The 116,316-nt window shown below is 43.6% G+C and overlaps 1 protein-coding gene across 1 annotated transcript; it reads right to left on the bottom strand.

Annotated features, from left to right (window-relative positions):
• Window positions 1-39,590: 39,590 nt before the first annotated feature.
• On the bottom strand, window positions 39,591-99,620 carry LOC118771531 (zinc finger protein 521-like). The gene is made up of 5 exons (XM_036519538.1): window positions 98,902-99,620; window positions 88,190-88,249; window positions 76,210-76,404; window positions 40,136-43,482; window positions 39,591-39,713 (listed from the first exon to the last, which is right to left on the bottom strand). Exons 1-5 carry the CDS (start codon window positions 98,939-98,941, stop codon window positions 39,591-39,593), a joined length of 3,765 nt encoding a protein of 1,254 aa, XP_036375431.1. The 5' UTR covers window positions 98,942-99,620.
• Window positions 99,621-116,316: the final 16,696 nt, after the last annotated feature.

Here is a 116,316-nt window from a genome sequence, read left to right as displayed (position 1 = left end):
ACTTAATTCTAGCAAGGCGAAACTCATTAACCAGGCGACAGCAGAACCCGTCACGGGCTCTTTCAGATTATTAACCCCTGTTAATGGGCTTGGACGAAGACGTCGACCGATTAAGTAAATAATAATCAGACCATAACCCTGCACGGTGCTTGACCGCGCAGCGTCTCGCTGACTCAGGGACCGCATTTTTCACGGACCGCCGGACGGAAAACGCCGATTAAAAAAAAAACACGATAGATCCCGGACGAGGGATGAGGGGAATGGGGGGGGGGGTTCTGCCAGGGGAGCGGGGCCGGGCGTCACCTGGCGCGGCGACTCATCCGTGACATCGCTCAGTCTGTTTCCCGCCGACCGCTGCCTCTCTGCGGTCCGGGATGCCAGCCGGGCCCCCTCCACACGGCCCCTCCATTCGGGCCCTGGAACCAGCTGTGGCCCATCAAAGCCGAGAGGCTCCAGGTGGGTTGTTAATGCAATGGGCTATTGTATAAATGAGCAATGAACTACAGAATCCCCCCCCACCCACATCTCTACCCAATAAGGAGACACTAAACATCCACCCACCAGATTTTCAATTCCCACTCGCTGACTATTTGTAATGTATTTACGACTCTGAACAACCTACATACCACAGCACACGCTAAATTGTAAATAAGTGACTGCCAACGTTTAATGAAATGACATCCATTCACTTGAAAAGGCAAGTTGCATAGGTTGACACAGCAGCACGCTCTGATCAAAACACCCTTCGTCTGAACATTTGATATGAAAATCATTTAATAGTACTGTCAATAAAGTGGCAGATGGAGACATTTAAATGGCCGTGGTTATGAGTGAGCTTTAGTGCTATCAGTTCTGGATATAACGTGCCCTGCTGTTACTAAGCTAAAGCAAATAAACACATGGACCTCGCATCAAAATAGCTGTTCCCATAAAAACGAAAATGCAAAAAAATATATTTTTTCGGCGCCAAAAGAAACAGGCAGCCACGGGGAAGAATCTCTTCGAATGTCCGTGCATCAGATGGGTTGGATATGTCCATTCCCCCTGCTGGGAAAACATGTGGCAATATAAATCAGGTTCTTGAAATTTGAAAGCATTCTTTTATGTAGTGCAACTGCTTTTAAAAGCCAGCCTGTCAGCTCATACTCAGTCGCTAGTGTTACGCTTCCGGCAATCAGACAATGAACTCCGTCAATTAGAAACAGAGGTGAGGGGGATCTTTTTCTCCCCTCCATTAAAGACGAAACCCTATTTTAGTGCTTTTTTTCCCCTTCATGTGACCTTTAGTCCCAGCCAGAGCAGTAAACACAATTCCTTCTGCTGTAATTATAAAGCCCTCGGAGGCCTGGCACTTATGTCACATATGCTTAAGATTTACATATCCAGAGCCACATCAGCATGCCCTCCACTGATCCTAGATTAGAATAGGTTTCCCTATTAGCAGCAGCGGCTCGCTAATTATAGCCATTTCTCTCTACCTGCCTACTTCAGTAGAAGTGCATTGTCTTTTTTTTTGCTTCCTATAAGCAGGCATAGGAATGTGTGTGTGTATGTGTATGCACGTATGTGTGGCTGTATGTGTGTGTGTGTGTGTGTGTGTGTTGTTTTGGTTGTGTATGTGTGTGCTTGTGTTCATGCATGTGTGTGAGTGTGTATGTGTGAGTGTGTGTGTTTTGTGTGCATGTGTCTGGGTAACTGCGCCACTCCCGGTCGCCCCCCTGATGAAACTGGCGTAAGGGGGGGAGAGGCTGATTTACGGTAATGGCGGCTGGATCACACTGGCAGTCTGTCCTTAGTGGGAGTTAGAAAAGAAGTCAAATGTCTCATCTGGTCCTCGCCTACGGCTCCCAGGGCGAGCGATCTCACTTCCTGACGCCTCCCCCGGCTCCCTTCAGACTGTCCAATCAGCACGTCCACCAGGGAGCCCGGCCTCGCTCGCAACAGTCTCTGTATCTAGTTACAGACCCACTGGGGACGGCCTGCACTCTCTCCACTCCTCAGCCCCCCGCCCCCCCCCCCCCCCAACCCTCATACACAACCCCACCCCCCAAAAGTCCTTAAGATAAAAACTTCTTTTTTCTCTTCCAGCACAGACACGGCGATAGCTGCAAAATATATCTACACGTAGGGCCTGAGACCTCTCTCTGTCCCACAGATATGTACGTTTAAGAAATGTAAGACACATAACTCCTAAATTCTCCCTCGAAGTGAGAGTGTGAGCAAGGAATGTTTCGCAACATTTGCCCAAGATGGCTTTGTGGAGGGCTGTGTTTCTGTGCATGCCCCTCTGGAGACGTGGGGGTTGAGTCAGGACGAAGGCTTTCCGTGACACAATGCGATACCTGTGTCTCTGCCAATGGGATCGCGTTTCAGGGACTGCGAAAGGCAGCTAGTAAACAAATGACTGACATGATTTGATAGTGTCTGTGTGTGTGTGTGTGTGGGTGTGTGTGTGTGCATGCGTGCATATTCATGTCAGCATAAGATGTGTATGCATGGGTGTTTGTATGTACACAAATGCGTACATGTATGTACACGTATACATGTATGTTGGGTATGTGGCCTCTTTTCATGTGTGTGTAATTTCATGTGCTTATGCATGGCTGACAGGCGGCAGAGAGGTTTTTGAAATCCGATATTTGACAAAAATAGAGTTTAAAAGCTGCGCATGGTTTAATTAAAATGTCTGGCCTGTCTGCTCCCGCACCCTCCCCCCACCCCCACCCCCACCCCCTCCCCACTGCAGTCGACAATACTGCTGAGGACCAGGAACAGTAACAAGGAATTCATTATCAGTTTCTCCGCTTGGCACAGGAACAGAAAAGCCAGATACACAGATTTATACATTTCTCAAGGGCAGAGTGAATCTTTAACCAGGTTTCTTCTTAAAGGGATCCACACAGCATCCGCTCAAGACTCTCTCCCTCTCTCCCTCCCTCTCTCCCTCTCTCCCTCTCTCCCTCTCTCTCTCTCTCTCTCTCTCTCTCTCGCGTCAAGCCCCGGTGATTCACAGTGATGAAAACAGCACTCAAACCAGTGCCACGCAAACCAGAGACCAGGCCTTTGCGACTGAAACTCCACACAACCCGTCTTGAACGCAGGAACGAAGGTATTTCCCTACTGAGAAAGAAGAAGAAGAAAAAAAAACAGTGGGTGCAATGATTATGTCAGTCATTAAAATTCAACAAAGCAGCACAACGCGTGCATGGAAATTCGAACGGCGAGTGTTTTTTTTTTTTGAGCCTCTCGGTGAAAACATCTGGATTTGCTCGAGTGGGAAGGTAAATGATTACAAGGGCCAGATGCTACACCGATAAACATGTATTCACCTGATTCTGGGAGTCTCAGCCTTGTCTCCACAACATAAAAGATGCATATGTTTTGAAGCGAGAAACATCAAACACGTTTGGAATTTTTGTTGTTATTACTGTAATGAGTTGCCTGGATTAATGCTATATATGGTGAAGCCCACTACCTTTGACATGTGCCGACTGCTTTCTGAATAAACAAAACAGGACTGCAAACCTAGCATGGTTGTTACCATTGGCTTTATTTTTCTGGAATGCACTGTGCTATGTTTGCACCATGACAAAACACAGCCTGTAAATAACATGCTTCAGAAATACATACGGAAGAGGGGCTTCAGTCTGAAGCAGCCAGTTGGGCTGAGACCGACCTGACAGTGTTGGAGCTATTTCGACATTGGATCGGTAACTGGAATGCCTTGGACTGGTCAGAAAGTCAGTTTCACAGATCAGAAAAGCAAGGTTACGGGACAAATCCCTATGTCCTTTCATTAACTTCATAGGCTTGCTCACATAGTGACCCCACCAGCTATACCTTGTAGCGCCAAAGTGTCTATCAGGGTTTGAATGTTTTCAACATAAAGGACCATTTATGTTGACTTCATCTGATGAGAGCACAGCTTTGGCTTTACAATGTAACACACATGCACTGACATTGGACCTTATAAACAGCAAAGTACTGATGTGTTCGATCCCTAAATCATACTGTACACAATCATACTGTATGTCAATCAGAACAGTACTGCTCACCAGTAGCCTTTTACAATATGTTGGTTTGCATTAAATTTGAACATCTTCTGGGTAGAGCTGAACAGTGGACACATTTGTCCGTCTAAAAAAAAAAAAAAAACATTTAAGAAAAGGTGAGGCCCATGTCTTATGTCTTGGCCAATTTTACTATCTCTGCATATGTTCGTTGACCACAGACCCTAAAATTAGACAGAATTGTAAAACCACGTGCACAAAGTTCCAACCTTTACAAACCCTTTGGCCGCTACAATGCCACTGTAATCTGTTTAATAACTCGCAGAGGAAGTGTTGCTATTTTACGAGCCCGTTGTAACATTCTGTTTATTTTGATGGGAAAGCGGTAATAAATACAGTGCCATTGATCAAAGAAATGTTATTTACTGTTGATTTTATGCTTATAACCTTTCAATCTTGGTGTCTGTTATACTATTGACATGAAGAATTGAAGTACAGTAAAAATATTAATAAAGAAAAAGTAGAAATAAGAACATATGAACCTACCTTTGTAAAACAACTTGCAAATGGTTTCAAAATATTCATTAGGCAGTTTATTTTCCATCTTATTTACAGATTCTTGTTTAAAAATAATTCATATCCATCAGATACAACATATTTTATTTATGACCTGATTCATAACAGAATGAGGAAGCCCTTAAAACAAAGTGCTTCCAGCAGATACAGGCAGATTGGTTTTCCAGGACAGACTCACAGAGCCATGTTTGTAATCAGTAGATGGGTTCATTTCACTCTCCTCTCTGTAGGAATCGTCGATTAACAGATAATGGGGGGGAAATCAGAGCAATTAAATCCGGGACTTACCCACAATGCAAAGCAGAGCTATCTCTGTGTATTCCCCGGAGAAACGACTACTACAGCCACTCTTGCAGAACACAGCCTTTTTGGACAGTATGTGCTCCATGCGCAACTGTACGCTGATGACGGGGCATAACTGAAGTAACATCCCAAAGGACCAAGCTGATTGGACAGAGGGCAGAATACATCACCTGTGTCCAAGCAGAGTTGCTGAGGGATAACACACATATTGATTATTGTGGTTGAACTGAAAGGCCACTGTCTCTGGCAGTTTTCTCAGCTGGCCTTTGGGAAGTCACTGGTCTGATGCACTGATGGTGGCAACACCTTCTTTTCCCTTTCTTTTTTTCCCTTTTTTTCTTTTTAAGGACCGTAGTCTATTTTTGGTTCTCCTGAGAATTAACTTCACTGCATGGGTTTCTTACTCTGTCGGTCTGAACAAAGAGACACTACTGATTTCTAATTTGACTTCAATCCATGTTTGAGTGATTTTGGCCACGAACAAAATGAACCTTCTCCCAGGAAATGCAAGGCTGAAGGTGCAACATTCATGGTTTTGGTAAAAAAAAAAGAGAAAAGTGTATTATTAGCAAATATAAACCATCACAGAGCAGTCATGGAGAATTCTCGGGGGAAAAATGGTAAAGCTTCAAGATTTAAATGGCCACAGCCACAAACAGCCTTCCATCGGACACTGTTTTTTATTTTATTTATCAGGATCCAATACCCAGCCATTATACGGGACCATCTCTCATTGGGCAGCAGCATTTATTTTATTTATTATTACGCAATACCTGGCTGTTACAAGAGATTGTCTCTTACTGGAGACTCAGCGTCTACAGGAAGTAGTAGAGTAATGATAACGGTTTTACAGCCAAAGAATTTCAGCAGACTGCTTCACAGTCTGGAGTTTTTTTAACACAAAGAAGAGTAAGCTCAGCATGTAAAGATGAATACGGGAACTGGCTGTCATGCCAGTAACAATGGAAAAAGAATAACAATGAACTGGAAAAAAAGTGGAACTGGACTTGTTATCAAAAGACCGAAGGTTGAATTTTTGGGTGGAGCACTGCTTTTGTAATACGGAGGAAGGTTTTTCTGTCTTAATAGCATCTAAGCATAGATGACTGGCATCTGAAATGTAAGCCACGTTAAAGTATCTGTTAAGGAAATAATTAGTATAATGCAAAATGGAATCCTTCAGAAGATATGTCATTGCTTATACAAACTAATCATTTAAAACCCATTAGGATAACCGTATTTTCAAAATCACTTAAATTACATTAACAACTGCATTCAAATAAAGTGTTAACTGGAGTTAATGGCAAGAAATGAGCATTTAATCCTAAAAATGAAGGTACCCCTTTACAGGGTCACAGTAAGGACAAAGCCCAGTGTGGGCAAATATATTGACTTCTCATCCAGGTATCAAAGGCTTGGCGTAATGTCAATAAAGTCAGCATGTCTTCTACGCTATATAACGCCACAGCTCCAGTTCAGACTAGCAGTGTTAAAAAAGGACAAATAATAAAAAGGACACTTGGACTGTACACAGAAGATGGGCAGAGGCAGTATGACAACGATATGATCAAACACATTGCTGAGGTGAGATGGAGTTGTCCTTTGTATCCTTCGGTGTACATTGTGATAACCTCAGACATGTCACTCCATCTTAACAGAGGCTGACATGACAGAGTGAGACCTTCTTTCATTCTGAACATTGGACATGGCGTGGCTGAATGGCATCTGAGAACCCGATTGCAGATCCTCAGTAAAGCTAAACAAAAGTGTTTTTGGGTGATGTGGCAAGCTTTAACGTGCATGCACAAAGCTCACATCGCATCTTCATGTCAAAAATCATGGCAAATATGACACCAGTGGTGTCACTTGTCACTTGTGGTGACTATGGTGTGAGCTTTTATTTTTTTCGTTTCAGACGGAGCATTGTGAACAGTTGTGGAAATCCACCAGACATTTTTCTGGGAAAAGGAGAGTCAGCAACTGCACCCCTTAACAAAAACAAACCTCAACACACACCATGGGCATCAAAAACCCATTCCCAGAGGGCTGGGGTATATGCTACTTTTTGCACCCAACCACTCCTCTTAAATATTATATTAGTCCAAACGTTCACTCGTTTTGACATAAGCTACATTTTTTTTTTTGCACTAACACTAAATCACAGCAGAAGCTTGTACATGTGCCCTGAAACTGAAAAATGCTTTACCGCAGTGCATTGTGGGAGTTGCTTGGGTGTAAATGTACTAGGCTCAGTGGCCCGGATAAGCCGGGGGAAATCTGCTCGAGGAAACAACGTTACACACGCATCCCCTCCAGGAATTCAGTTTCATACCCCTGGCGTGGGTTGAAAGTGTCAGCTCTGATCTGTTGGGCCCATCTCTCTGTCTGCTGTGGGTTCTCTCCATATGAAAGCAGATGTCATTCTCCTTACATTAAGACAGGCGGGTATATAAGCCCTTGACACCTTTTTAAATCATATTTTGCCTCAGAAGAACAGAATAATTAGCATTCCTACATGTTATATGAAGAGTATACATAAAATGGAAACACCACGAGGATTTGAATAGCAGACAGTGAGGGGTTTGATCCACAGGAAGACCTTACAAGACAGCACACAATGGATGATATCAAAAAAGCAGTTGATATCAAATTGATCCAAGGACAGTTGCATCTGTAGGGAGAAGAACTGAGACAGAACTAAGTGAGGAAATTTTATACATTTTTCAACCCTGAAATTAATGCGTGGCCACTTCGGTGTTTACCAAGTGAAAATCCAAACTAACACTATTAACATTGGACACAAGTGTGAATCTGGGACAGGAAACCTTCAGTAACATTTTGACCTGCCGAAATGCATGTTTTCAGTTAATCTTTCAAAGTGTCAGTGAATCTAGATCAAAGCGAACAAGAAAGGGCTTAGAGAAAAGAAAGCCACGGTCTCGGATATGAAGGAGAACACTGTGGATCTCTCTCTCGGGATCAGTCAGGGTGAGATGTAAATAATTCAAACAGAGATGCCACCTGCTTCTCAGGGCCAGAAGATTCATATCAGACAGTCTCACAGAGGGAGTCCTCCAGTTGTATTAGTAACAATAAAAAGTATTTTTTAGGCCAAAAAAATCCCACAACATAGATGTGGGATATGTGGTTTATTAGGGATATGGTTGACTCCTTATGGTTTTTTGCTTGTGTTGTACTCTACCTCACATGTAAGTCGCTTTGGATAAAAGTGCCTGCCAAATGAATAAATGCAAATGTATTTTGTCATCAACCTGTATGCGAATCTCAAGGTTCATTTGCAAACCTTGCATTCCCAAATCTTCAAAAATATTCTGTAAAGTTTCATCTTTTTGGCTTGTACTGTGGAGCAGAAGTGAAGTGACAATTCGTGGACTTAATTTTAATGCACCTTGCATCTAACCATTGCCTTCACGGACTTAGCATTCTGAGAAGATGAGGAGAAATGTGCACACAGAGTGATACTTGGGTCCAGAGTCCAGGAGGTAGTTTACAGAGGGCTTTAGGACAGTGAATTGCTGACTGTCTTCCACATCTATGTCAATAACTGACTCAAACACTCAAACGACACAATGAGCTTCTCTGGCCAATACACTGGGATACAAACTGGCAAAAGACAAACTACCCGGGAGGCAAACTGGTGGGGGAAAAAAAAAAAAAAAAAAACTACCTTTCTCATAGAAGAAAATGAAACAGATTATACAAGGGCAAAACAAGCCTGAAACAAAAGGCGTGAATGAAAAAAAAAAAAAAAAAAAGTCCTCTGGGAGCACATGGCGGATAAGGGTGCCCATTGGGAACAAACAGAGCAGCTCGGTCAGATGGATCATGCCAGCGCACTGGCACCAAGCTGCTTCACTTGCAGCAATCTATTACAGACACCCCACATGGTAAGATTTACTGTTCCAGGTCAATGACCTTCTGCCCTTGATTGTTCATTCGGGAAAATGACGCTTTTAGGTCTGTGCCATGCAGTCCCTACTAAGGACACTGGTGGCAGCGTGGTGCAGTGAGTTAGGCACTGGGCCTCTAACCACAGGGCTACAGGCTTAATTCCACTCCCTTACACAAGACAGTTTTACTGAACAGCAATAGCTTTAAAAATTAAATTGTACATATCTGGGTGCATTAAATATTTTGTAAAACTGTAGTTATGTAAGCTGGATATTGGACCATAAATGTAAACTATATCATTAAAAAGAGCAGTTTCATTTCTGCATTCTGAGAGGTCAAGGAATTATTCTAGTCAAGTTAGTGACAAAACACTCAGCTGATAGCTCACAATTGTAACCTGATCATCTGTTCATCTACAATGATCACAAAATATATAAATGCCCAGTTTCGCAAAGAAAGAGGACCTTGCTGATAAAATGATGAGTTTTACTGGGTGAGTGTATGATCAGATTCATATGCATACAGTAGCCAAAAGAACAGGATCATGTTAATACTAGCTACACTGCAGTTATCTCTACCCTGCTATTCTTATAAGTAAGCAAACAAAAATAAAAACATAAATGTCAAATATACCAGCAAGTCACAGCTAGCTAGACATTTTATATAAAAATGCAACTCTTCCAATTCAGTATCCCAATCAATGTTAGGTATCTCGAGATACGTACATTACCACACATCGCAAATTTTAAAGGGACTACATTTGGCGGCAGAGAGATATCAACCATACATTTTGTCCAAATACAAACATATTTTTATACTAAACATATTACTTCGTAAATCTGTGCAAATAGTCCTGATATTACAGGAATAAGGGACAGTATAAGGGTAGCATAACTGCATTTCTAGGTATAGCTGTATTTCTAGAAAATAAATAAATAAAACAAAAACAATGACGAGATGTCAGATGTCAGTGAAGGGAAAAGTGGAGAGGTTTAATGGTGTTGAATCCCTCTTTTTTCCCCCCTTTGAAATCCTGTCAAGACAGGCATGTGCACGTGTAAACCTTCCCAGGTTTTCCCGTGAACTGATGCTACTCTATATGTACTCTATGTGTCTGTAACAAAGTGGTGGCGCTGGGGAGAGGGGTGACGGGGGGGTTCGTCTCCTCAGCGGGTGCTGCCGAACCGCGGTACAATCCGCTGTGCCCCGGAATTTCGGCTCGTAATTATTAAAGCTCCCCGCGACCGGCTCTCGCCCGACGCAGACAGGCCCCTTCTGGGCGCCGCGGCCCTCTCCTCATGCTGCTCTCCGAAGTCATTTAGAAAACGCTCATATTTTAGACAAAAGGAGAACATTTGGTGATAGAAAATTCATCATCAGGTATCTAGAGGTTTCTTAATAGAAAAGGCGAGTCCCACTGTGAGGCCCGGTGCTCAGCCCAGACGCACATGCGCAGAACCAGCAAGGGGCCCGCGCGGTGGGCCAAAAGTCATTAGCATAATTTTATATAACACGGCCCGTGCTGGAAATTTAATAGATCTCAGCAAATAAAAGGCAGACATTCCAGATAATGTCTTTTTTTCCCCCTCCTTTTTTTCCCCTCTTTTTTCCCTTTTTCTCGCTGCTCCCCTTTCGCACCCCATGCCGTAGCTCACGGTAGGGGAAAGAAGTTCATTACCTCAGCGGAAGGGCGATTGGCCCCCCCATTCTGACGGAGGGAACTTCATTAGACAGGGGGTCCCTGGCTGATCCTGCGGGAGGCAGCGACGAGCCTGCATGGGGGCAACGATTCGCCGCTGACAGAACAGTTGCTCATCTAAAAAGAGCCCCCTTGCTTCCTCCCCTATTCAGGCAACCGGCTTTACACTGTCATTAGCCTGACGGTGTCCATGTGGCAGTTAAACCCAAAAAAAAAAAAACAAAACCAAAATTTACAAGTGCATACTCATAATTAACTTGTGATGCAAATTTGATTTTCATGAAAAATTCAGTTGCATTACATTACATTTATTAGATGCTCTTATCCAGAGGGACTTACCAAAGTTACATATTTTTTTTTTTTACATGTTATCCATTTATACAGCTGGATATTTACTGAGGCAATTCTGGGTTATGTACCTTTGCCAAGGGTAAAACAGCAGAGCCCCAGCGGGGAATCAAACTGGCAACCTGTCAGTTATGAGGCCTGCTCCTTACCGCTATGCTACACTTCCACCTCTCAGTTACCACAGTAAAGGATATTTTGCTTGGTGACATTCGACTACAGCACATTACTGAACCAGGGGAGGCTTCGGATAGGGAAACACCTGCATGTGATTAGGCCTAGGAGTCAGCAATGAGATTGGGAAAGTCCCTACCCTGCTGGCCAGGGGGCAGGCGGAACACAGCTGCCTGGACTGGTGGGAGCTCAGGCGCAGGCCAGGAGAAGCTCCTGCATGCGGAAAGCACTGTGGGCTTAAGGTTCTCATACTACTATTGGGCTCATACAGGGCCTTCTTGTTTTGTTTTCTTGCTTGAAAGCACATTCCCAGCATAATAAATCATCTTCTAATAGAGGATGTAAGTATCTAAGTAATAAAGTATGTAAGCAATGAAGACACTTACAGTTTATCTCACTCGACAGAACGTACACTGCTGAGAACAACTGGTAGCCAGACTGGTGGTCATCACCTCTTGTGCTATTACCTCATTTTTATTGTTGTGCTGTTGTTATTAATGATATAATAATGATAATAATGCTAATAACGTTAATACTAGTACTAATGCTACTAAAAATCATCATCCTTATCCTTCTCCTCCTCTTCTTCCTCCTCCTTTTTCTGCTTGTGCCTTTGGCAGCCATCCTCGTCCACATTGCAACAGAAGCAGTTGCGTGACACGGATGTGCTATTTGTCACATTATTTTACTAAAAGTCTGCTGACTCGAGCAAGCCTTTGTGTTGTGGCTTCCTCCTCTCTCAGAGCCCCCCCCCACCCTCCCCGTGACTACCCCCTTCTCTTTATTGTCACACGGGGGGGTCTTTTGATTTGTAATCTTGTCCCTCGAATGTGAAATCTCTGGCGGCGCGTCACTGTGGGCGACCCCTCTCCTGCGGGGGATGTGGCTCAGGGCTGCCTGCTGGGGCCACAGAAACATCCTTTAAAGACGGGGAAGTGAGCACACTCCGGGGCGCCTCCGTTTTTTATTTAGCCCATGCACGCACTTTCTTCCAAAACCTGCAATTACTGCCGAGCAGCTCGCGGGAAAAAAAAAAACAAAAAAAAAAAAAACGTGTCGCTGCTGAAAAACGAACCTTTGCTTCTGCCTAGCGCAGTATCGCACTAAATATCCACTAAACAGCCTAAAAGTCTCTGCTCCCTTATTTAAAAGCAATACTCGTCGGTTGTGTGTTGGAAATTACATACAAAGCACATCTTCACATGTGTAGAAATAATTATGTAATACATCACAGCCGCACTGGTTGCTGTCACTTTACCACATGCAATGTTATGCATACATTGTCTGTGTATTTTCTTATGTGTTTATATTAAGGTTATTATGATATAGTAAATGTGTGTCTTATTTCTACTTTATACACAACTCCTAATTTATCATATGTACTGTGGAGGTTTTATAAATTTACAGCTGGTTGTATTTCCAATATATCCACAAACAGATACATGTGTACAATACTTCGAGATATTTACACTAAATGAAACCTACCAGGAGTCCCCAGATAGACACCATAAGTAATTAATTATAACATAATCTTGTTTAAACTGTACTCTTAATGTTCAGGTCAACAAGTTAGACGTCATGTTAATGTCGATCCAACAATTAATAACTCAAATTGTATTTATTATGCTGAGCGCACTTTCTCGAGGGGATAATGATAATAACAATAAAACTGGGGAAAACTGGACATTTTTCACCTGGCCCAAAGAATAGATAATAACAGCGTAAAACAAAACGAACAGTGGGATAGGCACATGAAGTCCAGTAGATGGAAAAAAATGGTCAGCTCATTGCTGTAGTCAAGAGACAGTTAGGAGTCCAAAGGGATGGCTTCTCATGACACTACGTCTGTTAGCACTGTCTGAAATATGTCCATAAAAAAAACCCCATAACAATAGGAGGGACAAGGAATTCAAAAGGGTTGCCAAAATCCAGTCGCCAAAATCCCAGAGCCCATAACCCACAAACCCAAGAGACCAGTGTGAGTCGCCTTGACTCCATTACAAAACAATAAGATCAAGACGCCATGTTGAGTATGACCATTATCTTTCATGTCTACAATCCACACTGTAAACAGTTCAGTCATTCCATGATAAGGGAAACGAATCGAAACAATCCCTTTATTCCAAGCCTCCAAAACTGAATCAGTGAACCTTTAACCTTGGCTCAGGATGCATGGTGCATGTGAAAAGAACTGGTCAGGATGTTCACCCAACATTTTCTTCTTGAACACTACAATTGCCCAGCAGACACTCGTATTCAGAGCAACTTATACCCCTTAAACTTTGACACGCTATCCACTTATACAGCCGGATAACATTCTCCCGCTGCCTCTTGCTGTTTTGTTAAAGCGGTCTTTATTTTCAGATATCAGAGAGCCTGGCATTGTGCTAGCTTGGCCTGGATGTGGAGCGGTGCGGATTCCTCTGCCTCTTCCAAGAGGAATACCGAAGGCACACGCGGCTCATTTAATCACCACTAAATTATTAGCCATCCTGAAATATTCAATGGACCCCGAGGAGCGAAAGATCACGGCGGAAAACAAAAGGATCACAGAGGCCTTGTGTCAGAGCCCCCGCCGCAGAAAGGACTAAAGACACTAAAAGAACCCACATTTCTGTCGCAGAGATAAAGATCAGTGCTAGCAACGTGGAAAAAGGCACAGCTGAAAACTTCATGGTGACAATGGTTTTGCATAATGGTGCGAGATGATGCCAGGCATTTTCAAAATCATTTCAAATGATGTAAAAGGGCTGTAACTGTGCATTTTTTGCAATCTGTTCCCAAATTTTAACTTCCACAGTTTTAACCTTTAACTAAAGGTGATAGTATTGTACAGATGCATAGCATATTAGAGTGCAATGCAGTTAATTACAGTATAGTACAGCACTGCTGTGCAATGTATTATACTGTTATGAAAGAATACACTATTGTAAGCATAGCGTTGCATAGTATTATAGTATTACTACCAGCCAGTATAGTATAGCACAGTGTAGCATAATTATAACCCCCTTTTCTCCGTGAGGAAAGGGAAAGGATTTTCCTTTGCAAAATAAACACGCCCAGCTGTTATTTTGTCAAGAGGCTGCCAATGTTAGCAGTGCTCACATGTGGAGATCACTCGAAACGCAGCTCTGTAATAGCACACTTCAGGTACACGGGCTGTTTGAACTTTCCAATGCTGCGGTTTTCTTATTCGTCTTCGACGCAGTTCTGGACTGGAGGGGAAAGTGGCACTTATTCCGGAGACGTTGGGATCTGTGGGAGCGGCCGCTTGTCCATTAAGGCTGTCAGAAGACACTCCCGCAAACAAGAGGCCAGCTCTCTGGGGGAGGGGGGGGGCTGTGGTAAATACATTCAGACAGAGGAGGGAGAGTGGATGTCCACCAAGCCCAAAGAATCCTCCCCAGAGGGACGGTTAGACACAGACACACCAGGAACTGCTGCAACATGCTGCTCTGCAGAAAAAAAAGTGCATCGCCGAGTTTAAACACGCTAGACACCTCACTGCGCTGGGCTGTTTTTTGGTTGCTGTTGGCCGCATGCTTAAGCAGGCATATGCATGCTCCATTTCAGTTTGCCCCATTTCTCAAGTCAAGTAAAGGCCTTAAGTAACGCATGATCCGTCTTTTGACATTGCTTCAATGGGTTAAATGTTTCTTTTTTCCAGTAATAGCAACAGCAGCTTTCAGTATCTGTTGACACCATCCCACCAACTGAAACTTAGCCGTTTGGGTTCCTCCGCAGATCAGAACCCTTCAAACAGCCCCTATCTTCTGAAACATCCAGGTACCAACCCCAAGCGATTCCCTCATCAATCAACACAGATAAGTCAGGAGGAAAAAAAACTTTCTGATGGCTCTGTGATGCAACACGCAGAGAAGAGGCTCACTGTCTATGGGGCCCCGGGTTCCTACGGCTGCCGGCGGATGGGACAGACATGATTAAATCCTCACGTCTGCCTAGCTGACGGCTTCTCAGACAGCATCCAGATGTTGACAGCTCCATTGGAGCAGAGTGACAAAGCCGCAGGATGGCCCATAATACTCCCCCCCCCCAAAAAAGTTTAACTTTAAAACAAAACAAATAAACCGCACTTCGGTATTAGAAAAAGAAAGCACAAAACAAACAAAAACAAAAAAAAAATAGGCTAACGACAAAACAAAGAAATGACAAAACCCAAAAAACAACCCCACAAAAGCAAAACAACACTGACTCTCCAGCGTGGTTAGGCAAAGTTAAAGCTTGTGACAACACTTTTTTTTAATGTTTTTGTTGCTTTTCAAAAGCATCTGATGTTGACGGCACGCGGGCACTGTGGCAGATGCGTCTCCTAGCGCGATCTTCGCGGCAGATGCTGGCTGCACAAAGAAAAGCAAACACCTCTCGGAAAGCGTCGGGCTGTTTTTCTGTCGAGAGCCGTAGAGGGGGCGAACGAGCGAGGAGGGTGATTGACGGGTGAAAGAGAGCACGCAAAGGTAATTCTGTATTCTCTGGGTTTTGGGGGGATTTTCCTGTTGCTGTCACGTCTTGTAACGAATGCAGCCGTGTGCTAAATGATTCACTGAAACGGAATCTTTTATATGCAGGTAAGCGATTCAGCCGGGGCGCGCTCGCGGGGAAATTGGGTTTTTTGAAGTCTGTGCCGAGCCCCACAGGCACTCGTCTTCACCTTTTGAATCGCGAGACGGAGAGACGCAGCTCCCTCCGTGCTCTCAATTATAGCGAAACGCGGCGAGCAGAAGCCTTCAGTAATTCAATCCCAGCGGAAGCTTTTCCCCCCTCGTTCTGTTTGCGCCGTCGGAACTGCTGACAGCGCCAATCCCACGGTCCCTCCCGGCAGGCTGTCAAAGTTCCCCGTGCAGCGTGACTGTTGCTGCTCTGTCCCACCGCCCTGTCCCGGGGGAGGCTCCCAACCGCCCGCCCCCCCGTCCCCCCCCACTCCTTGCTTCCCGCCCCCGCCTCCTCGGCTCCGCTGCGGCTCTCCGGGCTCTGTCCAGGAGGGGCAGCAGCAGATCACGTGCCCCCCCCCCCCCCCCCCCATTCTGCGACTCACATGCAGGGCCTCTGAGCCGCTCCTAACCTGAAGGACTTGGCTGGCTCGGCCTGGAGAAGGAGAACAGCGTAATTTAATCAGCACTACAGCTGCACAAACCCGGTACCCGTGAACGCGGGGGTACGTCTTAATGAACAGAAGAGAAACCAGCTGAAGATCCTCACAGCAACTGGCGCTGATAGCCCGAGTGGAGCGCTGTGTCGATTTGAGGAGAGGGGAGATGGCAGGACAAAAGGAAATTTACTGAAGACCTTTGTCTTCTATCTGTGCCTCTCATGTGATGTTCTAGTCTGTGAGAATCAAGGTCTGCTTGCAGGTGGTGTTTCCCTATTTGGTTCACACTGGCCTAGACAAAGCATAAATGTTTTGCTCCACTCCTTCACTGTTATTCTAAAAGCTGCATTAGTTGGCATCTCCACAGAAGCTAATGAAAACACCTTATCTATGTGTCAGCGTGTTGTCTTTGTTGGACCCTGTGTAGAGAGGTCAGAAAGTCTGAGTTGATGGTGTTATGTGAGGGCATCAGTGAAAGTCAGAATAACACATAAACTCAGATGAGACCATCCTTGGGAGCTGCAGGTGGATTCTAGCTTCCGTTCACTTGTTTGCATCATTTCAAAAAAAAAAAAAAACTCCCCAACAAAATCTCACACAAAGAACCGGTCAGGAGAGCTGTCAAAAAGGTGCCCCAGGAAGCTCTGACCAATCTGGAGGTCAGAGTCCGTCCTCCTCGCTGACTTCTGATTGGAGGGAAGGGCAGGGGGAATCTGCTTGCTGAGCGCCAGCAGTCTTTCAAAGTGAAACCTCCCGCGGAGAGTTTTAAGCTCCCAGGCCAGCCAGCCGAGGCTGTGCTGGAGCCATTTGGAGGGATTAAAAGGAGGAAAAAAAACCCTTTCCCCGATTCTATGGTGTCTGCGCGATTCGCTTTGGGTCCTTCTGAGTGCATTAACTTTCTGCCCCTTGGCGCCCTGGTTGTTAACCTAAAGGATTCGACTTTTTTTCCCGTGGCGGGGAGGGGGGGCAGGCCACACCCTGCTGCTTTGGCTCGACCCTCCGAAGCCGGCTCTGTCATATCGCCCTCCTCCAGCCATAAATCTTTGCAGTCCGTGCCACAGCGACCCGGAATACACGCAGAAGGCATTAGGCCATGGTGAGGAGGGCACATGTCTCCCCACCACACCAATGAGACATTATTAGCTTGCACCATTACCCAATGGCAGCTGTCCGAGTTTTAGCCTACTTATCCATAATCAATACAGTCTGGATTCTACAATACACATATTAGCGGTAATAACTGACATATGACATGTTATAATACATTCAGTATTTAAATTGACATGAGTTCCAAATACATTTTCTATAAACTGGATTACAAAAAAGAATAGTATACATCAAAATATACATAAGGTATAGTAGATATGCAAAAAGGGAGAGCATATATCACAAATATGCACTACACATAAATATACACACACTCCCTTAATGGAGGTAGAAAATTATTTTAAAAAGACGTCTCAGATGCTTAACTTTGCCACAGGCAGAAAAAAAAGACTCTCCTCCAAATAAAAGGGAACTAAGATGAAGGTCTAGGTGCTACCAAGCTTCACTAATACTGAATTAACAGGCATACAACAAAAGAGGAGGAAAGATGGCGGGCGATGAAGAGGGGAGTGGGTACCGGAGTGACAGTGCCGGTGGTGGGGATGGAGTGAAAGAGAGAAATGCCGTCTGCACTTGCATGCACTGAATTGCTTTTAAAAGCTATTCAGGAATGATGCATGCTGATGGAAGTGCCTCAGTTGCTATAAAAGTGGGCGAGCGCAAGGTGAGACATAATGAAACATAATGTGTCATCCCCCCCCCCCCCTTAACTGAAGCAAGTAAAAGCTCCAAGGTTAAGGCAGTCCGAGCCAGTCCTCCTTGAGATCCATTTTCCCTCTGCCGGCTTCCCGTGCTAACCCAGTGATTTAGTGCCTTGCATTAAGAGCAATTCACCTGCCTCCGGCGTCCCAGAGGCCCGCGTCCCCAGGGAAACACGGGGAATAAAAAAAAGTTCCACATATGGTAAAGTCAAGCTGCTCCTAGCCTGCTGAGTGTCTGCTGTGGGGTTGGTAGCTCCTAAAAGCCCCAGCTGGTATTTGGAAGGGCTTCTACATTACCGCACCTCAGTGCCTATTTGGTTCCCTTCGGAAACTGTTGGCCGCGCACACGACCAGCCATTTTAGATTTCCTCTACCCTTCTCCTCCGGTCCTGTGTCCAACTGAACAGTTGGTTCTCTACTGCTGGTTAATCAAATTCCTCCATCTGGCTCTGTCCCCGCGGAACACAAAAGGTGCAGCCTGCACCCGGGGTCCAGGCACATGTAGGGAGGGAGGCACTGCCTACCTCACTTACACGGCCCTCTCAACTAGATCAGACGTGGGGCGGTCGGCCACCGTTTAACGCTTCAGAGGCGGACGGCGATGCCGCGAGGGCTAAGCCACGCTTCCGCACAGTTCCAAAACGGGATGGCCTTGAGTAAGATTTCGGGGTGGGGGGGAGTTTACTTTGTGAAATTTGGAAACGAGGCCTCGGAAAAATACCGCTTCCTTTGCGCGTATCCACGTCGGAAGCTGGCGTCTCTCTCGCCCACTGCGCAGCCGACTCTGCGAGTGATGTCACGCGTCCCCGAGATTACGGAGAGGATTTCCACACCCCGCCTTCTCCCGAGCTCTTATCAATCGCCACCGCCGAAAAAAGCAAGGCGAGACTCAGCCCTCCTCTCAGATCACAAATCTACCTTAAGACATCGCCCGGATCTTCAAATGATCTCAGGAACCACAGGGGGGCTCCGATAGGCCTCAATAACATCTTCACAACACGCTTCTCAGGCTGCGCTGTGCTCCAATGACAGCTCAGGCAATACGTCTCAATCAGTCTTTTAAAAGGCAGAGCGAAATTAATTAACATATATTTGTTCACATAATTTAATCTAACCCAATTGTTACTGTTTTTCGCTAGTTGTAAAAATGCCAACTGTGAAAGTAACATCTGTATTATATTACTTTAACATATTTGACTTGCGTAATAAAATGACTAATTTCAGCAACCAATTTCAATGGAAATTCATAGCGATGATCAAGTTGATAGCTCACATACATGGATAAAAAATGCAATATGACATATGTTATTGATTATGGCTTCAAAAGGGCATCTGAAATTATATTTAAGTACAGAAATATGTGTGCTACAATGCCCTGTTACAGGTATTTTAAACATAAGGACTGAAAAGATCTCAAAGCATTTTGTTTGTGGGATGAGTAGGGTTTGTTTTTTTCTAGTCAGTTTTCACAAACAGAAGAAAATATTATATAAAAATATAATATTATATAAACACTATCTAATCACAGTATCACCTTCGTTTTTAACTGTACTGTTTGGTATTTAGAGATAGAGACAGTTTCATAAAAAAGAGTCATGTTTCCTGTGTTGTCGACCTTGTTCTTATAATAGCAAGTTTACCCCCTTGAATTAAGTGAGATGTTGACAACCAATCATCCAATTAACGCCACAAATGCACAGTGCATTCTGAAATAAAGACATGGAATGAATGTGTGGGATTCAAAAGCATGCGTTCCTCTGCTCTCTGGCTTTCGCTCTTTTTTTAATGTTCGGGATGAGTCAGGCAGCAGGAATGGTGGAGAGAACATAAAGAGGAGAAATAAAGATCTCTGCTGCACTACATAGCAGTAACCCACCACCCCATCCCCCGCCCCCACCCCCGCCTCCCCCCCAAAATCCGGATCAAACATCTTGCTTTTATTAGGACTTTCGGATGGTACGACATTTAAGTTTCCACATAAAAACCACCTTCCCCCATTATGAGGGGCTAAACGTCTCGCACACACCGCTTCTGGTGAAAAACACGTCAGGGCCTCTTATTCCCTGGTTTAAAAACTGGTGGCACTCATCCAAAGGGAACTCTTAACCCCCAAAAGCGACTCGCTCTCTCTCTCCCTCTTTCACTCTCTCTTTTCTCCAAAGAATCCTAAGTGCAGCATCTTGTTTCAGAAATTTAGCCGGAGAGAGAGAGAGAAAAAAATCAATGTTTCTTTCACTTCTCCTCTATGAATTGAGGGGACATTACTTGAGGGAATTAAGGACTCTCCAAGAAATCTGCCGGTCAGGACGAAGTTAATGGGAGGACTGTCATTGTGTAAGGTCACAGTGAGATGGGCTTCATTTCACAGGAGTCAAGCGCAAAACAAAACCGACTTAAAATGCACTTGTGAACCAATTTGATGAGCAAAACCTACTGTTACATACTGTTTTTTCTGTAGCATGATCATTCTACTTATAAGAAAAAACATATTAGTGATACTGTTGCTTTAACAAGTGTCTTAAAAGTATTACTAATACTATATGTACAAAAGTAAATGTATTCAAATTGTTCTTTCAAACAGCAAATATTACTCTTAGTAAAATGTTATACCTTAAAATATGAAAATCAGGAGAGCTGTTTTTGTTTTGCTATCAAAGAATGACCCCAACTTTTAGCCAGAAATATAGACAACTATTCCTCTAATACACAGGCTACTTCAGCAGTTTACGTAAAGACTGTATGACAAAAATACCCGATACAATTAGCACAAAAAAATCAGGTATGGCCAGTAGTGGCCGGAGAGAGATTGTTGACCAGAGGGGCTAGAACTGAGAAGGTGTTGACACATAAGCCTGCCTCACAGGATCACTGAAACCACAGACCCAGAGCATTTATCCTGCTGACAAGGGGACCGTGTCTGCATCGGCGGAGAATCAATGATGAGCAAGACAATGGAACCCACCGCGAACACAAAGACTTCTGCAACTTTAAGATTAGCTAGGGTCACGCTGTCCACATTGACAGCTCTATTCTCGCTTTTTTTCCCCCTTTCACCCCCCCGCCCCCCCCCGAAACCCATCTGTACTCCGCAGGGGTGCACCAGGGTACCCCCTGCTGCTCTGACCCCCATACGGACCCTAACCTCCCCCCCTCGTGAGTTCCCCCCCCTGTGTGGAGAAATGCAGTTAATTCCTAATGACCGTTGTTAATTCCGGAATCAGCCTAATTTGGAATTTCTAACGATCTCCTACATACCTGACTAAAACTCGTCAAAACAACGTCACATGATAGACTGCCCCCCCCCCCCCCCCCCCACCCCACCCCATCCCTTAAGTGAGGAATGGCCAATCCATCCCAGCAAATGAACCTGATAGGTCGAGAGCAGACACAAACAGGTTTGTAATGAAGGCCCCTCGGAGATTCGCCCTGGTAATGTGCGGTGCACAGATAAGCCAGGGGTCATCTGACAGGTCTTTAACAAACCGCCATTACGAACAGCACAGAGGACAGAGGGGTGTCAGATACGACAACAGCGCTCTCTGTTCTTTAACAAAAACACAGCGGCTTGTATCTCACTTACTGTCACATCTTACTGCGGTTTTGTGCAATCATACTGTCTTACAATATCTAATCATTCATTTTCATTTGGTTGGTGTAGGGGCAACTTGTGCAGGACTGAAATTCATTTAAATCTACTAACAAAACCAAGGGGAAAAAAAAACACATCACATAACTTTTTTTTTTCAGGAAAGTAACTCAGCTGAAATGTTCTGAGACACATGGTGTTCTTTTATCCTTGCAAATAGTCCAATACAATTTATTGCAGACGGACAATAAAACAAACAAACAAAGACTACAGATGGGAAGATTAGCAGAGTGTCCATTCATTCTAAAAGTGTAGATCACAAAGAAAAAGAGGGCCGCTAAAGAGGCCTCTAAATGAGCATTCTAAAGGCATATTGGAAAGTCTTTTGCCTGCAAAAATACACTGCAGGCAACCTATATCATTTCTTTGTTAATTTTAATGAAGTTGGTCACTTAATATTCTCTCTAAACCCTTAAAGAGTTACTGTTGGCTGCTGTAATTCATAAATATACACTGCAATAGAGAGGTGCACCACTGAGTTATGCCTCACTTGGCTGAAAAAACCAAACACAATGTCACCCTGTTAGGAATAAACTAAAGTAACAAAGAATTCGACATTTATTTAGTCACTTTGTAAATACAGCTATTTCAGTACAACATGCAATGTCTGTCCATAGTTCAAGCTATGCGAAATAAACAGCTCCTGCAAAGATATGAATGTCCCTCTTTTACTGGTGAGACATATTGGAGACAATATTCGTAAAAAAGCGTGTGTGTGTGTGTGTATGTGTGTATGTGTGTGTGAGTGTGCACTTGGGGTGTGCTGACATACACTGTGTGTTCATTAATACTGCTATACACACACAATGAGTAGCTCTCAAAAACTGTTTTAATAGAGAGACAGTTTAAAGACAAGCCTTTGTGAAAATGAGTGCATGGATTTATTTGTCAGCTGAATCCTCCAGTGTAGCTATGTTACCTCTTCCTCCACACACACTTAGTGGAAGTATTTGAGGTGCTCCCCAATGAGGTTTTCAGCACTGTACTCTAAACAGCAAAGGTGCCGTTAATGCTCTTATTCATACCAAGTAAGTATAGCTGGTGTAGAAAATATTTCAAATATTACAACAATAATAATAATAATAATAATAATAATAATAACAATGTGCAGATTGCTATAATATTTTGTGTATTGTGCTCGAAAAATATGATGGTTACGTGTCTCTGTGTTGAGAATTGTGAATCACAATGATATTTGCACCTCACATACTGTAATCTTTTCTCACATTTTCACCTTTGCACTGTGTTCAGTTACTATTCTGGATAAAGGCATGAGCCTTTAATAAAAATAAGACAGGAACAGAAGAGAATGGTGTTGAAAATATAACTTGTTCAAAGACTTGTTTCTGTTTGTCAAAATTTCTTCCAAAAGTGATTGGTGGGGATTGAGGAGAGAGTCCATATCATTTCTCCCCGTGTAGAACTGAGGCAGAGGAGAAATGTTTTCGCGTTTTGGGAAAGGGTATCATAAAATGATTTGGAAAGACTGTTGGCTCCAATCATCAGCTCAGTGGCGGCTTTTTTGTCATTCAGGTTAAATGCGCCTTTTCCTGATGGGTTTTCTAATAAACAGCTCAGTGATTCCTCCTGGACCTGATACCATCTCGGTATCTGTGCCACAGCGATGCGGTTGGCGGTGTGCAACGGTTCTTCTGACCTTCCAAAAAGTGCTACAGGGCTGATTTATCTTTTTTTTGGGGTCTGATAACAAATAAAAGAAACTGGTTGTAACCAGTGAAATTTCCTGTAGAGTACTGGAAAAAACAAGCCCTCCCAGCTTATCCAACCAAAACACAGAAAGCTGGATTACTGTTTCCATCTACTAACCACAAAGTCATCAACAACAGAAAAGTCCTGGAGTTCTGTCAACTGTTAAACTACGAGAAATATACAGTATTGATTTCCCAGAGACGTGTTTTTTTCTCTCTTTTAGAATTGTCCACAAAGGAAGCACAAAGCAATACGTATATGAGGGTTTGTTGTGCACAAATGAGAAATGTCTCATCATGCTATATTGATCTTCCAGGACAATGAGACTTAAGAATCCTGTAAACAGATAAACTCTCCCGCTGTGCCAATGGCAAAGGGAGGCACTGCACAAGGCTAAAAATGATGAACACCAGCACGGATTACACTCTAATTTAGGGTGGCTTCGGTTTGCTCCAGATACATTTTACCTGTGTCACCTATACTAATGTGGCTACATTCTTACAGCTGCAGTAAGCTTTGCTAATACGGCAAAGCCGACCAGGGTGCCAGTGCACCAGGCTAACGTCTGCCCTCCAAAACGGTCTATTTTCCGGCAGATTCCACAAGCCGGTCTGCCGGGGAGCGCCCTAATTAAGATGTATCTGGTGAACAAGTGTCTGCATCGCCGTCCTGCTCTCTCTTTCAACGTAGCTTCACTCGTGCCGAACAACCGTCAGCAGGTCTCATAATGAGAGAACTGCCATAGCAATACGAGGGAGAGAAAAGAGACAGAAATCTGTAAAATCTTTCTTTTTCTCCCCCTCTTTTCTTCCTCCCACCCTCCAGAGAATCTCTTCTTGATTTCAGACATTCATCATCTGGCCTCTAACATCAGTGATTCTGTGCCTCCTCTGCTTACAGCAGAATTAATTTTTGCTTTAATTACTCTCATCGCTGGAATGCTGATGAAGGAGAGGGACTCGGCATTTGGGGACCCGGGCCTCATTCCGCTGCTTTAATTTGAGTGAATCCCACCAGGAGTCGCTGGCAAACAACTGGCAGCGAAGCCCACAGAGGCATGCTGGGACAGCCGTCGTGAGCAGAGGCAAGCTCCACCTGTCTGCCGGGGGGGGGGTTCAGACAGAGGAGTAAGACACATGTGTGTGAGTGTTCGTGTGTACGGTGTGTATGTGTGTGTAAGCGAGAGAGGCAGAGAGAGAGAAAGAGAGGGGGACTATACTATATATACAAAGTATATTGTGCAGTGTAAATTTGTTGCATGACATACAGACAGATCAATGTGCGTATACTGATAACTGCCATTCGCTACGGTGCTGTCATCAGAGGTGTGAAATGTTTACCACGAGCTGCGCTTCCCAAGGAAACAGAGAGGAGAAATGAAGGGAGCGCGGAACTCCCAGAGTGCACCGCGACCCGGGGCGATTAGCAAGCTCCTCCTCCCTCTGCCCACATCTGTTCCACATCTGAGGGCCCTCTGAACCCCCCCCTCCACTCAGTGCCTGTCTGCAGGAACCTCACACAGAACCGTGGAGGCCCATTAAAGCGGGAGCACTTCCTCTCCAATGCGAGAGCCGGCCAACAAGCATCGGAGCCGAGTCGCAAGCCAGCGTCCGGAGTGCAGCAGATTGAGTAAGACGGGCGGGAATGTGATGGAGCGAGGCAGAGAGTCAGAGGGACGGAGGGAGTTTCCAACGGCTGCATCACGCACTTTTTAAAGATCACGATGCCTGAACGGTGTTACGAGAAGGAATTCTGAAGCGCTGCACACATCAGAGCCTTTCTTGTCCAAAGCAGGCCTGCCTTGTTTGAACTTGCGTTGTACATTCACGGAGGTGGGGGAGAGTTAAGTCTAACCACCGTGACACATAAACAAGTGAGGGCTTTTCCTTCAATCCTTTGTATTCTCTGTTTGTTTCGGTGAAAGCTGAAATTGTGCTGATGCGTAGGTACTAAAAAAAAAGTAATGCTTGCTTAAATTAGCAGCTCCAAGTTAAAAAACAACAGGCTATGGCATTTTGATTAAGTGCCTCCCTAAGCAGGATGAATAAGATTAAACACTATCACACACAGCACATAACGTACCATTATGTGCCTGCATGCATGAATACTGTGCCGTTATTGAACACACTGAATTCAACGCAGAGAACTGACAATCCATGCGTGTAGCCACCGTGTAATGTAACATATTGAAATCTAGACTGTAGGAGTCAGCCACACTGAATCACTTGACTAAATTTAACCGCAGGAACTTCTTTCCAAGTCCTAACGAAACGGTAACCGCTCCATGCGCGGGGAGCTGAGCCAGAATAGCTCCATTTCTCCAAACCAACGTCTTTCACAGGAAATTACTGCTTTGTTTCAGAGGAGGTCCCCTCAGCCCATCTTTGCTTTGCGACTCCTTTTGCAGTCACCACAAAGAACAAACAAAACAATAACAGTAGCAACAGCCGCCACCGGAAAAGCATCTCAGCCAAGGGGAGGCTTACAGTTGAAAATACTCATCATTTTCACAGCTGAAAATCTACTGAAACAATTCAAGTTATATTGAATGGAGGATACAAGGGTGCCATCCCATGCGATAGCTGAACCCATGATTTTCTGGGTACAAGCTCTGTCCCCTAACCACTGTGTCACAATGCTGGCCCTGATGGAGTAGTTTGATAGTTCAGCTGAGCTATAATGTGTTCACATGCTCCAGAATGGTTTTTGAAAAAAAAAGGCCTCAGTATTTTAAAATCTATTTTTGTGATCCATGCCTACCCTTACATAACAATTGGAAACAAAATTATTTGGAGTACTTCAAATACATTGTAAATGTTCAGTAAATGTAGATTTGCAACAAACTAAGTAAATACAAGCAAATACATAATATGTTTTGAATTTTTCCGTTGATTTTAACATTTTCCTTGTTGCGACACAGATTGCATGCAAACAGCACATACTTGATGCAACATGGAGCTTCTGCGTGTGGTTAAATACTGTTTTGAAGGAGTGATGGTAAAAAAAAAAAACAGCATTTAAGGAGAGATGGTTTATGTTTGTGTGGCAGGAAGAGGGGAAACAGCACAAGAAGCTCGCAGACACACATCCAGCAGGTGTCAGTGTGGCCTCTGTCCTCAGATCCTCACTGGTAATGTCACCTGCGCTGTATACGCACACACAGTGTGTATGTGTGTGTAATAAAGTGGCACGCATGCACACACGCACGCCCGCATCGACGCAGCGCTACCTTAGCGCTGCAGCCCCGAACGTTAGCGCTGTGACCGGCGCTGGCGGGTGCTTGGTCGGCGGGCGGGTGGTTCGTCCGCTGGCTCCGGCACGCGGCAGGCACAGCTGCGGCGGGCGCAGTGCCGTGCCAGCCTCGGACAGACGGCGGCCATTTAAAACGCCGCTCACACGGAGGCAGAGGAGGTGTGGGAGTGACCCGTGGCAGCTCTCTCCCCCTCCCCCCCCACCCCCCCACCCCCAGGGGGCCCCAGGATGGGCAGGGGGCCGCCCCTGCGAAGAGCCTGCTCTGGCACTGCCCTCTCCCCACACAAGATGCACAGCCCAGGCCCTAATGAGCTCGTGGGCTGTGAGGGCCGAACACATTAATATTTCTTGATGATTATCATTAAGGTATAAGCACCTTTCCCTAAGTGGGGAGGCTTGGGGGACAATAGGGGCAGCTTTCTGTCGTTAAAGCCAAATAAAGCTAAAATTACAGTCTCCGCTAACGATCCCAGCAACAATGATGATAAATAAATGTGATAATAATAACGATGATAAAAAAAAACCTCCCGACCGTTCTGAAGAATTGATGAATCAAAAGTGTAAGTGTAACGCTTAAATAAATAATGCTGGATTTTTTTTTTGGCGAGCCATTTTATCAATATTTTAGGGTGTTGTTGAACTATTTCGGTGTCTTCCGAGCGGCCCGCGATTCAGTTAAGTGCTCTCTAACATTACATTAGTATAGACTGTCGGCTCATTTAATACAACTGTCAGAGCTCAGATAGCATACCCCATTATCTTTCCGTTCTTTGTTCATTAATGAGGCTAATGATCAGTTGTCCCCTCTGCTTTCAACCGAAAGTGGACCACATTAAAAGTCTCTTACTAAGTTAGAGTTATTTTAATAAGTAATTATAGACATTAAAGATTCATCAGTAAAAGAGGGGATTAACGTTTAAATATCAAAGTGCAAGTGTGTCGCAGGGACAGACAGAGCAGCCATTCCCCTAATGCACACAGTCATCTGCACTGCCTTGTGCCTGTTAGAGAAAAAGGACGAACAATAGGAGCAGCGACTTCTTCAACACGCGTGCGAGCGCGTGTGTTAATCCAGCTGCTTTAGGATAATTTGGAACTGAAATGATACTTTACCCCACACGATTTATTTTAATTGGGGTGCCCATTAAAAATATATGTGCAAAGTCCTGTTACACGAAAACACCCCCTTGTTTATAATTAACAGTGTGTGACATAAATGCATAAATGTGGTGTAGGGATGGACGAACTGGGAGGGCAACCAGAAAGGTTTGATTCCACTCACTGTAGGCTTGAGAAACATGCAAAATCTAAATTCCTGCTGTAAATATTATACCTTTATAAATACAAGTAAAGGTGCTGCAGGGAGTGGATGAGCTGAGATAGTAACCAGAAGGCTGTAGGTTTGATTCCAATCACTGTAGGCTTGAGCAACATTCCAACTCTAAAGTCCTGTTGTAAATATAGAGCTTTATAAATGGATTATATCTGAAATAACTCTCAAGTGCAAGTCATCTGGAAAAAAGAAATCTGGGTGGCAAAAAAATCATATAATTATTATATTTCTTCAATTTTGTAACATGATTTTGGAGAAACGAGTTCCAGTACCACAAAAAAAAAATCAAACCAAAAAAACACACTTCCGTCCAATCAAGTTACACCTTCTTCTGGCAAACAAAAGGAGCGAATGATCTGGGTTGAAGTTGGGTTATAGGAAACGTTTCCGCTGTAGCTACAGATCTCCCAGTTTCCCCTCCCGTCCCTACGCTTTAAAAGAGAATGAATGCTCTTGGCCTGGAAGTGGGGGTGTCGGTGGGGGGAAGCGAGACTGCGCTACATGAGGAAGGGGGGGATGGACGGTTGCCCGCGGCACCTGTAACCTATTAGAACTCTAGAACATTCCACAAGGTTCCGCCACTCGGGCCACGGGGCATCATAAGGGTCTAACAGGCAGGCCTGTAGACAATTCACAGATGGGATGGGGGGCTGGAAGGGTGGAGGGGGGTGAGACAGGGTGAAAAAATAAATACGGCTCTCCGACATGGCTGCGGTTCTTCAAAAATCCAAACGTGCTGATGCAAAAATAGGAGGTGTGACCGGAAAAAAGAAATACCAGAAGCACAGTCGAGGGACTGTCCGTATGTACACAGATTTACCAGATAGAATGAAGATGTCAGTAGGTCCTGTCTCGTACAGAGTGACCACAAATGAATTACACAGTAAAATGCAAAATATTCTTAATTAATGATATCAATTGTTGTTGATAATAATAGCAATAACAATAACAACAATAATAATAATAATAATAATAATAATGGAGCAATGGTTCCTTAACTTAAGACAATAAATGGATGAATACTTCAGTCACCTGTTCCAGGTGTGAAGCAGCTGTTGCCTGTAAGGCATCTCGAAAGCCCTTTAAGGAAATCCATTATGACCTCAGAACAAGATTCATTTTATCCTTTTCCATCTAAATGATCATAATTGCCCTCATTTTAAAATATATCACTACACATTCTAGGGACGTGGTCAAAAGCAACATGCTTCCCCTTGCTGGAGAAATGTCCTTGACAATGTCATCGCAGAGATGGTGGTCGGCACCAGCAACCGGAGGATGGCCAGCGAGTGAGTCCCTCTCCAAGTTTTATTTCATCAGAAACTCCAGGGTACCAGACACCTTCTTTGGACACTACCAGCCCACATAAACCCAATAGTGTCATGTTAACTATCTAGAGACATGGAAGTACGCTACGATAAAAAAAAAAAAAAAAGCCAGCGATATTCACTGAGCTGAGAGAGCCCTTTTATAAGTGCTATTAACAAATAAATGTATAAATAATAAAAAAAAAAAACTTCAGCCGTATGAACTCTGGAGGAGAAAGGGGAAAAGGAAAGAGTGACGCAGATCAGACCACTGAAAACTATGGCTAGAATTCAGTGTTATATTACCCATCTGCTTAGCAGGCACCCTTATACAGACTGACACAAATGGCTTACAGTGTAACCATTATTCATTTATACAGCTGGATACTCACTACAGTGATACAGGTTAAGCAGCTCGATCGAGCACAAAGGCAGGGCCCCCAATCCACAGATGTGTGTATGTGTGTATGTGTGTATGTGTGTGTGCGTGTGCGTGTGTGTGTGTGTGTGTGTGTGTGTGTGCGCTGCCCCCCTTCGCTGTTCATGTTTAACTCTGAATAACAAATTTAAGGAAGTGTCAGTTTGACTTATTAGTGCATTTGCACTTCCATTGAGCTAAAGGAAAACAGAAAAGCTACACTAATTTAAACGTGTTCTTCAAAGTTAAGGCTTAGTTAAAGCTTCGGTTTTCTCAAAAGGTAATAGAACTTTGCACAACGATCAAATCAACAAATCTTTCTGCAAATACTATGAATGACACTGTAATTGAATTCTTTAGGGGACCCAGAGATCTTGCCTGATATCAGTGATGTTCATCCTCTAGATGCAAGAACATCCAGTTTATAAACAGACAAAATTCTATATGCCGATACAAGGTTTTGTCAACATTCCAAGGAGACCGTGTAAATGTATATAAAGCTTTTTAAACAGCTTTAAACACAATCATCCATAATTTAATTAAAATATTCAAGAATCAACAGAATTAAAACTGGACTCCTTCTAAGCTAAAGCAACCTGGACTGTGAGTCAAAAGTGAATCAACCAAGCAAAAGAAAATCAGTAATCTGCGACCAACAAATAAAACAGGAGCTTCTGATGGATTTCAGGTGTGGTCATACATGTTGCGCTTGACCACAGTGATTCTGCCGAACCAAGAAAGGCCTGATCTGCTCTTTGCAGACCTGGGCCTGCACGTTCACGCACGCTCTGTCCAGCTCTCGGTCCATGGCAGGCCAGAGCTGACAGATGGCCCTGCCTCTCTCCACCGAAGTGCTGCGCAAAGTAACTTGTTTAATTTTTTTTTCTTTTTTTTTTTTTTTTTTTGCGGCTGACCTTGCCACGGCCAGCGAGCCCGGCTGGCCCGATGCCGGCCACACAGGGGGATAATGAAGTCCGGCGTGGTTCAAATGATGATTACCTCTTTGATGTTGGGGGGGCAGGGGGGTGGGGGGGGAGCTTTTTGAAGGCATGTTTTTGCCCACGTCCATCATGCCCGCACCAGGGTGTGATGGATGCGCCGAGACGGGGCGTGTTGGGCTGGCAAGCGGGACGCTCGGAGCGCTGGAAATGCCAAATTGCACGCTACACAACCGATAATGACCGGCCAGCGCCGCATTTAAAACTGTTCTGCACTATTTTGTGCATTACCCTTCAAATTGCGCTCTAAGGAGGGAGAGGAGAAAACAAATACCTCCATGCATCTGTGATTGTACAACAGTTCACATTTTCTTTGGATCTAATGTTTTCCAGAGAAGATATACACCTCAGTGTACCTAGAATATATTGTGTCATGTATTCAAAACATATATATATATATATATATATATATATATATATATATATATATATGTACATTTTTGAGCATTGCAATTTTACATTAGACATAAGATATTATGTTTTATTGTGCTGGAAGTGTCTGCTAAATGCACGTAATGTAATGTCATGCAATGGAATCACTCGCAATATGCAACTATTTTTGTTGAGGGTCACAAATCTCACGGCTGCACATACTCTCATGCTATAACACTGTGCCTGACCCTTCTTATGGGTTATCCTGTCTCATGTGCGGGTCACGCAGAGGTTAAGGTTTTCTATGGCAGGTGCTGTTTGTTGCTTTGACCTTTTTAAGGCTGAGTGGAGTGTTTACACTGCCTCCCCTGTGCCTGACTGCTTAGCAACCCCAACAGCAGCGACAGTAAAGCTGGGCATGCTCCGTTAGCCCGGTCTAAGAGGCTCGATGGCATGTCAATGTGGGCAGAAGTGCATACTGTGGAGGCCTATTAAGACCACCTTATATCACGGGAATTCAATTAACAGACATAAAATGTGTCTCGCGGCTCTCAATTCATATTTACAAGGACTCAATAGGCTCAATTCACAAGGGCTCAGTGACAAAGAATATTTGACAAAGTTGGAAATCTGTGAAAAGGTCTTGAGACTATCTGCAGAATTAAATGCCCTTTTCAGTTTTGCAAAAAAAATTGAAATCTTTAGCTGTTGAGCATTTACTGACTAATTGCAACATTTTCATCACAACTGTATACTTCAACAAACAATTTTGGTAAGATTACAAAAAACAGTGACCACGTACTCAGAATAATCAAATAATAACATTAAAATAAAACAATATTGACAAGGTCAGGGCATTGTTCTTCCTTAGGCATCCAGTGTATATCTGTTCAACGCCTCCATCTGCCACAAATTCTCTTCACAGTCATCTTTGCTATGCTAAATAATTCCTAATTCTGCACCGACACTTTCAGAGAATTCTTCGCACAGCTAATTGCTGAGGAAAGATTTGGGATTTACAGTCACAAAATGTACAAAACGGTTTAAAAATGGTAAAAAGATGTGTGATTCTGGGGGCATGCATGACCTCACATGCATCATGTAACTCCATAAAGGTCAAAGCTAGACAATAACAAGTCGGAAACAAGAACAGGCAAAATCATAGCACTGCTGAACACTCCTTTATGATATGCAGTATGAAGTGGAATATGAAGACCTCCTACGTGAACCCAAGGTGAAAACTCCCTTTCAAAACCAACTGACCTCACCATAGTGACCTCACTTAACCAATGGCATTTCAAATTCTCCACCAACAAATCAACAGACACATTAACAAGCTACTGCCACCATATACCTACGCTGCTCAGGGACATATCATTATATGTCCAATTTGGACATCAATGGAGTTGAGTGAGTAGAGTGTTATCTGCAACAGACTATTCCTGCAATGAGGTACACATTCAGTGAAAAGGAAATATTTATACAGGGCATAGAAAAAGCAAAAGAATGCTAGTGTTAGGTCACAATGTTAACTTATTAGATTGGGGTATTGATGATTTTTATTAAAAATGATTTTATTAAAAATACTTAAAGAGTAAAGTAAAATTATGAAAATATGAAAAAATACTTGTAGTTTCATAATAAATGGACTGTCATATGAAAACAGAACTACTCATTTTACAACAGATATACACTGATCAAATAATAAACACAAACAATTTCACATTTTTCTTTTTTAATACAAATGTGAATTTAATTCTCAAAAGGGATAATGAGACCTTGGACCTGAGAATCTTTGACTATTGTTATGCTATTCATTTCATGTAACACTATGTTAGCAAGTTAGCAACAATAACCGTGGTAGGCTGTTTCCCATGCCCATGCTACTTGCATTTCACTATGAGAGGAAAACAAAGATATATCTAGTAGTTTTTATTCAAATATCTGAGCTTAAACAACATTATGAAGGTCTGTAAGAGTAGAATAGACTAAGAAGGAAGCAAAGTGTTTTTGTCAGTCCTCACGGACCTCATATTAGTGAAAGATATTCTGAGTGTGAAGGCATGCTGTGATTGCATATTAACAATGGAACACAAGATTCCACTGGAGGTAACCATGTTAACAAATGCCAGAGAAAAACAATCACTAATTAATAAACACAGTGGACCACTTATTGAATATAAGCATGCATACATAATTATATAATAACAAAACTCAGGTTATGCATTTATTTCATTTAGTTTCTCTACTGTACCGACTATAAGACTGTGATAACATTGTAGAGCCAACTCTCTGGAGAGAAAACACGCAGTTACCGTTCACTTGACTGTAGCGGTTAATGTACTGTAGCATGTAGAACGAACATCGCATGGAGCAGCAGGTGTCTTTTTCTAAAGACCCTAATTAAATGCCATCAATCAAAGGAGATCTGTCAGAGAATGACCTCGCTCAATCTTCACACGTAAAGTCTGCTAAGAGATGCGGGCGAGCGTTTACTTCGGTTACGGTGCCATTTGCATTGCTTTGCTCATCCCTTCATGGGGGAACTGCCTTCCCAGGGTTCACTGCATGGCAAAAGGGGCAGAACTGCTGCCCCTGTCATGAGAGAGATACACTGAAGAATTTGCATGCAAGTTTTAGACAATCCCTCTTAATTAACTGACATTTGGGGACTTCCGTGCTAGTGGAAGCTGACAGGGTGAAGGCAGATCAAAAACAGTGCCATTCGCAGTACCCACAAACCCCGCCAGCCCACCTCCCCCTGCCCCCCATCCCCCCCCCCCCGCGCCCGTTGGATGACCAACAAAATGAGCCATTTCTTCCATTTATTCAAGCCGTTTATGGCCCCCACTTTTCACTCCTGCCACTGGTAATGATCGGGAGATTAAAGGATGCCTTACCGACGTTGTTCTGTCAAAAAAAAAAAAAAAAAAAACCCAGCGAGGCGGGCCAGCGCTGGAGGAATTAAAGGAGGAGAGAGGGAGAGCGAGCCGGAGGAGGGTAGAGGAAGCTTCGCGCCTGTCTCCTTTCCAGCTCGGTGACAGCCCACACCGATGCCCCACACAGAGATGCCAGCTGTACGGCAAATGTGTGCCCCACCAACTGAGGCCTAGCGGGCCATGAGGCTCCGTTCTGCGAGATGGAAGGCACCTCGCGGTCTTGGCAGGTAGCTGCTGCTGTCACCTGCCCAACTTAGAGGTGACTCTAGATGGCTCCAATGTTATGCTCGATTTTTTTTTTTTTTTTTTTGAAGGTTGCTACCTTGGTGATTTCTGGGTTGGAGGGGGGGAAAACAGACTATATACATGTTACATTTTAACTGAAGACAATTTCCCTCGCCACTGATTAGAATACAAACAGGCAGAATACAGAAAATATCCAGATTTTCATATCTCTTGTGAGGGTTTTTTTTCCCGTAGATTGGAACAGTGGTATAAACAAGCTATTGAAGCCAGAATGGCCCCCATGGAGTTCCAAGGGTCAGAGTTGTATTGGGGTTCATGGAAGAGCTTTTTTTTTTTCAAAATACCCTGCTGGTAAAGCCCTTTTTTGTCAATGAAAGACCTTCAAATTTGGCAGAAACTGAATTCTGCACTGACAAAAACCTGTCAGTGTTGAAACAAGGGCTACATGTCATAAATCATTTTTTGAAGGAATATTGAGTGTTTTTTTTTTCTCTGTCAAGTTGTGCTCCGTTTCTGCAGCCTCCATCTTGCTATCTGTGTGGAGTTAGGTAAATACAAAAAAGTTGAAAGATTTATCAAGAAATGAATCACTGATTAATCTGTAAGCATTAAGTCTTCTTTTTAAGAACTAATATTCCAAAGAATGCTTTGGTGCATCCTTTTCAGCTTCTCTTGAGGTTAGGGGAGTTAGCATTTCTACTTTGGCAACACACACCAGGACAGCAAAACATTTACTTTTTACATTTACAAATCCCTTAAATCCACAGAGATAGTGTTGAACTTGTTACTGATAACTGACGTTTCTGTGTTTCCTAAATACTTAAGACAGAAAAAACAGACACTTGATCTCCCAGCATGACCATAAAAGAAGTGAACTCTCACTAAACCAGTTCAGCATTTCAATTAGTCAAAAACTTTAACAACAAAAAAAAAAAGTGAAAAGACACTGACCTTGAATCTAAATTAGTAATAAAAACAGCAATCCATACACATCCTAAACAAACAGTGAAACAAATGACAAATTCTGTGATGGCCTGACCAGCTAAAGGACACTGGTTTCTAAGTAAACTCTCAGACCCACAGCTGCAGTGTATTAAATACCCCACGCTAGAAAACTCAAAATAAAGACTGACCAGCTGTCTTTGGACCTGCTATTATATTGCTCCTCGGTTAGTCGCTGTACCACTTATTTCCTTTGGAGTGCCATAATAAGTCTCAATCCAGAACTACCAGCTGTGCTGCCAATGTGTGTTCTCATGGCAGTGTTCTGGGCTTAGCAGGAAACACATCCAGACTGAGAGGAGAGAAGGCCATCGCAGGCTTGGCAAGGACCGAGCTGCGATCTCTCCTGAGCGCGCCCGAGTCTCCCGAACACGTCGGCTCCCTCCCTTAAACGATCCGATTAACGCCTTCGGCGTTTGAGCGGCGCGGAGCCGCCCCGGACGCGGCTTTCGGGCCCGAAAATCCAGTCCGGTATCGTCCAAAGACCATGCTGATGTATTTAAAATGCGCTGGCAGACGTACAGCACAAACCACCAGGAGGGAGGTGGGGAGGCACTGTCGTTGGCGTGCCAGGAGTATTATATTACAAAGAGTCAAGATCAAACTGATATTCAACGCCCTGGTGTTTGTCCTTCTGCGCGCTTTTGTTATATCACAGTATCATGTTATAATAACGCCGTAAATAGAATTATCAGAGCGAATCAATACTGGGAGCGGGTTAGTGATGTATAGCAACCCCCCTGTAAGAACGGAGCCCTTGCTCCATTACCTATGCTAATATCCTGACAGCTGAGGATAGCTGACCCGGCCCCTGCTCTCCCCTCTCCTGTACAGATGGACATTAAAGGAGAAAGTGCCCCTTTTTGGTTTGGTGGGCGGCAAAAAAAAATTATTTAGAGCTTTTCCAAATGAGGGGTTTTATCCAAATTGATTTTGCCGTAATTACTGTTCCGCCCAAACTTTAACCCGTTGTCTTTCATGGACTGACGCATAGCCACAGTTTAATAGAGTTCTCTTTAAGTTTAACAGAGAATACTTAATTATAACTTAATCATATTTTATACTTTTTTATATTGGTTTAACAGTATGCTTTAGAACTGTGCTTGTTTCCCTGTACTGTTTTCAATAAACATTTAATGCTATTTATTCTGTACACTTTATTAGCTTTTTGCGGCTGGTTTCAATTGGTGTTTCGGTACAAAAAAATGACAAGCATAAAATGGCAACATAAAATCTAGTTATGCACTATTTATGTTCAATTACCTTTGGAGGAGTACAACAGATATTTCTGTCGGTCTTACCAGGTGATTTTTAACATTTTAGTAATTAGAAATTATTAAGATCTGATTACACGCCTTGCCTCGTTTTCAAAACAGGGCATGAACCACATGTGATCATTCTAAAATGGTCGTGAACTTGACACATCTTTAATTAGATTTTTTTTAAAGCACAAAAGCAGAATAATATGTCACCACTCTGTCACTAAATCATTCAGCTGAGAAGATCTCACTGTGAGAGCTTCTGGGTGCACTTAAACGGAGCAATTCATACTTGGTTGGCACAATTTACGGGTAAGGCATACTTCAAAAATAAAACTGAAACCCTCTAAGCCTATCTATAATCCCATATTAATCAGACCATCTGACATTTTAATAAATGAAATCTACCAAAACCCTTTGTATATTATTGAACACTATCGATGAAAAAAAGTAGGTTATTGTTGCAGCTGTTGATAAGGATGTCTGGAGCGGAATATTCCTTGTTAATTTCAGGTGTTTACGGAAACGCACCTCCATGTCTTCTGCTTAACAATGATGTTGATGTTAATTAGTCTAGATTTTTTTTTTTAATCGGCCTTAAATATTTAACGAGCCCAAGCATAATGAGCTGATTAGACATCAGCAATGCCTTACTGGGGTGTTTATAAACACGCTATTTACTTTTACTTTTAATAATCTGCAAAACATTTCTTCTGTGCTGTGGTCGCTGCATTTCAACTGTTAGTACGCATCGAAAACGCATTCCTTTTTAATTAAATTACAAACAGAATGGCTATATAGAAAAGTGTCATTTTTAACCTTCAAGATTTTGAGATGAATATATGATAAATACTTAAATTGTTATTCATGTTTTTTTTTCCAGTCTGAAAGATTTAGAAACATTTGGTTTTTATTTTAAAGAAGACTCTACTGTGTTATGAATAAGAGGCAATGAAGCCGGGGGGAAACAAAGTGTCCTTGAAGGGAGTTTCAAGATTCCACGCCGTTTCAAAATATAAAAAAAGTCAAAGCATGCACCTTATCAGACATTACGGAATGTGATTTTTCTCTTGTTCTCTCATGGAATTTGAACATTCCGAAAATGTTCCGCTGCCACTGTTAGTGAATGTCAAACTTCTGTTTTCCCCACCATTGTGGTTCTTGACCAGTAATCAAACTGTCTCCTCTGTTGTGCACAGTTATGTAGCAGAACCTGCAACCCAGTCCCACGTAGAAGCAAACATGTTTGAAATGCCTCACAAGAACACAAAGGCACTTTGGAGTCTAAGTAGAGAGTCACAGGTACCAACGGTACCAGTTAGATCTGATTAAGATGTTGCAACACTATTATAATAATGATTATATGCTAGAAATGGGTGGACAATAACCTACATGCCCATTTCATAGCTGCAAAGATCTAACGAACAGCTCCTGCAAGTCATTGTAAATCCCATACAGTCAAAGAGAAGACATCCAGGACTAAAGTTGAAGGATATCAGATAAAGAGATATGGCAGATAATGGATATCTGCTGTGCCATCTCTCCTGATGCAATGTAATCATACTTCCTGTCTGTGTCCTGTCCATAGCTAACTGGCTGAAAGAGCCATCTTAATGGAGTTAAGTTACACGACACACAAGTGGCATGGTCCAGAATAACAGACATTCTAACATTCTCCCAGTAGATTGCTCTCCTCAATGTACCTCATTTTTGTTATTTTATAGTGGAGCTTTTTATCTGTAGTCCCAACCGACACAGTGTGTACATAGTCTTTGGGTTACATTGTCTGATATCTATATAGTAAAATGTAAAATGGAATATTAAAAAAATCAATAATATCTTCACCCTAAAAACAATCAAACAAAACCCTACTGTTTTAAGTGAATAACAGTCATGGTAGTGCGTGTACTTGGGGTCCCAGCCCCCAGCCGGACTCTCAATCCCAGGCGGCCCGTTCTAAAGTGGCCCACAGAATGGGTTTGTTCTCCCTTGCCAGGTGCTTGCAAGGAGGAGATTCGGTTTGTTTTCCTGCGCCTCGTGTCTGCCAGAGAGGCGGTGGGCGCTGGAAATGGCTGAGTCCCAGGAAAGCCCAGCAGGGCAAAGGCAGGCAGTGGGGAAATCACAAATCGCACATAAACAAACACACACACGCGCGCGCGCGCAAACACACACACCCACCCTCACACACGCACGCACGCACGCACACACACACACCCAGCCACGCACGCGCAAAACACGCACACAACCACCCACCCACACACATGCAACCACAGACAACCCACCCACACATGCACACAAAACCACACACAACCCACACACACACACACACACGCGCGTGCGCAAACACACACACACCCAGGCACGCACGCGCAAACACGCACAAAACCACCCACCCACACATACGCAACCACAGACAACCCACCCACACATGCACACAAAACCACACACAACCCACGCACACACACACACACACACACACACACACACACACACCAGAGAGATTCATCTGCGCTCATTAATGCAAAGGCCGTGTGGTCCTGACAGAGTCACCCCGCATGTTTAAAATTCACATACTCCGTTTAGGGATCACCCCAACCGTACTGTAACTGTTTGGTTCCAGACCAATGAATACCTACCTAATAAAGAAATGATAGAATTCTGCATAATTAATAGTTCTCATGGCAAAAAGAGAAAGACTGAATAAATGAAGAGTGATAATACTTGTAATGCAGACAAATCCATACAATTCTGAGATTTGGAATTTTCACACCAATGAAATGAAGTCAAAAAAAAAAAAAAAAAAAAAAAATCTGAACAGAAATGCATGAAAAATAGACAGTCCATAAATGACCATATTGCCTTTTGTCACACTGACTGTTTAGAAACACAACCGCAGCTGGGAAAAAAACTGTTTACCAACGATGCGTATATGCATGTCATGCACATTATAATTATGTCAGTTCTACAAACCATAATTTATTGTGTCTACTCCTGGAAAACAATTGTAGTCTAAATGTCAGTTGTAAAGATGTAAGTTGTAAAGAGGAGAGAAGTTTGTCCCACAGTTCTTTAAACCAGTTCAGGCTCACATATGCACACAACTGATTGCATAAACTTACTGGATGGTAAGAACTCCAGTTGTGGAGGTTAGCAGTAACACATTTGTTTGCTACATTAGCCAAAATCAAGGAAGACATGCATTGAATTCTTACCCAGCATGTGATTCGCAACGTGAACCTGTATATCCCACTCGCTGTAGAAAACCATCTGACACTTTATGCACTGGTAGGTCTTCTTCTGGATAGGAAAAGAAGCATACCATGTCACAGTGTGACACCCCTCTGTTACGATATACTAGATAGGACACTAAATACTAAGATACTAGGGTAATAGAAAAAGAGGAAACATTGCTATGCATACATAACATAAAGAGCTTTGTCAGTTCGTTTATGCAAAGATAATAGCAGCGAGGATATGCAGCTATTATAACACAGCTGCCATTCAAACATCATTTAACTTGAGTTGCAAGATACTGGGTATTTGGGGGAAAAAAAAAGTTATTTGTTGTTAAGTTGTAAGTTATTAAGTTATTATTGATTAATAGTATAACATCTTTTTTCAAAATCTCAGCTTATTACCATGATAATGACTGGAATGGACACAGATAAAACATTCGGTAATGTTGTGTAAAATCCGTGAGTGTGTCGGGGGTGTGTTACCTCTTCGGTCTGCGAGGGGCTCACCCTGGGCATGGGGGACACCTGCGGCGTTCTGTGCTGAGCGCTGTTGCTCTCTCCCGACGGATCCCCGTGCATGGTCAGGACGTGGTTCTGAAGCTCCGCCTCCGACTCGAACTTCACGTTGCAGCTGGGGCAGCGCGTCTTGGCGGAGGCGACCCTGCCCTTCCCTGAGGCCGGGCTGAGCTTCCCGCCCTGGGCCCCGCCCGACGGCGCCCCCTGCTGTTTGCCGCCATTCACGGTGGGGCTGGAGCTCTTGCTGCTGGCACCGGCGCAGGAGCTGCACAGGCCGTAGGGGAGGCCGTTGATGTCGAGCTTGACCAGGTCCTGCTTGGAGCGGAACTCCTTCAGGCACGAGGCGCACTTGTAGAGCTTCTGGGAGTGGTGGGCGCGGCCGACCGGCTGCCCGGCGGGCATGTTGCCCGTCTTCTGCATGTGGAAGGTGCCGTGGATCTTCAGCTCCAGGGTGGACGTGACCGTCTGCATGCAGACCACGCAGCGGAAGCCGGTCAGGGAGTTGCGCAGGTCCGGGTGCATCTGGCAGTGCTCCAGGAAGTCCTCCTCGCTCTGCAGCGGCAGCTTGCAGATGCGGCAGTTGCCCGTGTCCAGGCTCTTGCTGTGGGTGACCTTGTGCTCGGTGAGGGTGAGCAGGGAAGGGAAGCGCTCCCCGCAGATGGGGCACATGTAGTGCTTGACGGGGCCCAGGTGGGTCTGCATGTGCTCCCTCAGGCCGGCCTCCGAGAAGAACGTCCGGGAGCAGACGGTGCACTTGTGGTTGCCCTTGATCAGGTCGGCCTTCCTCTTCACCATGGCGCTCTCGCCGGGCCGGATGTTGTGGTCGCGGAGCTGGTGGTTGGTCAGCAGGGAGTCCATGGTGTAGGCGGCGCCACAGATGTCGCAGCCGTACATGGGCTCAGAGGTGTCGGCGTCCTCCTCACTGCCGTCGTGGCTGTTGTGTGACTCGTGGCTGTTGGCCAGTATGCTCTGGAGCTCAGCGTCATCCTTGGGGACAGGGTCCGCCCCGCCGGAGGTGGAGCCGTTGGCGCCGCAGTTCTGCGGCTTGGCCTCGAAGACGCAGTGCTTCTCCCGCAGGTGCTTCTCCAGCAGCACGATGGCATGGAAGGCCTTGCTGCAGAAGCGGCAGTTGTACTTCTTGCTGTGGGTGGTAATGTGGCACTGCAGCTCCACCTCGGTGCCGAAGGACTCCCGGCAGAAGATGCACTTGTGGACCTTGCCCTGGTTCTCCAGGTGGTTGTGTTTGACGTGCAGCTGCAGGTCGGTCTCGTGCCGGAAGTCCCAGTTGCAGGAGGTGCAGCGGTAGACCTTCTTCTCGTTGCTGTGCTTCACCGCCAGGTGCAGCTGGATGGACACCTTGGAGTCGAAGACCTCCTGGCAGAGGGTGCAGCGGAAGAAGACGAAGGTGTGCATGTCGAGCAGGTGCTTCTGCAGGTCGTCCACCGAGGTGAATTGCTTGTCGCAGCTCTCGCAGATATAGTACGTTGAAGTGATCATGAAATGGATGGTGACGTGCTTCAGCAGGGACTCCTGGTTGGGGAACTCTTTGTTGCACTGCGGACAGGTCAGCTGTGGCAGGACGCTATCCAGATGCGTTTTCAGGTGAGTCTGGAACAGGTCGAGACTGGAGTACTTGGCACCGCACTGGTTGCAGATGTATTCGCTGGCGGAGCGGGACGAGGAGCCTGTCTGCTTGAGCGAGGCTTGCTCCACCGACATCGGCGAAGAAGGACTGAGGGTGCGGTGGGACTTCTTCCCGTTGTTGATGTACTTGAGCGCAAGGGGGATGTTCTTGTGGTTCTCTTTGATGTGCTTGTTCAGCTTCAGGATGCTGTTGAAGATGGGCGAGTTAGTGCAGTACGAGCAAGAGTAGACCTCCACGATGGGGTCCTTCGGGGTCCCGGCTAGAGGGGAGTCGAACCGCATGCTGCCGCCATCACAGTGGGTCTGCCGGACGTGCTCCTCCAGGGTGGCCTCGGTGAGGAATCCCATGAAGCACTGGGGGCAGAAGAAGGCGTTGCTCTCTTTGGCGACGGGGCTGGGAAAGCCGTGGGAGCAGCGGATGTGCTCCTGCAAGGCGTTGAGGTCTCCCAGCACCTCGGGGCAGAAGTTGCACTGGAGGACTGCCGCGGATAGGCTGCCCAGCAAGGCGCTGTGGTCCTGGGCGTCGTGGACCTGCTTCAGGTGCTCGTTCAGGTTACACAAGGAGGGCAGCACCTCTAAGCAATACTGACAAGTATGAGCCTGCTCTGGTTTGTCCAGATGCATAGTCTTCAGGTGTATCTGCAGGACGGCCAGGCTGGAAAACACTTGCTTGTTGCAATATATGCAGCTGTACGTGATTTTTGCCTGCTTGGACGACAAGCCGGCGATGTTGGCCGCGTGCTGCGCCGCCCGCTTCCTCCTGCGGGTTTTCGGCACGGGCGGGGCCACCTCCACCATGGTGGAGCTGTCGACAGAGAGGTTCGAGTCCGGCGTGGTGCTGGAGACGGAGGTGTAGCCCACCGTCAGCAAGGAGGGACTGTTGCTATGGTTACTGGATTCTGGCTGCTGGTGGACGTCCATGTGGCTGTAGAGGTCCTCCACGGCGTGGAAGTGCTCGGAGCAGATGGTGCACGCGTAGCCCTTCTTGTCTCCGCTGTGCTCGCGTTCGATGTGGCTCAGGAGAGCGCTCTCCTCGGCGAAGGGCTCTTGGCAGTAGATGCACTGCAGGGCACCCCTCTCGGGCAGGGGCGAGCACTCCGGGTGGCACTCGGCGATGTGCCTCTGGAGGTCCTCGGGGACGTCGAAGCCCTCCTCGCACTGGCTGCACTTCTGCGTCTCGCCGCGGCCCAGGTCCTGGCCGCCGTCCTTGCCGCGCTCGTGGACCTGCATGTGCCCGTGCAGGGAGCTGGGCGACAGGAAGCCGCGCCGGCAGACGGCGCATTTGTACGGCTTGTTGGAGGTGTGTGTCTTCATGTGGATCTTGAGGTGGTCGCTGCGCGAGAAGGCGGCGTCGCACTCGGCGCAGTGGTACTTCTTGTCGCCCGTGTGCAGCTTGACGTGGCGGTCGCGGCTGCGCTTGTGCTTGAACAGGCGGCTGCAGAAGGTGCACTTGAAGGGCAACTTGTCGCCGTGGCTCTGCTCGTGGTGCTTCAGGTAGCTGAGGCGGCTGAAGGACTTGTCGCAGAACTGGCAGGGGTACGGCAGGCCGGGGACGCCTTCCTCCTCTCCGTAGTCGCAATCGTCTCCGTGGTTGGGCGATGTCTGGTCTTTGCTGGAAGGCGAGGATGCTGGCCAAGAGCAAGAAGGATCATCTTCAAGATCAGCGCCGTCTGGAGAGGACGAAGACAGATCGAGATTTGTGTTGTCAAAAGAGGAAAAACACAGAGAACAAACTGTTCTTAGTTCATGTTCACTTTCTGCACTCGCCATAGGGTGCAGTAGCAAAGGTTGGGCAAAAATAACAATAGCAATGTAGCAAAGCCATAATTCACATTAATTTAAATTCCCTTTATTCTTACTCCAGGTCCTGCGATGGATGAAAACAATGAATCTCCCTAGGAGTCCTTTTTAAAAAGTTATATTTGAATATTTTAATTTGCATCATTTTAAAAAAATGAAAATGAAAATGCTTTTGGTACAATTAGCCTTGTATGTGGCCACATAATGGCCTAGCCCACTGAGATTCAAAATGCAATCTTTTTGACATTTCTGCCTACATGGTATGGGGTGCTTTGTGATTGATGCCCTGCATGTGGTAAATTAGTTCGTTTCTACTTTTTTCCCCATTTACATTATAACTATTGTTTCCACTCATTTATGGAAAAGAGGACCCAGAACAACCTGTTTCCAGTTAAATGATTTTCAGAAAATTTAAATGGACAAAGACTAATTCATGACTTACGCCACCCATAAAGAAGAACCTTAAATTGTAAATATATGTAAAATACCGCTCACATGATTATGGTCTATTATGTATGATACATACAACATCCCTGAACTATCCACTTGAAAAGGGCATTAAAATGTCATTCTATACTGTCTTGTTTGACAGTTTTAATCCATTTTGCCATCTTCTGAATTTAAACAGGTTTATAATAACATTCCAGAGAGCCATGTTTTAACTCCAGTACAACAGCAACAGTATGGTATATGTAGAGAAGTGCGTACACACAATAATGTAATGGGACGCATATTGAAATAACAATGAGAGGAATTAGATCATCACCATCATCATCATCACTGACTGAACACAATCCTTGACATAAAAGTAGTGAGTCTGATTTGTTAGGTAAGAATGTTATAGCACTGAAAAACATTTGGATAAGGCTTAGGTTTTGGCTCAGCATTAGTTTGGGAGACGCATACAGGGTACCAGCATGGGGGACCTGGCTCTCTATGTGCCTATGAGGTGAAGGTGGGAACAGGGGGGTTGCAGAGCTAAAAAGACTAAGGGGAGTATTAACTGTGCTGGGAGACAACCAAGGACAAACAAGAACAGTAAATAACAAAGACTTTAACAAATCTTCTCTTTCCAATTCTCGCTTCACCTTTCTCCTCTGTCTCCCACGGCAAAACGAACCAACAGAAGGTCGAGTATGAAAAGATCCAGACGGCGCACCCTAGATTCACGGTACTGTGGGTAAATTCATGGCACTGCGTGTGTTTTTGCCTTTTAAGTGTGAAGGGGAGAAGCACTTAAGGCTTCCTGTTACACGCGAGTCATACAATAGAATTTGGAGCACCCAGATCATTCTGGATTTCTATCCAGCAGTTTAGTAAGACTCCTTCCGTAGGAATTCTAGCTCAGACGTTCTATCCAGGAAGCAACACCTCAAGATTCCACCAGGAGAGCCCTATCCTCCCTCCCTGCGCTTCAGATCACAGGCCACAGGGATGGGTTGTATGCTGCTGAGACCGACAAGGTTCTTCCCGAAGGGGGTTTACTATTAAGGGCCAAATGGAACTCCTTTTCCGGAGCCACTTAATTTGTCTGTCCCTTACTTCTGTCTTGGTTTCACTCAATACTGCAAGACCTGCCTCCAGCTGAAACCTAGAAACCCTGGTCAGGAATTCTATGGGAATCGATGGCTAATATCGACAGCTTCCCTTCATGGTCCTGATGATGTTGGATCAGTCATCCGAAGAGTATGGAGGATTTGAACCAAGGTCACCATTTGTTAGCCTATAGGGGGATGGGCATCAACTATGTCTGGTCAACTGGTGTTTTTTTGTCCTAAGACAAGCTTTTACATTGCAAATCTCAGTTCTGGTATGCTCATTGTGAACACTGGAGATTTCACCCTCCAATTCATATCTGTATTTTGCAACTTCAAGCTGCATCTGTCTGAGAAAACTATCTACTTATACTAATATTCTTTGCACAGTATGCCCCAAATCTGGATCTAATTACACTAATTTAATCAGGCTGAACTCAACGATTAATGTCTTGTCATGATTCCATTTATGTTTTGGAATTTTGTGTGCATTTAATTTAGTTAAGATTTGATACAATTTGTAAAGTTTGTTCAATGTTGTTCTTTTATTGCTGTAGGTTACCTTCTTGGCTTACATTTGTGGGATTGGAAACTGGAAATTCAAAGCCTTTTCTCTCTCTTAATGCTAGGTTTTAAACACTGCTTTCCAATGTTAGGGATTGGACATTTCAGGTACCCAACTTTTAGAAACCATGTCATGAAAGACAGCAGATTCCACCTCGGATGATCCAGGGACCTTGAGAATAATAAACAATATAGACTGTATGTAATGAAATTTGCTGACTGTAAATGTTGTTGTCTAATAAATACAACTACTGCACCTTCAAAGCATGAAAATGTACATAGAAGTCTTTTTCTGTGTGTTTTATTTCAAAGTGAATACAGGTTAGTTCACTTCAAGAAAACAAACAAGGCTTTTGAATTTGCATGAACGGTATGTGATTTAAGCTTAAACCCCTTCAGCTACAGATCCCCAATGCACAGCACTCGATATTCAAAGCAGACAAAATATTTGTACTTTCCCTCCTCCTAAAACATATTTTAAAAAATCATTTAATTAGTTTTATACGACTTGAAAATAAATTACAACATGGCCAGGAATGGTGTAATATTTCTGCTTTGGGCCAATCCCATCTAAAGCAAGGGAGCAAAAACTTTATTTTTTTTTTTTTTAATTAACAGCTCCGAATTTTATGTGGCACATAAGGTTTTATAGAGACTCTATAATGAAACCTCAGTGCGAGAAATCAAAGGTTCAAAAGGTTGCACACCACTTCTTCCGCCTACCGAAACCTAAGTACTGTGAACTTCCTGACTTGAATAAGACACGTCCTTCCAGGCACTTAAGGAAAAGCAACAAAGCCGGAGTGTGGCAGGGAAAAAACAAACAGAAAAAACGAAGCTTGCAAGGATTTACTAGACATTTAAATGGAAGCATAAAAAGTGGTCTCGTGCAGTAAAAACGAGAAGAAATAGGGCGGTAAAAAGCTAAAACCACAGCCTGTTCATAGGACCTGAACTTTCATTTATGCCGCCATTACGATGGGATGTCTGAACGTGTCGGCAATGTGTCTGTCATCCAGAGCATAGGAAATAACCAAAATCTCTCTATCAGTCAAATTTACAGATACAGAAAATGTCAAAAAAGACAGTAAAGGTCCATCAAATACAAAGTGACATACTGTTTGGGTGAATTACTTCTTACGGGTCTTGCCTGGCCAAGTCTTATCCTCAGGAAACAGACAATGCAGTTGTCCTTCCCTGTACCTCAAAACTGGTGAAAGTGCCTCTCGGCGCGGTGTTCGGAAACTGGCCACTGGCCTTCTGCCCACTTTGCACAAGTGGCAAAACCAGTTTTTTGTTCTTTTTGTTTTTTGTTTTTTTTTAATTAAGAATTTGGTTGGCCAAACCCACATGCCACTGTTTCTGGTTTATGAGAGGAGTGCAAGTCCTCTTCTTACACTGAAATAATTTGGAATTCAATTTTAATGCATCAGCGAGGTTTTCCTTAATTCAAAATGACAAATTTGAGCAAGTGTTACTTTCTTTGTTACCTCACTGCCATGTTCTTTTAACATCTGATACTTTATCCAGATCTGCTTGTTATTTTTTGTACAATGTATTATAATGTTTTATAATTATTTTATACATTCTCAAGTGATGACTTAACAACAGCAATATAAAACTTTTGAGTTTGTGGGACACACACCCTACAATGGGGTGAAGTCACAGCTGAAATAATGGAGTGGACTGAACGCATTTGATTAACACCTACATTTTGTTTGCTAGCTCCCCTTCTGTTGTTTTCTCTGTGAGTTGGATACCATAGGTTTAACTGTGAGATTCAACAGCAGTGTTGTTACTGAACTTACAGCAAAGATGGCCTCAGATTTGGAAAGTATCAGACTGTGAATCTGTTACTGCCAACAGCGTTGATAGAACATAAGGAAACATGGGTTTGGGGTTGTCTTTGTTGGATCCACAGTGGTCTTAATTACAGCATTTGCACTTCATCGAAACTACAACGCGTTCCTGCAAATCCAGTGAATGTATCTGAACTGAGTATTGTATACCCAGTCACTAATGCTGTTATTATTACCATTCAGCCGTATGTATAGCAAGTGAACCACCATGGATCCCTATCAGATTACATTGTTAAACTATAAAAGGTCAATCCCACGTATAATTTGTTTTTGCTATTTAATTTACTACAGATAAACTTATGAATGAAAGCAATATTGCAGTGCTACACAGTGCAGTAAAAGGTTTTGCTTCCTCATGTCTGCGTAGAGTGGACACGCGTCGCAATTCAAATGCGAGCGCGGCCCTGACACAATGCTGCAGACGCGGGGCGAACGCAAGCTGTGAAAATGCACCGCTGAGCTTCAGATTAGAGCTCCAGCGTTCCTGTGACCACGGGTCCCTCTCTCTCCCTCTCCCTCTTCCTCTCTCTCTCTCTCCCTCTCCCTCCCTCCCTCCCTCTCCCTCTCCCTCTCTCTGTGATGGACTGCTCCGCCATTTCCAGGAGACACGGAGAAACAAGTGTGTGAACAGCAGCAGATGAAAGTGCGTGAGCGTTGGTTTGTGTGTGTGTGTGTGTGTGTGTGTGGAGGGGGGGGCTCTAGAGACTGTAAGGGAAAGCAGAGCCGCCTCGTCTTCCTTCATGCAGACAGGAATGCCCGTGAACCAGCAGCCTGAGTCAATAAAAGGGGTCCTTATTTCCTCATCTCCACGGCCGGCCCGCGCTGGAGCTGCCTCTGTGCCGCTGCCAAAGGGGATGCAGAGCTGACGCTACACCCCGCGGCTCAAGGGCTGTCTTTGTTAGCCTGCCAGGCCTTCCTGAGTATCTTTTGGCCGGCAGCCCTTTAACAGCCTGGGAGGAAGACCTCCATCTTAGGGCCTGACACTTCTCTCTCCCTCTCTCTTTCATGTCTGCTAACAGAATGAAACAACATACTCGTTTCTGTTCGTGCAGCAATTGACATCTGTTGACTTGCATGTTCAAGGCAATAGTACAGGCTAACTAAATCAATTCACTCAGATTCAGCTAGCTTTTTTTTTTTTTTTATTTGAAGACTCGAGGTATAATCTTACTGGCTGTCATACTGAGCGGGATGTTTGCTGTGGAAATTTTAGCATGTCTATGGAAAATGTGGCCAGAGTTAGCCCCCGGGATTATCCATTTTTGGATGTTTACGAAACTGCACAACCAAAAATACAGCTAGTATTATAAATAAAGATAAATCATATCTTCTAAATAGTGACAACACAAATGCTCCCTACCCTGTCCACCCCCTCACACACTTCCCCACACCCTCACCCTTTGTTCCTGCCAAGCACCCTCACCCACCAGCAGTCCACCCCCTGCCAGGTACTGAAAAAAATAACACCACCCCCCCCTACAAAGTCTACAGTCCTTTATACAGACACTCTGAGCTCAAACCACACCTCCGTTCCCTCTACTCTGTCTCTGCGCCACACTTTTGCTCCTACCACATTCACTTTTAGCTGGTAGTATGTCCACATCACTGTTTAATTAGGACCTTAAATGGGGAATCGGGGGCCTGTACATTTTCGGCAGAACAGGAGTGGAGCTCTTACGCTAACTTTCGGTGGAGGAGGAGGAGGAGCATTTCATGAAGGGGTGCTTAATAATTACATTAATTTGTACAAAATGGACTCTCACTGCTCCACACACCCTTGCTGGCTATCTTCCCTCACTGGGAGGGCACTGCATGTCATATAGAGTTATATGTAGATATCGTAGGCAGCAAACCGGCGTAACACAATGTACCTGAATTCGTCAACCAGTCACAATGTATTGCATAACGACGTGCTCTGGAAAGACACAGTCTCACTGGTTGCTTGTGACAGAGATCAAATGCTTACAGGTATTACAGCCACCTAGTTATAACAGCTGGTTAATATCTAGTTAGCTACATGGCTATACATATGAATAAAGTAGTAATGAGTGAGTAACATGAACGTGCTGAGCTGTGCACCTTATACAATATTTTTGTTATGGAATATAACTGCTAGAAACCCTCCCTCGCTGTTCTTCTACCCTAGTGACCCACTCGGTGATGTCAGCAAAATGTGATATTGAAGGGGCTCCCACGATGCATATAGAAGGAGGGGGAAGCTTGGAACCGGCCCACTAATTTAACTAAAGCAACTACTGCCATGACACAATAAGAGTCACTGCCAAAATGAACAGTCCCTGTTAAATTATATTTATTTTAATTTCAGTGAAATTAAGTAATAATAACAACAACGTTGACAACGACGTGTAAAGTTTAACCACCCAATTCACAGTGGATTGGATCAGTTTATTTTATTCAGGAGCAGCGGGATGCCTTAACGGGGACACGGTATCTCATAAAGACCTGCAGTGGGTCTCATGACATCTGCAGCAGTCTTTATATACCAGCTGTGGAGGGAGGGCTTAGAACTACAGGACCAATAGATCAATATGAGGACAGACACACTCACACAGAAACCCACACTTGGAATGCACACGCACACACATATCATCCATGGGCAAAGGAATGTACGAGGATGAACAGCACAAATAAAAATGGAGAACAGACCACAATTCACCATAAACTTCAGAATAGTCTTCAGCTGTTTCCAGCTGTTTGTTATGCAGCTTAGCAGGTTTCATTTGACTTGAAACAGATATCATTCATGTATTTCATTTTACTAGACCACTGACTACAGAGGACTGCTGTTGACATAAGTGTTTACATACACACCTTTGCAGAATTAATGCACAGACATAAATAAAAGTAAGGAATCACCACAAAGAGTCCACATGATTGCTGCAGTTTCATAATTTCTTGGTGGCTACACCATGTTTTGGAATCCAGAAAAAAATACAGCTATTTAAGGAATCTGTGCAGCTACCTTGCTACTTGGCATCAATACTACTCTTTTTTTAAATTGTATTTTATTACTGGATTCACCTGAGTTGTTACACAATCTCACCAAAGTCTGCCAAACGCTGGCCTGTTTTCAGAACTGTGGTACAAAGACTAATTGCCTGGAAGATGACAGGATGCTAATATTAGCGTCTATTATGGGGACAGAGTTTATGAAAGGCACTCCCAGTTTTTACAGAACACATATTGTAGAATACATGGAACCTTTTATTGAGTTTGCAGTAACCTGCAACAAGAATTACAGCAGTCAATACCTCATTTTCCTCTGTGGTACACAACTCTTACAAAAGTATCTTGCGAAATCTCAGCGGTAAACAGCAAAGGGAACAAGAATTAGAAACTAACTGGTGCCGTTAAAGAACGAGGAACAAAGCACTAATTTGTTGCTTACTCCCCACTTCTGAGAGAAGTATAAAGGCAGGAAATTCACAAATTTTAGTAATGGGGAGAAAATACTGAAAAAAGTGGTTTGGGATGGCTTGTTAGCACTAAATACAAAATGTCGAATTGTGTTAATTGACACAATGAAGCGGGCCTCCGTTCCAGCCCTTAATTGGAACTGCTGAAATGTAACAGAACAGGTGGCAAAATCGGAGGTTCAGGTTTTAATTTAGCGCCCTCGAACACGGGGTGTAAGGAACGAGAAAACAGGTACAAATGTGTCCGGTCGAGTTCTCACTTCCTCTCTCCCACACGTAGGTCTTTCATAACTTTAAGAAAAGAAAAAAAAAAGAACACCTCAAAACCTCTCTTTTTTGTTCACAAGAGATTAGGAGGGTGCCAAATCCAGGATTCAGTTTTGGATTCAGCCGAACAGATAAATCCTCAGGATTTAGGCAATCTGAACCGGAATCTTACATGCCTGACGTTAACTTGACTTTATGTCACGAATCAAAATCAAATGTGATCAAATGGAGGACGCATATTGGTTGGCCTCCACCAGTGTGCTGCGTCATTGTGCAAGAAGGAAAAGCAATGATACGCACTGCGTGCAAAGATGAAACAACCCACAACTTGTAAAGTGTATAAAACAGTGTGTAAAACAGCTGCATCTGAAACACATTGTCCGGTACATTTGCCGGGGCAGTAACAGGTGACCTGCAATAAGCACTAACAGTTGTCATAACGCTGTTGCCTGCCATGAAAACACCGCAGACCAGAACAGAGCGGGAATTCCACTGAAATGGCCATGGTGTGGCCCAATAACAGCACTGCAATTCAGACGACCCTCACGCTAAAACAATCCCTGCAGCCACTCGGTAACATGATGGTCATGGATATGCAGCCTTACTCTGATGAGGAAGACTGCTACAAATTCTAAGACACACGATCCCTTTGTGCTTTATTCTCAGACGGAATAGCCTCTACGTTCGAATCTGTTCTGAAGCCCGTTTGACGTATCGACTGCACCCACATCTACATGCGACGAACAGGCATGCGATTATGCTGCATAATCAGCATGCGTCGGCCACACCGGATCGATGAGAGCTACAACCTCAGCAGCGCAGTTTTGTAGCACAAAGCTTTCGAGGGCAAGCACATGGCAGCACATCGTTACTGGGAATAATGAGATTGCGGGGAAGGGCATGCCAAGTTGTTGTAGAAGACAATGCAGGCAACAAGCATAAAGCCATGTATAGCTTTGTGTAGCTGAACACTTAACACCACACTCACTTAACACAAGTTGTGTCATTTGGAAAGAAGGAAAAGCAACGATATGCACTACATGCCTGTAGCTATCAGGAGGCAAAAATCATTGTCACACATATAGCAAAAGTCTCTCTACCAATTTGTCTCCATTACAACTTATTCGACTAACAAAGCACGAGGGGTTATACAGTTTATCATATCTGCTCCAGTCAATGTAATTTTGCAAGACTTCACCTGCGATTAGAAGTTCTCTCAGGCTGTTCTTAAATGAGACCTAGCCGGATTCACCACTCGCACAGATAAGACCCCTGGTTAAAGCCGCGCGTACACAGGGAGCGTGGAAGAGGAACAGCAGCGGCTCTCTCTGCCCCGCGCAGGTTATTCCGAGCCGCCCCCGGCTGCGGAGGTGTTCCAGGTGTCCCAGCTCACAGCGGCAGCGCCGCCGGGCCCAGCCGCTCCGAGCGCCCGCGGCTTCAGACAGCTCCGGCAGCTGCTGACGACCGAGCCCAAGCGCCAAACGTGCCAAATTAAGACGTGCCGCTGTCAAGACCGCTGTCATTCCCGCCCCCCCCCCCCCCCTCTTCGGGGGCTCAAGCCCTCGAATTGGAATTGAGTTTGGCTTCATTTACATCCTGTCTAAGGTGCCGTGTGTGTTATCCCTGGCAAGCAACAACGTGCACAATGTTTACAAGCCTTTTCGTGTGTGTTGTGAAACACTACCACTAAAGCAATTTCTTATGTCTTAAACAATTTTTTTTAACCTTTTTAAAAAATTCAAAACTGGTAGTTTAATGCATTCATATCTCTAACAGCTAGCCTGTACCTTGTCTGGCCAACTATGGAAACTTGGTCATGCAGCACTTCATCTGGCCAAGTACTGAAACCTGGTCATGTAGCACTTCCAATATCGTCGACTCCTTTTTGCTTCTGTTGTACTCTGCCTCACTTGTAAGTCGCTTTGGATAAAAGCATCTGCCAAATGAATGCATGTAAATGTAATGTAAATGTAAATGTAAATGTTGTGTGCTGTAAGTTCCGTCACAGGTAAGTAGAAAGGAGGTTAAGTGATGCGTTAATGCATCTGCCTTCCTGCCTTTCTGTGTCGGACTGTTTTTGTCTGTGAACAGTGTAACAAAAGGTTAAAGGCATATTTTCACCGCATACCTGTGATTACTGTCTTGGGGACAAGGAAGAAATCATTAGCTACGTGGTCAGTCAAGAATAAACTGATCAAACTGACAGCAAACTAATGAGTGTCCAAAATAAGTATGTTTTTTTTTTTCTATAAATAAGTAAAATAAACAAATGAAAGCTGGCAAATGTGTTTCCCATAAGACAGTAACACGAAATGTGGTGTCCGCCAAACCCAGAAAAATATGCAATTCCTTTCAGCCCTGAAGTATTATTGCAAAAAATTATATTTGAAAGCATATACATCACTAATATCTTTGAAATTATGTTAATATCACAAGTGTGACAGGATCACTTAGAATCACATGAGATGAAGCTTTGCATATTCAACTTCAACAACAAGGGCTGAAAAGCCTTTGAAATTAACAATAATTTAATATTGGTATCAATGTGTTTTAAACTAAACTACAAAACAATGAGACAATATTAAAAATGTATGTTATATTAACCACGAATAACCAACATTAATTAGATCTTTTTTTGACCCAGCTCAGGTGATAGATACAGGTGCCCAGAGACTCTAGCACTGATGGCTCTCTTGCCATCACAAGGTTCTGTCTCTCTCTCTCCCTCTTTCTTTCGCTCTCTCTGACAACCCCCCCCCCAAATACAGCAAACATAAAAGCATGGCTCTCTGCACACCAGTGAAAAACGTCAGGCCTGGCTCACCCCTGCCGCAAATCAATCAATCCTCCGTGCTCCAGATAACCGGGGGCAATGCTCGTCCCTCCCCGGTGACGGGGTGGGGGGGTGCTGAATCCCGCTATGGCGTGCGCTATGACACACGGTGTCAAAACACACCGAGCCGGGAGCTGGGGCCGATATTGAACACTGACGCTGTCACCGGGACGTCGGTGTCCAGCGCCGCTCTCCAGTACCCCCCCCCCCCCAACCTACCCGTTCCACGGGGAGCGGAGAACTGCCAACTACTTTGTCCACATTACCCCGTTTCCCCAAGTACAGACGCGGCCACTGGAAGGTGTCCCAGATATCACGGCGGCCAGTGGCATCCAGGGAAAGTTAGAAAAATGAACTGCGGGGAGTGGAAAAGTGGGCCATTCAGTCACAGGATGTGTTTTGTGAAAAAAACGAGACGGCACTGAGGAAGGGATTACCACCGCTTCTTAAAAATGCTTATACGCCTTAATTCGGTGCCCGGCCGCGCTCCTGTGTACCTCTCCCTTCGACCATAAACGACTCCCTTTTGAATTCAGTCAGAACGACGATAGCCCTTGAAACAAAGCGTCGGAGAAGAATAGTGTTCGGTGGGACACAGAGCTACAGCGGCCTGCAGGAGGGGAGCAGGGCAGGCCCGGTCCAAAATGCAGCCGGGTCCTCAAACAGCGACGAGGCGTCTGTAAATAGATGTGTCACGAACCCGCGGGCCGGGAAAGATTAATATCCCCAACGTTTTTGACCCTGGAGCTGGGAGTCAAAACAACAGGGACAGCTGACTAGGTTGGGTGCGCGCAAACACACATACACATACACACACACACACACACACACATACACACACACAGGAAGGCCGCGCTGCCCGGCGACTTGGCCTGCTCGGGGCCCCCCGCGTCCAGCTGGGAGAGGACAATCTGTCCCCCCGGAAAGGGTTGCTGGGGACCGATTCTCCGTGTAGCCTCACTGGTCATCGCCACCAAAAAGTAGCAGTCCAAGTGCCGAAATATGAAATGCACAATCTTAGGAATGATTACTGTGATGTCTGTCTGAATGGACTGAATATTCCTGACGTGCACACACACGCTCACACACACACACGCACACACACGTGCACACACGCCCACACACACGCACACACGAGCACACACAGACACACACAGACACACACACACACACACACACAAAACAGTGACCACAAGGACTCATTGGCATTAAACAACCTTCCTAAAAATGGCAGTTCCCTTCTTCCCCTCTTGGAGTGTTATGGAGAGTAGGAAAAAGAAACAAACCGAAAAAAAAATCACATTTATTGTATTTGAATCAAATAAAATCCACCATAAAATGTATAGTTGCAAAGAGATTTCATCCCACAACTGAATTGTGATAATATTGCAACATCTATACATGAACAGAAACTGCATGCAAAGTATTCTAAAATAAAAGAATACAAATGTAAAGCAAACCTATTTTGTAATATAAGGCATTTACTTCAACATGCATATAATTTTTTTCCATCTAGTTATGAATTTTATATCTGGGTACATACTGATATCACTTGCCCATAACGAAACGGGTGTTCTTGACTGAAGGGTTGGCCTTACAGGAGTGCTGAACTGCCGCAGAACTTGTTTCAGTTTTGCCCGTGTAAATGCAATCTCGTTCCGAAGCGCTCTGGTAATGAATACATCAAAAAAACGTACAAAGCGCCCGCATGGCAGACTCATTAAATTCAGCTTTCTCTGCAAAAGCATCTGAAGGGGCCATCAATTAATTACGAACCATGGATATTCAGGAGATGGTGGCATGTCGCTGATATTTCAGTGATGGCGGGAGTTTGGAGGCCATCGTTAGTGAATCGTTTTGAGGGGGGGGGGGGGGGGGGGGGGGGTAATGTGATTACGACTGAGGCCCGCCCGCTGCAGCGCTCAGCCCCACGAGCAGGGCCCTGGCGTGTGGCTGCAGGAAGGACCCAACGCATCCTAACCAGCGGAGCTGCTGCTGATTAGCGCAGTGACTGGGACTTTCTGATTTCTCAGCGTCGGTGACCCACCTGTCATTTAAACCGGACCAGCTTCTCTTTAAAGGAAAATGAGTAGTGGCGAGGTTGAAGGCAGCGGTTTGGAAGAGGCTGGGTGTTTTTGTATACCTCTGTATGACACAGAAGGCCGATCATCATTTAAACCTGACCAGCTTCTCTTTAAAGGAGAATGAGTAATAGAGTGGTTGAAAGCAGTGGTTTGTGAGAGGTATTTTCGTGTACCCCTGTATGAGACACAAAGCCAATCGTCTTTTCAAGCAGACCGACCTCCCTTTGAAGGAACACGAGCAGAGAGGTCAAAAGCAGCAGTTTGGGAGAGACTGGGTATTTTTGTGTTCCCCTGTATGAGGTGTAAAGCCGATTGCCACCTACTTCCCTTCTCTGACACTTCGGTAACTCAGACGACTTCATCAGTCGGGAGTGGGGGGAGCAGCGCAGAAGGCCGCATCTCCTGCTCTGTCGGATTTCCACATGTGCGTGCAGGCAGCGGGCCCCGTCAGTGTACGAGCCGCACATGTCCTCCACCCCCGCCGCTGATCGCGGCTCTAATGCGCTCCAGATGAATAAACACCGCCATCTCCGCGCGGTCCCGCACACTCCGCAAAGCCGGGCCCCGCTGCCAAACTTCCCAAACCCCTGTAAGCAGGCGGATATCCATCTCCGCTGCCGCGTGGCCCTAACACACACACACACACACACACACACACACACACACACACACACACACACCTCCTCGGCCATCGGCACACTGCCACGGCAAACTTTTGTTTTCGCCTGCCTTTCCGTGCCTGAAAGACAATGTTCAAACGAATTAACGTCTCAAAACATTTTTTTTTTTTCCCCTCCCTTCGATTGACTGGTTCAAAAAGAAAGTGATGCTCGGCAAGAACCCCAGGCAGAGCGAAAACAGACCCCGTTTCCTGAAGAAAAAGAATATTTCTGCTGGATGCGAGTCATCCGAGGAGAACTCCGACATTAAGCAGGTCAGGCAGGATCTTTGCTGCTCCGGAGGAGGCCTTTTGTGAATCAAATGCTAGCTGCAACACACCTGGCCGCTGTTAGCTGACCTTCTTATTAAGGATAAACTGAGCAAACAAACCCACTGACAATACAAATGTATGAGTAAATGAAACAATGAATGATCACAGCCTCGACAATAACTGATAGGTCAGTACTGTTTACCACTCCTGGCACACAGAAACAATCACACAGACACAATCCTGTGATATAACATGGCTTATGATTCATATTGTTTTTTTTTTAGGCATGCAGGCATAGGGTTGGATTCTCAGCGCAAGTAAAACTCTTACTGAGACTGTGACGTCCTTGACTGGTGACAAAAATAACCAGGACGTGTCGATGACACAAAGGGAGGGGGGCTATCTTGGGATTCGCAGAGCCCTAGAAACCATCACCCAGGCCCTGATGGAGATTTCCTTCTCACAAGATGAGAAACTATGATAATAGACCCACACAGTACGCGCACACTGTCAGGTTTGTTTTCCTCCCCCCCCCCCTCCCCCCCCCCCCCTCCCTCCCAGAGGTCTCTAGACAGACCACTGTGAGGATTTTTTTTTAGGGCGCCGAGGACAAATGGACCCCGATTCAAATCCGTTTTCAGGAGCAAAGGACGCGTGCTGTTCTCACCCGGTAAATTAGGCGTGGGTTGTGTTGGACGTACTGCTGTTGCCAACAGTGACGTAGCCGGTTACCTTGGGAGAGGATGTCTGGGAGCACAGCTCAGAGGGGCAGACGGAAACCCTGTTTCCAATCACACAGCTTGTTTAAAGGCAAAGCATTCAGCACACTTCAACCAACCTTTAACAATAATTACAGAACATGCAGGAATAGCCTCCTGTCAGTGGCAGCCAGAACCAAGATGACTGACACACTGGGCCAAACACCACTGCCATCTTGGCTCACGCACAGAACTAAAGAAATTTACCTCCAAAGGGTGTCACCAAATGCTGAGAACAGTTCCAAGGGAACTAACTGCTCAAGAGCAAAACGCTCTGAATTGCGCTGCGTGTAAGATACCCGGATTTCACTTATGCTCTTTTGTACTGCCTCTATGAATTACACCAGCCTCCGAAAAAACTCGACAGACAAACGAATACATGAAAAGGTCTCGAGGCACAGAGACTTTGAGCAGCGCACGCCCCAGAGACGTGTAACCCCAGGACCTTACGGCATGGGACTTCACAAAGAGGCGAGAACGCACTTCATCCTAACGTGGTTAATTATTCTACTAGATGCGGAGCGACTTACCCAGACGGCAGCGCGGGAGCAGAGTAGCTACGCTGACAGCGCTACGGCACCTCAGACCTGCTTTGAACCCCTCTGAAGAGACAGCGCCTCCTGCTTTGGCATAATGCACTCTCAAATCATGTATTCCCAACCTTCAAAAGGTTATCACCAGGGATGGGGTTCTTCCACACAATGCACACTCTCTCTCTCTCTCTCTCCCTCTCTCTCTCTCCTTCTCTCTCTGTCTCTTTCCTTCCTCCTGGCAACCATTTTTTTCTGTTTTTTTTTTTAGGGTGTGAACACAGTTCCAAAAAAGCAAGTTTGCCGAGAAAGGGAAAGGAATTGTGTGTGTAGTTTGTTGGCTGGTTTTGCTTGGTCGGGTAAATGAGGGATAGCTACGGGTTCTCCTTTATCTGCCCAAGGAGGTGGAGAGGTGAGCTGGTCCCATGTCATGCTCTGGGCAGGCAGCTGGGAGTGGAGGTGGGCATGGGGGTATAGCCCTGTCCCAGAGGTCATTAGTTAAACATGGGACTGGCATCGCGGGGTTCCTCGGCACCCTGGGCCCTTTGGCGCCGGCTCCAAGGACGTCAGTGCAATCCCGGGCCCCTATGGTGTAGCAGGGCTCTCAGCGCGTCCACATTTCCATGGCAACCCCCCGAACCCCTTCCCACTGGGACACACAGCACCCCTTGAGCTTTGGTCAGCGAGGAACACACCATTTCAAGAATAAAAGCACAACAGAAGAGGCACACCAACACACTCCCAGATGTGCACTCCCACACACCTGCTAGTGCATGCATGCACACACACACACATATATGCACGCAAGCACGCACATACATACACACCCGTCCAGTGTGCATGTACACAGATACATTCCAAAACCCCACTCATTTCCAAAGTTCTGACAAACTCACAATTAAGAGAGGCGTTAATAAGACTGTTTCATTAAGATGCTCTAGGTGCAGCACCAGGGCTACACTGTAGTGGTTTAGTAGGCCTTGTATAACCTTTATCCTTTAGGGTTTAATTAATGTTGGTCAGTCTACTGTTTTCGTTCAGAAGAACGACTTATTTCCGCCCCTAGTGAAAGCAAATCCCTCCGTTTCCCTGGGTGGAAGTCTTGTTTATTCTTACAACAGGTACTGCATTCCTATTAAGAGCACAGCCTGCTACTGAAAAGGGCTGAATTATTTACCAACAGTAGAAAATCTGTGTATGAAATATTTCTTTTTCTGAAGAAATGGAAAAAAGAGAGTGAGACATACCAGAAACATCAACAAACATATGGTAAATGGCAGGGATTCAGTGCAAAACATAAGGAAAGCTCTGAGTTGGAAAAATACATGTCCATCTTTACATTCTAAATGATACACACATGGAGACAGTGTTTGTTTTTTGAAATATTATCAGTAGTATAACTTACAATTATAATACTACGTACATTACTCATTTCAACTTGACAATAATAAAGGGTCTTCTGTGAAAAAAAAAGTCAAAAACAACTGAAAATAAACCCTGTGCACCAGGTACCAAGGTCGCAGTAACCCAATACCCATTTCAAGCTGGTGCATAAGTACTGGACACGTCCATTCACAATTCCCCCAGAGTTTCATTTTCTTAGATGCCTTTTAAAAGCCCAAAGTGGATACCTCTGCAGATATCACAGTGAGTCTAAAAAGCATCCAATCAAAATGCTTCCAGTGACAGAGTTGCATTTCCATGGAAAAACCTATGTTATTTTTGACAATCAAAATAATATAAATAACGCTTACTAAGAGGGAAAGAGAATGCTAATCAAACAACCACACAAGAAGAGAGCATGCAAGACACTTCCACACTTCCGTTGTTTCTGCTGTGTCGGGTTGAGAGACGACGTAGCCAGCTAACGGAGTAGCATGGAGTCACTCGGACATCAGATGATAACCGAGCAAATTAGCCAGTCTCAGGCGAAAGTTGATAAACTGGATTTTACCAGAATTCAGGGAGCAAATGCGGAAGAGTGGGGGGGGGGGGGGGGGGCAGAGAGAGAAAAGAAAAGAAAAAAAAAACAAAAGACTCACAAAAGGGAAAACCCACAGAGCGCAAAGCCAAACAAAAACAACCAGGGGAGAGGAGAAGAGTCGGAGAGGGAGAGACGAGAGAGAGAAAAATCAAATTTGCAAGAAAACAACAAAAAAAAAAAATGATGCATCTCAGACAAAAGAGCACACATGGGTATTTGCCTTGCTGTCTGCTCTTTCAGGCGCCTCCGAAACTTTATTAAAGCGGAGCCCCCTCGACGGGAGCCCAGCTTTCTCTCCCCCTCGCATTTTAAGGAGCGGGAAAAGCTGAAGGAGTAGCTACGGGGGCGAGAAAAAAAAAAAAGAGAGAAAGAAATACTAGCACTTCGTCCCGTTTCTCCACGATTCTTTTATTTCAGCGATGCATTAAGCAATCTCCCCGCGGAGTTATTCTCCTCTTCCTGGTGTGGATAAAGCTCTCCTTGGGGAACTCTGTAATTTCCAGCTTCTCCGAATTCAGGTATTAGTAAAGACCGCTCGGGGACCCGCCACAATATAACTCTACATTTTCAGACATTCGGAGAGGAGCCCCCTAAGGGTCCTGAGTTCAAATTTGTGAGATGTAGGCATTGTGAAGCGGACCCCGGGGGAGCACCAGCAATAGAAAATCCACTGAATTCAAAGCATTTCCTAAGCCCTGGCAGGACCCACCCCCCCCCCCTCCCCACCCCACCCCACTCCCAACGGAGGCTTTTTACAAAACATGTGTTGCTGACATGTTGACAGATTGCTCAGTGAAGTGGTAGGCGAATACACAAGACTGGCCATTTAGAGGGGGACATGGCTTTACCCTTCATCGTCTACCTGGAGCACCATGTTTTATACATCACCAGAGGATGTGGAGGCGGGGGGTTTGGGGGGTGGGGGGGGGGGGGGCGCAACTCCTCTGCGAAGAGAGGAGGAGAAAAATAGAGGGAAAAGAAAAGAGTGAGGAGGGCGGCCCCAGCCGTCAGAGCCCCCATTAGAAGCTCCGATGGAAAGGTGGTAGGGGGTAACGTTTGATGGAGGGGGGAAAGGGGGAGTGTGTTGGGGGGGGGTGGAGGTGGAAGGTGTAACATGCGAAGGTGGTGTTTTTTTCCTTTCGCTCTAATGACGGCCCAATGGTCGGGCAGTAATCTGATCAAAGGCCGGCGTTAAAATCCGACCTCGGCTTGTATCAGGGTATTAGCGATGTACGTCTTAATAACCCGGCGGCTCGGAAAGTGCTGCCGTGGCAACCGGATGGAAATGGGGGTAATAATGTATTCGCGGTGCTGGCGACCTGGGGCTGCGTAGCCTCTTCTCTGGGGAGGCCACTTTACCCAGAGCCAGACGTGTCTGAGCAAAATCACTCTACACAAGACAGAGGCTGAATACTGAGGAGCAGAGGTAGCAACCAAACAAGAGAGAGAAAGAGAGAGAGAGAGAGAGAGAGAAAGAGAGAGATAGAGAGAGAGAGAGAGAGAGAGAGAGCAAGAGAGAGAGAGGGAGAGAGGGAGGGAGAGGGAGGGAGGGAGAGAGAGATGGAGATGGAGAGAGGAAGAGAGGGAGGGAGGGAGGGTGAGGAGAGAGAGAGAGAGGGAGATGGGGAGAGAGAGGGTGAGGGTGAGAAAGGGAGGGAGAGAGACAGAGAGAGGGAGGGAGGGAGGGACAGAGGGAGAGATAGAAAGAAGGCAGAGAAGGACAAGGAAAAGGAAGAAGAAGAGAGAGATTGAGCAGTGGAAGGAGAAACAAAGACAGGAAGAAGTGATAAGACAGAGAAAGTAAGGGGTGATGAAGGGGTCAAAGAAAGACAAAGACAGAGAGAGTGAAATGGAGAGAGATGGAGAGAGAGAGAGAGACAAAGGAGGGCAGGGGGACTCTTGAGAATGACCTGGAACATAAATGAGAATATAACAATGGAAACAGGAAGTGAACCTAGGCTTACCTAGCAATTAAAAATGGACGAAAAAACGCATACACCCATAATGACGATGAGCACTGGCACACAAAAGTCTCTTTTGGGGGCACCTGCCTTCAGCTCTCTGCAGTCTAACACCTGAGGGTGCCCACAGAACACCTCTCTCCAACCTCTACCCACAGAGGAACTCTGCCACAAAACCGTCAGCGCAATTCTCACCGCCTGCATCGGCAGAGGCATACAGTGCATATCCCCTGAGAAAAACATATCCTGTGTTTGGTGCCTAAAACTATAAACCGCTCAAAATCCATTATTTCAATGTACCAATATCGTCATATTCCTCGCCGCACCACACAAGAGTCACGATAATATGACACGTTGCGATACTTTATTTTTGGACTGGATGATACTCAAGGTGAGTCAAACAGACCACCTCCCATGCAAATCTACTGGCAGTCCGGTTTCCACAAGCAGTCTATACATGCTCTGCTGTGACTATGTTTGCATGTGTCAAACGACTGTTGAGTCTGGTTGATCTCTGATGGCTAAAAAGTCAAATACGAATTATGATGAACTGACCAATAAATATGCCTATGTCAATACATTTTACTAAGAAAGATCAATGAAGGAATATTGATTGTATGAAAGGCTAAGACCATAAAAAATACCTCAGTTGTATTAATAACCAGGGGCTTATTTGACAGACTGGGATGGTAAAGAGCTGTACAGTATGACTGTGAGAGGTCAGGGATTCTGTTTAGGATTTCCTTACAAGGTGGGCCAAAGTCTTAACCTGGCCATCTCATCACCCCACAGTTTAACTGACTCAATAAATCCCTCCCCTCTCCACCTCAGCTTGTGTGCAGAGTGTTCTGGTGCAAAATGGCCGCCACGCATCCCCCGGGAGGGCGCTACACCTCGCTGGCGGTCGAGGTGAGGGGAAGCGCCCCGGGGTGACCGGAAGGAGTTCCCGTGAACGCCACCCCCGGCGAACGGGGCACGACTCCGGCGGCGCGGGCTCAGCCGGCCTGGCGTTGTTATGTTCCCGTCTGTTCACCGCACGCAAACACACACCGCGCACACCGGATGCACAGACACTGGATTAACTGGCTCCGCAGACGATTCTCTGCGGTCCCCGGGGGAGGGGGGGGCAGGTGTTTATGCAGTATCTACATCCACACACAGGCCATTGTGTGAGGGCTGCGCTGTGGAACACCACAGACCCACCCTGCTGTTGGGTGGGTGTGTGTTTGTGTGTGTGTGGGGGGGGGGGGGGGGGGGGGCTTGAAAGAATGTTGAGGGCATCCAGTCTGCGCTCATCAAGAAGAGGGATCTCTCGCCGAATTGAGACCCGTGTCAAGCAACCTGACCTACACTGACACTGATCACATGCGACAATGTGAATGCAAAAGATGCTTTTTTTTTTTTTTTTGCATTGTGAGTCTATGTCAGAAATGTACAAACAGTTCAGAGAGGCTTGGCCAATGAGAGTAGTCAGATTTCAGCTGTGGCTGGAGGGTAGAGATCACAATGTGAGGTGACAGAAAAACTAATCAGGGGAGCAGGGAGAATACTGTGCAACTCACCTTACGCAACTATATATAAATACACACGCTAACACACACACACATATGCTAATTAGGTTAAGAATCTATGCTCAAGTGTACAAGAGCCCACACGAGAATCAATCCAGTTGGTAGCAGGGTTGCACCCTGTTCTTTTATTGCTACGACACTGATTGCTGCACGCACTCAGGCATCAGAGGATCAATGCATTCGCTTTCATTGATGGAGGTCTTTCGCCATATCCTTATACCTTCTTTCAGTCTCTCCTTATACCTTTTTGGCTTGACAGCAAGAGTGTCAAATTAGCTAAAGAAAGAAGTGACAATATAATTAATATGTGTGAGTGAAATTTGGACACACCCGCACATACACCCCCCATCACAATCTTGTGATATTTCCACGTCTCTCATCGCCCTTCTGAAAGGCGAAAGAGAGCGGGGGGGGAAAAATGCCCCGTTTCCTGCTGCTTCAAAAGTCAGCTTCCTGTCGTACCTCGGTGATAGCCCATCTATTCATGCTCACAATTTACCCGCCCCAGAGCTGGGTAGCCTGAGGTGAAAAGCAAATTACATTCCTCCCTCTCCGTAGCTCCTGTGTGGGAGTCTCTCTTTTTTTTTTCTCCCCCCTGTTAACATGCTGATAAGTCATGCAAAGTTAGCACCCCAGCTGCCCCGTCGCATCGGAATTACTTTGTAATTTGGATAACATCATCATGCCATAATCTTGCCGGGGCAATCAGTTTACTTTTGAATTACACTTCGGGCCGACAGACCCGGGGACGGCGGCTCAGACGAACTTAGCAATGCAAATGGAGGAGCGCTCTCCAAGATGGGACACAATGTTTTTCCACATGACGATGTGCCTGGCTAAATCTTATAGAGAGGGGCAACCAATGGGAGATCGAGGAGAGTAATCCAATTGGATTAAAATCCAATCAGAAAGGGGCTTTGCGTGTTCACTGTACGCGTGGAATAAACTCGCCAAACATCCTATGCTACAACTGGTGCTTACTTTGCATTGGGTAAATAATTTTATTGTAACCAAGTTTGCTTCAGCATAAATTAAAACTCTGATAAAGTCTGGTATTTCAAAAAACAAATTGGAAGGAGACATTCTTATATTAATGAAATAGCACTCAAATAAAAATCACTTGGATTGATAAATACAAATACCTGTATATCAATTAATCCTCAACCAAAAGGCTTTTATAAGATTACGTGAATTCAAGTCAAATGCATTTCTCCTCCACTTTATGGATACAGCTGATATAAACCCTGATCTGTATCAGATCTTAAACTCTTAAGTCATGTATTATCAGAATTGACAAGTAATAACAAGTGACATACTGTATTAATAGTTATGGAATTCAGTTACTGTTCAGGATATTTGTGTTTCTGTGTGCACGTGTGTGTGTGTGTGTGTGTGTGTGTGTGTGTATGTATGTGTATACAGTGACTTGCTAATTTGAAAGGTTCATGCAGTGTTATTGAACCCAGTGTAAAATTACACATTGTCTGCCTCCAGCCAAACCCATAAACCTATAAAGACAGCCACAGTACACAAGTACAGAATAAACCCTAAGCATTCCAAGACACAATTCACATTAAGGATAACAACGGATGAAGGGAAAGAGGAAAAAAAAAAAAAAAAAAAAAACATTGCCAGAAACGTGTTGAGCAAACAAAGAACCCAACATATTCTCAAAAGCAACCATCGTCATGGTTACATGAAGTCAAAAATGGAATTATTATCATATGATAATATTCTGAACAGCGTAAACACTCTCTTTCTCCCATTCATCATCCCAGCAGGTGGCTGTTGCCTTAGAAATAAAAGGATAGTTTTCTGATCACATTTCGCACCGTCTTAGTTCTTGAGACCTGAATCCCCAGCAGGGGTATGCATTTGGGATATGTCTGTACTTCACATTTTCTCCCTTTAGTTAACCAGTCGACTCTGGATAGCTGCACACGCTCAGGACTGTTGTGACATTGACACTAAACCAGAGTATGCGCATACTGCAAGAAAGTAAAGTCAGTATTCATGAAACAAGTCCAGCTGCACACCTTGCAATAAAGTGGGCTACGCAGTTATCGAACAGACAATCACGTGAAGCTCTCTGTACGAGATTTCCTAGTTTTTTTTAATCATTTTTAAGGCCTTTGGACTGGTGGCATGCAAATCACACTACAACATCAGCATAAGAAGCATGGAATTGGAAACCTTTATGATTTGCAATATGTGCATTACATTTTGAAATGTGCTGAAATGCATTGATATTAGATTTCATATTTAACTAGTATTCATTTTCAAGACTTTTATGCAGGTACAACGGGAAGTAACAGGTCTACCACAAATCTAGTGTGTGCTTGATTTATCATGTTATATATGTTCCTCTACCAAAATTTGACCTAGACAGACACTTCTAAGCAGCTCATAGCACTTTGTTGGACTTTTCAAACCTCTGGTGGCAAAAGTTTTACTGTTGGAGCCAGTTAGTCAGTCAGTCAATGACTGGGGACCTCCATGGCTTCTATGGCCTCTTCTCCCTGTGGCAGCCAAAAGTCTGTGTCTAAACAAACACCCATGAAGGGAAACACAGACTACATCAGGGGTGTAATGCCTGATGTAAGCAAGCAATCACACACGTAAAAACTGCGACACCACCTTTTTTTTTACATATAATTCCTCAAAGCTGGGAGTATGGAACAGCCCTCAAAAAGCTGCCCTGTCTGTGCCCAATATCAGAGACAGCTTCCTTCCTCTCTCACGGACTCATGACCCAGGCAAAGATGGCTGCTTTGGAGTCACCTGTGCCTGCCAGAGCCAAGTCTCTTATGAAAGCACTACTGCTGCATATATTACACCACCACACCACACCCATTGCCACTTGAAAATTCCTGCACTGTAAAATGAAGTGCCATTGATCACGATCTCAGACAACTAATCAATGAGAATGGAATGACATCTCTCTCTTTGGGTCTAGCCAGCTGCTTCCCGTACGCCACGGGACAGTCTTTCTGCGATCTGTCCTTTAAGAGGTCAAGCAAGCAACTGATTGCTTCCTTAGAAATCGCGTGCTTAGTTGTGGTTTAACGACAAGATCAGAAAGTTCTATTATTTCCACAGAGCAAGACAGCACAGGACGGTCCAAAAACCAAGCGTCTTTCGATCGAGGTAACCGCCCCTGTGACATACAGCTTCGGCTTGTGTTGGGGGGGGGGGGATCGATGTGATTGGCTGAGAGGGATCCGAGCCAGATGTTGGGGGGTAATGGATGGTCGTCATGGATACCAGAGGCCACACTGGCTACCTCAGACGCTGCTGCCAGCCTGAGAAAGTGCTTCAATTGATTTGTCAATACAGCACGGGGAATAAATAATTCATCATTTTAATTAAACCCAATCAATATTCCCCACACTCCTGCAAGCAAATAAGGACATATTGAAATGCAAGTTCAAGCACCAATTACAGCCATGCTGAATAGAACCATAGAGAGAACGTGGTTTGAGATTCTAGATATAGACTGTAAAACACATTTATCCACATACAAAGGTACTTCACAATATACCTGTAATATGTCTTAATGGCTGTCAGTGACAATAATATACTTTTGCAGTATATGATTTGTATGTTGTGTTTTGAGTGTTTTAACCACATTCCTTATGTATTAGGCTTTCTTTTGCCAATTTGAAATGAAATATAGTATATTTAAATACAGCATATAACTTTTTTATATGAGAAAATTGTTACTTTGGAGAAGTTACAAAGTACTATGTATAATTGTGGATTACAGACCTCTCAGTTTTCACATGAAGCACAAGTTTCAAACATGTCATATACTGTAATGTTTACATAACATGGCCTTCAGATCATTTTGTCATTAACAACTGAACTCAGATACATTTGCATTTGCTTATATATTTACATCTATTGAAAAACCATATCAGGAGTCAACAAAAGCACACAGTCTGCATGTATGTGTAGCTATTGTGATGTGTACGATAGATGGAAATGGCTTATAGCGACGAATCAAGGAAAAATGTATCCATACACCAAGAAATAATATATCAAAAAACAATATTAAACACTGCATTCATGCATTCGATTAATGCAAATTGTCAAAGGGTATCAATTAATCACTGATGGCTCTTTAGGTAGAACTGGGTAGTGGATGTGTGTTTTTATCTATGTGATAAAATCTTAAAGACGTCAATGACTTGAAGCATTGTCACTTTATGTAATTTAAAAAAAACTGACACTGTACAGGCATAAACCAGGCTTGCTGAAAGGATGTGAAAGACCTGACGAACACACAGGCAACATCGGAGCAGTGAGACAAACGCCGACCGCGTTTCACTTTTTTGTCAGCCTCCGCTGTTGGTCTCATTAATGACCCGTGGGCCGTCCGCCGGTTTCCGCATCACTCCGCCCTCACTCCGAGCAGAAAGCGGGGGAAATCGTGCATTACGACCGCCATGCTGAGTAAATGCTACTTACTCCAGAACAGGCCGTCACATGCAGTCATCAACTCGGTACAAATTGTCAGTCCATTTCCTCTACCCGCCTGTATGTATCGGGCTTTCTTCTGCCATTTTGAACTGAGATGTAATGTACTATATTTGAATAAACTACTTTTTATACGGGAGAGTTGCTACTTTGGAGATGTGTGCTAAAATTGCCAAGCACTATGCATAATTGTGGACGACAACCACATGAAATTCACATGAAATACAAGTTTCAAACATGTCATGCACTGTAATGTTGACATAATGACAAAATTATCTGAAAGCCATGTTAACAATTGAACTCAGATATATTTACATTTGCCTGATGTCTCATGTGTTGTGATCATCTTCGCACAAATTGTCGGTCGATTTTCTCGACTCGTCTCGTGTATTTTCTGCTATGTGCTTGCATCTTCTCGTGCTTGCTCACCCTGACATTGCCGTACCCACGTTTTGACCTGGTGCTTGGGTACAGTAGTGCAGAGAGAGTCAGGTAGCTCATACATAGCCTGCATTTGTGAAGCAGTCAGAAGCTGCGATTACTAATTCGTTTGTTGACTGGCATGCAGTCCATGGCGTACAGCTTCGGGTGGGTGGGGTTGTGGGGGGGGGGGGGCATCTGTGGACAAGGATGACCCAGCATACAGAGCAAGGCAGCTGAAGGAAGGCAGGGTTACGCCCACAGTCTGCCTCTCATTCATTTTTACTGTGCGCAGTTGCTGCGATGCTACGAACGCACTTAGTGATGCCAGACGGGTTATGTGCCCGCATTCCGGAACATTCTGTATTCCTGTTTTACCTCCAGACAGTTATTGCGCGCAGAAATCCAAGTAACGTGTTCTGAAGCGAGCAATTATGGAAATGTTTACTTCGCCGCCTGCATGTAGATGCGCTCTGAGAATATGCCGGAGTCTTACCTCAGGGGCGTTTTGTTCTCTTTAGGGCCCCGTAAATCAAAAAACCTTCTTTTTATCTGAGAAAGCTGCTACAATAAAGGGGAATAGTGGTGACGATGTTGCAGAGAAACGGGTTTATGAAAACAAAAATTATGATGGAGGCATGTTTAAAAAAAAAAAAAGTCTTCTGTTCATCTCCCCCTCTATATTTCCATATTTATTTTTGTGACTCTTTCCAATAGTAGTGGTATAGTAGTAGTAATGGTGGTAAGGTAATATTAGTCTCAGCAGTAGTAGTATTTGATAAACACCAATGTTAAAGGTACAATTTACAATTAGCTCATAGCACTGTAGCTCAAATGATTCATGTTGTGTTGGATTCCAGCACAGGCATGACAGACAACACACGCACAGCACTGGCTTTCTAAAGCACTTCACACTGAAAGATGCTTGCTGCCCCAATCTTCTGAATTTAAGGACGCCTAAGGCTGTTCTCCAAAAAAAAAAAAAATACTGATCAGTGGTTCATCTTAGAAATGTCCCTGAAGGTAAATACTGAATTAGAACTTTCTGGAATCGGAACTTGGCAAAGAAGAGCGGGGGGGGGGAGCTGGATCAAGCAGGCAGCATTGCTGATTTACAAGGCTTATTTCTACATTTCGGTATGCCCCACCAAACACATTCTTTGGGTTTTGCTCGTAGAGCCACCCTGAGGTGCCTTTTTTATGACCTGCCCAGTGCGCGGGGCACATATTCAGGCCAGAGAGGGGACGGCTGCCACCGTTTCGGCGAGACGCAGACATGGCCGCTGCGAACGTTTCCCCCCGCAGTGCCGGCCCCTTCCCCGGCTTCCTCCGCCTGAAAGCAGGGAGTCATCTGTGTTACAGAACAGAGAGCAATTTCTATTATTTAATTGTCTTCCTCTTCCACAAGCGTGTGTCTGGGGAGAGCCGCGGCTTAACACGTTCCCCAACTCAAACGAGCAGACGCAGACTGATTAAGATTTAATGTCGTACTCTTCTGCTTCCCTCGGAAAAGGCACCGAAACCTGCCAGAGCGCCAACAAAGAGCTGGCACAGACTAGGCTGGGGAGAAAAGCGCTGCCTTTTCGCCCGCTCGCCTGCTCACACACACTGCCATCGTGTGCACTACCCAACACGCATGTGCTCAAACGGCCATTATCGCTGAACAACGGTATTTACGTGTAGCATGTAGAAGATACAGTATCATACCAGACCCATGAACTGTAAGCTGCTGTAATGGGTAAGGCTTTCTATTAAATGAAATTATTATTATAAATTATAATGGTAACACCAGGGTTTTGAAGACGATACTACTACTACTACTAATGGTAATAATAATAATTGGTATTTTTTTCTTCATTACAACATATATAAAACATAAACAATAATATACAACAGTATTATTGTTACTGTTGTAACACATGGTTTACACACAGTTGTTCTGTACCACAGTAAGTGGAGTGGTTGCTATCACACAGACAGGGCCATACTATCTGAATGCGCAGCTGACGATCGCAATCACAGTCCCCTTTCAACTGGTCTGCAGTGGTCGGGATCGCCCACCGGGGAGTGTTGGGCAGGTTCAGTGGGTGGGGAAAAACCCATTTAGCTCGCAGCGAGACGTGGGAGCCGGGGGATGGTCTGCACCGGCCGCTGAAAGAGGATACAGATACAGCTATCAGGATAAATACCGAAGACCCAGCACGCAGCCCCCAGCCCCCGAGCTATGAATTATGCCAACACTTCGTCGAAAAAGGTAAAGTTTTTGTGTCTGCCTCGTGGCAGGGGGGTGGGGGTGGGGGGGGTTGAGGGGTCCGGGGCGGAAGCAGAGGGGTGTGCTCAATTTCCATGCCACGATCCGGGAGCACACACGCAAAAAAAAAAAAACCACAAGGCCTCCCAATTCCCCCCCCCCCCCCCCCCCCCAAAAAAAAAAAAAAAAAACTGCGGTGCTCTGCCGAGGAGGGCCGATAAATACTTTATACGGAGTGCGACGCGAGATACTGTGCTTTGGGGAGAGGGAGGTGGGGGTCCAGAGAGGTCTGTGTGCTTTGAATTCATAACGACACTTACGTTATCATTACCAGCGTTGCTGCAGAGGCGTGCAACCGCTAAGGAGGCTGCAGGAAGAACGCTAAGGAGGCCGGACCACGCAGGTTCTCCCTCGCTGTGGACCGGAGGAAAGAAGCTCAGAGGCTCCTCTTCAAAGCCCCAGATCCAGCCCGCAGCGGCAGGCCCCCTCTGACCGCTGCACCCCTCCCAAGGCCATGGTCTTTGAGCCTGCATCACGCGTCTCCAGGTGTCGCAAAGCGATCTCGAAACGCCGAATTTTGATTAACGGCAAAACGGCAACGGGCAGGGAAAACAACAGGGGAGAATATCGTTTTCATCTCGCACAAAGGCTGGGACATTGGCTGTGTTCTGTTCCTACAAGTGGTACAGGGCTGATCCACACATAACGTATGTACATGTATAATTATGTATATGTATAATGATACATGTATAATTTTTGCTAGCCTCCTGTATCTGCTGTAATGGAACATAAACCATGAAAATCTTTACTGCTTGAATGGAAATGCATTGAAAAAGATTATCAAAATTAGCCGTTTGCCAGAATTCATCCACTGTATGGGCATTAAGGCAAATTTCCAGGCTACTGATGCAAAGGTGACTACTTCTACACAAAATTTAAGAAATATTTTGGTATTCATTCCCAAGGGATTGAACTGGTACACTATGCAAGCTAGCTGCATAAATGTTTCAGAATGCCAGAAAAGCACATTTCATTGTTGTCATCAACAGACTGTAGAATATTGCTCAAGTAGCATGAATGCGCTTAATAAAACATGCTAAAGATCTGGATAATTTATCATAGCAATTTCTGCTGGATGCTGCACGATCAGGAGCCTGTACTTGGATGGGCCTGAAAACTTGGAAAAATCTCTCCCTGTGCCAGGTCTTTTGTACAAAACTGGCAAACCTATTAGGCAGAGGAGAGTTGCTACACGCTTCGCTAACGCACGTCACCGAGTGCGTGCAGTGATCAAAGCGCGGCACTCATCCACCAAGAAGGAACAATACACAGCAAAGAAGCTGTTATTCTGTTATTAGAGGCCTGCGTTTTGCCCCTGCTCCTGTGGATCATATAATACTGACAGCTACAGTAAATAAGGTATGCAATCTAAACAAAGCCAGAGCCGTTTGTCACAACCACATCTTATCTGATTGATTTATTCATTTTCGGAGAGGTTGGCATCTGAGAGCCAATCCTCTGGCGGAAAAACAAAACAAAACAAAATAACATTTATTAGCGATAACGGTCGGCGAAGGCTTCAAAGCGAGAACAGCGGCGAGGAACTCAAAAAACCGAAAGCACGCAAACACGTCCACGCACGTGCTCAGGTGCCCACTGCGCTATCCCACCTCAGCCTACCTCAGGCGGCATCTGGCAGTTGACGCCGATAATAACAATAATGACGAGGAAGAATGCTTTATTTATGCTCACAAGGCACTTAGAGAGGGGGAGGGAGAGACATCCAGCCACTGAAAGGTCAACCCACAAGGGTTTCAAATACCAGGCCCCAGAATTCCCCAGAGTGGCTGGAGGATTTTATTTGTTCCTTTTTTTTTTTTCCGGAAGAACAAAAGAACAGGTGTCGCTCAAGGGAAGCCCTTGACAATATAAGAATGACCACTAACTGACAGGCATTGCACAGAATTACACCGATTCAAAATCAAATGCATGAAAACGGCCCACTAGACGTTGTGGCACCATCAAAATGGCACAGAATGCGACTCCAAAACAACACGGGAGTGTTTGAATAACGTCAACTGCATATTGTAATCTGTCAATCGATACCCCCCTCGTCTTGACGAAGGGCTTGCGAGAAATCCCCCGAGCGCGGAGAGCAGAGGAACATTTGCAGAAGGCCAGCTTCAAGGAACAAAACAAGAGGTGTTTCCGGGAGAGAGCTTGGAAAGAGCTCTCAGAAGCCAAGCACAAAAGCCGACGGGTGAGAGTACGGGAAAACCTGCCAACGCTTCCCCCCCAGAAGCGAGATCTCTCCCCACAGACGCCGAAACTGGACTCTCAGCAAGCGAGAGCAAAGGCAGGGCGACCCCCTACCTCTCTTACAAAACACACACAAAATATTACTACGCTCCACACTCTACCTTTTAAGCCAGCAAACACTTTAACAGAATGGAAAATACCAATCCTATCATCTCATCTGATGGATATTTCAGCCAACATTACAAGAAAAAAAAAAGAAAAAAAACAAAGCACAAAGCTTAAACAAAAAAGGCAAAAAGACAAGTGAAACACTTCTTTTTTATTTTGCTGGCAGCTGGATGCCGATCCCTGCGATGGAATTTGATCCGAAGGCTTCCAACAGGCTGGGAGATTTCCCATAAGCCCCCGCGGCCTTTTCTCCGCCTCTCCGCCGGGAGAGCTCTGCAGCTTCTCCGGGGCGCTTGCCCTCCCACGGTCGAACCGGGAGCGGGATCGATCGACGCCGGCTACACGGGGGAAACGAGGTAATCCATACCTTCCTTTGTCTTGGTGCAGTGCGGTGGTGAAAACTAAAGCGCCTGATAGGTGTTACCCTTGACACACCGGGAGAGACAGCTCCAGTCCACTGATTGGCAGGGCTTCATCGCCGCTTTGCTTTTGCCCTGTTTTTTTTTTTCCTCTCTTCTCCTCAACACACAGACCGAAGCTTTCGGTTACATGCTCCATTTGTGTAGGTGGGGAAAGGGAACTGTTCCTGCCTCCATGCCTGGACTTCCTCAGCAGAGTGTTCTGTGTGTGTGTGTTTTTTTTTTTAACACGCGAGTATTCGCTGTAGGAAACACAAACACTGTCTCTCGGTTTCATTCAAAGGCCGAATTGCGCCACAGATGATTTTTTTCTCCGGCCGTCTGAGTCTTCAGGCATCGCCCGCTTGTCAGGAGCTCCACATTTGCGAGTATTAAATGCATTTGCATAAAAATGAACATTTAACACCTTGACGTTTCGGCTAAGCGCATTCAGCCCGACTGCACTACCCAAACAGGTGGTGAGTCTGATTGCAAATTTCACCTTAATTGGAGATCCATCTGCAGGCGCAGAGTTGATTTATGGTATGGCAAATAGCTTGGAAATCGACTGGACTTCAACACTGAAACGCGAGTCACGTCGACATCGCTCAAGGATACCAAAAATAATAAATCACGCTGGACACGGCTGTGATGTTAGCCTAGATTTCCCAGGCAAACAGTACAGCGACTATGAGAATGCTGTCACACAATACCAGACAGACTGTATATTCTGTTATTTAGCTTCATCAAGTAATCATGCTTAGATTGGATTTGCCAACAATAAGCAATTCAAATAACAAATCCAAAGCGTAGTCAATCAGAACCCCAGTAAGGCAAAAAACATTTCGAAAATGGATTAGTCATTAACATTGTTAAAGAGAACCTGATATCTTTCAGTTCTGTTACTAGTACCTCAAAGGCAGAGATGTAGCACTGTAATCCTGCATCCTGATTTACTTTTCAGTACACAAATGCAAATAGCTTATATTACAACAAATGACTTTATCAATTTGTCAGCTTTTTAATCTTGTCCTGTGCATCCAGACCAAACAGGGAATTATTTATTTAAAGTACTCAATGCCATCAAGGAGGAAAAATCATCCATATTTACCTCAGGCAGGAAAAAAGACAGCTTACAAAAAATAACAATAAAGATGCCTTTTTTCTGGAGTGCAATTTATTCGTATTACAGTTTTCATTTTGAAAAGCTTCCTTAAGAATTTAGGGTGAGACTTTTGGTGTAAATAATGACCCTTTCTCATATCCATTTATATCAATCCATGCCACTGTTCTAAATGCATCACCATCATTGCCAAATGATTTTTCCAAACTTGTTTGTTTGACTGTAAGGTTTGCAGTAACAACACATTTTACACCTTTCTGCTGATGCTCACAGTCTATGAATAAAAGTTTCCTTAGACACACATGTAGTCCATTCCTTCAGTAAAACTTAATTACACACTTTTCATTTAAAAGTAAGTCTTGGTATTGCACACAAGGGACACGTTTCTTAATTGAACAATGTTCAAAATAACTGCAGTTATTTGTGGTTACCATTAGATGAGGTGTGCAAAGTAGTTGAATTACAGGATGAAATTACAGGGTGCATGTAAACCGAACCGAATATATCACCTTGAAAGTGTTTAAAGTTGAACTACTAAGCAATTATAACCTCTCAGACAGTTTGTACTAACTACAGCGGACAGGAAATTTGAACAACCGGTCTTTAAACTGAACTAAATGTGAGAGAACACAACAGAAAAACTGATTTCCCTTTCGAACACTAAAAATCAGGTTTCTGCACAACTGCCTGGGATATGAACTATTCACCGTTAAAACCTCAACCGAGATAGACTGAGCGCACCTGAAGCCCACATAAGCACCCATTTTAAAACTGCATCAGTGTCGGTGGAAAGATCAGTCATTCTTGCAGTAACTTTACTTGTTGATGGTTCACTAAACACACCAAGCCAAACCCCCCACAGGTCTCCTGTTTTGGAACGGAGGGCAATCCCTGCAACCTTTCATTTCTTTGTCAGATGAGACACCCACCGGAAGCGCAACACCCACGACGTGTGCGCTACCACATTCAGAACCGAGGAGGCTACCAGAAAATCTCTTCGTTTGAACAGGGAACCGAGTTATCAGCCATGAGGCTAGCGTTCCTCCTGAGCCACGAGAAGAACGCACAGAACGTGACAGTGCTTATTAATTAAGGAAAAGCGCTCAGCCGGGGCGGGGGGATGCGGGGTGATATCGGGGCGTGGTTTGCGGCGGCTGGACCCGCGGAGGGTTAAGCATTGTTTACCTGTCAGCTGGCACTGATTAATCTTGTGTTCGGTGAGATCGCTCAGTGACTCGAACACCTGCCGGCAGCTGCCGCAGCTGTGCAGCGCCTCCTCGTCCTCCTCGTCCTCCTCCTCTTCCCCCGGGGAGACCGGCTTCCTCTTCAGATCAGGCTCCTCGCCATCCTCCACTGGCTTCCCTAGTTCACCGTCTGGATCTGCCATTGAGGGGTGGGAGAAGAAATCAAGGGGAAGAAAGAGGTGTCAACCAGTGTAAAAAGGTTACAAATTCAGTCCAAAGGCAAACAATGTGCAAAAAACAGCCAGGGAGGCATGCTGGAGTTTGTGGGCATCGGTTAATTGACATTTTATATCAGTGACCCCTTCAGCAGGCACAATACAAAATGTCACCACCACCGCATCTAGATCACCTCTTTTGGTGTGGTGCACTGAACATGAAGAGTCCAAAATGACATTTAAAGCTAAGTATTAGCCTAACACTTCAATTCACTTACGAGACATGTTTATCTGAAAAAGCAAGTACTCTCTGGATTTCTTTTCTACTCGGGTAGGGAAAAGGAGGTATCAAGAACAGTAATTCTGGAAGCCGGGAGGGCCAAATGACTTCAATCATAATGTAAAACTCAATGCCTTACAACGTAATGTTACCTGCAGTTCTGATACAACCTTTCTTCTCTAAACTAAGTACAAGTATGGAGTCTTTGGAAAATATTCTGGAGAGATTCGGTCAATACTTGAAAATTCATCCCCATGCTTATTGTTTGATATGATTTATCATGCATGTATCCCATATAGAAATGCTTGAGAGAAAATCATTTCATTTCCACAAAACTCTTGGATACTCTACAAACTCAATATTGGGGAAGGAAACTGTTATTGAATGAAGACGTTCAGAAACCGACTGCAGGAAAAATAGCACAATTCCAGAAGGAATATAACATCTCTGCTTCCCCCCCTACAGAAACGTTTCAGTTGAAGAATTAGACTGTTTCTTGCATAATTCATCTGTCCAGATGGGCAAACACACATCAATATCTTTCTCTTCATCTTTAATTTTGCTTCTCACAGTGGGTATCGTGTTTGGTCTTTCCGTATAAGGTTCTTAAGATCGCCGGTAAACACAGGGGCTTTTTTTCCACCTAATGTTCGGCAAACACTACTTCACAGCAGCAATGGGGGAAAATGATCAAATGAAACCATATTTAGAGTAAGCGGCTCACGTGTCAACAGAGGTCTGACAGCAGACAGATTTGTCAAAAAGGCACTACCATCTGCAGAGATCTCTTCCAAGGACCTGACGTCCCTGAACCGTACGCTAACTGAATTTTCAGAGGCTTGTCCAAAGGGACTGACATCTATGGACAGGATCGCTTTAACGAGGTCACCTTTTTTGGACAGATCAGTCTCTGGCTTTTGTTGCCAGCAATCATTGTGCAGATCAGCCATGTCTTCTCCACGTTCAAGAGGGGGGGGAAAAAAAAAGCACAGAATAGGTCATCCCAGCATTCCACAGCTCATCACGGCCACCAAGGATTTTGAGTCATGCACAATATTGTTACAACATCACACCCACTATTGTCCTTAACTCAAGGCAATGGAAACTTCGTAGGACGCGCTGTAAAAATGTCGGAGACTCGGTCCCACTGAGACAGAAAACGGCAGTACAGAGGGCGTTTCAGGAACCCTAAATCCATTCTCAACTCCTGCAGCTGCGTGCTCTCAGTTTAAGGACATGTGACTGAGGTGCACCAATGAATATGCATGATTCAGCTGATAAAATGGAAATAAATCCCAATATCTTCCTCCATTACTGAATCGTCAAATATTTTCAAAAGCTGACATCTCTGGCCTCCCTCTCTGGTTTATTACCTCGTTTCCATACTAAATCTCTGTTCACGTGCAAGGTTTGAGGTTGCAGCCCAGCTCACGTGAAGTGGAACACAGGGCCAAGTCCTTCTTCATATACTTTCACATCTGTAGTACAGAACTTTACCGTCTGCATTTCAATGGATGCCATTGGTGATCTGCAAAAAAAACACTTTCCATGCAGATTTTTCCTAATTTAAATGCAAAAAATTAATTTAAACTTTTTCTTTTCTTTCTTTCTTTTTTTTTTTTTTTTTGAAACGTGAGGCCAGGGAGCTGGCAAATTTGCAGTTGCGCACTGCATGTATTACAAATACATGTACGTGTGGATATTTATGTTGCATTCACTTCACATTTATGTATTTGCATTTCATTGAGACAACAGTAAAACAGACACTTGCAGCAAACTTGCAGCAAGTGTGCATTCACACTACCGGGCTCTTTCGCACAGTAGGGGGTTCATTTTGAAAATAGCATTGCCCGTAACATGTCAAACAGGAAACAGACACTCATAACCCACACCTGACATTTTTGCAATGTGAACAAAGCTCCACGACCTCTGTAAAATGAACCACAGGCCCATCTACACACATAGTCCGCACATATGTACATTTGCATGTGTGAACAAACGGACAAATTAACGCACCGATTGCACTTGCGAGCAAAGTGAAACCTGCCCATTTACACAGAAAATTATGTGAGAATTCCCTAACACATCACTGAGCTTTCAATGTATTGTAGAAGATATTGACCTGTTTTCGTACACCGTGGCATGATGTGGCCACAACAGTCAAAACGTGTCATGGCTGCATTATTTTTTCAACACATGATCAAGCACTGCTGATGAATTTTCGCTGCTTGAATTCAGTGCAGGAGATTTAACGGAGCGGTTTCGTCAGTCTGTAGGATTTGAAATGAGCACCACTGCCAAGTTCTTGTATGTCTGGGTTTTGTACAGTAATCCCTCAGATGTACCGTCTGCCCATTTGAATTGACTCTGTATGGGTGGCTAAAACGTGATCGGAATGTCGCTTGTATGCATTCATGCATCGAATTGTCAATTCAGAATTTCTCCAGAGGTCTTGGTTTCCTAACAGAGAGATAACTCGCATGAAGAATATGCGATTAATATATAGAATAATTGGCATGTACGCTCGCGTGCACACAGACACACACACACACACACACACACACGCAAACTGAGTTTACCTCACATATTGTATATACACACGCAACAGTGAATTGAATTTGCTTTTAAAGGCCACTCCTGGAAGCCTGAAGTGCTTTAGGGAACAACTTCATTTCCACATTTACCTTAGAAACACTCTCAAACCTTCCTTATCCAAACACATAAGCATGGATTGCAACATCTCAAACCTGGATGCTCACTGAAACCTGATTTGCGTAAAAAAAAAAGATGCATTATTCTTCCTCTGCCAGCACAAAATGACCTTGCTGCCCGCTTACTGCTACAGTGGTGCACTACTCCTCTGACCTGGTCCGACATTATGAACCAGGTCAAAATGCCAGTTTCAATGGGGCAGTAGGATATGCGCATACTAGCAAGTCTGTTGCCTTCACTTTCAGGAATGAATACAGAATGATCTTTTTAGGTCTCCTTCTAAAAAGATAACATACAGAGATAATTATTTGCTTGTGTAATTTAGCAAAAATAACCTGGACAACTCAGAAGTTCAGATGGATTTATTTTAAGCTTTAAAGGAATGTTATTATTAATCAGTTTCATCTGACCTGATAAGGGCACTATTGTTCTTGGCTAAGGACAACTAACTACAAAACAATTAGAGCAAAGCTATAATCGGAAATTAACCTTTTTAGCCAAAAAAATAGAAGATACAAGAGCAATGTTAAGAATATTACGATTATCAACTTGCAGCATTTAGTAACAAATCAATCACTATTATTAGTGCTGTTAGTAACAAAATACTACAACTACTATGACTATTATTACTACTACTACTAGTAATAATAATTTTAATAATAATAAAAATAATAATGCCATTGAGGAAAAATAATCTCAATAGTAACACATTTAAATCAGAATCAAAAGAGATTAGTGTAAGTGTATGATGAAACATTTTCTTTTCAAGCAAACCTTTTGTTTGCAGTAGGCAACAGCATGCACGTCAATCTACACATGAGCAACAGTTGCGGTTTGGCCATTTTGGAAAGACGAGACGCTCGCTAATTTGCATGGGACGGTGAGTACTGACAACCATTTAGATGGCTTCAGCGCCGGCCCCCAAGTCTGGCTGAACGAGACAATCCATCAGCTTCTGCCACTCTCAGGTGACATTTATCATCAAGCAACTTTCATCTTGCAGAGCGCCCATCCTCCCCACAAACCCCCCCCCCCCCCCCCCACACACACACACACACCTCCCCCAGTCTTATTGAATATTTCTGCTCTTTAATATTTATAGTTTTTTAATTGATGTTCCTCTTCTGTTCCTTTTCCCCCCAAAGGTCCCCAGCTCCCCAACAGTGAGCTCCTTGTGTCACCCCATGGGGTCTCCAGCTGTGAGAGGAGTTACGGAGCTAGCCACGGGCCCCCCTGCAGCTATGGCCTGCCAATTCACCCCCCTCCAGAGAGACAGAATGAGAAAGAGCGAGAGAGAAAGAGAGAGTGAGCAGCTACCACAGAGAGAGGGAGAGACGAGCAGAGAATGCGAGAAAATGAGGTAGGGAGAGACAGACAGAGAGAAAAAATACAGAATCAGAGAGAGAGCTATAGAAAGACAGAGTGAGAAATGACCACAGAGAGGGGGGGGGGGGTCAGAGTATGGAAAAAAATGAATGAGAGAAAGACAGAGTAAAAATACAGAATCAGAGAGAGAAAGAGTGAGCAAGAGAAAGAGAGAGAGAGGAGAAAATGGAGAATGAGAGAGGGTGAGTGAGGGAAAGAGAGTAAAAACACTCAGAATCAGAGACAGAAGGAGAGAGTGAGCAGCTAGCAGGGAGGGAAACAGAATCAGAGAGGGGAAGAGAGAGAATGAAGGAGAGGGAGGCAGAAAGAGAAAGAATGCTTGCCGTGGCAATACTGTACATTGTAAGGGCAAACAAATAAAGCGATATCTGCATCTTGAATCTTGAGTGAGAGCGAGACCAAAAGAGTTAACAGCTGTGACAGAGAAGAAGAAAGAGATGGAAGGAGAATGAATGAGAATGAAACAAAAATGGAAAAACTTCAGCAGCTCAGATAATGTACATCTCTCTTCCATTCTAGCGGCACATCAAGGCACTGCGCGTTCACAAAAAGGAACGCCTTGCACTAGCCTTTGCGGGCACACTAAACCACACCATGCCAACACCGAGGTGTTGTACTTTCCGTTCATGTTCCCAGAGGACAGGCTTTGTACTCATTCCCAGCCAAAACTCTGTGAGCCTAAAAGGGCCACATAAATATGCAGGCAAAATCAGCCAAGGACAAGCCACCATGACTGCATGCTTGGTTTGTGTCATACTTTAACATTTTTTTTCTGGGACTGGGTTTTTATTTGAAATGTGGGCCATGGAAGTCTGACATGGCAGTGGAATAGCTCAAGAACGACTTCAGGTATCCCCCAAAGACAGCAGAACCCAGGTAATACCTAACAACCATCTAGCAACTAGGAACAAGTTTTTGGTGACCACCCCTCAAACCCACCCACCTCCGAGTTCAAACCAAGACATTGTTTTTAATCATCCTGCAACTTCTATCTAAACGCAGGTTATATGAAAGGACACATGTCAACACTTAAAGGTGACGAAGAAGTGTTCATCTGATGGGAAACAATAGCTTCAAATGAAAATGAATACCCTAACTGTAAACAGCCCTCTGTTCCTAAAAATCTACGCTTCGGAGCAGGACTGATGTAGGCCATTATTTTACACAATGCATATCTGCCACATGGTGGATTCTGGGTTTGATTCAGGGATTTTCCTGGCATGGTGTATCAGATTAACTCAGCATTCAGGCCACTTAATAAGAGATTCTAGCATGCCAAGAATTCTAGCTCTGTTGCCTCATGGTTCCAGCTAAAGAGGGTGGGGCTTGGTTAGTACTTGGAAGAGAGACCTCCTGGGAAAACCAGGTTGCTTCTGGAAGTGGTGTTGAGGGGCCATTTTGAGGTAATTTTCCCTGTGGACCTAACAGGAAAGCAATGCACCAATGCAGGGACAGGGACACTGTAGTGTCAAAGACACTGTCTTTGAGATGAGGCACGGTCATTAAAGATTGCTTATCGCCAAGACTTGGGGGTTGCCCTAAGTCCTGGGTAAAATCCCAGTCAGGGACTTTCTATGTGGCCATCTTATAAAAGAGTGAGGGGAGAAGATATGGATCATGCCATCATACATATGCATTTTCACTGAAGGGTGTCAGTGAGTCTGCCACAACCAAAAATACATATAAATAAATAAAACAAACAGTAAAGGATCAATAAAGACGTACGTCAAGCACCATGTTATGGCAAAAAAGGAGAAAAAAAAAATAAGGTGAGAGAACCAAAATCAAAGCTATTCAACAGACACCCCCCTTACAGAATGAGAGCTGGAAGACCAAAGACATACATTTTCAAAGCCCAGAGATGTGGCTTCCTTTCGGCTGCTTCACATTCATGACCTACTCAAGCGAGCCCCATTGTTGGTTGATCCCTCCACTTTACGCACATTATATCCGAATCCTGACATCCTTTGGTTCACAAGAACGCTCAGTCCACTCCACATAGTGGCTTTGACAGTCCTCTTTAGAAAAGAGCTACAACTTGACACAGACGAGGTTTTTTTTTTTTATTTTTTTTTTTTTAAGGATAACAGAGGAAGAATCATGCGGTTATAATTATACACTGACAGCCCGCTGGTAAAGCCAGGCAGTGGATCTTAAGTCAACGCGGGTTCTCACAGAAAAACACTGTCTCATTAAATGTCAGAAAACAATGATATCACACTGTTCGCCAACCTTCTGCACTGAATATACAGCTGTCTGTTCCATAACGTCACTTCAGTTACCTGCTCTTATTTATTCTGCCTCACATCAAACACGGAACTTGTGCAAGCAGATACAGATGTACAAACATCAACAAAGAACATGTCTGGGGGCCAATTTAAGAACATATTCCGCGCAACATGTCACTGGATATTGTAAGTAAGATGGAAAAAAAAGGCTGTTCGGAGACAGGCAGTCGCTTGGTGATTGTGCTCAATGAGCAAGGAATAGACAGCTCATTACTAATTCAGAGCTGTTCTGATTGGCACACTGGCAAGAGGAAAATTTGTAAGTTACGGCATTTGCACTCAAACAAGGATGGGTACAGCAGCATGTTTGACACCAGAGGCCTGTTGGTTTGAATCCTGCGTTGGGCACTGTTATTGTACCCTTGAGCAAAGTATTAAGCCTGAATCAGTTGAAGGAATATATCTAGCTGTATGAACAGGTAGTATATGGAAAAATAAACAATGCTCTGAAAAAGGCCACAGGCTAAATCAATGCTAATGGAAACAAGGCAAGGTACTGTGAGAATGAGATTATAGCACAGCATAGTGAAATGTCCAACACTTGTTCTTGAAAACAAAAAACACAATGTTTCTGAACAACCTTGATCAGATCATGTCACGATCTTAATGCAGCAAATAGAAGTCAATCGTAAATATAGCAACTAACTGCCACTGGGTGAGGCGATTTGCGAAAAAGAAGAAAACTGTGTTATTAACCAACAACCTACCGTGAAGCAATTCACAAGAGAGACAACAGACTTTTTTTTCTCAATTTTGTTTTCAAGGTTATTTTCAGGCAGTCTGACAGTGTGAATTGAAATGGTGACATATGACAGCTTCATTAATTTGTTCACTTCCCATACCTGTTTCTTCCACAGTGTAAAGTATTCTTAACTCGCTGTTAAACCCCAACCAGGAAACGTTTAACTACACAGTGATGAGTCCTTCAGCTGTATAATTTGATGAGCGTGATCCAGTTTTACTACGATTTTCACGATTCATGACACAAACAAGGAACGATTTTAGAAAAATAAAACAATCTGTAGCTATTAACAGGTATTTCACAGCCCTGATCTAACTAAATCAAACTGATATAAGGCAATCTGACTAAAGTAGATTTTTAGATGGTGACAGGTAAAAGATATTTAGCCCTGGATTAGGCTCTACCTGATCCCCTTTTTATGGCATCATATTCATAACGTGACACACTTTACACTTGTGTAATGCTGGAATGTTAATGCAATGTGCAAAAACACAACAGTAACCAATGGTCTACGGAGACCACAAGCGATATAACAGCAAGCAGCACCTACTGCACTATATTTAAAGGCCATTATTGCATAACAGATGAATGTGATTGTACTGAATCAAAGGATGACTTCCAGACTCAAAAGCATCATCAGTACACCAGGAAATGACATGGAAAAAACAGGCTTCCATTATGCAAATGAATTTCAAATGAAGTAGTGAAACGTATATGTCACAAACTGACACCAGCAAACCTGCAGTTAAAATTTTTAAATCAAAGTTATTATTCATGACGTGCATATCCATGCGTATAGAGCGTAGATATGCATGCCACCCGGTGGATTCTGTGCATATGTTATCTCCAGACAAAAAAAAAAAAAAAAAACGATCTGAGCCTACAAATATTACTCCAGTTACTCAAGGCCAGTGAAGCTGTTGTAAGTTTTGTTCATTACATAGTGCCTGCTCTGTCCCATGTCACCACTGAATGGACGCGCAATTGCTTAATTAGGCATATCTAATTAATCTATCTGTCAGCTGTCAACAGGACCAGAGCCACCTGCATGACAAAGACTCGCTGAAGCAACACTGCATGCCTTTAATGTGTCTGTACTGACTTTGGCCTCTGTTCCACCTGACGCAAACGTGCCCTGAATAGACAATTCAAGGAATTCTCACACATTTTCGTTTCTTTCCGAACGGCATGAGTTTACCATTCAAAAAATATGTAAGTAGAAAAAAAATGAAAAATTGATATTATATAATTTAATTTAAATGTGACATGGTCAAACTTAGAGACTCTGTGATTAGGTTGAGGTTTAAATATGGGTCACTTGAGAAGAATTTCAGCAAATACCATCCTATATCCAAATTTGTAAGGCATATTCAAATTCGTGGAGTCTGATATATGCATTCATAAGATTTGGGGGTGCAGTCGACTGACATAAGGTTTAGGACAATCCTCATCTGTCCTGGGCTGTCATCGCTTTGCAATTACCTATTACAGTACAGTAGTGTTTATATGGTTTCCATGGACACAAGTGAGAATTAAAAAAGAGATCCTCTCATGTACTTGATATCAACTTGCACAGAAATAAAGCAAAGGCAATTTTATAGCCAAACTATTTTTTTTTTCAGATATAGTGTAGGTATGCACATAGCTACATTCATAAGCTGAAGGCTGAAGGTTAAACCATTATAAGTACACAATATATAGCATATAGCATGTGAAATGTGCAGTAACAAACCATCTTGCATTTTTGAATTTTGCATTCAGCTTTTCAGAATAACTAGTACTGGGAGTAATTTAATCATATTTGTGCCCCCACTGTATTTTGTACAGATAATATAATCAACTATGTCATAATTCCAATCTTCTACAGAAGAATGGTCAGTTTAAAAACAGAAGAAAGAAATCTTGTTTTACACCTGGACCAGTAAAGGGGTTTTTATATACTTGGCTGTAGTATTTACAAGACTACTTCACTGTGAAATTGTGTTGTTTGTTTTGGTTAGGTAGGGGAAGAGGAAAAGAGAGGATGTCAGTTAACTAACAAGAAATCCGCTCGGTGCGGATCATCTGTATGCTTTGAATAAACACTCCACTCCTGAACGAGAGCTTCATTCACTTCTCATGCTTTTGTAAACACACACAAAACTCCCTTGCAAAGAGTGACTAAAATAGGCCTAAAATGGGCCTAGAAAATCGCAGAGGGAACCATTGAAGGTATAATTCAGGGAGGTTTCAGCCTGAATGTTACAGTGAGAGGCAGTTCAGGGTTGATCTCTGGGTGCGTCTGTGTGACACTGAAATGCTGAGAAGTCTTGGGTCTGTAAAGAGATCCGCCCTCCTTCAGGGACCGGGATACACACATGCGCATACTCTCACAGAGCAGGCTGACGTCTTTCTCCTACATTAATCTGTCTCGGAGAACGACGCTAAGGGGAAATCACAGTACGGCGAGATGTTAGCGAAGACGGCTCCAAAATCGGTCTGCGCCAGCCCCGAAGGGGGCGCCGCCGTGCGCTCTCAGCCTCACAGCCAATCAGAACCTTGCCCTGGGACAGGGGGGGAGGGCGGGGCCTGACGCGGGAACACGTAACCGGCCCCTCCTCTCGGGCGAAGACGACAAGCGGCCTCCCGGGGTACGGCTCATCAGCGACCGCTTAACCTCTCCTGTGGGGAAGAGGAGGGACTGCGACGGAATCCGGAAAAATCCGCCAGGTGCGGGGGCCCGTCCGAGATTGGGCGCAGCCCTCGTGCGATGCTGTCTCTCTCGGCGACTCGATGGAGCATATTAATACTTTATTATGGCAGCTCTGGAGCGCCGGCGCTCCTGTGCTGCTGGACAAAGCAATCCATATTGGGTTTAAAATAACCGCACACGAGATCTAACCTTTACCAGGCAAAAAAAACGGAGGGGGGCGGGGGGAGCTGCAAAGGAGCAGGCCTCATTCATAACGGCCGTCTGAAACGCATGACCTGGATTCTCGCTCTCTTCCTGCCAGGCTGTGGCAGCGGCAGCACAGGGGGACAGGGGACATTCGTCTGGGAAAACGGCCTGTGACCAGAGGCTCAGAGCATCCAACACCAGAGGAACCCCAATGCCCACTTACCCCCCAACCCCCCACCCCAATGCTCTAGCGGCTGGATGGGCTACAGAGTACAACACCAAATGTGTTGCTTATGCATAAGGGAAGGACACACAGACGACCATCCCCTTCAACCCCACAAAGCCAAGCGCACGCCTGTCACAAGGGTAACGGACACCTTTTTATTTTCACATGCTGAGAATAACACACATCATTTGTGAACTATATGACTTTTCTCTGGGCAATGCTATTAACATTAAAGTATTACATTAAAAACATAATGTATTCGCTATGTAGTTTTTGAGCTTGTATCATTTTCATTCTCATTTAAAAAGAGGTTGAGAGTACATGAGAGTTCTAATTTAGTCATTTATGCTTATATTCTATATTAATTTTCAAATCAGTTTCACAATTTGCACAGTCCCTCAGATATTAGCTACAAGCCAGCTAGCTGACTATATTGGTTTGCAAATACAGTAAACAACACCATCAGCCCAGATCCAGGCCTGTGTATTTTCTTTGGATTTATGTGAGTTTATAAGGATTGGAAAAAACGCACAATTCTCTCTGGTAAAATAGCTACCTATCTCTGCCTGCATTTGCTGTAAAACATAAGGACATTTTTATGTGTAACTTTATATATAGTTACAGTATATGTTTGCAGGCTATCCAGGCTCTAAAGGTCAGAATAAATGCCCCAATGCAAACACCACCCATCTCCCCACCCCAGAAAATTTTTCTACAAACATCACCAAGTGACATAGAGTAAGGGGGCATTCAATATAACCACAATTTTGCTTCATCCTTCAAGTTGAGTTAAATCAATTTTAAGCAGTACCACATCTATCTTTCACACCAGCATGACCAGCTACCACTGAAAATAATGTGAAAATAATGAAAAATTAAAAAAAAAAAAAACATAGCTCAAAAATATAAAACAAATGTCCTGCTTGCTTTCAAAGTTAAGGACAAAGGACAAAGCAGTACAGGGACTTTGACTGAATGCCTCCATATGATCTGAAGATAGGCTTGGCAGGATTCACTTCCTACCCGCAACTAACAGCAAACTCTATGTACTGCCTTCACTGGGGCAGGGATGTCTGCTTGATTTCAGAAAGATGCCGTGATAAAGAACTAAAGGGATGGTGAGAAACTCAGAAATGTTTCTACATTGACATTAAGCAATGAACAAAGATTACAAATGGAATCCTGCTAAGCCAAATCACGATTGACGAGAGACGGTGCTCATTCCGGAACCCTGAGGAGTACGTGAGGCATTACCGCTTGGAGTAGCAGTCTGTCCAGCCGTGGGGTGCTGCTCCTCTGTCGCATTGTCTTCTACTGCCATGAAGAGAGGGAAAGAGAGGGAAAAAAATTAGAGAGAGAAAAAAAACAAAAAAAAAAAACAAGGAGAATTAGCTTTGTCCAACACATTGGCAGAATTTTATTTATTTTGAATTTCAGCAATCAGCTTCTAAGATCTTTTCTGAGCGCTACACGACTTGTCCGGTTCTGAAAAAAAAAGAAAGCAGTTTTATTTGTATTTCACTTTATTACTATTTTTGTTTATTATTTTATTTTAGAATTAAGCGTCGAAGGAGTTGTCTAGGGCAGGGACATGTCTTGAACAGAATTTAAAGAGAGGGGAAAACGATGAACCTGAGAGCCTGATATACCAATAAGCCTTGGCCTGTGTCACGACATTGGATGCCCAGTCTGTACAGTGTGTGGTTGCCAACCCTCTCCATCCAGGCATTCTGAGTCATTCTCAAAATCATGTTCATGTCCCTCCCCCCACTCTGCCTTCTGTGCTTTCCACATGTGATGAAAGTGCCCTGGGATACCCAGCCTTTTGTCAATTGGTGTCATAATCTAAGCACGACCAAAAACTCACACATAATGGAGCACCCTGAATTTTCTCATACACAGGACTACAGACATAATCTATAGTCCCAGCACTGGAAAATCTCAGCTGGGTTCTTGAAAAACAATTATCTTATTGTCATGTGTTCTGTAATTATACAACCAAAAATACAAAGAAATACAGTCCTTGTGAAGCAAAGAGCTTTGCTGGAGTTATTTTCAGCATTCATGACTGATGTTACAAAGTAATTGATCACCAAAGTCTTCAATCAGATTGCATTATCAAAAGCATTTTGCACACCATGTCAAAATTGTTGGTTTACACAGTTAAATTAAATAAACTTCAAAGGGAAATTGTCTGAATTCAAACTGCTTCTTGATTCAAGCTGGTAGATTTGTTGGTGTAGAAGACACAGAAAAGGTTTGTGTGGTTTCACTTCAAAAACCAATGTCACAGCGAAATACTGAAGTCACTGTAAATGTGTCAGGAAAAATGAGACATACTGTAATTATTGCAGGTGAGAGTTCGCTAATACACTGGTAGGGTTACATTTTGTTGTTCATTATGTCACACAGGTACAGCTGTAAGGCGATCCCTCACCAATGAACCAGCACAATATAACAAGAGCAGGTGACAAAGGTGTGCCAACTTCATACTGAAAGGACGCCAGTTTCAAACCACAGCTCGACTTCAATGACAACACACCTACAGGTCATTTTCGTGGCTTTACAGAATTCACATCAGGGGCTTTGACGCCTATTTTTGGATCGTGTCAGATTGCAATTTGGAAGACTACATTATAAAGCCATGCACAGTACAGAAGCACCATTGTTTTCAACACCATTGTGGATAACAGAGCAACTGGACCCACAGTAGAAATGAACCCTACAAACACAACAGCACATACACTCCAAATGCTAACAGCATATGTTCTATGCCTGAGAGTGAGATAACACTCCAGGCTTAGGCCAAAATCAACTGCCGTTTTTTTACTAATAAAGTGTGTTTGGCATATAAAAAGACCCTTAGGGTGAGGTACCCCAGAGCGTGAACCAGAATTGTTACACTTCAGTGTTCCATGTTACTTTTTGTTACAGTGAGAGATTGTTAAACTTATGCTACAGAAATTTATCGAATATGTAAATCAGATATTTAGATGAAAGGCACCAGAGAGAGCTCAAAATTTTCAGATTAATCTTCTGAGCACCAGGTCTGGAAAATGCTAAATGCATTTTGAATTTGAAATAAACTGTTATACTGCTGGTGCAAAAGTGTTCAATGTTAACTGCAACACAGATTGACATAACCAGATTTCAGCCCATTTTAAAAATGGAACCAGGATAAGACAGCAATATTACACATTGTCGTTATAACATACATAAATTCAGTACTTGTTTTATTTAATTTTCATAAAAACCCGCTGAATAAAACTGAACACATTTTAACACAGCTAAAACGCTGGTGCAGTTTTCATTGTGCACATTGTAAACACTGTGTCCATATTTACAGCTTGGTTTTGCTATATAGCAAGCGTGTACTTAACTCTTTAATAATACATTTCTTTATTTTCTTCCTTTTTCCAGAGGGTTCACTGCCATGAGTCATGTGCAGGGAACTAAATGGATTTTAGCTGTGGGAACAGAACAATAGCCTCTCCCACCTGGTACATGTAAAATTAGGATCTCACCAAGGAATTGATGCCTTGTGCTTCCACCCCTGCAGCTGAAATGTATTCTCACTTTTGCCTTTTGTATCAACCCTCTCATTTTCCTAAGCAAAGAAAACGTGTGGTAGACACGACCTCCCAGCAGGGATGCTTCTGGGAGACAGCGAATGCAAACTAGCAGGTTTAAAAGGCACAAAATTGCATATTTAAAGTAATTAAGGCTGCTTTTAAATCCTATGGGTAGTGGGTAGTATTCTCAGCGAGCCCCAGGCATTAGATGGTAGTGTCAAACCTCCCTCTCATCAAATGAAAGTTTTACATCTTCTTGTAAAATTTACAGAAAGTTTCTTTCATGAATTTAGCAGCTGTGTAAACTTTTGCATCTCGGTTTTCTTAAGTAGTGACACACAGGCTGCTGGTGGCAGCATGGTCAAGAGAATTTTTTTTTTCCCCTGCAGTCAATGCAAAATGTATACCACACACATAATATACCCCTTAAACAAAATACATGGTATTTTAACATCCCTTTAACCAGGGATCAGAAATATTTCTCACAGCACTACATGTCACGCCATAATTACGCTTGCTCTGACTCAGGGAGGGTGTGCGGAATCGAGCCTGTAAAAAACCCACAACCCACAATGCGACTCTGAGCAAGGGACACAATTAGCTCACTGCACGAAAGACCCAGGTCTCTCACCATCTGTGGCGAAATCACATGCACAGTGAACCAATACAGATAGCCTACATAAGCGACAGACCACGCAGCATACCTACTGTAACTATACCGCGTGAAGCACGCCCTAGGTTTGTTTAAGTCAATACATCATTACACGCTGACCTTACTGAGAATGAGTGGGGCATGTCCAAACATGCCCTGACGGTGGCGAATTAGAAGTGGCCAGAGGACAGGACAGGGTCTTTTAAGAACGACTTTGTTAAATCGGCAGGCCTTTGCCAGCACCAGGAGGGCGGATGATAAGATGCAAATTACATCCATGTGGCGTACCGATACCCAGACCCTGTCACCTTGGCGAATACTGACTTATTGGGAAAAGGTAATGCTAGCCTTGCAGGGCAGCTTGCGGCGTTCCTTATTAAGAACGCTTCATGAGAGAAGCCCTAAGAGCTTCGACAACATCTTAATGAGTTTCTCCTTTGCTATGGAGAGTACACACATAGCACCATTTAGAAGAGGGGGGTTTTAATGAATCCCCCATGGTTTCATCATAAATTGGTGCGGGGAGTTTTGAGTTTTTGTTTTGATTACTGTCCCTGTTGGTGAAATAAGGGAGGTGAGGCAGAAAATTCACTTAACAATTGATGATGATGGGAGCGCCAAACTTTTGCATTACAGACACAAGAAGTCATTATTTGTCAGCGCAGGGCTCTTATTAAAAGTTCTGCGTCTTTTCAATCTTTTTTTCCCTGGGTCCACCTTCACTCACCGCTGCAGGAGTAAATAAGACTTCTGCTTGACTGGGCGTCCATTTTTTAGAGTATCTCAGGAAAGAAAAAAAAAACAAAACAAAACAAAAAAAAAAAAAGCAACCCATCATCCTTCGTAAATGTCACGTGCACAGGTAAACGGAATCACATCTGTGCGTTCACATGCCAGATTTTTGGAGTATAGCTCACATTTTATCTGTTCCTGCTTCCATATTCACCAAACCGTGCGTTTTTAATGAAAACTAAACATTGACTTGCATTAGGAATGTAAGCCACACTTGAGCAATGGACCTCGGGCATACATTTGTTATTTTCAGCAGTGAGGCAGTGTTGCTATGACTGGGACACAGAGTGCATGCTGGGTCATGGCAGCTCGTTAACGTGCATGCAAGACTCAACTGACACATCTCAGCATAAAAACACACACCAGACAATACACTCTGAGCATGAATGTAAACATGCAGGAAGCGTTTACGCTTACATTTATTCATTTGGCAGACTCTTTTAACCAAAGCAACTTACAAGTGAGAGTGAGTACAACGCAAGCAAAAAGTCCTATAAGGAGTCAATAATGTTAGAAGCCCTGCATGACCAAGTTTCGATAGTTAGCCAGACAAGGTACAAGATAGCTAGTAGAGATATGAGGGCATGAAACCATAGATTTGAATTATTCTGAAGGAAAACAAAGACATAAGACATAAGAAATTGCTTTAAGTGGTAGTGGTGAAACATCTGAGCCTCACAAAATCACAAAATCAAAAAATAAACAATATGCATATATTTTTTGCATGTAAATGTCTATGAATTCATAAAAAAAAGATTACATCAGTCACCTTCAGCTGAACTGTGTTACAGAAGGAGCGTATCTCCATTTTCCCCAGCTGTCTGACGCTGTTAATAGAGTAATGGGACATATCCTGGCCTCGAGTGTTTATCTGAGAGCTTCCCGTCGGCAGGCCGGAGCAGGCATCTTATCACATTCTAATTGCGCACGTGCCACCACCGGCTCTCAATTAAGAAGCCGCTACAGCGATTCAAGTAATTATCTTTCACTGGACACAAAGCAAAACTGTCCTGGCTGCGGCGTAATTGATGTCACTCCTGCGCAGAGGCCGCTGTTACAATAGAGACAATAAAGACTGTGTCATCCGTCCTGACCTAAAAGAAGACGTTCACCTGGAGGATTACAGCTCAATTTGGTTTCCGTTCCGAGGTCAAGTGCTCGCTGTTAGCACCTTGAGGGGCGAACGCAGCGCCGTGTGTGCATAAATGTTTTCCTCCGAGTGATATTTTATTTGTCAAAAAAATTCCTGAAATTATTTGTAACCAAGGACCACTGAATTAAAAGCACTGAGTAAAATATTTATTTCTGTCAGACATACAGAAAAGTGGATTTTCTTTTCCCCTCATGACAGGCGTTGACCAATCGCATCGCTGTGCATTAGTTATGTTTTTTGGTTCGGATTTCAAAAGGTATATGCCCTCCTGCATTTAAACTAACGGAGAGTGTACTGCATGTTTGAACATGGAGACATTTTTAAAAATATGTCAAATACCATATTTTTCCCATTTCAGTATCTGAGGCTTATAGCCTGCCTTCATCTAAAAAGCTATTAATTTATTTACCACGAGAGCATGCTAAGATTTTATCTGTGACTTATGTTTGACAGCGACATAGACCCATGTGCATATGGTATTACTGGTATTTCTTCCAAGCCAGAATTTCTGGATAAATATTTTTGTGAGAATGTGCAGCCTTTCCCCCAGTCAGGTGAACTGGCAAAATGAGCACAGATGTCCATAAAAAGGGCAAAATCTGTTCATGGTCTAATATTTTTCAGCTCAAAGCTGCCTTCATTTTACAGATACACTATTACATTGATGAGGATAGAATTCATATTCACCTACATCTCAGAAAGCCACAACAGACAGATTAAGTTCTAACAGCATGCAACTCATTATCAAAATGTAATGAGAAATTTAGATTTTTTGATTGATTGTTTTGTACTTGCTCTACATAAAGAAACCCTAAAAAACTACTATTAAAATCATTATGAATTACTGTTACTGTTGTTATTACTGTTACTGAAGTGTACCAGCAGTCTGCAGACATGGAAATTAAATATTTAATATTGAAAAGGTGAGTCCCTTGTACCTGCAGTCTAAAATGAGTTTGTTCCAAATGTACTGTTCCTAACAATCAATGTGAATCAGGTCCTATTCTCTGTACGTTTTATTGCGTATTATTGTGTAATGTACTTAATATCCCTCTCCCCTTGTGATTTCCATCAGGTAACTGTCCCCTTGCATGATTTGCAGAGAACTTTATTGGACATTAGAATTCGCTTCACAGAACTGGTGCACTCGACTACTGACATTAGAGCACAGTTTTAACACCACAGTAGAAGTAATTAAAAGAGGTCATTAAAAATGAGAAACGGATACATTTTGTGAAAAATAATGGTTAAGCATCTCCCAGGGAAATGTGAGACAATTCAACAAGTCAAGTGTCAAAAATAGTGTCAGGGCTGATAATGGAACTCTTTGCATTGTTATATTATAATTGTTATAATGACTACAGTAAATTTTTTGTATCACATTTATAGGTGTTAATAAGTATTCTTCAGCAGATGATTGAGTCAATAAAAAAATCAACACTTTTAATCACAATCAACAATTTTAATCGAAATTGCACAAAAAGTACAACAAAGGCCCAAAGTATAAGAATTGGGGTTATGACTTTAAGGAAGAATTTGTGTCCATGTTACCAGTGCTAGTCTGTCCTGTACTAGCCATCGTTTCTGCTTGGTCCATGTCTATGCACCATGTGTACATCTAACAGGAAAGTGAAATTTAGACATATTCTACAATTCTTACATCTAAGAAGTATCTATTGTATTTTCAGTGCAGTTATTCCTGTGACAAAAAAGAATTTGAGTTCAAGGCAGAGTTGGAGTTTGGTTTTCCATTACTAACCAAATGTAACAGTGGAAGAAGTGATGGTCAGTCTGAGTTCTTGGTATCCTTACTCCAAGTACATAAAGTGGGTCCTTTTTAGGAAAGTTTGGGGTAAAAGACATCAACAATTTCTTCAAAGTAGAAACTGGTTCTGCCTTATTAACTTCACAGCTCATTTTATGATAGAAAGTGACATTTTCCCCCTTCATAGCTAACCTGGCACAATTTTATTTAAACCTGAAAGAAATATTTTGTGTCATGTAAGTAAGGACAAACATAGCATTTCCTTAAATGTGTTATTAAACATCAAGCCAAACCACTTCAATCTGTAAATCCCCCGTCTCTCCTCTTGTTTACCAGCGCTATGACTTATTCTTAAACAAACAATAAATGTCAATGCTTTAAATTCAGAATTCATTCATAAAAATATGTTCAGCTCATACATTCAGAGGGTATATGCTGAGGTCAAGTGCCAAGAAAAGAAAAAAAAAATCAAGGATCCTTTATGTGGTGAAAGGAAATTTTTCATAGTGTATATAAGGCAGGGTAGACACAACACCATCTTTAAAAACAGCGGCAATAAATTCATTTAATTGCACAGGCAATATGTTTGCACATGCAGAACCATGGAAAAAAATCCTCTTCCAATAAAACAGAGTCACTGAGAGAGGTTGAAATGTGTCCTGGGTGTTTACAGCAGTAAAAAATAACTAAATCAAAATACTTGCGGAGAAAGGGGGTTGTGTGCTCAGCCTCATACGCAGAGGGTTTAATAAAACTACATCAGAGAGGACTGCTCCTTCCGTAGCGTCAAAACAAAATTACAATCCGTTCCATGAAACACAATATGGAAAGCGCGATTGGGTAAATGTCATCTGAGGAGCGTGACATGTTTGCATACCCAGTTGATGTATGGTCTTCCGCTGAAGCGTCAATTCCCCCAGCAATAACACAGGCAGGTCTGTCTCTCAGATTTAATTGAAATGGGACTGAAAAAGTTGCCCTTCCCCACAATGGGACTTAACACAACCTCTGACTCTCTGCAGGAACCAACGGAGGGAAAAAAAGCACAAATTCCACAGGGGGATACCAGTAGTCAAGGTTTTGGTCCCCCCCCCCCCCCCACCCCACTCAACCCCAGACCCAACCCCCCACCCCACAATCACCCCCCACCCCCCCGGGGAGTGCTCCAGGGTTGTGACCTATCCCCCCAGGTGCGTTTGCTCTTTTCTTTTTTCCATGGCTTTCATAACCCTTTATGTCATTTGCTGTAAACGCGTCCTGACATACACGAGATTCTACCTCCAAATACACAACATCACAGAGGTGCGACCGCCCGCCGTGGTGTTCCCCCAGATTCACAACATCCTATCGCTGTCTGTGCAACTAGCAAAGCTCTGCCTGTTGAATACTGAAAAAGAAATCATAGAACTTTCATTAATCTAGAGAATTCCCTCCCATATGCCTTTCAAACTAATTATGAATAAATCTATAAAAGACCTCACTGAAGCCTATACAAGCGATGGAACTCTACCAGCTGATTATTGGCCGAATAGCTTATGAATATATTCCAATTAAAATATAATATTCTACAAATAAACTGGAATCAGCCACAACAGTCTATATTTCTTTTTTTTTAATTTCTACTAGCCTATCTATTGGCCAAGAAACCATCCAGTGGTATTAAATAAAGTTTAATCAAAACCAGAGCACAACAGGCTACCATTTTCCACAGTCTGTGAGGGAATTTTCCTTAAGGATGCCAGTTGGAAACAAGTGGCATGTTCCTGTATGTTGTAATGTGTGTTAAATTACACGAGACTGCAGGTCTGTCCAGGGCTTCCACAGAAATGAAATCCGCTTGACCTGATAGCTTCAGATCAGCACGATTGTTATTACACGGCACGCCAGAAAGGACAGGTTGCACACTCTCTTCCTCGCTCTGATTTCAAGAGCATGACTAACCCCGTCGGATGGTGTCAGTGACTCTTGGACAAAGAATAAAAACACACCATCAATCAAGTCCAACCTGAGGCGGCTGTTTGTTAAGCGTTTTTTTTTTTTTTTTTTTGCGCAATGGGCACTGTCTCGCCACTTTAATATTCCACTGCCACACAGCTGTAGACATTGACAGAGATTGCACACAACCTGGGAAATTGGATTTTTGCATGCTGAATGTAGTTCTAATTAGAACACTGAGTATCAGTGGTAAATCCAAGACATAAACAGGGAGTCTGTGAGACAACGGACTGTTTCCACTGCCTGGTGGAACTTATTTTATCAATGTGGCACAGATTCTGTCGAGAGACATGAAATTTTAATAGCAGAATGATGGTAAAACATGTGCACCAGAAGGTTGCAGGTTTGATGTGGCTCTGCTGCTGTTCCCTTAAGCTCAGTGCATAATTACATTTTTTTTCAGTAAACATTCAGAAGATAATGTGTAAAATATAAAGCTATGCAAGTAGCCCTGGATAAGGGCACCCACAAAAGAAATCCAACAACAGCACTAATAATAATAATAATAATAATAATAATAATAATAATGTTAGATAACTGTAGATTCCACATGAAGCTGTTCTTTTCCACTAGGCACTGATTTAAAAAGGTAGCCATAATAGCCACATAACACACATTGTAATCTTCCTTTGAGGCGAAGACTTCCAAGAAGGAGGGGAGAAAAAAGCCCACAGACCTCTTGCTGGGCATGTGAAATTGTGAACAATTATTTGCTGTGCAAAATACAATGCCAGCCAGATGAACTGGAGCTCAACCCTGTGGATCTGTAGCCACCCTACTGCCAGCTGCACACAGGAAAACTACCAACTGTGTGTGTGTGTGTGTGTGTGTGTGTGTGCGTGTGTGTGCGTGTGCGCCCGCGTGCATGCATATTTTGTGACATTCGTGCTCTTTATCCACAAAATATCAAAATAACTGAAAGGAGTCAAGAGCAGGCCAGCTCAATACACACGTAACTCAAACACGACTGTAGTGTATTAACTATAATTACTGTACTTCCATCTATTTCATAAACAGAGCAGAGTACTTTAAGTATTATGTACGTATTTACGAATTAGTCACTGTACATATCTGTGTGGATTCCCAAGCGCGTGCAAATGCATATGACGTGTACGAGAAGGTCTTAATAAGGATACAATATGAACAAAGCTGTAACAGCCAATACATAACACTCATAGTTCACTCAGTGGTGCTTGTTGGCTGACATTAATGCTGTCAATGACATGTCACTTCCAAACCTTGCGTTACTGTATACCACTTGGAGGCATTTCTAAAAAAAAAATAAAATAAAATAAAAAATCCTATTTTCCTGTATCTAAAAAACACCAATTCGCATTGCACGCCAGGTAAAAGGCATTCACTGTCTCTTTCCCCCGTCAAATCTGTCTCTCTGTTCTCACTTTGTTTTCCCTCAACCCTCCATTTCGGTTTCCTGACTATTCCCTTAAATTTTCTGCCCTCCGAAGACTGCCTCTCCACCGCACGGTCTCCTCGACCAGCGTCACATGACGGGACACCACAAACTCTTAGCCAGCTTTGCTACATTCCGACACAATTTCCAGCTCCGAACTTGAACAGCATTGTTCCGACAGAGAGCTGAAGTCCAGGCTCATTTCACATGAACCTTTCACAGGGAGCGCGCTGTAGAGGTATTCGGGTTTCTTGACATTTTCCACGGTACCATCTAACCCACCAGACTGGTATCCGCGATGCCGTAACTTCCACAATAATGCATCTTACTTTCACGGCACGTAGCTGTAGAAAGCAAATTTCCGCACTCGATCGTCGTAACGCTACCTGCGACAATGATCTGCTAGTTTGTAGCATTAAGAGGTAAACTATTTGTAAAACTTCTATAAACCAAAAAACAAGCCCACCATTTATTTCCGGTCCCGTTAACTACGGTATATTGTAGCAGGGATCGCAGGTATTGCTATAAAGCAGACCGACTACCTTCATTGTATATTACAAAAACTTGGTTGCGGTCCACCTTAAGAAACACTCGAGTTGCGTAGTGGCAGCTAGCGTTTCACTTACCTTTCAGGGATCTTGGTTTGGCTTGCTTGCGGCGAGACATCCTACAGAAAACAGCTGAAGTTGCTCAGAAATCAATTGTATACTCTAAAAGCTAATGTCATAGGAAATCCGCGGATATTTTCTTATATATTAGTAGCAAGTGCTTTTTCGACATTACACAAAATGTAGGCTATGTAAAAATATTATCTGGATACCGATAGCAATTCTGAGATGGGCAGATTGAGGTAATAACGTTTTAAAATCCGAACTATCGACACCTATTTAATTCGACTGCGGTAGCTGGAAAAGTGTCAAAATTCCGTCGCATACTTCCATTTTCCTTTCAATAAACATACGCGTGCAAACAAACGTGCGCTTTAAAAAACAAAAACAGAATTGTAGCATTTAGCGTTTGATCTTAACTGCAACCGCGGAAGAAAAGGCATCGGCAATCGCCCGCTGCGAAAGGAAAAAAATGCAACAAAACAAAAAAAGAAAGGAAGAAAATCTACTTTCCCCTACATAGCTAGCGACTAAACTAATTTAAGCTCTCCCTTTCGTAATTCCCGTTAGCTGCTCCTGGATTTGGTTCTGAATCTGATCTAAGTCTACGTCTAAATTGGTAAAAGAAGCGGAGAGAGGATGCGTGCTCCCTCCTCATCACAAACCTGCGAGGTCTTGGACTGCGCTGTCGCTCCGGTAGTCCACATAATAATGGAAAATGGAAGCAAGGCCCCCAAAGCCATCAGGATGACTCCAGAGGGGGCCCCTAACCCGCAGGGACTCGCTCTGTACGTAATCACTGAGGAAATCATTGTCAGCCTGCCTGCACTCACACACAGACAGCGAGGCATGATTAAAATCCGCGGGACTCCGGCAAGACGCGGACTCCTGGATCCCGTCTTACGCGCGGATCTGGAGTCAGACTCGAAACCGAGTCACACTCGCTCTTCGTCTCCGGCAGAGTGATAGTCCCCCTTCTGGTCGGAGCGATAAGGGAGAGGATTTTCGGCGGTGTCGCAGTTGCTGCTAGTGGCATATAGCACCTGCAGAATACAGAACTGGGCTACTGGTAAAACGGCTACATTTGCTGGTCCTGGAGGGAATACCGGCAAATGCCACTGCTGTCAACCGTCACCGCCTAGTCTTTGTCAACATAATTTTCAGGTTATTAGTTTCAAACACATTGGTAAGTCTTATAAATACCAGCCAGTTAATTTTGTTGTAATTATGTTGGATTAGTGATCTTGGAAAAAAAGGCAGCGTTTGACGATCAGATGGTAAGCCTCTGAATAAAATACAGATGATATTGTTTTCCTGTCAAGGCATAAGAATGACTTAAATTTGCCTTCGCATAAGAGCATTAAATTATTGAGGCTTATTTCTTAACACTATACAGGTATACAGGTGTAGTTGTGGATTTCCTTAAAAGGGCACATAAGAAGAGGTAGGATCATGGTGAAACAACCTTGAAACACATTATGCGTGAGGTGTAATTGGGTGGAGATTAGCAGATTGTTTTCCTTTACATACGTATTTACTTATTTAGTCCCTAAGAACATAAACATCTACATCCACATTATGGTTTCCTTGTCTCATATATCAAATCAATCAGCCAGTTCTTTGATTATGTGTCACATCTCTTTCTATCAGATTGTTCCAGTATGCTTCTCCTTCTGCATTTTCCCAAGCTAAAATGAGAAAAAATAACTTAAAAATATAAGTATAAAAGAATCCCTGACAACTTTTTAAACAAATAATAAATAGTGGGAAAAAAATTAAATAAATGGTAAATAGTGGGAACAAAAGTGGAAAATGGTGAGATAGCAAAATTACAAATCAATGGAAAGGTTATACACTAAAGACATCAACACATTAAATAGATTCATAAGTAAATGTTCTAGAGATGAACAAAATAATGAACATCCCACACAAAAATGCTGCAGCATGCATCATTAAAGTATATTACGTATATTATTTTGCATGTATGTGTGTGTGTGACTTCTGCATGAGGCCCAGCTTCTTCCGTGACGTGATTTAGGGGGGGACACGTCTTACCTCGCCCCGCATTATGGCCCGATCCCCTCGCTCTCCTCAGATTTCTCGCCTCCCTCGGAATGGCAGCTCTACCTTGTTATAATGCCGAGAAAGTGGTGTTCCTTTCTCCCCCTCTCCTCACCTCCACCGCCTGCTATGTGCAAATGAGATCCAGCAAAAAGCGGGTCCTGCGCAATCCGCCGCGTACTGTGCGAGTAGACTCCTGCTCCAGGAGGCAAGTGGATGTTCAGGACCTCAAGTCAAGAATCTCATCTGCACTTTGCAGGCTCCGGCTCTGCTAGTTTTTTTTTCCCCATGTTAACTTTTTTCTTGGTACTTTGGAACAGCGGAGTTCAGGTCATGGTAATGCGATCCCGTGTTGGGCGTCGGGCGGAGTACGGCCGGGCTTTGATGGCCCCCGCTGGTGACAATGACGACCAGAGTCAACGAGGAGGCCTGCTGAACAATGTCACTTTGATGATCGACCAAAGGACGCATTCACTGAAAACAATTAAGAAGTAACATGACGCGAACTGGACTCTTGATTGTGACTTGACGTGACTGAGGTGTTTGTACAGGCCCATGTTCTCTTTTGCTTGCAGGAAATATGTGGATTCCAATATATATTTTCATTATTACATCACAATATTCTGGCTTTGTAAGTTGACTGGAAAAAGGGTGTCTACAGTCAATAACAATAAAAAGTCAATACTAATATTGATATTTATTATACTCCTCATAGTTATTCCCCCATAATAGTTATTATGAGAAAATCATGATGATATAACGTGTCCCTATGTTGTCAACCAGTGTGTTAAATACATTTAAGGAATAATACCCCATTGACCTGTTACCTGTTTGCAAAAGGAGTGCTTTTAATCATGTTGTCACACAACCCTCATGATCTAAAAGACCTTTTTTTTCATTCTCTTTTAACTCTTACATGTAAAAGAGAGTACTGCAGAAAGCTCAGAGACATTGTTCAAATTTACGTCAGTATTCCAATGAAGAAAGCCAGACTTCATCTTGCAGCAGTTTGACATTAAAGGTAATGCGCATGAAGTGATGTGTGCAGAGCAGTATGAAAAACGTAGGTGCTAACTTAACAGAAGCTGTTCCATCTCTGCAGAGGTACTGTGAAAACACCTCTGTTTGCTCCGTTAAAAGAGCTGTCATCGAAAGAGCTAACGTGTGGAACCTGGCTGTCCGTCTCCATCCACCCCTCCTGTTCTGATTAGAACCCCCGGCAGAACCTGACGAGATGGAGAAATTGAAGCCGCTAAGCTCGGCTGAAATGGGTATCATTGCCAGCGTATATTTTCTCCATGTGGGAGGGTTGAGGTTTGTTGTTTTCTCCATGAGGTTTGTTGAGCTGAAGTGAATTACAGCGAATAAGGAATCAATGCTTTTGAGGCACTTCACTCAGAGAAAGCAAAGTCTCATGATTCAGCCAACTTTTTTTTCCTGATTTAGAGTAATTATTCTTATTTTCTCAGTCTTTGGAGACATTGTGAATGTGCTGAAAAAGCACTATAGCATTTGCATGGTTAAAAGTCACAGGAAGGGGCTGTCCTTTTGCACTTTTCCAGGCCTGCCTGGGGGGGTCAAGGCATGAGGAAGGGGTCAAGGGAGGCGAGCATGGCCTGGAGTGGGAGTTTGTGAGTGAGGTCACCTCCGTGGCCCAGCAAGGATCACCCCAGATCTCATTAAAAGCACGCCGTATGTGTGCTCCTCTACAGCGGTGTCAGAGCAGGTTAACACTGTTGCTGTTCAATAGTACTATATAGAGCAGGGCACATGAATATGAATGATTTTTGCCGAACAAATGAAGTTTAACAATCCACTTGAAGCATATTACTGCTATGATCACTATTAAAGGGGTGTTGTGCTTACATTTGTAAACATTTTTCCTTGCTAGTATTTCCTGTCATACTTGTGCAATACACTATTTATTACGTTTACCTGGCATTGTATGTTTTGCAGCTAATTCATACATATCTACAGTAAGTATGGAGACAAGCCTTTAGTTTATAGGAATCAGATATGCTGAAGTGTTTCTGAAATTTGTACACAAGAGACTTGTAGCTCATTGGGAATGTGATGTTTAACAATGAGGGAAATAAAGACTGCAGTCTGTGATGTTCCCGAAATGAAGTGACTGCATTGGTATTGATTATTTTCAGGGCAGAATTTGGCATGAGCCTTAGACAGATAGTCAAGCGATGGTCTCACAAGCCTGAGAAATCATTAACAAAGAAAGATGAAAATAGCAGGCTAGGCTATAAATCTGAGAGCTGATAGCAATGACAGTTCATACAGATTTGTTCAGGTGGCTGCAGATTGCCTTGTTACAGTTAAAAGCATTTATAAAACCAAGCTATTTTTACACTCACTGCAGAAGGAACACACATTCTCACTGATCAAACCAAAACTCATTTACATGGTCAGAAAAGATCACTTTATTGAATAGGGTTGAACTAGAGAATGGTATTGAATTAGAGGATGATAATGAATAAATGAAAGAAAGGATGCATGAATGAATAAATTAATGCTATAGAACTTATAAACACTTTAAACAACAATACCATAGTAACAATTTTAAAGGATTCAGAAAGGCAAGAATCATCTATGCCTGTATTTAAGATATCAGTCTAAGCAGCCTACTTTTCACAAAACATAACCAGGTACAAACAAATGAAATATATCATGAAATGCAGTTGTGACACTATTCATCTCCAACCAATAATGACAGCTGCCTGTACACTGAGTCCGAGGGCAAGGGATGATGTTGGGCATGTTGTCAGTTTTGAATATGCTATTTTATTTGTAGTACATGCACTATCCGCATTATGAAGGAGAAGAAGATCCTTTCATAGTTTGTATATTATTTAGAAATATATCCCAGACTAGACTAGACAAGGCAAGACTACATCTGTCTAGATTACACCTTTAGTGAAAAAGGAATCAATATCATAGTGCAGGGCTTTTTAAAATTCATGTGTTGAATATATGTTTTACAGGGCGAGCGGACAGATGAATATTTCATATTTCTTTGTACAGATTGTTCTGTATGTCAGCTGTGCATGAAGGGGCGATGCATCAGCGCCGGCCGGACCCCCTCGGCACCGGTCACAGCAGAACAGGGAGGAGGTGCCATTGCATGGCCATTACGATGGACTGCAGCCTGGTCACTCTGCATGTCATTTCACAGGCTGGGAAGGCAGCTGCAGGTGCCCCCTCCCCCTTCCACAACCCCCCCACCACCAGGGCTGTCTGATTGAAGGGTAGCGACAGCGATCGAGAGGATATTTGCTGCAGAAGCTCCGGGACTGAGATCTGAGAGAGAAAAATGCCCCCGTGAGACGAGCGAGAACTCCAACTCCGGCCTGAGTTCTGCGCCAAGAGCTTCTCCATGGTGAAGGTGAAGGCCGAGCTTCAAGCCCACGCGGTCGCCGCTGAAAGTCACGCCAAGAGCCAGCCGGGGAAGAGGCGATCCGCCCTCTGGACACCCCGGCTTTTCCCCTCTTTTAATCTATCTCATGTCTTATTCATTTTATCGCCATGGCTGCCCCGCAGCCCTAGGGTAAGGATGTGATGTCATGCTGCTTGAAAAAGAAGGACTTCTACACTCCTTTGTTCTTTTTTTATCCACTACCTGCGCGTCGTATCATCTCGAATATAGCGTTTTGTTTTTATTTAAGGGTTGATTTTGAAGAATGTCGCTGGGGCCGCCTGAACTATATGTAACATCAATACTTTACTCTTTTTTTTCATTTTACTTTTCACAAGCCTGTTTGACAGTAGCTTCCTCACTGGAGACGTCTTCCCCAAACACGGTTGCCGGTGTACTGAGTGCACAGGATTATTGGGATGTCACGGTTAAAAGACGAGCCTGACAAGGATTGACGCTGTATGCTTTATTGTCGTATTCAAATTACCTGCAAACTACAGAATGCCTGAACGCATACAACAGAGCCTCTGTTTGTAGGTACTTTCTTTCTGTCAGTAAGTCTTTGTTGTTCTTTGGTTCAGTCTCATCTCCTTTGTCCCGTCCTCTTTTCCCAACAAGCTTTCAAGCACTTTCTCAAAGTGTTAGCGTGCAGCTTTTGCCATGCAAATCTTCCACAAATAATAATAATAATAAAAAAAACAACAAGCGTCCCCTTTTCCTCATGCATTCTTCCTCTTTCACGGCAAAGACCAGGCCCTTTACTCAGCGATGGATATAAACCACAGCTAGAAACACCAATACGTGAGAGGCACCAATGTGAGACCATGTGAGAGGCAACGTGTGATATCCCCCTAAACATGAGAAAAAAACCCTTTCTTTTGTGAGATTGACTGCAGTTTGGTTCCGCACACCTTTGTTCATGACTGAAGTTCACACGTATGTTCCCAAATAAGAGCAGTGATGATTAGGTAACGGAAGGCTTGATTCAGTTGCAACACAACGCAAGGTTGTGTTAATTTCATCTGACTGCAGAATTGACTATGCAACAAGATCCATTTGATTTTATTTTGTCAGTATTTTTTGTTTGTTGGCAAAACAAAGGCCAGAGCACGCATAAAGGCTTACCATGACATTGGGGTTGACATCTCAACAAACAATCCTGTTGGCACAGCCTATCATCCAGTATATTTTACAGTTTAAGAAATGTCAAAAAAGACAGGCAGTGGTCTTGAAAGTGTCATCCATGCTTATTGATCTGGAGATTGCCTGTCATTTTAATTGGTTCCATTGTGATTATAATGACCACTTGTAACCCATTCAGAGTGATATTGAGCAGGCTTGTTCATTTTTAGGCTTGTTCATATTTTAACTGTAGCCAGTGCGTGTATGCACATGACTGATGGTAGTCACTGGGATTTATTTTTAACTTCAACAAACATGTATTGTATATTGCTTGATAGTAAAAAGATTAAACATAATTTCTGTGAATGTTTTTAATTGGATTAGACATATATGTGTGTATTTTATTTTGGTACTATTTTTATGTTGTGCTCATATCAGTTAATTTAAAAAATACTGCCAAAAGACATAATCTGAAGACTTAAACTTTGTCCAGCACATGCACTCAAAGAGTATTTAGTTTTCGAAATTACAACACAAAAAATTAAATGTGTCTTTTTGTGTCCAATTTTGTTATACTTTTCTAATGAGTTTTGCTAGACTGCTACACATCCGTACGTTTTTATTTACCATCTCCCCACAACCGTGCGTGCAGAAACAATATTTCCATTGCCAGAATCCATCAGTCGCATAAAAAATAAATAAATAAGTAAATCTCTTGGAAAAACACTCCGGCGCCACACAGAGCTCATGTCAGAAGATCCGAAAATTCCCCTGGTCTCCTGGCGGGGTGGAACCCGCAGAGACGGGCCAGGCTGACCCCTTCTCGCTCGGGGTCAGACCCGGCGCGGCCGGAGCGCAGGAAGGCTCTCGTCACCCGAAGCCTCAGGAAGAGACTTCCTGGAGCTGAGCCCCGAACGCCCCTCGCCCCGTCAGCGAAACAACGGGCATGAATTACGCCCCCCGCCGCTCCTCTCTGCCCTCGGGAGCCCGAGTTTCTGCCTGTCAGACCTTTTTTTTTTTTTTCCTCCCTCTTTCCTATCCAGGAGATTTCACATCCACAAGCTTAAAGAGATAGTCTGTGAAATACTGGACCACCCATCCCTTCGCCAAAAAAATAAACAAAAAACAAAACAAAAAAGAAGCCGAAGGGCGTAGCTATTAGAGAGGTGACCTCACCAGACCCCACACGCTCAAGGTCGCCCTGTGAATATGGTGCAATGGCGAGCCTGCCCACATCCAGCCAATTACACTCGTTTCAGGCGGCTCTGAAACTCGCTTGACCTGACTCATTAAAGCAGAATGCGCATGGCTTTCAGATGCCGAGATCTCTCGTGTGGAATCTGCATATTCATTCTCGGGAAGGGAAGGACTCCTTTCCCCCCTGTAATTACCCATCCTGAGCCAAGGCCTGACCCCGTGGGTTCAGTGTTCTCCCTCGGGGGGGAGTGGGAGGGAGATGTGTTTCAGGAGGTCTACACTGGCCCCTCTGTTTGGTCCTGTCACGATGTAGGCCGTTGACTCATTGGCACGGCTTGTACATGGCTCCGACCCCGCCCACTCCGGGTTAAGACCTCACTGCAGAGCCTCCAGCTTTTTTGGGGGGGAATCTCACTCGGGACAATCCTCACACCACTCCCAGCCAAATCCCTGATGTTTGGTGGAGGAAAAACAAATGTGATTCAAGCATAGCCCTCATCAAACAGTGACTCATATTAGCAGCTCATTGTTAAGCTTGTTTGTGAAAGCTTAGAGCTGTAGAGTATTCTAGAATGAAGGCAATGATGCTGATGGAGAATAATAAAAAAAATGGCAGTTTCCTCAGTCATCACATAAAATCCTTGGAGAGTTCAACGTTATAGCATCACTTGGACATTCATGTGCCACAGACTAGATGAATTAGCTAAAAGGAAACTGCACATGATAATATGTGATAATAACAGATGCTTTTTTCATATATTAATAGCACACATTGTGTTCAGATAGCAAAACTCCTCTTCCCTTCCAGTGTATTCAAACAAAGAGTGATCGGATAGATTCTGGTGCAGTTTCACTGAAAGGATGGTCACCTGCCTGAAGAAGCAGAAAAGGGCCAAGGATAGCTTCAGCGTCCTCAATGTGGCCATACGTCAGTCTCAGTACTGATGACAGGCGACGAGTTCGCCGCTGCATGGGACGCGTGTTCTTCAGGATGCATCACTGACAGGCCTCCGCCGGTGCAGCCGCGGCGGCTCCGCGCGGGGGCGAGCACGGCACCTCTTTCATCAGCGGCTCCAGTAGATGGTGACCTTCCAGTCTGACGTCCACAGCTTGCGCCTCTCCTGCCAGCGCTCGCAGCGCGGATCCCAAACCGGGTCATTAGTGCGCCGGTGTCACCAGACGGCCGGGGGTTGGACCGGCGAGGGGAGGGGTGGGGGTGGCGGGGGTTGGCAGGGGGATGGGGGGGGATGGGGGGGGCAGATCGGTGCTGGCTTTACAGCATCTCCTGCGCTGTTTGACATTGGGCTGGCTGATCTATAGGCTCGGGGAGGGTGCCCTTGCGCGGACTCGGCCGACGGGGGCGGCGGGTCCTGGCAGGGCCCGACCGCTCCATCACGCCAGCGCCAGCGCTTCTGCCGGCAGGTCGCATCATCTGCGGCGCCGCGCGGGCGCGAGAGCTGCGTCGATCCCTGTCGCCACCGTCATTAATACTGACCTCTTTTTTTTTTTCCTCCTCCCCCTCCGTCTGAAACCTCAGAGAAACCTGGTTCTGCCGTGCTTGTTCTGTATATCTCCATAACATCTGAACCTTCTGCTTCGTAGGGTGTTGAGAACACATACTTTTGGAAAAGCAAATGCTTGTTGAAGTGGCCCTGTAATTAAGACAGATTAGATGTTATTACATATTGTAGATGTTATTAGATATTGTTGCACTGGACATTGTACATAAAAACTGTACCCAGACTAAACACTCACTGCATTCTTAGTAGGGGCCAGAGCCAGTATGACCAAAATCCCTCCTAACCCCATTGTGTAGGTCCTATAAAAACCGCCCTTCACAATTTAATCAAACACACAAGAGGACACAGGAGATCTGATTTTTATTTATTTTTTTAATAAAGCTCAATAACGAAAAAGCAAAACCTTTCTAAATATAATTGTTGTTAGAAAGGACACAGTTCATTACTGTGTGAAAACGTCTCATTTGTTGACTCCCACAGGGACTGGAATCGACTCATTTAATGATAAAATGAAGCCTCTCGCTCAAGGACCAGTTCAGTCTTCAATGCAGATAACAAATCATGTATATCTTGTGTCAACTTACAGTGACACAAAACACAGTTACACGAAACTGACTTCAGTTGATGTGTCTACTTTGCTAGTAATATCTCTTGTTGATGCCTTATGTTGTTTGATAAAAACATTGCTTTGAAATTATACAAGGCATTTTTGCTTCGGAAATGGATTTCATAGAAGAGGTGTCTTTCCTAAAATATTTATTGAGAGTGTAACACATTAACAGACATTAACAATGACAGTACTTCACACAAAAGCTTCATTCTTATTGAGTCTCAGATTATTGGGTGGTCCCGATAACGAATGAAAACAGCATCAGTGTCATGCAGAACATAGCGGGGTTTGATTTAGCAGGCAGGACGACCTTTCCTTTGGAGAGTCTCTTGATCACCCAAATGTTCTGAGAGGACGAAGGCCTTTAACGAAAATGATCCAAATTAGAATAATTAATTTTCACAGTTCCTCTCATTACCAATCTGCGCCTGCTAATTAAGTCTTAATTTTCATGCTTTAATCTACCCACTTCACTGTCTCGCAGCTTCCTGTTCCTCTAAGACCGCGTTTTGGGAGTTCCCTCTTGGATGATACTCCTGACCACAGCATTAGCTGGCCTCTGGCTGGATACGGCACCCTCCAAAGCAGGCCTAGCACTTCAAAGAGGTGACATTCAGCAGAAATATCTGTTCAGTGTCCATGTCCTAGGGGACATACAGTTTGGACCCCTTCTCCAGCTGGTGGAGACTGTCCCAAGACATTTTAGGCCCTTGGGCTGATTCAAATACCCCTGAGGAGGGTATGTCACTGATGACTGACCTGTGCTGGGGTCACTCACCTGAGAATCAGGTGAGTGTTTTATTTTAATAAGTAAGCGTGCACAGATAAGGAATCTGCCTTTACAGGAGCAACCCAGTGAATGACTTAAGAACGATATTGTTATGTTGACACTGCTTGAATTGTGTGGATACACTGTGATTATATCTCATTCATGCATAGTTTTGTCCCAGCCTCCATGTATATTAAGACTACTGCCTCTAAATATTGCCTTTGAATTTCTACTCCATTTCTGCAGCATGCGGAGACGTTTGCAGATAGTGAGCAGAATGCGAGTCTAATATCTGTTACACAAAGCTTGGCGCCTCTCCGGAGGGAATCTCTACACAGCACATAACTGACAGTGTCTAAAACACAGGATGCAACAGGATACAAATCCCATAATCCCTCTCTCTTCCAGTCAAGACTGGTAATCAACCATGGGAAGCTGGCAAGGTCAATGTCAAAACTGTAAACAACAAAGTTTCTGTCAAGCATAACAACCGGGCCTGTCTTTTGGATAGCCACTTGGGTCTTGTGTACCAGTCAGGCTAAGACAAAAAAAAGACAAAATAAAACCCAGCTTTATGAGTCTGGATAAAAAGACATGCAACTTTTTTTGTTGTCAATCATACCCTCACTGTTCAAAACAATAAATGCTTACAAAACCTATTTCATCATTGTCTTTGCATTGTTTCAAAAGCAAAACATATTGCCTAGTGATTTTTTTGGCAATGAGTCAGAGCACTGGTGTCAGCTCCATGGGTCTGAGTTCCAGATGGAGATTGTACTATTGCCGTACCCTTAAGTAAAGCGTTTCACTTCAATTGCCTATAGCAGAAATTCAACCACATAAATGAGTTGCAAAATCTTTGAAGGGAAGTTCTGTAAGCACAGTTTGGCATTCACAATGATGTAACAAAATACAACGGCAACAGTCGTTTTAATACTAGGGTGACTAGACTTATAGTTTAATGGGGCTGATAGTGCTATAGCAAGGATAATGAACATGGTCTCATTTGCTTAAAACACTTTCACTGCAGATCAATCTTTTAAAATGAAACTATTAAGCAATAACAAAAGATCAAGACATATCTTAGTGTTAAAAGCAGTCTTTATTTTTCATATTGCCCTACAAAGGTAACTAAATATCTATACGGCAAAAAGAAAGGAAAGAGAATTGACAAGCTAACCGTTTTGCTCCATGGACTGAATCATTTAAGGTTTAAGGACTGTTTCATGTCTCTGAAAGGGTTTTAATGACCAAGGTAACTGGATGCACTTGTCAATGCCCTTATTTCATGAATGAATGAAGGAAGATGTCAGAAAATATGTGTGTGTGTGTGTGTTTGAGAAAGAGAGAGAGACGGAGAGAGAGAGAGAGAGAGAGAGAGAGAGAGGGAGAGAGAGAGAGAGAGAGAGAGAGAAAATACCCTGAGAGAGATGTACGTGTGAGAAAAAAAGGACAAATTACATTTTTAGACAGAAAAGAAATGGCTAAGATAATCTGAATGACTGCATGCTTTGAGAAAATCAGCAAAATATTGTTTTTTGAATTTTCATTTTTTCAAGTGCCTTTGCCAACCTGGTAAATTACAGCTTATAAAAGATTATATATACTATACCTGCATGTTACACAGGTCATCTTATATAGGCCAGATGAAAAATAAACCTGTGCATATGTTGTAATTCTTTTTAAATTTATTATTGGTTTTGTTTTTGTCTCCATATCCATCATGTACCATATCAACCTTTTGGTATACAAAAAAAGCCATCAACACAAAATTGTAGGACTGTTGTACATACTATCTAAATTGTGATCTAAATTTGAACTGAGCGTAATACATTTGCTATTCATTGGCTGCAAGAATGGAATAATTTTCCAAAATGGCCCGACCTCACTATCAGTTTATACCAACAACATATCAATTAAAGATGGTATCGGTGCAGGGCTTGCTGGTTAAATATACATTATGCTGTCTTGGATTAAATGAATAAAAAAAACTCTCCCTGTCAAAATAAAATAAAAAAAGACAATTCAGGAGTTTAGTTTTGTCAGGTATGATCCAACTGAGTGGATGTCAGAAGGTTATCATTTCCATGAGATTTATGATTTATTTACTGTTGCACATACACCTAACAAATGTGAGACTATGGCACAAAATATTGTATTCTAAAAATCTAAACAGCATAATCAAAAAGCTTTTGTCAAACTACATTTTAAAGGCCTCTAATCATTTTCTGGCAGCTTTTCTTCCATGATTGAAAGTGTGAACAAATAATGTGTCTGCCTACAACTAATGAACTTCTATTTAACTTTCCTTTTTTAACTGAGTTACTGATATCCCCAATGGGACTCAGTGATAGAGAAGTTGCCATAAACCATTAAGAACGACAAACTAAACCAGAGATATTCTATTAACTAATAATGAGGACATACCATGCCCTCCAAGTGAACTATCAATTATGTTGTTGGGGAAATTCCTCATAAGTAAGCATGAGGGATCAAGCCATAAATTATGTATGCTTTCAGTGGAGCTCATTCTGCGTTATATCCAAAGGAATGATATGGTGTTCTACCATGACACAAAATGAATAGCAGTGAATGAACATACATTTTTGGGGGGGAGATGCTGAGAAATTATTTAGCAACAATAAACAATTCAGCAATTTTTTAAAGAAAAGTATAAGGTCCACTCTCTTAGCAGGGGGCTTATTGACCTTTTCCTTGTCTTTGAAGTCCCCCTGTTTTCTGTTGCAAAATACAGTTTTCTGTGGTTGCATGGAAATGTCATTTTCAGTATGCTGTCTGTTTGTCCTTTTCCACCAGTTTTAAACCTGAGCTGGTGCCTCCGTTGTACACACTGTGCATACTAGCCGTTTATTTGTAGATTTGGATGAAAACTTTGGATCATTGGCATGCTAGAATTTCCATTTTTTGCATGTTGTTGCCAAATTGTCCTTGTACCTGTTGGAGTTCATAACTTTCTCATTGGTTACAAGGGCTAATGGACACACCGATGCAAGACAACCCCTAAACATACCGACAACACATTTCACACAGAACATGGTATCTTTCTCAACATAAGCTTATATTTTTATACCCAACATGACACTGATGAGCAGGTCTAAAAAGCTCAATTTCCATTTCATATTATCATGTGACCAGATCTAGCTGGACAAATTCAAGATGCCTCTTTTTGTGTCTTGTCTTTGTCTTGTCTTGTCTTGTGGAAGCAACTCATGTAGTTCTTTTTGACACATGAGGATGCTAGGTTGTTTTTATTTCAAAAAAATCTCCAACAGTTGCCTTATGATTTATGCTTGCCTCCATAAACTTGTCTCACAGCCCATGGCAGCAAGACAGACATGCATCTGCTTCCTGGCAGGGTTTCCCCTCTACCAGTGCCCTTAAATTACTTAATAATGGACACTACCGCGGAAAGTGGCAGATTCAGCTCTTTCTGTAAATACCTGTGTAGTCGTCTTCCGACTTGTGGAGGTCAATGACCATTTACCTGCAGTCTTCAGAGAGGCCTTAGAGCTTAAGTGTGACAAGACACACAACTGATGAATCTTTTTTTCTGTAAACAGGAAACCTTTGGGTGCCTCTATATAATTCCATTTTCTACTAAATTCCATTGCCAATAAGCAGAATGTTGGTGTGGATTTGTTGACAGATTTTGTTTTAAAGATTACTTCAGCGTGTGAATAAATGTGGCCCACTGAATTTGCTCACTGTAGTGCTATTAAGTTTAATGCTTTTGCATTTAAACAGAAAAGAGTGATCTAATGTAATCTAATCTAATCTAATCCAGTATGTTCCTTTTTTATTTTATAACATGTCTCTGATCATACCTAGTCAGGTGTATGAATAAACATGGAAGACTCTGTACATATCCAATTATGTTTTCAACCTGGATGACATCTCATTGGTTTCTAGTGCTACCAGCAAAGATCTGGGGGTAACCATTGATAAAGACGTCACATTTGAAATGCATATATATATATATATATATATATATATATATATACATATATATATATATAAAACATCTCCACAGTTGCTTTCCATCACCTTAAAACTAATTCATGCTTACTAGTTAGATTACATACTTCTAGATTAGATTCTAGTAATGCTTTGCTATCTGAACGTACATTACCTCCCTCATGGGTCTCTAGCTGGTAAAATACTGCAGCTGTGAGCATTCTAACCAGAACAAAGTGAATTGAGCTCATGACCCCAGTGTTAGCTTCACTTCACTGGCTGCCTTTAAAATTCCAACCCGACTATAAAGACACGTGTCCTTACTTTTAAGGTATAACCCCCCCCTGCCACACACACACCCACACACGCACACACACACTCTTCATTCATTCATCAAGTTGCTCGCTATCTTGTTTTTCCAAGAGTAGTCAAAAGTACTGCAGGTGGGTGAACTCCTCTCAGGACAGCCTACGGTTCATCTGAATAACTTCAAGGGTTATTTAGAGGTCCTCTGCTGTTAAAGGTCGATCCATGCCTTTAATCAAAGGTCCATCCATCGATGCCCTGAAAGGTCTATCCATACCATGAGTCAAAATAGCCTTTCATCTAACTTGAGCACTCAAGGCATAAAGATTCAATTTAGAAAAAAAAGGAAACATAGCAACAGTAGCATGTTGTGCGTAGACATTTCCTGACAGAAGTCGTACCACATCCAATCAGTGGAGAGGAGAGATCCCGACACAGCCAATCCCTGGAGGCGACGGTTACCCGCACCTCTAATTAGTGTAGAATTTGCGATCCAGCACATCCAATCAGTGGACACGAGAGGTGGTTTGGAACTGGCACTTACACAGTCTTTATCAAATCACTGTGAAGTTCTAATAAGAAGTGTCTGAGCAGAGTGTGAAATCTGCTTATCATTATACTGACAAGATATAGGCACCTAAAATCAAGCTGTCTCAAAGGCTTATAGTCTTGCATCACATATGTTGTGTGCCTACAAAGTCAGTCTTGATGTAGGGAAAGCAAAAGGGGATTTACAATGGTATCTCCACACAAAGGCTTTTCAGCGAGTGAAAACATCAAGTTACTCATACATACAAAAGTCAATAAAACACAACAATAGGTCTACTATTACAATGGCTGATATTCAAAGGAAGCCACCTCACCTAATTTCACATCTGGCCATTGGTTGATTATAATGATAGACCAAAGGTGGGAAGTATTATTAGGGGCACTGGAGGATTTGCAGTTGTGTGAAGCTGCAGGAAAGAGGGTGGGGAAGATGAGGAGGAATCTGAAGAAGGGAATAAGAAAGAGGAACATATAAAATAGATCAAGTTTGGCCAATTGATGGGTGATAATATGAAACTATATCTGCATTCTCTGTGTTGAAATAGGGTTAGATCGTACAGATATAAATGTATGTATGGACTCAGACCCCAGGCCCATTGTTGTTATTTCTATAGGAAACATCAAGAAGTGCCTAACTATAAGTGCAGTATAGAAATGGGGTATAGCTCATAACTAAGCAGGTGGCATAACTTAAATATATAAACACAATCTTTGTCCTTTAGTTCAGCAGTAACTTTCCTTTTATTCCAGGTACAGTACAAGGGTCAATGTACGATAAGTGAAACCATTTGATGTGTGTGCATATGTGTCTCCATGTGTGTGTGTGTGTGTGTGTGTGTGTGTGGGAGGGAGGGAGTAATAGCTTTGTAACTGTGACATTTTAAGTTTTAATATCTTTGCAATTTATTGAACACCATCAATGAGAGCCCTGTTGCATATCCACAAAACTGGTATGTCACGATGAATTAACTTCACGGAGAGCAATAATGACATCGGCTTATGTGTAAAATGTTGTTCTTTTATTAAGTTACATTCAGTAAGGATGACTTGCTGTACATGCTTGATGTAGAATTCTGTTTGAAATTCAGATTTCGTGCTTTAAAAATCCTCCCCGCGAAAAAGACATGAAGCAGATACAGACGTGCTGCTTTTTATAATTCCTTATTCATGTGTTTATTTACATGTAAAGGACTTGTGTTACAGTGCCATGAAAATGTGAGAAGTTACTAAAGTTATAAACAAAGATAATCGTTAATGGCAAACCTTAATGAGCTCTCTAACTTCAGCTGGTTGAGGCGTGAATGATACTGGATTGATCATTCTATTTATGTCATTTAACTTGTATGATGCTGCAGAAATAAATATATATTTGTACAGTGAATTGGGGGAAGATAGTGGCAAACAACAAAATTATATCCGCCCTGAAACTTACTGTAAAAAATGTCTGCTGTAAGGGCTCTACTCAAATTTAAAAAGAAAGCAAACAGGTTTCAATGCTATGTAAAAGTCATTAGAAATTTACATTAAATAAATTATCAGAATATTATAATCATTGGCCATGCAGGTCCTTTCAGCATTCAAAACACAGCAGACTCAAAATGCGTCTTACATACAAGACATTATATCCAGGGGAATTCGCATGGAGTTAAAAATACACTGGCAGGTGTTTTACTGATTTTTTAAATGCCTAATCAGTGCCAAACAACACAATCAACAGTACCATTTATCTTCTATATGATGCCTCTAATCAGAAGTTTGCCGTTTCAAATCCATGGTGGACACTGATACTGTTCCCTTGAGAAATGTACTTCTTCTGAACTGCTTCTCTAGATAATCTAAGTCTACCAGTGGATTTTAAGTAGAATGCGAACTATGGGTGAATGATCAGCATGATTCCTTC

The sequence above is a fragment of the Megalops cyprinoides genome, chromosome 24 (assembly GCF_013368585.1).
Source record: "Megalops cyprinoides isolate fMegCyp1 chromosome 24, fMegCyp1.pri, whole genome shotgun sequence".
Taxonomy (NCBI): Eukaryota; Metazoa; Chordata; class Actinopteri; order Elopiformes; family Megalopidae; genus Megalops; species Megalops cyprinoides.
Note: the sequence above shows the minus strand (reverse complement) of the source record. Positions and strands in the feature narration are given on the sequence as shown.

Excerpts from the sequence above, each read along its gene's own strand:
- LOC118771531 (XM_036519538.1), bottom strand. The coding sequence starts at position 98,941 with ATGTCTCGCCGCAAGCAAGCCAAACCAAGATCCCTGAAAG. Across the intron at positions 88,250-98,901 it reads CAAACCAAGATCCCTGAAAG|TAGAAGACAATGCGACAGAG; the intron begins GTAAGTGAAACG and ends TCTTCATGGCAG. Across the intron at positions 39,714-40,135 it reads GCCCCTCGCAGACCGAAGAG|AAGAAGACCTACCAGTGCAT; the intron begins GTAACACACCCC and ends TTTCCTATCCAG.